Source organism: Malaclemys terrapin, chromosome 9 (genome assembly GCF_027887155.1).
Source record: "Malaclemys terrapin pileata isolate rMalTer1 chromosome 9, rMalTer1.hap1, whole genome shotgun sequence".
In the NCBI taxonomy this organism is placed as follows: domain Eukaryota; kingdom Metazoa; phylum Chordata; order Testudines; family Emydidae; genus Malaclemys; species Malaclemys terrapin.
The window spans coordinates 40,248,172-40,392,350 of record NC_071513.1 but is presented as its reverse complement, the minus strand read 5'-3'; the positions used below and the strand labels follow the sequence as shown (position 1 = coordinate 40,392,350).

Below are 144,179 nucleotides of genomic sequence, written 5' to 3'. Positions count from 1 at the left end.
GTTACACCTGAGACACAATGGGGTTGTGCTGTCACCTCACGCTGTTGTGACATGAATGATATTTCCTTTGCAGGACAGAAATAGGGTTAGTGTTAGGCACCTAGTACGTTGTTGGTGCTATCCAAATAATAAAGGAGTGAGGAAATGCCCTCCCTGAGCACAATCCAGAGAGCTTGGAGGCAGAGTACTTGCTGCTGGACAAATCACAAACAGTTTGAAGGTTTTATTTGGTTCAGGTAAGAACCCAAAAATCTGCACTGTGATGAACTGGCTAGTGTGCATGTGTGCAACGGGGTGCTCCACTCACTGCCTGGCTAGAGCCTCCTCCTGGTCACTCTGGGGATTAGCTCACAAGGTCAACACCCCCTGCCATGGCTGCATGCTGTCACTCCGTCTCTCTCTGGCCTGCAGTCCCTCTCTCTCTATCCTGGAACCGCAGCGTCCTCTTTGTGACTCAGCCCTCCGGCCAGGTCACTCACTGTCTCCCCCCCTCCCCCCTTATGGGTATATCAAATGCTTTCCTTCAGCAGTCCTAGGCAGTCTTCCCATTTGCTGCCTCAGGTGCCACTCCTTCAGTGGCTGGGAGGGGAACCCAGGTCCGCCCTCTATTCTGGGTTCCAGTCCAGGGACTCTGAACCTGACAATTCTGGGCTTTACTCTCCCAGCCCTCATTGCGCCTTCCCTGGAGTGCTTCCTACCCCTGCTAGTCCCCCTGCCTTTCTCTGGGAGTACCAGCTCCAAACCTTCCTCCTTCTTTCCAGGGAGTGACGTCTGTCCCGGTCTGTTGCCAGCTTCCTGGCTTTATAGGCCCTGCCTCTTCCTTCCCAGCTGAGCCTGCTAGCAATCAATCCCTGCTCCCTGGCTCTTCCCCCAGGTGCAGCCTGTGGAGTTAATAGGCCTACCTGGCCACCTTAACCCTTTCCAGTCCTGTGTGGGATGGACATGTCATCACAGTGTGTCACTGCTGATCTCAACAGGATACCATTACCTAATGGAGACTTATCTTTTGAGGCTCAGACCCATGCTGTTGGAGCAGGCGGAATTAGTTCTGTCCCCACTGTCGAAGGTCTAAGTGGGCCTTGTGGTATGCAATATAGTGATAGCAATGAAGCCCTAGGTGAACATGGATCTCTAGCATACACTTAGATTAAAGGTATCTATCCTCTCCCAGGTCTGTTGGGAAGCCAGCCTTCCTGTCAGGCTTATGGCTGGTCTACTTCTGATCCAGCTGCAACCCTGGAAGAGTAGGCTGCGTAGAGATAAAACTAACGGGAGAAAAGTTATCCAAGGTTTCCTGAGATTCCAAAACATTTGGGTCGATTCTGGTTTTGTATCTCAGCTGGTTTACTATCTGAGCTCAGTCTCCCATTTCTCAGGGACTGAAAACCTGCTCCCTGGAGATGGGCAGACGGCTGGGTTGATATTCACGCTCAGGTGATGTTCATGCCAGAGGGTTTTCCTGTTTGGATGACAGTCAGAGCTGTGAGTACAGAATCAGAGGCTTGCTCCTCTTCTGCTCCCCCATTCCAGAGTGGGGTGCAGTTCTGCCTATGCAGTGTCACCCTTCATGAGGAGCCCCTTGCTCTGGGATGGAGCCTGAGCCCTTCTGCAGGGCACAATTCTTTGGTGACTGCAAAGTGCTTCCCTCTCCATCCAGTGCTATGCTATCCCCTCTCCTTTGTCCCTGCTTCCCCTCCTCTGCCCTGGCTCCACTCTATCCCCCACTCACTTCCAGGCCACTCCTTCCTCCTGCAGCTCTTGCTCAGCTGTCCCCACCCTGCTGGAGCTTGTTCGTGCTTCCAAAAATTGCAAACTTGCAAAGTCTGGGGAAAAAAGCAAAAGCAACAGAAACTGCCCAGCAGTGACCTTCACGCTCCTGGGGGGGTAGAGCTAATTAAAACCCTGCGAGTGATAGCAAGGTGGTGGCCAGAGGCAGTGACTGCTAATCCATAACTCCCACCTCCAGATCCAGCATGGGGCAGTGCGTTTAGACACGTGCATATGCAAACACACACAGGCAGCAAGACCCCAAGCGACAGCCTACGGTGCACACAGACAGTGATCCTGCTCTGTAGGAGGCAAACCCTGCCCCCTTCTTGGTAGCTGCACAGAGCCCCATCTGCTGTTGAGCTGGTGTAGCAGGAGCAAGATGCGCAGAGCCAGCTCAGCGAGTACAAGACCACCCACCTGCTCCAGAAGCCCTCCATTGGCCCATGCAGCATGGCTTGGGGCAGGCAATGAGAGGAGTGGGGCAGGGCTGGCAGATGAGGTGCTGTGCAGACCCACTAGCCATTGCCCTCCTGTACAGGTGACACCTGTTGGAGAAGGTCCTTTCCCCAAGGCCCAGCCCCAAATACCGCTGCTTGGCCTGGTTTAGATGGAGTTGGCCCAGGGTTGGATGATCGCAGAGAGGGTCAGATTTGTGTGCAGGTTCTGCAGCTGGCTTCCAGGTTGTAGAAACCAAGCCTGGCTCCCTCCTTGTGTCCTGATCCCAGGACCCTTTCCTCCTTCCTGTGCTCTGGGCACAGGCTCCTAGTGCACAGGCCACTATCTGCTCCACCAGACTCGCCCTGCAGGTGGCTGATTAAGGTAGGCTGGTCTTCTCCAGTCTCCAATGCATAGCTATTCCGATCCGGGTGCACTGGGTTCCATCATGGGTTTTCTAGTAGTTTCTACCTCTCTGGCACCTCTTTGGAGAGGGTGGCCCCCTGTCTGTCTCAGAGGTCCCTTTCTGGACTACAGCCTTGTTGCAACTGTGCTGCTCAGGGCATCTGCCCCCTCATGGGTGTGTGTGGGGTAAAGTAGTCGGAATGCCTTCTGGGGCTGCAGAAGCAGAGTCCAGGGCCTTCAGAAATCCAAGAGGGAAAAAAACCCAGCCCCTCTCCTTTCTGAGTGGGTCTCAGTGGTCAGAGCTGTCAAGCAGTTTCCGCCGTCAACCACTCCTGCTTCCTAGGGCAGGGCAGTTCTGAGTTCCAGCCCTACCCTCCCTGCTCCAGGTTTGACAAGCCTCACCAGTATACCAATTTGAGGCGGATTGTGCCCAGAGGAGCTCTTTAACCCTGCCGTGACTGGTATGGGGATCTGCCCCGCCAGACGTTCTCCCTTGGGCTTTCAGGGCTGACTGCTTACACAATACAGTCCCAGTCCAGAACAGGGATGAGCCTTCCCCTCTGTATTCCCTTCCATCTGGGCCAGATGCCTGTATCTCCTTGCTTTTTCAGCTCCAGGACATTTCAGCTGCAAACATTTATGCCATTTATAAGGCATAAAACAACAACAGTAATAAAATAAAGACAGAAACCATCACATCTGATACGTAGTGTTCTGCTGTGAGGGGAAGCAATAGGGACAACCAACCTACAGCCATATGCGCTATAAATAGGCACTCAATTAAAATCATAACTACACTGTATATGCTTCAATATCATAGAGAAATAGAACAATAAATTCCACTGACGTGGTTCAGCGTGTCTGGAATCCCAACGCACTTTTGCTTCATGCCACCTGCAGAGCCCAATCCTGTGAGATGCTGCATGAACTCAGTCCCTATGGCACCTGATCCAAAGCGCAGTGAGTTAATGGAAGTCTTTTCATGGAAGCATATTTAACTCCTGTTCAGCTTGCGGGGGGTATTCTGGACTGTGCAGGGGCAGGGAGAACTGGTCAGAATTGTTTCAACAAAACACTTTTTTTGGACCAAAAAAGGCTCGTCAATCAAAAATGTTTTTCTTTTGGCCAAACATTTATGGGAGGTTTTATGAGGGAAATAAAAACTGCTTTTTTTGGTAAATATTTTAGTTTTTGAAACTCAAGATTTTTACCAAAAATGGTTTTTGAAAACCCAAAAGTTGTTTACTTTTTTCAGTTAAAAAAATCCGATTTTTTCCCCCCCTCCCAAACATATAAACAATTTTTTTTTTTAATTTTTCACAAATTGCCATTTTCTCACCAACTCTAGGATCAAGCCCCATGTTTATTGTGAGGCTGTCATGAAAGTCACAGATCCCATGGTTTTCTGTATCTGTCCGTTTAAAAAATAATAAATCACAGGTCCAATTACCTCACCTAACAGAAACATGTGCTAATGCTACAGCAGGAGATGTCCCCAGCTGTCCGTCTCCGCAGGGTATGAATAGCTTCTACTGCCATCAGCATTCACTCACCACAGGGCATGGAACTTCTAACCAGTAGCAAAGAGCAACAGTGGTGCTGCTTGGGGAACAACGGAAGCAAGTGCATTTTGGGGTTGTTGTGAAGCTGCTGACTGTTGTCCTCTCAGGATACGGTGAAGAAGCTGGGCCACCAGAAGTAGGATGTTGATGAGTAGCAGCTGGCGGTGATGAGATATCATCTATGGTAAGGGGTGGGAGAGGGTCATGACAGTGCAGCTGGGGAGGTAATGGCTGTGGGGGGGGAAGACAGGGAATGGAGTATCTAGGGAAACTCACCAGGACAACAAGGAGTCTGGTGGCGCCTTAAAGACTAACAGATTTATTTGGGCATAAGCTTTCGTGAGTAAAAACCTCACTTCACTTCGACTCCTTGTTGTTTTTGTAGATACAGACTAACACGGCTACCCCCTGATACTTGTCACCAGGACAAACTCCAGGTCCTGAGTTTGCATCATAAAGGAAAAAGCTGGACTTTGTTTGTTTTCTTAGATGGCATCTCTGATTAGAACTGACATCAGAAGGACTAGCCACCAAATCCTTGGCTAAATATTTCATCTCCACAGCTGCTGGTGTCTAGTCACTTAGAAGTTCTAAAAGGTGTTCTTGCAGTGTGTTTTCAGGTAGTTTTTTTTTTTAAACAAAATGATGTGCTAGGGTTTAGGATGGACTGTGAGAATGAGAAATTGGAGTTCAGAAAGCCAGTCTGGAGCTGGGCATGAGCAAAAACAAAAAGGAGTCACTGTCTGCCAGGAATCAAAAACATTATATTTCACTCCCCTATAACTCCGTGTGCACAGCTGATTTGATTCATGCTTTCCAAAAGCAAAGCTCTCCTGTGGTTTGAGGCTCTTCCTAAGAGTTACAGGCCAAAGAAGAGGGTCTGTTTTTGGCTAAGCTAAAGGATGGGGTTAAATTAGGACTTACTTTGGAATCTTAGTGGCAATTTGAACCATGGGTCTGTAGCCATAGTAGCATTAAGCCTTTTATCTTTCCTTGAGCTATTATATATTTAACTTAGTGAAGCATGATGGGATACAGTGGGCATTAAAGGCCCTGTAGAAAATTGTATTCTATTGAATCAGAATACCTAAGATGTGTAGACAATCTTCTGCATTTGGTTGCTCAGATACCACAGTGAGGGTGCCCAGAGAGAAAGAATGCACAGTTCTCCTTTGCTATATTTTAATAGTTCACACAAAAATATCAAGCAAAATTATTCTTCTGCCTAAATATCGTGAATAAAAATCACTCCCTTTCCCTTCTGTATTTTTTTTTATCCAAATTCAGCCCTTGCTGACACTCTGCAACTCTGGAATAAATCCACCAAAGTTACTCTCAATTTCCACAGGGGCATCAGAGCACAGAATATAGATCCTTATTTATTTTTAAAGATTGAGCGTGTTCAAGATTCTCACTTGCCAGAAGAAATGGTCAGTATTTTTGTGTTCCATTATGGAAGGGCTCCTTGTTGGGCAATGGGACTGTGACATCCAAGGGAACAGAGCCTGTTTGTGGAGAGATGGCGTATATCCATTTGCATACTGCAATCCCTCAGCGTCTTTGCTGAGAGTGGCAGCTTAGGCAAGAGTTGACCGGGTGTCTCCTGCGTGTGGAGCCTTTGACGTAAGAGCTGCTGCCACCTCAAGAGAGGGAGTGGTGGATTAAAATAGTGGCGACGTTGCCAGTCTTACTCATGACTACAGTTTGAGTTAAACTCATTTGTCAGTAGAGCAGAAACCTTTGTATTTTTTTCTTTAAAGTTGCCAGTTTCCCTCTTGACTTCACAGTTGCTTCGGTCCCAGGCTACGTCAAAGGCACTGCACTGGAGTTGCCTCACGATGATGCTCCCAACTTCTGCCCAGCCCTCGGGTGCCAAACACAGATGGTGATGCAGACCCCAAGCCCCATTGCCTAGCAATACAGTAGGTCAGCCCTATTCAGACTCCAAGCATGTTCCAAACCAGTAATCATCCTCAGTAAGTATGTTTTGTATCTGTGGTCCAACAGGTAGGACATGGGACTTGTAGTCAAGAGCATGAGTATTAGTTCCAGCTTTGTCACTGACTTACTTTTGTGACTCAGGGCAAGTCACTGCCTCGCTCATTGCCTCAGTTTCCCCCACTTACAAAATGAGGCTAGTGGTACTTCTCCAGTTGCTTTACAAAAGTGGTTATCCATGGCTGAAAATTGTTAATATCAAGGCTATTCTTTTTAGAGTACTGTAAGCTATGAGCACATCCAACCTTACCATTAAGAGCTGTTATGTTTCCTTTCATCTATAAACACACACATTTAGGGTATGTTTACACTACATTGCAAACCCCAGCTTGTGGATTCAGTGGGTATGTCTAACACTGATAAAACACCCCATGGCATGAATCTCAGGGCTTGGGTCAGCCAACCCAGGCCAGCCACAGCCACGCCACAGGTCTTTTATTGCAGTGTAGATGTACCCAGCATTTCTAACCCTGCACTTAGGTGTCCACACTGCATTGCAAACCCAGGTTTACAACTGCTTGACCCAGGTCTCACAGTCGTGCTGACGTATTCATACTGTACTACGCATACCTTCTGACTAGGTCTGCAGCTTTAGCTGTTTCCACACTGCAAAATGATAGGGCTTGGACCCAAGTCACAGCTGGACACTGTCTCTGACCCACCCCCCCCCCAGTAGAGTCCGGTCACCAGATGCCCCGCTTACTGCTACACTGGTGCCTCCTGCTAGTCACTTTGAGGATTAGCTCACGAGGCCAACGCCTCTGTCCGCAGTTTGCGCATCACTCCAACTCTCTGCCTCTCCAGTCTGCAGCTGCTCTTGCTCCAGGATCCACAGTGTCCTCTTCATGACTCAACCCTCCGGCTAGATCACTTCTCCCTAGGAGTCCACACAGTCTTCCGTCTCGTTGCCCCATGGAGTCCACTCCCTCCATGACTGGTAGGGGAACCTGGACTCACCCTTTACTCTGGGTTCCAGTCCAGGGACCCTCAGGTCAGCAGTACCAGGTTTTCCTCTGAGTCCTCACTGCTTCTTCCCTGGATGGCTTCCTACCACACCTGGTTCCCCTTCTCTCTCTGGATGTACCATCTCCAAAACCCACCTACCTCTTCCCAGGAAGTGACTGCTTCCTGCAGCCTTCTCCAGAAGCTCCTGTCTGTAGCCAGCTTCCTGGCTTTAGAGGCCCCACCTGTTCTTGCACAGGTGAGCCTCTCTCTAATTAGCTGCCTTCAGCCTAAAGCTCCCCTGCTTGCAGCCTAATTATCTGACTGAGCTCACCTGGCCAAATCCAGCCCTTGCAGGGCTAATGTAGGGAGTACACCCCATCACAGGTCCTATGAACTGGGTCCTGGGTGCTTGCTGACCCAAATCAGACTGATTTGTGTGTGGACGGAAGGGGGACTTGGGCTCAAATCTGAATCAGAGCCCAGGCTTAGTGTGCAGTGTAGACAAAGACTTCACACTCAGAACCCAAGGTGGGCCAACAGTTTGGGAAATCATTCATACCCACCTGACCCATCCACCTTTAAATCAGCAAAGACAACCCCACCATTGCAAGTTTGGCTTGGTTTCTGAGTCACAGCACTGCAGCATTGCATTATGCTATCACACCACAGCCATACTTCTATGCTGCCTTAGGAGCTCAAAGAACTTTATGAACATTAATAAACACTGGGGGCCTAAATTTAGGCACCTAAATTAGTGGCCTGATTTTCACAGCCCCCTCTGAAAAGACATCTCATCCACATAGGCCGAAGAAATTCCACCTAGTCTCTTTGTGTAGAATTTGAGTTGGGTGCACAGCCCCCTTAGGCATGGTTGAAGATTCCCACTCTACGTACAAATTGCACTGTAGGCCCATGTTCTTAGCAGATAACTTGATAAAGATTTCTTCTGTATTTCCACCTCTTAAGGTCTTTTAACAAATGTTTAAAGTATTTTAAATGCCCCAAACCTCTAGGTTTCCAGATTTGAAAAGCTTTATCCGCAGACTCTGTGCCTCATGCCTCCATCTGCAGAATAGGGATGATTAGTGTGAAATGCTTTGAGATCCTTACAGTAAAGTCACCACAGAGTGCAGAATATTATATTCTACTAGAACTCTGAAAAAGTCTTTCCCCCGCTATATAGTGCAGTTACGTTCTAATATCCCTGACAAGCCAGCCCAATGCAGGGGCTGGAGTACACGAAGGTGCTTCTTAGTCAACTGGCAACACATGTTGAGCCTGTGTGTGCTGCACCCTATAGGCAGGGCTCCCTCACCAGCTGGTACAGGTGAGTCAGACTCAAGCAACATGAGCTTCCCAAGTGGAGTCAATGTCGGGGGCAGAGCCAGGTGACAAGCCTACCTGAGGAGCAATACAGATGCACCTCGTTAAATGGATGCATGTCAGTTTGAATGAGGCTGCAGGAGCGGGCGAGCTGTGGGATCCAGCAGGGTTGTGCATGGCAGGAGATGGGGTGAGAACAAGTGCAGAGTGGGGGGTTTGGAGAAGAATTCTGTGTTGTCTGCAGACAGTTCTGTAGATCTGGCCACCACCCATGTTGCCCGCCCTGCATCAGACCTGGCGAGGGAATAAGAGGGCAGTGCTAGTTTGTGGACTCCTCTGCACGATCAGCTTTTGTGGTCTCTTTCAAGACTAAGGGCAACAGCTAATTCCTTGAAGAACCAAGCAGCTCAGGTCAGTTTGGGGCTGTCCTTATGCACTCAAGTCTCCAAATCTGCTTCTAACCCAATTCCCCAGCTCTGTGGTGTGTGGAGATCAAGGGAATTACCCAAGGTCAACCAGAGGGGTCAGCAACTTAACCAGAGTTAGAAGCAAGATTAATCTAGCTCTAATCATCAGGCCACATTGCCTCACTCTTATGCCTGAAGGTGGGTAGGCTCTGGGGTGCAGCAGTAGCAGGCGAACTGGGAAACACCAATTTCATCATTGCCTTGCATCCCGTGTGATCATTTACGTCAGTGCAGACACTGACAGATCAGAGTGATATCAGTTGGCACCCACTCTGCCCTGGTATAAATACCAAATATAAACATATAAGCTATATCCATAGCCCTTTTCAACTATCTATCACAATGCCCCTAACAAAGGAGGTCAGTATATTACCCCCATTTTACAGATGGGGAAACTGAGGCACGGAGAGTTAAAGTGACTTGCCCAAGGTGACCTAGCAGGCCAATGGCAGAGCCAGAAATAGACTTGAGGTCTCCTGAGTCACAGCAGTGCTATCCACCTGGTTCAGGCAATGATGAATTGAGCCCTGAGATTTTGTTCACATCAATTTTCAACCTCATTTTGAGCCCTGGGAAGTAGGATTCTCTTTATCCAGAGAACAGGGGCAGCCATGGAACAAATGTCTTTTACACCACTCTTCCTGTCTGTGTCTTACCCCGTCCCCCACCATCGACTTGCGTTTCAGAGAGCAGGATCGGGGGGGTGATGCACCAGGATGACTCACCCATGTCAGATGAGACGTCTGTCTGCAGACGCGGGGAGGAGTGGGAGTAAGGAAGGAGAGAATGGGCAAAAGAGAGGTGGGAAAGAGGGAAGGAATGAAAGAAAAGGAAAGCAGGAAAGTGGGGCAGAAAGGAAGGAGCAAGAGGAGAAGAGGGAAAAAAGGGGGTGCAACTGAGGAAAAGAAGTATCTGAGCTGCAGCACATAGGCCTTGTTAAAGAAGCAGGGAAGCACCAGAAGCAGGGTACGGTCCACCTGCTGCTGCCTGCACTAGCCCCCCATTGCCCACTCTCTCCTTCCTCCCCTGCTGGCTCCCTCCTATTTAGTTGCCATCAGAAGTTTTTTGTTTGTTTTTGTTTTGTTCCTGCTGAGTTCATGGAAAAAAGATGACCCTGTTTCACACACAGCTGCCCTTCTCCGGAGAGAACAGCAGAGCGAGAGTGCAACCGCACGCTGCCTCGCTGGATAGTTTGTAGATGGAGCACCAGTGGGAGCCTGACACGCTCTCCTTCCCTGAGCCAGGAAGGCTGCTTTGGTGATGTGCTCAGCTGGGCATGAGAAGGCCTTGTTATGGACAGAGAGATCCTGCGGGCCTTCGCTCTGCTACTCACAGGCAGCTCGGCTGAGGGGGGATGCACTCACCAGCTCTTTTATCTGCATTGTTTTGTACTGGGGATTTGGATCCTCTCCTGTCTTTTATCTAGGGTTACCATATTTCAGCAAGCAAAAAAGAGGACAGGAGGAGCCCCGCCCTAGCCCTGCCCCTCCCACTTCCCGCCCCCCCAGAACCCCCAACCCTCCCCCCGTTCCTTGTCCCCTGACTGCCCCCTCCTGGGACCCCTGCCCCTAACTGCCCCCCAGGACTCCACTCCCTATCTAAGCCTCCCTGCCTCTTGTCCCCTGACTGCCCCAACCCTTATCCACACCCCCACCCCCAGACAGACCCCTGGGACTCCCACGCCCCATCCAACCACTCCCCACCCCCTGACAGCCCCCCCAGAACTCCCAACCCATCTAAACCCCTTTGCTCCCTGTCCCCTGACTGCTCCGATCCCTCTCCCCACTCCTGCCCCCTGACAGCTCCCCCCCCAGAACTCCCAGCCCCCCACCCCCCCCGCTCCTTGTCCCCTGACTGCCCCCTCCTGGGACCCCTGTTCCTAACTGCCCTCCAGAACCCCTACCTAAGACTCCCTGTTCCTTGTCCCCTGACTGCCCCCTCCTAAGACCCCCCCCAACTGCTCCCCAGGACCCTACCCCCTACCTGTACCCTGACTGCCCAAAACTTTCTCCACTCCCCCCAAAAAGCCCCCCCCTGTTTCTTGACTGCCCCCTCCAGAACCTCCATGCCCCTTCTCCTGCCCCCTGGCCCCCTTACCCTGCTGCTCAGAACAGGGTGTTGGGCTCTGTGGAGCCGAGCCGGACACGTGGCTGCGCTCCCCAGCACAACAAAACCCGGTCCCTGGCCCTGCACAGTGCTGCCGGACCGGGCTGCAGGGGAGAGCTGCCCTTGTATCAGCACAAAGTGCTCTCACTCCCGTTTTGCTACGCTGCATGGCAGAAACCGCTCCCAGTTGCAAAAGGGGAGGGCTGCACTTTGTGCTGATACACTTGCTCAGAATGCAGGGCGGAGCTCCTCTACAGCTGCTCCTGAGTCCAGCCCGGGACTTTCCTGCAGCCCTCCCAGCCGCTCGCTCTGCTCTGCCGGGGGAGGGGGGAAATCCCGGACATTTTGAGTGCTTTACAAATTCCCCCGGACGCTATTTTTAGCACAAAAAGGAGGACATGTCCGGGTAAATCCGGACAAATGGTAACCCTATTTTATCCCTGAATGGGCTAAGGCCTCCTGTTCTTTGGGCTCAATCCTGTGAACTTCCTGGGGTCTTTTTGTGGCACTGTCCAGCTAATGTTGAGGGACTATGGTTTTGGCTTGTGGATAGGCCTATGCATGGCCTGAAGGGGGCGCTGTTCCATTCCTCACTACCCTGCTACACACACACACCCACACCCACACACACACAGAGGTTGGTAAGTTACAGAGAGGAGCCTGGATTTCTTTTAAACACTTACAGAACACCTGTTATGAGGGCAGGAACATTTCTCAGCATCGGGATAAGGAGTGCATAGAATACCATGCCCGTCTCTAGCACCTTTCACATAAGGATCTCCAAGCAAGTGCAGGGTCGCCTAGAGGATTCAGGGGGCCTGGGGTCGTCGTCGGTGGGAATTGCCACCAAAGACGTGGCGCTTCGGCAGCAGGTCCCGGGGCGGAAGGGCCCCCCGCCACCAAATTGCCACCGAAGACCTGGAGCGGAAGAAGCTCCGGGGGCCCGGGCCCCACGAGAATTTTCCGGACTCCCCAGAGGGAGTGAAGGACCCCACTCTAGGGGCCCCAAAAAACTCTCGTGGGGTCCTGGGGCAAATTGCCCCACTTGCCCCCCCTCTGGGCGGCCCTGAGCAGGTGGCAGGCCTTCATTAAACACCATTACCATCCCACTGTGCAGGATTCTTCTCCCTGCTGTACAGATGAGGAAATGGATGCACTAAAGTGGCTCGTCCAAGTTCACTCTGGCAGGGTCGGGAGTAGAACACGGGAGTCCTGACTCCCAGGCTTCTGCTCGCACTGGACTAGCCCACCCCAGATTCTGCCCTCATGCAAATCCCCTGGCTTCCAGGAGGTTATCCAAGTGCAAATGAGATCCAAGATGAAGCAAGGTCAATTCCCAGCTCTGCTACAGTCTTCCTGATACACCTTGAGCAAGTCACTTAGCCTCTCTGTGACTCAATTCCCCATCTCTAAAATGGTGATAATAGCCCTGTGTCCCAGGGGTGCGAAAGTGTGAGGTGGTCAGACACTAGGACGATGGGGGGGGGCAAGGGAGCTATATAAATACCTAAGAAAAAAGAATTCAGCCCCATGGAGTTTGGAAGGTAGATTAAGTTCTAGCTCTGTCTCCTTTGCCCAGTTCCTCTCCTCACCACCCCTCGTTGTAGCCACCATTGGCACTGTCCTGCTATTGTTAATGCTCTGACTGCATCACCAGCCCAGCAATGTGAAACTGTTGCAGGGAAAGGAGAAACTGGCTTTGCCTGCCCTTCATTCAGAAGCTGCATTTAACGCTCAGCAGCCAAGATGCCCTCCCTGGCTGGTAGGTAACATGTCATTTAATTCAGTGGTGCTAATGCCATAATTATCTCTGTACACATCTATGGGCAATTTCTGGTCCACTTAGGCCTATTCACTTAAGAGGGCTGCCACTACTTTTTAGGTGTAGGAAATCCCAGCATTGTTTTAATATAGCTATGCTGGTGTCATACTTCCAGGTGTATGCACCAGCTTTCTAATCTCTGGGACTGGCATTTTGTGCCATAGCTCCATGTATATGTGCATATGTATGTAAAAAGATTTGGCACAACTGAGTATTGGCACATTGGCATTTCTCTAATAATCAGGGATTTAGCTGTTGGAATGTCATCCGTCAGCAGAAAAAGGCTGCCTTGTTGTCTCAGAGGGATCTGTCCCAGCTGCCTTTCCCCAGACTGCACAATATCTGCAAAAGCATGCGTGTTCTTAATCAACTCCATCTCATCGAATTAAATTCCAGAGCTGCTGGACCGAAGCTTAAAGAGTTATGTTAAGGGGGAGAAAAAAGGACAACTCCATCCTTTATGAAAGATTTATTCCCTTCGCCTGGAAAGCCCAGTGATTCCCTGCTGCCCAGGTTCCGTGTAATTTTCCATGTCAACCTGTTTGGGGGTATTTTTCTTTCACCTTCTAATCCTTGTACTCGTTACACCTTCTGCACGGGAAACAAAACCAAAAATAAATAAAAGCCTGATCCCCAACTAATGCAGAGTGCTTACTCAGTCGGATCTGTGTGTTTTAATCATAATCGCTCAAAACACAAAAAGCAGGAATGACAAAGCCAGCAACCCAATCCTGCCGACTAAGTTATTTTTTTTCCCCTCTCTCTTCCTCTGGTCTGAACACTTCTGTAAATTGCTGGTTTGATTCCTTAGCCTCTAGGGACAGTCAGCTGAAAAAGGGAGCTCTTTATGTTTTACTCTCTCTTTTTTTTTTTTTATCCTCCACTCAGCTTTGTCTCCTCGCTTCACTGAAATCCATCATGGGGGTCATCTAAGCAGACGTAGGCAGATTCTGCTGGCCTGGCTGATGCCTTCAGATCTCATAAGAACGGAACCAGAGATGAGGGGTGGGTAATAATTTTGGGGGGCTGCTCTGATACATGGAAGCCCTGAAGCCATGAGATCTGATTAAAGCAGCTAGTTGCTCCCAGCAGGGAGCGTGCCAGACCTAAAAACACCCCTTGATTCTCTCATTGCAGAACAAGTTACTGTCTAGAGGAGGTTGCTAGAGTTGGCTATGGGGTGTTCACCCAATGAGTCCCATTTCATAGTACAACAGGTCCCAGATACTCAGGTCCAGACTTTGGTAGGAAGTTTAACTCCAGATCAAGACCTCAATGTTTCAGCTCTGGCCCATATCACATTCACAATAACCACCCTCACTGGAATTCTCCTGAAAGATGGGGCAAGGGGATGTTCCTCACTGAGCCCTGGGCATGAACTGAGGTGGACCTTTTCGGTCTGTCAGTCCAAATGGCACTTGTCTCTCATGAATGCTATGTGTTACCAGTCATCCAGTGCAGTGACTAAATCAGATTCATCTGCAGGCTACAGACATTTGGGCTAATTCACCTTTCACCCATCTTGATATCTGGGTGTAGACCAAAAGATAAATGAGTTTGCTGATCTCTCGTTCTTGTCCTGGCTTGAAACAACACTGTGTTTGGCATGACTGGAAGTATCCGAGAAGTAGGGGCCATGAACATACCAATAGTGATTCTGCAGGGTAAGACTGAGGTGCATCAGCTGTGCAATGTGAGAGGTTTCTCAGGACTGGAATTGCAGAGAGGACTGCAAGCTGAAACTGAAGTGCATTGGCAAATCTGTGGTAGGACAAGAGTAGAAGGGGATGCTGCATGTCAGGACTGAAGTGAATTATCAGAGCTGTGAATGGTGGGGTGGGGTGAAGTGTAGGGGAAGGAGAAGAATGTGAGCTGCCTGTCAAGATTGAGCTGCATGGAGAAGCAGGACTAGTGAAGCAGGGGTGCCACTGGTCAGGAATGAGTTGCCTTGAGGGAGCTTTGGATACTATTGCAAGAGAATAAAAAGAGAGAAGGGTGTGAATGAAACTGCCCTGCAGTAAGGGAGAGCTGAGAATCATATCAATGAGAGAGAGCACGTGGGAGTCTCACTCTGAGAAAAGTTCTGGAGGGCAGAGTACCTGAGACCTCAACCCCTGGTGATGTAGGAAGCATGTTCTCTGGCATAACCTTGAAACCCTAATGAAGAATCATAGAATATCAGGGTTGGAAGGGACCTCAGGAGGTCATCTAGTCCAACCCCCTGCTCAAAGCAGGACCAATTCCCAACTAAATCATCCCAGACAGGGCTTTGTCAACCTGACCTTAAAAACCTCTAAGGAGGGAGATTCCACCACCTCCCTAGGTAACCCATTCCAGTGCTTCACCACCCTCCTAGTGAAAAAGTTTTTCCTAATATCCAACCTAAACCTCCCCAACTGCAACTTGAGACCATTACTCCTTGTTCTGTCATCAGGTACTACTGAGAACAGTCTAGATCCATCCTCTTTGGAACCCCCTTTCAGGTAGTTGAAAGCAGTTATCAAATCCCCCCTCATTCTTCTCTTCTGCAGACTAAACAATCCCAGTTCCCTCAGCCTCTCCTCATAAGTCATGTGCTCCAGCCCCCTAATCATTTTCGTTGCCCTCCCCTGGACTCTTTCCAATTTTTCCACATCCTTCTTGTAGTGTGGGGCCCAAAACTGGACACAGTACTCCAGATGAGGCCTCACCAATGTCGAATAGAGGGGAACGATCACGTCCCTCGATCTGCTGGCAATGCCCCTACATATACAGCCCAAAATGCCATTAGCCTTCTTGGCAACAAGGGCACACTGTTGACTCATATCCAGCTTCTCGTCCACTGTAACCCCTAGGTCCTTTTCTGTAGAACTGCTTCCTAGCCATTTGGTCCCTAGTCTGTAATAGTGCATGGGATTCTTCCGTCCTAAGTGCAGGACTCTGCACTTGTCCTTGTTGAACCTCATCAGGTTTCTTTTGGCCCAATCCTCTAATTTGTCTAGGTCCCTCTGTATCCTGTCCCTACCCTCCAGCATATCTACCACTCCTCCCAGTTTAGTGTCATCTGCAAACTTGCTGAGAGTGCAGTCCACGCCATCCTCCAGATCATTAATGAAGATATTGAATAAATCAGTGCCTAGGGAGACGGGCATATGGGAGCTTCCATGACCTTGTCTGTTACTCATTACTTCCCTTTTCTTCACACTTTCTTTAAAAAAGAAGCTAGGAGTTGGTCTGAAAGGTCAGGCTGTACTTTTGAGGACAGCAACAGTAAAGCCCTCCAAACGTTACATGCCACTCAGGAAAGAGTTTGCTTTAATTATTGTTCTTTCATAAATTAATTCTCTTTATCTGTTGGCAACTTTTCCTCCCCTAAAAGCAATTCCTGGAAATTGAAATGTAGTGTGTGACTACAGTCATCAAAAGGTGCCAAATACAGTGGTTTGGCTGTGACTCCGGTGCCAGAATGACTCTGTACTGACTGCCTAAAACTGTTCTCTGTGCAAGAATACATGGCAAGAGAGGCTGTGGACGTCTAGAGAGACAGTGATAGAACACGGAATATGAAACCATCCAGACAACCCCCCCAACAAACTCAAATGGTGGCTCACAATGCATGTGGATGGAATCTGCTCATAAACTGGGCCCAGCCCTACCCAACTGTGGTGCTGGAAAAAAGATATGATGAATTATGAGATACAGGTCAGGCTTATGTGACTTACTGTATTTACTATTCCACAAAAGATAGCTGGGCTCTCTCTCTGTTTAATGCACTGTGTTTTTCACATCAGGACAATGAAGCTTGGAAATAAGTGTTGAAGGCTGGAATGTCATTGCCTTAGTAACGCTGTTTAGGCTGCCCAGGTCTTCTGTCCTTGGAGCTCCAATGTTATTAGTACTCACAGCAAATAGAGCAGTCTACTAATTTAGCAGACCCACAAAGGGTTACGTCCAAGTACCCCAAAATTTATTGACTGAGACAAACAACTTACATATCACCTTTGTGTTTCACAGCATTTGTTACCTCCCATTGTTCTTAATATCTTGGATAAAACATTCCTATTCATTATTTTGTCAAACCATCTTATTTTGTAAAGTAGAACCTCAGAGTTACGAGCACCTTGGGAATGTAGGTTGTTTGTAACTCTGAACAAAACATTATGATTGTTCTTTCAAAAGTTTACAATTGAACATTGACTTAATACAGCTTTGAAACTTCACTATGCCGAAAAAATAATGCTGCCTTCCCCTTTTTTAGTAGTTTATGTTTAACACAGTATGTCCTGTATTTATTTTTTGTTTGTTTGTTTTGGGGTCTTTGCTGCTGGCTGATGGCATACTTCTGGTTCCAAATGAGGCATGTCGTTGACTGGTCAGTTCGTAATTCTCGTGTTTGTAACTGAGGTTCTACTGTATTAAATTGGGATGTGTCTGTGCTAGCTGGAATACATTTATGTAAATATCCAGTGCTCAGTACACTAGCAGCAATTTTGCCAAGTTCATATACTAAACAGTGAACTTGTAAGCATCTGCTTTAATACATGGCCTAACTTTTGTTTACAGCCTCTGTTCAGACCTCAAATTTTGCACCAAACCCAGTGCTTCAGGTTCTCTCTCTCTATTACACTAGGGCCCTGTGGAATTTTAGCTTCCTTCTCCGAGATTGAAGATCTTTGTTAGTGTCATCAGAGTCAAACAGACCCAACACTGATTTAATATTTTTTATATTTGTGAACACACACGTGGGCTGCCACAGCAGCTACCAAATAAACAACCAAATGAGCACTTGCTCCTCTGACATATATATGCTTGTTCTAGGCCTCCCACGCAAATACCATGCAAACTACCCTTGCCAGTTACCTTTACCCAATGAATGGTCTGGAGAGGGCAGGCTCCATACCCACAACTGTTATCCCCTTTCTTCTTTAATTACTGCGTGTACACTTTGAACCCTTGTCTACTATATACCCTGTTGCTGAGGTACCATCAACAGGCTTCCTCATTCACCCTGCTGAAAAGGTCATAGGAGGGTGAGGTGGCAGGCCACTAGAGAAAAGGAGGAAGACACCCATTCATTCATTCATACTAAGCAAATTGTTTGGCACTCCTATTGCCACTACAAAATGAGATGACAGTGTGGTCTAGTGCTCAGGGGACTGGACTAAGAGTCAAGAGATCTGGGGTGAAATCATGGCCCAACTGAAGTCAATGGCAAAACTGCCTTTGACGTCAATGGAATCAGGATTTCACCCCTGGCTTCTGTTACTAACTGTGCCTCTGTGTGACCTTGGTCAAATCACTTACCCTGAGGGTATCTTCATTTTCCCTCCTGTCCTTCAATTCTCTCTTGTCTATGTAGAGTGAATGCTCTTCAGAGCAGGGAATGTCTGACTCTGTTTACACAGGGCCTAGCACAATGGAGCCCTGACCTCAGCTGGGCCTCCAGCTGCTACCACAGTACACAAACGAAACAGCAATAACACTAACATAGCCACAAACCCCTTCCCATCTGGGCAGCCCCACCCCCAACCACCTCTCAGCTAAAGGGATGAAGGAGAAAACCCTAATCTAGGAGCTCCTCTTCCAGGGACCCTAAAATAAGAAAGCAAGTGGTCCCCAGGCCTGCCACAAGCAGGGTAGCTTTCACACCACAGATCCCTGTCTAAACTCCCAGTCAGACATTGGGAAGGCCTATCTATTGTGTCACAGATCTTTGATAAATGGAGAACATGAACTCCTTGCTCAGCCAGGAGGGGAAGGTCTCAGCAAGGTGAATCCAGTACGAGTGAGAGATGCCAGATTAACAGTCTGGATCCTCTATCCACAGTACAAGCAGAGCTGGGGCAGTCATCATGGAAGCTTTCATCACACACTGCTCCACCCGTGTGTCACAACCCTGACTTGAAGGGCTCACATCCTGAAGACACTTCTTCAAATCTTTGTTGCTCAGGCCATCAAAAAGGATGCTACTTAGTGCCAGCTAAGAGTGGCAATTTTGCAGCGTGGGGTAGTTGTTGACAAAGAACCGGACTCAGTCCCACCTACTCCTTTCCCATAAATAGGTTTGGCAGGATTCGATTTTTATCGGTAAACGTCAGTAACCATCAATTTCTCTGTACACACACACAAAGCAAAAAAATATATATTTCCATTGACAATCATTGAAATTTACAGCTAGGAAAAGTAAGACAAACACACGTGGGGACTTATTAGGTTTTGATTGAAGGATATTTACTTCCTATATTTTGACAATCTGTATTTAACTGTTATAAAGCTTAATAATAATAAATGGAGATATCCCATCTTCTAGAACTGGAAGGGACCTTGACAGGTCATTGAGTCCAGCCCCCTGCCTTCACCCAGCAGGACCAAATACTCATTTTGCCCCAGATCCCCAAGTGGCCCCCTCAAGGATTGAGCTCACAACCCTGGGTTTAACAGGCCAATGCTCGAACCACTGAGCTATCCCTCCCCCTTATTTTGACATTTTGAATCTCAACATCTACTGTCAAATAATTACTGTCTGACAGCCCCCACTGTCTGACCTCACCCTCATAATTTCCCGCAGCTGTAAAAATTGTAATTGATAAAAATTTTTAAAATGCTTAAAAATAAACATTGTTATTTTTTGTCAAAATTATAAAAAAAATTAAATTCTGCTAAGCCTACCCATAGACCAACCGATGGGATTCCGGTCCATCTGCGGATGGGACTAACGTAGGCATTAATGAAGTTTGCATTTCCCTGACTGCCATCCTTAGGTGACCCAGGAGACTCCAGACCCTATTTGTTTCAATCAGTTATGGTCACCGTCCGCCTTTCTTCCTGCCACGCACTTTTTTTTTTTTAAAGAAAATTAATCATTTAATTAAAAATCTTCAAGGAAAAACACAAGTTGGCCTATGTAATGAATTTCTACACCAGCTTTGTCTCTAGTTACAAAGAACTGAATCAATTATGGTCGCTCGCCATCCATTCATCTACATTAGTGAGTTTATGTGTTTCCTGCTCCAGGGTGGTTTTTTTTTTTTTCTACTGTGGTTGCTAAAAGTGATGCCAGGGGATTTTTAACAGTTCGGTCTCTGTGTCACAATGAGCTCCCTTGGCTCCAATACTTCCTTGAGCAATAAAGAAGGATGGACCCAGATTTAACTGGTTGGGGAGTGTTCCGTGCAAACTCCAGTGGGTAGAGCTAGCACATATCAGACCTCTGCCCAACACCTTAAAGGGGCACTGTCCTTTAAGAGACTATGGGCCCAATTCTCAGATCCACTCTGGTGGACTAAAGCAGCTGGAAAGAGGACTTAAAAATCTCTCGAGGAGTCATTTGCATGCATGAGTAAATCCCTGGGTGATGCAGAGCTGCTGTATTAGCTCATATACTCCCCCACCCAGCCACTGGCATTGGGGTCGCACTTGGGAGAAAGTGGGCATAATACCCTGGAATATCTCTGGCTGCTCTAAAACATGCCAGGAACAGGACTATCCCTCAGATGGCCACAGAACTGGGGAAATGGGGGAAAGAGCCACCTTTATTCCCTTCCCTCTCTGTCTTTAGCATCCTTAAGCTGAGGGCTGGAGGGAATTGAGAAGGTGCATTAGAAAGGTGGATCACAGAGTGGGGCAGGGAAAGGGCAGAGTATTAGAACAGCCTAGAGAGCACTGGAAAATGAAGTGACTGGAGACTCTGGGCAGGCCCACAGGAGGGCAAAGCACATGTTCTCAATCTGGAGGGTCTTTGTTTCAGAGGAAGGAGAACAAAGCCAGGTCTCCGTGGGGAATCCATTGAGTGCACTACTCCTCTGTAAGAGTCTGAAGAGGCACACTATGGGAATACTGCTCAGGGCCTGAACACACCCCAGTGAAGTCAATGTGAACTTTGCCATCAACTTCAGTGGACACAGGTCTGGACACAGGTGCCTTCAATGTTTAAAGGCATAGGAAACAGACCACAGAGGTGTCCACATCGCCAACGAGTAACTTGTTGGCTGTATGCAACTCTTCTGCTACCCCTCTATTACACCCTGCTCTTCTTTCCCCCTTCTATAGCTCCCCCACTGCCTTTCTCTCACCCCCTCTGTCCTAACAGCCTCTCTCTTTCTCTCATCTCACTCTGCTTCTTCCCCTCCCCCCGGTGCTGCCTCTGTAGTACATTGCTCCTTGCTTTCTCCACTTGCCTTTCCGCTGCAGTATGGAACCTCTTTCTCTCTCTCTTTACAACCAGGTGGTATTCTTTCCCCTTGAGAGCCTGGCCGGGCCACCCAGACCCACTGCTTGCACAGGCTGTGTTCTCCGCTACTCACAGGCACCTGTGTGGACTGAGCGGGGTTAACCGCCCTGGAACTGTAGGGGATTCTCAGGTTAATTTGTGAAATTAACTTCAGACTCAGCAGCTGCTGCTGCTACTTCAAGGGAGAAAGAAAATGCTGATGGTAACAGCTGCCTGTGTGATTTATGAGCACTCCGGGAGCAGCTGGCAAGTTGTGGAGAGCCACACATGGAGAAGGGGATTTTCCTGAGGACAACCTTCCTGGGGAAGGGTCACTGTGGGTGTGTTTGGGGGGGAAGTTTGTATATCAGCCAATGTTGGGGGGAGGTTCCCTGAGCAGTGACAAGCTCCATCTGCCCTCCGGTCTGTCTGCTCATCCTCCTCTTTTGAAGCCTTCCCCCCCTTGATGGAGATCCAGCCAAGAGGACAATGCATGGGGTAGTGGGGAGGTGGGGCGGGGGGGGGGGGGGGGAGTATGACATCCTTAGAGACCATGGAACAATCCTGATCGAGAAAACGGTCTCCTCCACGTCTCAATGCTGCAGAGAAAATGGAGGGTTAAATGGGGGCCTTTCACAGCCCTCCCACCCCAAAGTGACTGTGTAGGCAACCAAGGCAGCCAGGGTGCATATAAGAGGCCCTCTCACTCCTTCCATCACCTTGATAGTCCAACCTGCTTCATGGTTAACCCATTAAATACATCAATTTCTATTCACGTCACGTTCAGATTACAACAGCAGCTGGTCGCCCTGCTCCAGGAGAGCTCTGGCAGGACTAATTCATGCCCAGGAGCAGTGGGCGTGCTGCCCCATCCCTGAGGAGACTGCAGTAGGTTCCCCTCTGATCTGGCTGGGCAGCTCCACTAACAGGTGCGGTGGGTTGGCAGGACTATAGACCTTCCTCCTCCTCCTCCTCCTCCTCCATCATCTTTGTGATGGGAGCAGCCCTAGAAGTTCTGTGTCTGGAACTTGCGTTGCATGGAGACTGTTTGCATGGTGCACCATCCCTATTTGTGTACGTAGACAAGGCCATGCTTCTTTGCTGCAATCTAATATGCTCCAGTGGCCAGGGCCCTGCACCAGGAGTCAGAAGATGTGGGTTTGAGGCCTACCTCTGAGCAAGTCACTTCACCTCTGCTTCCCTTCTTGTCTGTTCAGATTGCAAGTGCTCTGACTCTGTGTATGTACAGCACCTAGCACATTGGGGCCTCTACTGTCTTATAAATAATATTGTAGCTTGAAACTAAGTGGAAATTTCAACCCACACATTTACAAAACAGAGACTTATAGCTCTGTGATTTTTAGTTCAGTTAATAATTACATTTCTTCATTTGTTTATTGGTCTGGAGGCTTGTCCTCCATGAGCTTTCAAATGCTAATGCTCAGCTCTTCCTATGTTACATGAATGTTTGTGGGGGTAGGAAGTTTACCCTAGCTACAGCAGTAGAGCCATCTACAACCACTGAAAAATTATTAATCATGCCCATTATTGCATGACTAATAATTTGCAAGAACACATCCCCTCCCCATGTCCTGGGGTGACTCTGAAGCAGTCCTGCCTCAGTGTCCCCTGCTCAGCCTGCTTTGGCAGGTGCTGTGACTTGCTGCACTGACTTGGCCCTCAGCTAAGTCCTTAAATAAACACCCACCTGTTCCAGAGATTCCAAATACAAAAATAAACTGAGAATAAAGGCTCTTCCCCCAAGACCCTAGCTGGACCCAGTTCCTCCTACCTGAGGGTCTGTCCTCTCTGGTTCTCTGCAGTCTTTTCCACCTGGTAGAGGATCCGAACTAGCCATGGTAGTTCAGGTAGACTCTTCACTGATTGCTGTCCCACTTTGCTTTCTCAGGCCTCTCTTATCTATAGCCAGTGTCCTCATTTAGCCTCATGACCCATGTGTCACATGATATCTCTCATCATGAATCATTCTCCTCATGTGAGGAGATGAGTTAAGTTTGTCACTGGTAGATTCTGCCTAGCTCCCCTTAAAGGAGCCAGCCACTCCATGACACCCTCCAGAAATTATGAGCTTTGTCTTAAAAATCATGAGATCATTACAAATTAATAAATGTTAGGTTCTTTTCATTTGCCGTCTGGCATTTGAACCTTTAGGCATCACATTTTCAAGCTTTTCTCTGCAGCCATGAGGGCTAGAAATTAACATTTTTGTTTTTAAATGGAATCTGAGATCCTGATGTCTTCAAATGAATCCAGCAGCTGGGGCTTTAAGAAGCATTTAAAACACTGTGCGACTCATGCTGAAGTCATGAGAGCTGGCACCTGGATTTCAAGGTGGCTCTGTTCATGCTTGCATAACTTTAAAATGGCTGAATAGATTTTGCTCAAACTTTACAGAAAAACCAAAACTATCTTTGGGTTGAGAAACAAGAAGAGACAATGTTGGCCCTTATGGGGAATTCTTAGCAGACGTCTTGATAATATCATAACCAGGGCCGGCCTTAGAGGTGGGCCTCTGGGGCAAATGCCCAAGGGCACCATGATCAAGAGGGTGCCATGTAGCAGCACAGAGGCGCGTGCTGCCGGTGTAAAGTCAGAAACTCTCCCAGCTGGCAGGGGAGCGCTCAGTGGGGGGTGGGCGGGCGTCCAGATTTCTCCCTGCTTCCTCCCAGCAGAGAAACATGGGGTAGGAGGGCGAGCGGTGATGCAGAGACTGCTGCCCCGCAATGTTCCTCCATGCCCCCCTAGGGGTCTGTGAGGTGGGGAGCAAGGACCAATACCAAATGCTCCGTGCATCCAGGTCATGTTCCCCACTTTGAGGCAAGCATCAGGAGCTGCTGCTCTCTGCCCACCCCTTACGCAGCCGATGTGGGGAAAGTGACCAGGATGCAGGGAACCCTGAGGTTGATCTTCACTCCCCCCTCCCTCACAGCCCTTAGGGGGGCGCGGAGGAGCAATATTGGAGAGGGGGAACAAGCAGCAATGCCAGAAGCTCCGTGCATCCAGGTTAGTTTCCCCAAGTGGGCATGGGGGGTGCAGGGGTTCAGGGCAAAGGGGGCACAGTGCAGGTGTTGGAGCACAGGAGGAGGGCAGGGCTTAGAGGTGCAGGGGGCACAGAATAGGGGCTAAGGGGGCAGGAGGGGGCAGGGATTGGGGCGAAGGGGGACAGTGCGTGGACTAGGGGCACAGGCAGGAGGGGGTTGGGGTGCAGGTGGGGAGTGCAGGAATTAGGAGTGAAGGGGGGCAGAGTGCAGTGGTTAGGGGTGCAGGAAGGGAGTGGAGGGGGCACAGTGTAGAGGTTAGGGTGCAGGGGTTGTGGCAAAGGGGGGAGTGCCAGGGTTAGGGATGCAGGAGGGGGTGAAGGGCTGGGGAGTCCATGAGAGTGATCAGAGTTAGGGGCGCAGTAGGGGGTGAAGGGCTGGGGAGTCCATGGAGGCCAGGGGCAATGGGGGGTGGCACCACACCCATGGCGGTGAGGGGCGCCAAAATACAAGTTCACCCAGGACAAGTTCTCCCAAGTGAACAGTGTCATAAACAGTGTCCACGTAGCTCAATGTGCTGTTTGCATCTGTGTCCTAACGTCCTACTGTGTCACTCAGTTTTAAGCAGACGGACCCAACCGACAGTGGCTCCCTTGGCAGGTGCAGGCCGGAGAAGGGATGTCTTTTGAATGTGGTGTGAGGCTGAGGCCCAGGTGCAGCACTGAGACACTACACCACAGAAGTAGTAGTGGCAATATCAGCAGATTTCTGACCTACCCTCTCCCCAGGGAAAAGACTCCAGCCTTCCATGTAGCAATCATCTTAGAAGTCAGAACATTAACAAACAGGGACGCAATTAGCCCAGGTCCCCTGATGAGAAATACATCTCTTTGTATCACCTGTGGCCTGTAGATGAAAAACCAGGCATTTGAATTGTAGTCAGTATTTACTGAGATACAGACAGTAAGAATTCATGATGGGATGTGTGGAGATGTGTGTGTGTTTGGGGGTGGGGATCATAGCAATACACCATTGAATCTACACCAATTTATATCTGCTCTGAATCTGCCCCATTGTTGACATGATTTGGGGTGTCTGCAAAGCACAGAAATACACTAGTTTGTTATGCAGGTCATCCTAAAACAGGGCCAGTGAATGTTTTGCTCCATACCATCATCTGTTCTGTTCACACCAGGTTTCTAAACTCTTATGGGCAGCGGGGCCGGGTCCAGGCACCAGCGTAGCAAGCAGGTGCCTGGGGTGGCCAATGAAGAGAGGTGCGGCACATCCGGCTGTTCGGCGGCAATTCGGCGGCGGGGCTGTCACTCCCTCTCGGAGCGAAGGGCCTGCTGCCAAATTGCCACCATAGAATGAAGTGGCGGTACAGCTGTCGCCGATTGCGATCGCGGCTTTTTTTTCCCCTTCCCTGCTTGGGGTGGCAAAAACGCTAGAGCCGGCCCTGATGGACAGGGACCATTTTTCCTAAGTAGTTGTACAGCACCAAGCACAGTGACACCCCACCCTGCCTGGGACCTTTGAGCACTACCGCACTGTAAATTATAATAATTTTATCCTTAAAAGTTATTTTTGGAGTGTTTGAATGTTTTGTTATTGGTATTTAGTTTCACAGAGCTCTGGCTGGACTTCCAAATGAGAGGACAAAACAAGGCAAGAAAAGTTTTGGACCAAGCTGTAAACCAGAATGGACTGATTGGTTTCATTGATCTGGTTGTGCCTGTAACTTCCCGGAAGGTGGAGGTGTCAGGGCACAAGGAACTTGGTCTTCGGTCCATGCTAATTCATGCAATTCGTGGTTAATAAAGTGTTAGCCCTCTGATCTGATCAGGAATGTATGTATTTCTGAAACTTGTTGGGTGACACTGATGAACCAGTCTGCCTCTGTTGGCTTCTGCCATGCATTCATTACAGTATAAATCAAAGGGGTACTAGCAGGTGTGTGAGAGGGTATGTATAATAATGCTATGTGCATCCATCCTTAAATGTAGGAGGTTGCCCCCCACCCCAAAACTAGATTGAATTCACCATGTCCATCGTGTGTCAGAGTCTAAGGATGGAGTTAGGACGAGACTAGTGTTAGCATGCCGATTGCACCACTGCACTGTGGAATCCCTGCATGATCTAGGTGGGGCACTGGATGCACCAAGGCAGACAGTGCTTGGTGACTTTAATATCTACACTGGTGACAATTCTTCTGAGACAGTGCTGGGCATCAAGGCCATCATGATGGCCATGGGTTATCCCAGGTGGTTGCTGGTGAACAGATCTATTGTGTGGGTTGGGATTGGAGTCGGGGCTACTGGAAATTTTCCCCGTGTCCTAGACTAATCATTATGATGGTCTTATCCAGTGTTTGATAGATATTGGGCCTGGCTAACAGCTAGCTGACTGAATCTCAGTCTGGAGAACATTGAGATGATGTAGTGGACATGACCAGAAGACAAGGCAGTCGTTTAACTAAGGGTGTTTTTCCACCATTTGAGTTTGCAGCCAGAGATCCGCAGCTGCAGTTAGAGGATCATAAAGCAGCAGTGGCAGGGAAGGCTTTTTGTCTCTGTCTGGCTCAGAGACTGCGACAGTTTTTTTTGGATGTGGGCCTTTCTGCCGTGATTCATGCCTTTGTCACTGTAACATGTTTAACATGAGGCTATATCTTAAATCAAACCAGAAACCAAAGCTGGTGCAGAAGGTGGTAGCCTGCTCGGTGATCGGTAAATGTTTCTGAGAGCACGTGACCCTGCTGTTCTGGGGATCTGCACTGGGGCCCAGATCCTCAAAGGTATTCAGGTGCTTAACTCCCATTTATTTCAAGAGTAGGTGCCTAAATACTTTTGAAGATCTCGGCCTGGTTGTCTATTAGTGGAGTTATGAAGCTGTAAAAGGCCTGGGACCTGGCTATTTAGGAGATGCCTCTGTCCTGTGCCTACTTCTGCAGAAGTGGTCAGTGAAGATACCTCAATTGAAGCCTTATGGTATAAAAACCAGGGAACTATCAGTAGGCGTTTTGTCGATGGGCCCTCGACTGGAATTCATCCTTCTCTTGGCCTGAAATAGCCCAGACATGCTGGCTTTCAGGGCATGCTGCCTGGCATGATTTCAGTGAAGGAGGGGCGAGATAAGGACCAGCATTGTGTGTGTGCGGGGGGGCTGTCTTTGGGCTATTGTTGATTGAATGGCTTTGCTTGGTAGTAGAAGACCAGGTATGAGATTGGAGATTGGTTCCCCTTTCTGATAGCGCTACTCCCACAGGCTGGCCACAGCACATGAATGTTTAATATTTAAACTGCTGTTTGTTGTTGACACAGTGGCCGATTTAGCTGCCTCACGTTCACCCTCATTCAGACAGCTGCAGAGTCTGAGGTGGCTGAGTGATCCTAAATATCCAGCATGGAATACCTAGGTTCCCTCAAACCTCAGGCTTGGAGCCCTCTGTAACCTTCCCAGAGAGAGAAACTGAGATCCAAGCACCTTTCTGCATGAGAGTCTATTGGATGAGACTTTCAAACTAAGCTGCTGTCTGCTCTGTGTGGATCCAATTACTCTTTACTTTCAGTTGGGGACAGCTCATGTGGCCACAGTCAAAATTTTCCCCTCTGAATGGCTGCTACCCTTCACCCTGGAGGTGGGTGAATTTCAGTGGTGCTTCACGCATTCAGAGCAGTTTGGGCTAGAAGGTGCTGGAGCAATATAATACACTATTAGTGCTAGTCATCCTGGAGGCATATGTCTGTACCATAGCAATGGTATGTCACATACAAATAGTTCTATACATGGTGATAGTATTTTACACATATGGGGCTAAATTTGCAAAAGTGTCTACGTGATTAGGAACCTAAGTCTATAGCAAGTCAATGGAATGGAGACACTTGAATCACGTAGGTGCTTTTGAAAATTTTACCCATTAGCTAATCCTTGTTGGGGACTTCAGGTGCTACCATGATATAAATACTTCCTAATACCCACCACTACCACTAAACTACTGCTAATCAGCATGATAATCCTCACAGCATGCTGTAAAGTAGGTAGGCAGGTTAATCTGTACTGAAGGTGCGTTGTGATTGCTGCTAATGGTAATGTAGACCAATCTAGCCAGCTTTCAAGGGGGTTTTGGTATATAGTAGTCCCAATTACAAAGTAAGCATACAGCTGGTAAATATGGTGCAGAGGGTGAAATTCTAAACTGGTCAAAACTCTTACCAACTGGTAACAGAGAGCAGTGAGAAATGGGAACAGATCAAGTAGGCAGGACATGATGACTGGGAGTGATACAGGTATTGATGTTGGACCCTGCTTTGCTGTCATGATCCACCAGTGGCCTGGAAGATGGAATATACATGCAGTTGTGCAGGTAAGTAGATGGTATGACATGAGGTGTATCTAATATGTCTATCTATCTTCACATCATTGTAGTATCTAAGTATCACATATAAAGTTAAGGGTCATGTTCAGCTGTCCAATAATTGATCTAAATTTCTTCCCCATTTCAAGATGCCTTCTGAAGTTGGATCATTTGTGGTGGTTGTTCTTCCAGGAGAAAATGTGGATGGTCTGTAACACTAGTCCATTACTAGGGAAAGTCCTGCTCAAACAGAGGAGTCTTGCAATGAGTAAAAAAAGTTTGGCTTTTAAATGGACACATTGCAAAAGACAGCAGTGGATAGGGAAGCAAATGAAATGATGACATGAAGTCTAGACCACCCTGCAGAAGAGTTTGATAAGCATCCATACAAAGTCTAGCGAGACCACATTTAGAATACTGTGTACAATTTGAGACACCAAGGATGTGAAGGAACTGGAAGCAGGACAGGAGAAGGAAACTAACTGGAGAAAGAGTCTCACTTATAGCCATGAGAAGAGGCTAGATTTATGTTCACCAGTAGACAGGTGAGCAAGAGGAGACATGGCTGTGGTGTGTACAGTTCTCTGAGATCTTAAAAGACCAATGTTACAAAATAGTGTGAGAAGGTAACAGGCTCGGAAACATATGAGCATGGTGTGAAACTAAGGAAGTAGCTTGGGGGGCTTCTTTATGGAGAGGGTAATTGGTGTGCAGAACAGTCTTCCAAGGGCAGTGATAAGCTTGTGCATCATCATCATCATCATCATCATGGCAAATCCCGAAGGGTCCTCCTTGCATATCAAGAGCCACCTAGACAAAAAGTCCATGCCACAGCACCACTATTAATGGATTTCATAAAGTGTTAAACGCTTAATAAAAAGAAACATATCCAGGAATTAACATTAGCCAGGTTCCTTCCCATCTAGGATGTAGGTTCTTCTTCGGCTTAGCCAATAAAGTAAGATTTATCCCAGACACTTTCCAGGAAGTGTGGGTCATAAACTTCTTTACTTGTGTTTCAACTTCTCTGTGAGTGTTGCTCTTCCAACCACCATTCTGGGAATGGGAAGGGTGACAGTTTGCAGGCCTTTGCCTGTTGCAGCCACAAAGAAGGAAAGGAAAGAAGTAGGGTCAAACTTTCAAAAGCAGCAGCCTGAATTGTCCATGACAATCCCTCATGTGTGCGTGCAAATTTACTTGTATGTGCACAAAACAGGCAATAGCTTGTCTCTGTGTGTGTAAATGCAGAGTGCACATGCACAATTTAGGCAGCAACTTCTAAAAAATGGAAGTTGTCTGTGTAATTCTTTTGTTCCTCCTTGAAGAACAAAGGGATGCTGTGAAAATGAGGTGTTGATTGATGGAGAAACCTTTGTGTGGGTCTGGCATAATCTGTCATGCTTTGCCTGATAAGCTCCCACTGACTCACCACCCACTGGGTGAGAGCCAGCGGCTAGCCTTTCCTCTTGGTGAAAAACTAAGTCAAATAAATAATAATAACATAGGTAGTGAAGGGTCCCAAAGGGACTTTACAAATGAAAAATAGATTTAGATATAGAGGAACATGTGAAAGGGCACAAAGGATGGTAATGTGCCTGGCTCCCAATGAAAATCAGTGGACATCAGGTGTCAAAGTCTGATTTCTACCTTTGAAAATCTCTCCCGTAAAGTACACATAGAAGATTCATTTAATCTGCCACTGAAATGCACTAACATCTGGGAGAGGAATGCAATAGCTGTTAAAGCAGTGTACAGCAAGTTTACGCTACAGTTTAAGACAGAAAATAAAGACAAATCCTATATCTAAGAGAAAATGGAAGATGATGAGAGGTTAGCACTAGAGCTGGTCAAAGATGTTTAGGTAGAAGAGTTTTCCACTGGAAAATGCAGTTATATCAAAATCAAAATGTTTCGCAGGAAGGTGTCAATTTCATTAACGTTTTCAATGGGAAAGTGTTGAAATGAATCATTTTGATTCTCTCATTTCATTTCAGTAATGTCAAAATGCTTTGTTTTGATGAGGTAAAACTGTTTTACTTCAACTTCATCATTTCTATTAATTGCATTTCAACTTTTCATCATATTAAAATATTAATTATATTTAATATTACATCTTATTTTTAACATTTTAGATGATGTTTTGACACTATCAGAACAAAACATTTTACCTTATAAAAATAAAACCATTTGACATTATCAACATGAAATATTTTGATGTTTCTGAATTTTATTTTATTTTTATTTTTTTGAAATTTCAATTCTGTGGTACATTTTGAAATTTTGTCTTTTTCATTCTGATTCAGAATGAGAAAAAATTTTGAAACATCAGCATTTCCCACAGGATGAAAATTCCATTTTACAACCTCCTCTAGACTAGTTAGCAGGTTTAGCTGCAACAGGACCAGAACACTAGAGCTAATCCCCCTACTCTTCCATAAAGTGTCATCACTGATCGTAGTTTACTGGAACATTGGTTTTATATTCCATCCACCCAAAACCTTAACCGTCCTCTTCCCTTTTAAACTGAAATGAAGATTAGCTACTTTCTTCTCCCCCCCATGCCATTTTTCTCATCTCTCTAATCCATTGGTCCCAAACTTTTCCACATCATGACCTCATATTATACCAGAGAAATCCTATGGAAGCCCCCTCTCCTTTGTCATAAGTAAGGGGATGATGATGGTAACCCCTTGAAATCTATTTGAAGCCCCCTAAGTGTCAACCTTTCAAGTTGAGAAGCCATGGATCAAAATCTATCTAATCTATATATCTATCTAATATTCATTAGCATTATATCAAAGCCTCCAATCCTTCAATGAGCTCTGCATCTTTGTGGAGTTCCAATGAAGTCTCTCATGTGGAGCTCATTACAAGACCAGGGCCTGCATGGTCCATGAAATGTGACCATCAGACTTGGGCGTTGGTGTGAACTTTCCACCATTTGGCATCCAGAATTGACTCAGAGCCAGTAGATAGTGAACTTCGAGGTGTCGGAGGTTGCCAAAGGGCTACAGAGACCATGGTGTTTCCTTTGAAAAACTGCCAGTTGGAGCTAGGTCACTATTGACCTCCCTGTCTAGATACTCCACACCTCTCAGTCTCCCCCTGCTACTGATCAACCCGAGTCTGAGGGCAACCCAGTGATATGTGATCATTACATCACACAGCAAATGGGAAAGAATGAATTCAAAAACTGAGCAGTGGAGAGAGCTGAAGGAAGAGTGGGGTCTGTCAGCAGCTAAACTCACACCAATTTATCCCTCTAAAATCATCTGAAGGCAGGAGGAGAACCTAGAGCAGGGGTAGGCAACCTATGGCACATGTGCCAAAGGTGGCACACGAGCTGATTTTCAGTGGCACTCACACTGTCCGGGTCTTGGCCATTGGTCCAGAGGGCTCTGCATTTTAATTTAATTTTAAATGAAGCTTCTTAAACGTTCTAAAAACCTTATTTACTTTACATACAACAATAGTTTAGTTATATATTATCGACTTATAGAAAGAGACCTTCTAAAAATGTTAAAATGTATTTACTGGCACGCGAAACCTTAACTTAGAGTGAATAAATGAAGACTCGGCACAGCACGTCTGAAAGGTTGCCAACCCCTGACCTAGAGCATGACCAAAGCATCCCATGGGCTCTAAGGAGTGACTAGTTAGCGGGAATCATAATTGAGGGCTTGTCTACATTACCCACCGGATCGATGGGCAGCGATCGATCCAGCGGGGGTCGATTTATCATGACTAGTATAGACACGATAAATCAACCACTGAGCGCTCTCCCGTCGACTCCGGTACTCCACCAGAATGAGAAGTGCAAGTGGAGTCGAGGGGAGAGAGTCAGCTTCACAACTTACCGCAGTGAAGGCACCGTGATAAGTAGATGTAAGTACATCGACATCAGCTACGTTATTTACGTAGCTGAAGTTGCGTATCTTAGATCCACCCTGCGCGGTAGTGTAGACAAGCCCTGAAAGTCAAAGCAACAAGGGACTTTATGGCTGCACTGTTTTCCTCTCCTTGTTTTCCTCCACTGCAAGAAATGAAACCATCTTTCACATCATGCTTCTGGCAGATACCATGCAGTTGCCATTTTTTAAGGCAACCAAATATTGCCTTATTTTTCTGATCCTCCACCAGGCTGCAAATATCCTTTTAGCTTGAATCATCCTTCTAGGGCATGCACCAGACGGTCTTGTGGGGATGAGATTTTCAATGCTGCCTAAAATACTTGGATGACAATTTCCCAGTAAATTCAGTGGGAATTGGACATCTAAGTCCCCTGGATGGCTTTGAAAAATCTCAACCTTACGCAATAAGATTGTGGGAGTGTAAGGGTGTTTGCGTGTTCAAGAGGCAGAGAAAAAGAGAGAGGGAGGCACATAAAGAGACAGACAGACAGAAGGAAAGCACATACATGGCCAATCTGTCACACAGATCCCAACATAGTAGCTGGCGTGCCCTTTCAGCCCCAAATTACTCTCCCAATAAAGAGCAGGATTTTAATTACTGTAAATATGGGGATTTTCTAGCAGCTCATGAAGAAATGCAAAAGTTTAATTGTCACATTTGAAAAAAATAAGGTAATGACTATATTACAGAATTTGTACTCAGTGAAAAATCCAACCAAAGGGGGGGGAACAAACCCCAAAACCTTCCCCAAAAGAATTATACACACCGTTTGCTGAATGAAAAAGCATTTCCAAGAATTAGTCAGTGCTTAATAGAAGAGCAAGAGCTATATTTTACATTGTGTGTTTTGAATGTAGCTTCTAGTGTGATTCTTTCCCAGCTTTTTATCTGTGCTGATAACTGGGCCTGGTCAGAGCCTGACTGAGGGCAGCATCCCCAGCCACCTGGTGTTTCCCTGAACCAGAAGCGTGTTGTGTATAGCAAACATTTCTGCTCTGCCAGTGTAACCTGTGGCCTTGCAATCTTCTAAGCTCTCAAGAAGCAAGGACTGGATCTCCAGCTAGAGGAGAACTTCAATCACCCAAATGCACTGTCAGCCTCTTTCCAGACCTCTAGTCACTGGTGAGACTTGCTTTCCTCATTGCGCTGTTTTTGGTGCTTTACAATTGTCACTCAAGGCTGACATGATTTGTAGTGCCCCAAACTGCCAGTAGGGCAGAGGAAGAAATCAGGCTTTAAGCCGTCTCCACATCCAGACCCATGGCTGCCAGAAGCGAGGGATTTGAGGGGCAATCCTGGTAGTCTGAGCCATTTAGAACCTCTAGAGAAATTGGACCCTGAATGCCTACGATTTCCCCACTGACTCCGAAGCCCCAGGTGTAGTCACTTGTCTTAGTCGTGTAGTTGGCCATGAGTCACATCTTCCAGGCAATTTACAGAGAGAAGCAACCCTCTCTCTCTCCCCATCATTATTCTCTAAATTATGCTGCAATACCATTTCCTCTCGCACCACAGCTGTTCTCTCTGCCGCTACCTTTCTTTGCTATACTGGGGCCTGAGGGTAAAATTTTCAAAAAACTCCTAAGTGACTTAGGTACAATCAGTCCCATTGACTTTCAGTGGGAATTAGCCACCTGAATATCTTTGAAAATCTGGGCCTTAGTGTTGGTCACTTTTGAAAATAGGATTTAGGCGCTTTTGAAAATTATCGCTAACAGCCTGCCCCAAAAGTCAATGGTAGTTATTCGCAACCTATAGTGGAAGAATTGGGCCCTAGGTTTTACTCTAACCATTTCTTTCCTCCCTGATAGGGCAATTTAGAAATATTATGTTTTCCCAATCCCCAGTTTCCAATTCTGGACTCTGGCTCCATTTCAGCAAAGCAGTTAATCATGTGTATAACTTTCAGAATGTGTTAAAGTCCCAGGAAGTCAGTGGGACTTAAACACCTGTTTAAGTTGAGTTAATGGGATGTGCTTAAAGTTAAGCATGTGCTTAAGAGCTTTGCTGAATAGAGGTGGTTTGCTGAATTGAGGTTTCTATTGCAAATCTGGCCTAAAGACTGCAAACTGAAACCTGCATTCAAACCAAAAATGGAACATTTCTCCTTTCAAGGCTATATTTTAAAAGTGTTATTTCTGGTCTGGGTAAGAAAAAAAAAACAAGAAAGATTCCTAACCAATTAATAATTAACAACTTTCAAGTACAGTTATGTCCACATACATTGTCATTTGTTAAAAAAAGATATTTTTTTTAGTGTTTTAACACTTTTTTTTCCAAAAAAAGAGAAGAAATTAATGTACACATTACATAATTTTGGCACTGTTATGATCATTTTTAAAAACATTTTTGTTAATATTTATCGTGGTTTGTACAAAACTGTAAACTATTTTCAAGCGTTTTTTTGTTTAACTTTTGTTCATCGTCAGCTTTCAAAAACTGTCGCTTTAGAAGAAAAAACTGTAACAAAGCAAAAACCGAGCACAATCCATCCACCCTGGAAAAAAAAACAAACAGAGACAGTTTTTGAAAGGACACACAGGAAATGATTGGTGAGCATGCCCTTCCTGACAAAGTCGTTTCATTCTGCAGAACGTGGATATTCAATGGCAGTCCAACACAGGAAATGCCTGCCTCAAGACAAGGAGTGCCCGCCCACCAATCGCGCTGTCACACCTGTAGGGTAGACAAAGATGGCTCTTTAGGTCATTTTATTTTATTTCTTTGTTCTTGTTTTTTCCCTTTTTTTCTCCTTTTTCCCCCCTTTGTTTTTTACAAAAATTTCTACATCTAAATCTCTTTGCTAGAAACATTATTTTCCTTTTTTCCTTTTGTTTCTTTTACATTTGTTAAAGCAGAATTCACTTTTGTGAAAAAAGACAAGGATCAAGGTCTCATTTCATGCAGAAAATGCAAATTAAAGATAAAAATGGGTGTTGAGTTTCCTTTTTAGTTGTTTTGTTAGGTTGGGGGGGTTTTTTTGTTTGTTTTTTTTTTAGTTTTTTAATTTTTTTTTTTTTTTTTTTTTTAGTTTTTTTTCCCAACGCTGTACAGGATGCGACACAGCCACGCAGAGTAGGTATCGATGGTCCATAGCAGTCCCTGCAGTAATATACACTGATATGTCATGACTACACCATTGGTCTCCCTGTCTTTTTGTTGGTGGTGGTGTTAGGTTGTTTGCCTGAATTTCTGACCACACAGGATGTCCCCCAGTTACACATAATGTTGCCTCTTCTCTAGCTTTGAGAGGAAGATGGATGGATGGAGTCTGAGAAGTTGACACGTTGGCATGCGAGGCCTATAGATTCTTTTGAAGGATGTCCCGGCCTTATACAGTCCGAAGAACAATTGATGCCACCACTGTGGCAAACCTTTCTGTGTTCTGTTTGTACATCCTGGAGGAAGGTATCTCTACATAGCGAGCACAGCCCCGACTGGACATCTTTCCTTGTTTAGAAGCTGAGGGCAGCATGGGCCAATGGGAGTGGTGACCCATTTTAACTTTTGCAAAATGGTGTGATTTTACACAATGATACAATATCATGACATGCCAGGCAATGGAAAGTTGTTACCATGGAGTGTGCAATGTCCTCCAATATCCACACCAGGAGAGTCACACATATTTGCCAACCGGTCTGATTTTCCTGGCATACTCCTGAACCTACCCTTTGCCCTGAGTCGCTCAGACAGCAGGGCTTAATATTTTTGATTACAGTTTTTTCTTCTGGCATAGCTCTCAGTCTATCTGTGCATTTACACTGCACCCAACACCGTGACATCTGCTGAACCCTTGTAGGGGATGTTGTTGTGATGGCTTCTGAGGTTGCTCATAATTGCCTCTCTTGGGGCTTGAACCTGTAATATGCTGAGCGTTCCGGCTCCGATCCAGCAAAACACTTTAGCCCGTGCTGAATTTTAAGCATGCGAGTAGCCCAGTCGAAAGCAGTGGCACTGCCCCTGTGCTTGAAGCTAAGCATGTGCTTACGTGATTTGCCAGATCAGAGACTGAGTGTTCTGCACCTTGCAGGGTGCAGTGCTTACTGCTTCTAGGCTCCCCCATCAGCTCCCCATGCTGAGTGCTTTCCTGCTGCAGTATGGGGCAGAGATCAGACTGAGGGGGTTGGGAAGACAGGGGGAGCTGGGAGGAAGAGGAGACAACCACCATCACACCAGCCACCTCATTGTCCCTCATCCCCCACCACTCCTCACCATCATCAATAGTGGCAGCTTTCCCCAGAAGTGGTGTTTGCGGGGGGGAGGGGGGTAGAAAGAGAGAGAGAGAGAGAGAGAGAGAGAGTATAAGGAGGCACCTAGGGAAATGTGGGAAAGGGAAGGGAAGGAAGGCGAAACGCCACACAGTGGGGGTAGCATTGGGAGGATCCTGTGGGGCAGAAGAAGCAGAGATACCCCAGGGGTCGGGGAAGGAGAAGGTGTGGTGAAAGATGGTGGGGAGTGTGGAAGGAAGATCTCAGTGACTGAGGGGAGGAAGGGGGAAGAGGGAGAAGAAGTGACTCATGGAGTTATTGGGGTAGGGTCTAAGCCTGCGATCTGCCCCGTGAGAATACCAGCAGGAGAAAGCAGACATTCCCCAACACATCCAACAGGGCTGGTGTGCAATTAGGGCTTGCCCCAGTACAACAGGGACAGGCAGGGAGAAGCCAGGCTAGCTTAGGCAAGAGCTGACTGTGCTGGAGAAGGTCCCAGGACCTGCTGTGAGACTCTCGGTTCAGAGAAGCACACAGGATGAAATCCCAACCCCATTGAAGTCAATGTCAAAACTGGGTTTCACCCTTAGAGTCATCCAAAATCTGAAGCCCAGGGCCTCTCCCTCTGCTGGTTTTCCACCTACTCTTGCTACGTTGGCAGTGGCGCTGCCTGTGGCTTGGTAGCATCGTGCTGTGGTGATGATATATCAGTATGTGCTGATGCAATGTTGTTAGATGTAACAGCCGGCAGGGGTTGAAGTAGGTTGAAAGAGAAAAGGGGAGAGATCCCTCCTCTTCTGGCAGAAGAGGGGCAGCTAGAGTGCCCCCCCCACCTCTTACTTCAACCCCTGTATTAAGGGCATCCCTGGCCATGGGGATCCTTGCTGGCTGTCTATTTTCAGGCCCTGATGAGGAAGATATTCCTGTAAAAAATAACTAGGATCCATACAAGTGTCCCGTGGCGGGTGACCCAAGGCTCTCCAGAGCTCCAGGTCTTCCAGACTGTTGTCCCAGGAAAAATTCTCTAAATGTTGGCAACTATGTCAGAGCCTCAGCTCTTGACCAGGTGTATCTCATTACGACAGCCACGCAGCTCCTGCGTGACATGTCATGATATGGCGTGAGGCTCTCTATGAGGCAGTCAGAAGTTAACATGTCACTAGGGCTGGTCATTGTTACAGCAAGGGGCTTTCCATTTGCACCCCACCCTCAGCGTGCTAACACTAGAGATTACCCTCCTTAGGAACAGCCATTCTCTCAGCAACACTCAGCTCTGCACATGCAAGACTTCACAGCTCTGCTGACAGCAAGAGGAGGACAAGGATGGCAAATAGACAATTGACAAAATCCACAGCACTCCAACGGGCCATTGACTCCTAGGGCATTGCAACATGGGGCATGCTGGCAGGGCCTTGCAAGGTGGGCACAGATTGTGGCAGCAGTGAAATAAAGAGGACCATATCTGGATGTGAGAAGGACAGAGCCATCCCTTCCCTGTGTGGGACAGAGAAGACCCTAGAGAGCAAAGAGAGGAACATCTCTTCTAATGGAAGGAGGAGTTAGTGAATTCCTCTAGCAAACCCCTGAGAATGGGTGAATCCCTCTCTCAAATGCCCAGGCAATATCTGCACGTTAGCAAGTGAAGCCATGTTTTCTTTTCTCCTTTATTAATAGCTCCCCAAGCTCCAGTGCCAAGCACAAGCTGTTTACTCTGCTTCTCACACCCTTTCAGTCTCCTAAGAGCCCAGAATGAAAGCCAACCCTTGGGTCGCTCTCTGCCTAACCACAGCCAATGCTAGCAAAATGCATCTGAGCGCAACAACCAATCTGATGGAGCAGTCAGCAGACCTGGTGCAGCTAACGATGGATCTTGCCAGGACACTTGGGATAGGGAAGCCATCACCAGTCCTACCACTTGAGCAGGACTGTCCCCTGGACAGGACCACCAAATAGAGCCTGGAAAGAGAATGTGACCAAGTATAGTATTTAACCCTTGGGCTGCCACACATCATCCAGCTGGCTGGCTGGAATGGCATAGCTAAGAGAGAGGAGCCCTAGAGAGGGTAACTGCTGAAGCTGCAGCAAAATGAGGGCAATAAGGGTATTGTGAAGAGAACATCCATAACATACATCAATATTGGGGGGGCAGAAACAATTGCCCTCCTGGTTGCACAGTGATATTCAGAAGGCAACATCACACTGTCAGGAACTTTTTCAATAACACTTTCCAGGACTGTGGCTTGCCCCATATAAACTCCATCTCCTCCCCATGCAGGCTTTGAAATATCAATATCACTCGAGAAACACCTTCTACACAAGGTATATGCAACCAGCTTGCCCATATCTTCCAAAGGGCAGGCAGCCAATTACTCTCCTGCTACAAAAGTGGGAGGGGGAAGTATGCAAATTTGGCACACTTGTATTGGGGCTTTCAGAAGTACCTAGCTGGTTTAGACTGTAATACCTTTGGGGGCACAGCCTGTCTTTTTGGTCTGGGATGGTTACAGCACCTAGCACAATGAAGCCCTAGTCCAGGACTGGGGCGTGTAGGTTCTATCACAATACAAATTGTTAATACTAACCACAAGGGGGGAGGGATAGCTCAGTGGTTTGAGCATTGGCCTGCTAAACCCAAGGTTGTGAGTTCAATCCTTGAGGGGGCCATTTAGGGATCAGAGCTAAAAATTCGGGATTGGTCCTGCTTTGAGCAGGGGATTGGACTAGATGACCTCCTGAGGTCCCTTCCAAGCCTGATATTCTATGAAATGGCGCTTATGAAGCCCATGGAAAGGCCTAGAGAATGATGACAACAATGCAGGTGCAAAGCTCTTGTTGACTTTCAATAGAATGTGTGCTCCTAAATCACCTAGGTGCTTTTGAAAATGCTACCAGCAGATTCTGATGTGGGACAGGCAGCAAATTCTGCAGATAAGTGGATGTGAACTTCTCTTAAGCCTCCCTGCTAGTCAGAACAACTCCTCCTAGTTCAGTTTTGCAAATGATCTGTAACAGACCATCCTTTCCTCCCTGCTATTTAATTTTGGGCTTCTCATGAGTAGAGTCCGACACCGGTTCCATATAGTTTGAGGGTTGTGTGACATGGGCAAATATGGGTACACCCTAGGCTGAGTAGATGCCATTGTCACTGCAGTGGAGAGAGATTTTGCTGTTTAAGAATGACCATTCCTAAGAGTCTAGGATCAAAATCCCACCCCCCTTGCAAATTTTTCATGCACACATAATACAGCATCTATTGGCCAGCTGTTGAGCCCACCTTTCCACAGGTTCTCTGTCAGTTCGACTGCCCACTACTAACCCAAAGCAATTTAAAGATGAGATAGACAAGCAATGTCTTAGCAATGCCAGGACTTTGTAGTTTTCACCCACCAAATCTCCCCCACACAAAGAAAGATGTGACTGTCACTTGATGGGTGGTCGCATTTATCCCTGCATTGGTCATTCTTCTCCCACTTGATGCAGAAGAATACCAAGGTTCTTATGCCCTCTTTCACCACCCTAGTCCACGACCCATCATCTCTGCTCCAACAGCGCTGAGCCAGGATAGAAGCCAGCATAGAAAGTAGGTCCCCATCAGTCTGAATGCTGACAATTCCCTGCACTTGAACCCATTTGCCCACACTACTGACCTAGACAGCCCCCCAAAACCAAGGATGCAGCTTTGCATGAGGTTTTACGAGCAGTTCAACAATGCCAACAGCCACTAAAAGAGGCAACCAACTCTCATGTTAGGTACCTGCTCTTTCCCCCATCCCCATCTCCACAAGAAACCAACCTACAGGTGAAGGTGAATTAAATTAGAGAGGGTCTTAAAATGTCTTTTCAACTGGAAGGTTTTCTCAATACTTCTGCTGAGTGCCTGGGCATCTCCTAGCCCTCATCACCTCCTGCATCCTCCAAACATTATGAGAAAGAGCTCAGCAGCAGCAGTAGCAGCTTCCCTTCAGAGAGGGCTCAGACTGACACTGCCTTCATATCATTTGAACCATTGTTCAAGGTTTTTGCAGGTGGCTTCTCCCTTATGATGCTCCTTGCCCCTCAACCCTACACCCTAAGATTTGGTAAGGCAGAGTTTCCGCCAGTGGAATCAATGATGGTGGAACCCTGCTTTGAAAAGCCACCCATGCACCATCATCTCACTTCTCTTCCTCCCACCTCTAATTTACTCTGGCTCAGAGGAATCAGCCAGTGCCAGCCACTCAGCTCATCACCACAGGCAGCTGTGTCACACCCAGCTCCCCCCCTTGGAAAGCTTTTGGGAAGGGGTGTCAGAAGGCTGAGCCATAGAACATTTATCACATTTGTCACCTTTCAGCTGTTTCACTTCTCTTCTGAATGCATGGAACCACTTTTATTTGGTTTACAACAAGACATTATAAATCAAACAATTTTTTTTTAAAAAACCCACTATGTACAACCCTTTCTCCCCACCCATCCCCACCCACATGGTATCTGCAATAGGACCTGTTTTCAACGCATCTGCTGGAATTCTCTCCCTCCGCCCACACCCCATCTTTCCAGACTCCTAAATGCTCCCACTCCTTGGTAGCCCCCACACTCATCTTCACAGAAGCATTTGGCAACTCATGTGGTTGGCTTTGACATTTGGAACTAGGGTTGAGTTCAGCCTTTGATCTTGGTTTTGGGTGACCTCCCCTCCAGTTACTTATCCAAACCCAGCTCCTGCAAATTGTCAGGATGCAAATGATTGTCCCAGTCTAAAGGAACTGAGCTAGCACAGGGGCCAGATCACTTCTGAGGCTCTGTCTACATTTGAGCTGGGAAGCGTGATTCCCATTTCACACAGACATATACATGTTAGCACTGCTCCAGCTAACATGCTAAAAGTAGCCATGTGGCTGGGGTAGCAGGGGCAGCGGCTCAGGATAGCTGCCTGAATCCTCCCCCAGGGGATCTGGATGGGTATGCACTCAGGCAGCTAGCCCAAGCTGACATCCATGCCACCCTGGCTACCCAGCTAGTGTGCATATGTCTACGTGAGCTGAGAATCACACCTCTCAGCTCTAATGTAGAGATAGCCTTAGTCCATTCCCTCTCCTGTCTCCTGACCCCACTGTCTTCCAAAGACTGTAGTCTCTGCAGGTTAGGGTTAAGAGTCACAAGGCCAGGTTCATTTATGGCTGCCTGCAGCTGTACCCAGTCTGTTTGGATCAACAGAGGTCTTCAGTGTCCAGTGCCCCCAACCCCTTTAAACCCATTGGAATTGCACATCTTCCTCATGCCATAACCATCTCCAGCTCACCACTAACTTTTCAGCAGCCGCCTTCCCTCTGACCAGTGACCCTTGGCCTGCAGCTCCAGAGGTTTCTACTGTTTTGCCTGATAATTACTATAAGAGGCAAAATCTCTCTTCTCCTTACCCCCCAACCCCAAGGTCTCTGGAGGAAACCTAGTCAAATAGACCAGCTTGATCAGTGACACAGATGGTTCTGTTTCTGGGAAGTGTATGGTGCTGTCCCTTGGTAGAGGACATGCCAAGCTTTGGCAGGTTCCCCACTTATTTGCAAGACATAAGCTGCTGGTGCAGTGTCAAATGTGCATGCGTTAGCAAGAAAGCTGGATGCCACTACAATCCTGTTTGTTTCATGCACTGTGAACTTATCCTATATACACTATGGGCAGGGTTATGGTTGAAAACATGAATACAAAGGCATATATTTTCTTGTTCTCTTAGTAACCAAGGCTTCAGTCTCCCATGGAATAGCAGGGGCTTGCTACATGGACTCTTATTTTTCCTCTCTGTCTCCCAACCCCCAATTCTTATGTCTCTAGCTTGAAGGAAAGGTAGGATATAGTCCTAAGGTCCCAGTTCCTAAAGGTCCCTGAGTGATAGCTCTACACCAGTGTCAGAAAATGAAACAATTGGGGTAAATTGGCCATGTTTATCCTAAGAGAATTTCCAATTCTATTTCTCTTCCTTTTCCTCCTCCTCTTCTCCCTTCTTGAACTTTCTGGGAAAGAACAAGCACTTGTCTCCTCCCGTCCCCCCTTTTTGATGACTACATGCAACATGGGGCTTCTTTCTTGGATGTGAAGGAAATCACTACCAGGTAATTAATGCAACGGACAGTAATCCTGTCCCAATCTGAGATTAAACCCCCCATACAGGGGCCTGGATCGCCTTCACCACTGAAGCAAAGAGGCAACATCGGAGATAAAACCAGAAGCTTTGATAAAGAGGAGTAAGGTCCATTCCTTTCTTTCTCACTGCCCTAGCTTCACAAAAACTAAATGGATGGTTGTAGCTGTGACCAATATTTCTAACCCAAGCAGTACCTTTGGGTTCCACTGTTTAAATGAAATGTTTATGTATGGTTGTGTTCTACTCAATGGGGGAGGGCTACCACAGCTCCTCCAGGAACTAAAGAGTGTGGGTGGTGATATTAAGGCAAATCAGCCAGGCTGAACCCCTGACCCAGAGAGGTACCACTTATGGGGGAGGCTCACATCTACTAGTTCAGACTGGACTCTCCAGAGGCAACAGACAAAGAAAGGACTTTTGGATAAATAGCCTGTGTTTAAACTGACTCAGGGCTTTTGTTGTGGATCTAAAACAGATTAACTTGTAACCACGCAGAAAACCCAGTTGTGGGTTCTGAAAGACGAAGATCCACCAGAGCCCTAGGTCAGAGTTTGGGTGACCTCTGGGAAGATTTTTAGCATGTGTGCAGGTTCTTTTATTGTTTCTAATGTGTTTTCTCTGTAATGCTTTCACCATAAGAATAAATGTGCTTGCTTAAAAGGAGCGGGGTGGTAACTCGTGCCTGTGAGCCATGTCCTGCACATAGCCCTCAGAGAGAAGGCAAAATGCAGTTGCTGGCAGATAGTCTGGTTTACCGGGAATATCACTGTGTAAATTAAGGAGCTGTGCAGCCTTAAACCCCCCAGTCAGAAGGGAGTGAGACTCTGCCCAGAAGAGATGAGGACTGGGAGCCTGAAGCTAAAGTGGGTGTCCTTAGTGCACCAAGGAGGGGACTACAGATGCAGTCACCCTGAAACTGTGATATGGGTGGGGGCAGCGTGTATGGGAGTGTGAATTGCCATAAGAGCCAACAGTACTGGAAGCAAGCACTAGAGAGGGGAAATGCTTGCTGTTTTTTTGGGAAAAGTATAGCAAAAAGAGAGATGAGGGAAATGAGTTATGAGCCGCTGAAGAAACAGCAGCTGTTGAAACTTGTATGAGCAGCAAGATTTGTCTGCTGATCTGAAGACAGCGGAGGCAGGATTGGGACAGCAGCTATGAAAAGTGAGTGTTGTTTTCCCCTCATACCTCCAGTGGAACTTGCCTTGCATTGACTTTTCTATAGGCACGTCACCCTTTTCTGCACTCTTATGGGAGCGTCAAACCTGTGCATCGTAAGAGCACTGTTAGCAGATTTAAGATTATTTCCCCTATCTGCCGCCTCCTTCAAAAGATCTTTCTGGAACCACTGGTCCCCCATAATAACACTGTGATTCATCTCCTTTGCTAGACAGCTGTGGAGTGGAAAGAGTACAGCTTTTGCCTTGGAGGGAGGTGTTTTGAGCGTCCTCCTGCATTTATCCCCTCTCCCCCATACAATAAAACAAGAGAGAGCTCTATTAATCAGTTGATTTACAGGGCTCTTTTGTTCCCTAGCAGTCTATCTTGTCACCAGAAATTAAGAGGCTGTCCCTGGATGGTGTGAAAAGTCCTGACCGCATACACTTTGGCAAGATTATAGTGTAGAACCAAGGAATCAGGATGTCTGGAAATACTAAGACTGATTCTATCAAGCAAACCTGACCTAGTAATGACAGGTCAGAAACATTCAAAGAAAGAAAGTAGGGCAACTCCTGATAAGAAAGAGAACCCAGTTGACAGAGAACCCAGACAATAACAAAGGAGGCTGAATCAAACTCTCAGATGGCTGCATCACCAGTGGACCATGGCTTAATCCCTGACTGCTGGAGCCTCTAAATGGAACGAAGGCACTCTGGGCTCAATCCCTGATTGAAGCCTTAAATAGAAAGTACAGGACTTTGTGTTCACTCTCCAGCTGCAAAAGGCCCTGGAGAGTAATTATGGGGCTCAGATTCAGTCAGTGGCTGGTAGAGGCCCCAGTGCTCAGATGGCAAATAACCTTGATGATAGTTCCATCCTCCACGTGTAGCCAAGTGTCTCTATCACTGCCGGGCATCAGTATTGGCTGAAACTCAAAACATTTAGCCCTGAGGTCCGGGCTCTCCCAGCCAATAAGGATTAGCCAGGCTTTTCCCATCCCTGCAGAGCTAATAACTGTAGCTCCTGAACAATATTCCACAGCATCATCTCCTCTATAACTTGGCTCTTTGCCTTTGTTCCTTATCTACTATTTGAAAGCATCCTGTGCTGTAGCTTTTATTTATTTTGGCCACACTTCATAGTAAGGATCCATTTACATGGAATTAATAAACAGTAATTGGCTGTTTTAATAAATGGCCAATTAATTGTTATCGACACTTATGAAAATCCAGCATGTCAATAGGTAGAATATAACCATGGCTTATAACCACCAATAACATCTTCTTATGTGCTTATAACTTTCTATAACACATGACACTCGTGTCTGGAACATGCTATGCTTCTACTAAATGTTTGTAACCTTTTTTAAACCATTGATAAATGGAAACTTAGTATAAAGTGCAATTTACTTTCTTGCCTGCCACATTAGTGTGACCCCGCTCTGTACCATATGGACATGGTTCACCAGTGCAGTTCTAATGCTATGCTCATACTGCACTCAAACCCCAGGCCCTTCTCTCATGCCCTGCCATATGGGAAAGTGGTTACACTAAAATCCCATCTGCACCACAAGTGCAACAACATTGGGGAAACCCGCTTACTACAGCATTGTCCTCTGATATGAATAAAACATGAATCTTGTTTTGCAGCGTAGTCAGAAACATGAGCACGATTTAAGAATTGCGGAGGCAGGGTATGTGTGCATGTGCAAGTGTATTAGTGCAAGAGAGATACACAGGTGACGGCTGAGAGGGTGTATCTAGGATCCTATTAGTAGAAAATGTATAAGACACATTGCTCATATGAATATAACAATACTTATTACTGATATAGGACCAGATCCTGCACCCACCCATGTCTCCTTGCCTTCAGCGGTGCAAGATCAAGTCTATCGTGCTTTACATTTTCAAAGCACTGTACAGACACAAATTAGTGAATAAATCAATATACAATAAGTGCACGTGTCACTGGGGATATGGAGCATCCACTGGTGTCAGAAGCTCTGAGCTTTCTTAGCCAATGGGAATCAAGGATGGAGGGGGAGAAAGGAAGAGAATGCTAGAGAGCAATAAAAGGGACATTTGCACTAACAGCAACGTGTGCCTATTGCACGTATAACCTTGAATGTGTACAAGCAAAGTTCTCCATGACTGCGCCATGTATGGAAGGCATAATGGAGAACGATCCTAGGGTTAAAGTTTTGCACTTGTGAATTTATTTTTTTCATGGCTTTTATTGGCGTGCAATTGTACAGGAAATATTCTAGGCCAACTTTTTCCAAAATGGCCTGTGATTTTGGGGGCCAACAATGGAGGAACCTGAAATCACTGGCTGCTTTGGAGAATGTTGGCTCTAACGTCCCAGGACAAGTTACTTTTGTGTACCATTAACAAGTGCTAATGGTTGGAGGCCACCAAGAACTTAGGGCTTCCACAAGCACCAAAGGGATCAGTGTCTCCATTTCAACCTCCTGCCTACCCAGCCTTTGGAGACCATAGCCTTCCAGAATGATGTTTCCCTAGCTCAGTGGAACTCTGACATATAGTTAATACAGCTTCTGCAAGAGGTGAAGTGGTGTATTCCCTTCTACACTCTAGCTGCATTAATGGATCTGCAACAAGGCCTGGCTTAAGAAGTATGCGTCAGAGGGCCTCAGCCGGCCCCTTGCGTCTAATGCTTTTACGAAAGGGCCCAATTGCCACTCACAGGTTTCTCCACCCAGAAGTCTAGAAAGACAAAAACCACACTGGAGTGGTCTGAAGTCATCTAGTGGTTTGGAGTCCAGAAAGTTGTACACAGAGAGCCAGTGGAGGAGGAATAGGGTTTGGTTTTAGACTCCTATGACTGGTTCTCTCCCAAAACTCAGCATGCCAGGATGGAGGGTGGGAAATGTTAGAAACACTGATCTCTGTCCCTCTCATTACTGGGCTGACTCAAGCTTAGTCAACAAGAGATCAAATGCCAACTGCAGACAGTGGCACAAGTTTCCTGGCTAATCTTGGACTCCCTCTCCTTAATATTTGTATACCTCACTGTGTGACCATTCCAGGCTGGGATCCCAACATTTCCTGCAGTTGTAATATGCACACAAAACCCTGCTATTCCCCTGGAAACACCACCGGTTAAATGTGACCTGTGTCCTCCTTCTACAAAAAAAATTACAAACCCTCCCCTCCCCACCCCAGAAAACATGCACGCGCGCACACACGCACACACGCTTGCATGCTCACACTGGAAAAACAGCTTGCAAACTCCTGAAGGTGGAAAAAGGCAACTTGCAAATGTGCCTTTGTTTTTGATATGCACCCTCCCGCCCCACCCTGCCTCCCTCCATCTCCCCTCCCCAAGTAATTCCCAATGCCCTCCCGCAGCTGTTCCAAAATAAATATTCTTTTTGTTTGTTTAAAAGATTCTTTTACACCTGTAAGCAAGAGACAGAGAGAGAAAGAAAAGAAAGACCATGCGGTGTGAGAATGGAACTCCCCGATCTCAGTGACTCCAGGTGGGAATAAATGAGAAGGGGCTAAGAGTGAAAATGAGTGAAAGATTAAAAAATAATATCAAGAAGAACAAAGAGATGAGACTTCGGTGGTAAAATGGAGGTGTGGGCAGCGCATCAGTGAACACATTCAAAGATAGCTTATTCCTCCATCCCTGTTTTCGACTCCGTTTCATTAAAACTTTTCTTCTTCTTTTTTTAAAAACTTTTCTGTGTTTTTGATTTTGGAGTTGGTTTTTTTTACAATGGTGAAGTTCTTCGGCACAAAACCAAATCAAGACGAGGCCAACCCTCCCGAAACCTGAGACCCATCCCCGACCCCCCTGCCCCACCACCCCATGCTCCGTGTTTCTAATGTGCTGAAAAGAGAAAGTAAGCTTAGAATAAACCTACCAAACAAAGGAGGAAATGATAATAAGAGAAAAGAGTAAACCCAAACCCAAAAGACCACAGCGCTCCTGTGTTGTCATTGTCTGAGTGTCTGTGCCTATCGCTCCTGGAGGCCGCAGGCATCAATTTACATAGTACAACCAGTAAATGAGGTTGAAGAATCCAAAGGTGATTGGAAAAATGATCCGTGACCACTTGTCAATGGTGCTGACGTCTGCCAGGTCCGGGATTTTGAGCTTCAGCTTAGAGGACCGCCGGCGGAGGCGGCAGTTGGCACGGTTGCGGACAGCAGCATGGTGGGTCAGTGGGACATGGCGGTCTAAGGTGGGGTGGTGGCCAAAGCCATCCCGAGAGGCCAGCTGCTTGCGGAACTGGATTCCTGAGCCTTCGAAGGACAGGACAGAGTTTCGAGAGTCGCCGACGCTGCTCATCATGTCCGTGGCCAGCAGCTCGTTGTTCATCTCCAGGGTGCTGAGGAGGATGTTGCCATAAGGGTCAACCTGGAACAGGGAAGAGAGAGAAAGATGGCAGTGATAGTCTGAGCAGAGCACACTCGGGGCCAGATTTATCTCTTGCATCTTTCCACTGGCCTCAGGGATGGTTTTGGACTATTGTCTGGGTAACAACAATGCCCCGGGTTGGGTCATTTACAGAGACTGAGCATTGGCCTTCTGAGCTAAAAGCAAGGGGTGCTACTGCTGTAGCTGAAGAACATGCTCCATTATCTTAAAGACAGGGGCTGACTCTTATAGCGCTGTATGTGATTTCACCACAAAAGGGGGACAAAGTCCCACTCTGTTAGTGTTGAGTATACCTGTATCACATCCTCGTCTTCTCAGAAGAGGATGGATCTATGGGGCAGGGTGAAGAATGAGGACTGAATGAGCACTCTAACCTCAGGAGTGTTTGGTCCTCGTGGGCATCCGTTTGCGTAGGGTGTATGCTTTAACCTAGTGTATAGTGAACATGGGGACTGTCACAAAGGGGAGAACAGCCCCTCCAGGACGCTCCTGGACCGAACAAAGGTGAAGAATCTGAATTCTCCTGCTAGAAGGTAGGAAGGGGACAAACCTGCTCCCTCATCCTCTTCTCCTCATATCGTTGGCGCTCATTGTTTGCCTTGCTGAGCCGCTCACTCTGCTTCTTCTGCTGGCGAGGGCCTCGCCCAAAGAAAATGTAATTGACAAAGGCATATTCCAGGAGCGCCAGGAACACGAAGACGAAGCAGCCCATGAGATAGACGTCGATGGCCTTGACGTATGGGATCTTTGGGAGGGTCTCCCGCAAGTGGGTGTTGATGGTGGTCATCGTGAGCACCGTGGTGACCCCTGCAACGAGAGTATGCGTGCTCCATTACTGAGATGGGGTGGTGCCACAGCACAGCACTTGCTCACTCTCCCCTCCATCTGAGCAATGCAGGGAAGGGGATAGATCAGTGTAGGGAGTGAAAGGAGGCCAGAGCTCTCAGACACTCCCAACCCCATTCTCTCCCAGCAGGTGTGGCTGCAGAGAGGGATAAGCAGGATGGCTGAGAGATAGACTATAGCTGTTCTGATCCCCACCTCCCAACAGGAGTCACTGTAGGGAAGAGCCAGGAGGCGTAGCGAGAGAGGAGGGTATAAACTGTGCTTTAGCAAGAAGATCTGTATCAACCCCCTCTGGCTCTGCTCCACCTCTTTGTCCCCTTCCTCCTCCACTCAGGATGGCAGAGAACACCCAGCTCTGCTCTCTTCTCCTCCCCCTCCCTCTCTTCTCTGACTCCAAGGTCTCCCTTCTCATCTCTGTCCTTCTTCCACCTGACTCCATTCCTTCCTCTCTGCCTGACTTGCTAATTCCCTCACTTTCCTTTCCCACTCACTCTCTCCCCAGCTCATTTCCCTCTCTGTCCAGCCCACTCATGTTCTACCCATCTGGAAGTAAATGTCCCTCGGACCTTGTCTTCCTCACCCACTCTGTCCCCGGAATCCTGAAGTGTCTTGTTCATTCTCACGTCTTTGATTACCTCTCCTCCAGCTCCTTCCACCACCCCTGCCACTCTGTCTTCCCCACACTCCAGTCTCTCGGCACTGCCTTGCACAAGGTCGCTGACAGCCTTCTCACAGCTAAAAGGCTCTCCTTGACCACTCTGCTGCCTTTGGGGCAGGGAAGCAGTATGGCCCCCTTAGCTTTCACAGCTCAGCTCTCCATGTACCTTGTTGATCACCCTGTCAGTGTCTCTTCTAATGATCCTCAACCTCCTCTCCTGGCTGTTGGCAATCCCCACAATCCCGTCCTTTGCTCTCTCATTCTCCTTTTCTCTGTGACCTTAACTGTGCCTGTGGTTTCAACTACAATCTCTACCAGAGTGGCTCTCAGTCCCAAGCCCCTCTATCTATCTGTGATGCTCTGTATCTCGAGAGAACACCCTATACCCCCATGTTCATCTTTATAAATGATTGTGTGGTATCCAATGCAAAGTTTATCATGTTGGGTGTCTTCGGAGGGCTCATAATGCACTGAGCATGGTTGTTATAGTGATGCTATAGTAATTGTTACAGTAATGTTATAGGTTATAATTTCATGTATATAGTTATGAGGCTGAAAATGTATCCTTATGGCTTAAAGCAAGCCCAGGCAAAAACTCTCCAGGAATAGAGGGGCAGTTCACACCTCATCAGGGCAGGTATGGGACAAACCCAGCCCAGCCTAACAGGAACAAAGGACACTGGCCTAGGCAGCAACAAAAGAATTTGTTAGACTCTCCAGAGTCTGGTCAGTTTGGAACTGTGATGAGGTAATGCTCACCTGACTCTGAAAGTGGGGGGGATAAAGCCAAGAGGGAAGAAAGGACATGGTAAAAGTGAGAGATGTTTTGCCATGCCCTTTCTCTCTCTTCCACCTCCATCTACAGACACCACACCAAACGACTGAAGCACTCATCAAAGAGGAGAGCTTGGCTGAAGGGCAACCAGCCAGCCTGTGGTGGGAAGCATCTAAGTTTGTAAGAAGAAGAACAGGAGTACTTGTGGCACCTTAGAGACTAACAAATTTATTAGAGCATAAGCTTTCGTGGACTACAGCCCACTTCTTCGGATGCATATAGCTTTTGTTTGTAAGGGCATTGAAAGTGTTAAGATCAGCTTAGAATGTATTTTGCTTTTATTTCATTTGACCAAATCTGACTTGTTATGCTTTGACTTACAATCACTTAAAATCTATCTTTATAGTTAATAAATCTGTTTGTTTATTCTACCTGAAGCAGTGCGTTTGGTTTGAAGTGTGTCAGAGTCTCCCCTTGGGATAACAAGCCTGGTGCATATCAATTTCTTTGTTAAAATGACGAACTCATATAAGCTTGCAGCGTCCAGTGGGTATAACTAGACACTGCAAGATGGAGGTTACTAGGGTTGTGTCTGGGACCAGAGGTATTGGCTAGTGTCATTCGGTTGCACAATCCAAGGAGCAGCTTACATGCCAGAGGCTGTGCATGAACAGCCCAGGAGTGGGGGTTCTCACAGCAGAGCAGGGTAAGGCTGGCTCCCAGAGTCAAGGATTGGAGTGACTTAACAGATCACCGGTCCAGATAACACCAGAGGGGAATGTCACACTATCCCTGACCTCTTCCCCTCTCTCTAATCTCAGATCTTTACCCCCTCTCTGATGTTTCCTTCTGGGTGTTCAGCTGCCACCCCAACCTCAATATTTCTATAAGTGAATTCTTTCTCTAACGCCACTCCATTGTCCTTCCTCTCACCGACACGGTCACCCTGGACACTTTTCTCTCCTTCTCCTCCAATATCCAGTCTCTCACTTTACCCTGTATAATACCCACATCCACCCTTTCCTTGCTGCTAAAACTCCTGTCTGTGCACTGGTTACCTCTTGCCTTTATTACGGCAACCTTCTTCCTTCTGGCCTACCAACTCCACCTCCAAAGTCTGCCTGAAGTCATCTTCCTCTCCCATTGCTCTGTCTGCACCATCCCTCTTTTGAATCTCCCGATTGGCTCCCTATCTTCTACTGTAGCAAATTCAAGCACCTTATTCTTATCCAGCCTACATCTCAGTTCTGCTAAACCTCTAGCCCTCCTCTTACTCCCTACACTGATCTCAGTTCCTTCACCTTACTGTCCCTTCTCTATCCTTCCCTCCGTTGAATCTTCTATCAGGATGCACATGCCTGTTCTGGTGTTCCAATCACCCTCCCCTCCTTCAACTCTTTCTTCCAAACCCATCTCTTCAATCAACCCCACCTCCTGTCTTCTGATTAAGGTTCCTTCACCCAGGCTCTGATTCAGGAACACATCCCGATTCGGGACAGCCCTTCAGCCTGTCCTTAAGTGCTTTCCTAAACTGAGGCCCTAAATTTATTCTCCTGGATTTGTCTTGTATTTACTTAAGAGTATGAGCTCTTCAAGGCAGGAAACTTGTCTTTACTAGAGTTTGTAAAGTACCATGGAAATTTGTAACACTGCATACATTCCCCCTGTGCCCATAGTCATTCATTCATCATCTGTTTGTCCATCCATCCATCCATCCCCAGTGCCTATCTATCCACCTAACCTAACTGTTTTATCTGCCTCTCAGTCAGTCGTTAGACACACACACACACACACACCAGCACATGTGCGCGCACACACACACACACACACGCACACACACACACACAGTGAAAGGAATGCCAACTAAGTGGTAACATGGTTATGTCAGAGGAGGCATGTTCATTTAAACTCCCATTTTAGAGTCTCATTTTGATGGCGCTGAAGTTCATGGCAAAGCTCATCACGTGGGATCAGACTCTTAAGACATAGACCTATCTGAGGGGACAAATGCCTCTTTGAGCTGAAAATTCTCAAGCTTGTTCTCAGAAAAATGGTGAGTTTATCTTGCAAAGTCTGCCAGAGTCTGTTTGGCTCATTTTGTGTGTTACCTGAGCAGAGAACAGGTGGTTTTCACACATTAAAAGATATTCAGGTGCTTTTATATACTGGGGTAACTCCTCAAGAGCTGAATCCTGAAACTAAGTCGCCATGGACTTAGTCCTCTGGCAACAAGACTCTTTGACAGATCTGAAGAAATGACTTCAATGGGTGAGCAGGTTACAGTTGTTTTGAAAATGGCATAATGAACATGTGCACTGCACATGCTTCCACTAAGGGCTTCCTAAAAGTTCTCCTTCCTTCCCTGCACAGGTTACCTGCACTGCTCAACCACACAAAGGAGGGGAGCAGCTGCAACTGGGCAGACAGGCAGGGACTGGGCATGCCAGGGTGGGGAGTGGTTGAAGATTGGGCTCCATCTTCCATAATCCTCTGATCAGCACAGCTGAGCCTGCCTGGCAGGGGAAGTAAGGTGCACCAGGAAAAGGGCTGGCAGAGTTTACTTCTGCCCCACAGCGAGAGAGTAGCAGGCCCTGATCTATGATTCAGAGACGCTATTTTCAAAACACCTGCAACCTCTGCTCTTGGGGCAGCATAGCCAAGCACTGCCCCTGACTGGGGTGGCTGAAGGTGCCACTTCACCCTTAACATGTTTCCAAGCAGAACACCCGTATGCCTGAATGTGAAGCCTCATGGAACTACAAGCAAGTGCATTGATTCCAGTGATTAGATGTGTCACCTGTGCATTTGTTTGCATGTCTGTTTGATTACTACATCACACACAGCTGATCACGCCAATAACTGCACAGATGTCTGTATACCTGGATCTGTGCATATTTGAACTGCATCTCACCAGATATGTTGTGGTATCTTCAGGTTTGACCCTCTTGGGAGATAACAAAAGGTGCAATGTGTATTTATTTTGCTGTGCGATCTCTATCAGTCTTTTAACCACTCTGTTCTCCTTTTCTTTTTCAAACAATCCCAGCCCACTCCCCTCCCGAAAGGAAGCCCTTATGCAGTGTAGAGTGAAAAGGGACCTACCCAATGCCACCCGGGCAGCAGAGGCATCATAATTGATCCAGAAGGAGACCCAGGACAGGATGGTGATGAGGATGGAAGGCATGTAAGTCTGGAGGATGAAGTAACCGATGTTCCTCTTGATCCGGAAACTCAGGGATAAGCGGAGATAAGAGCCTGTCAATCAGATACCAAAAGGAGCTGTCATTTGTGTAAGGGCCAGGGCTACAGGTATGATAAAGGGGCAGGAACAGGAATGGGAATCACCTGGGAATCACTCATATCTCTCCCTCTTTAGAAGCAATGCTGGGGAGGGGCAGGGGAGGTAATCCTGCTAGTCTGCCTCTCCATTGATGGCATAGATTTATCACCTTCAGGAAGAGCCTCTTTGGAGCCTGGTCAGTTGGGCCCAATGCCTTGGATCTTTAACCACCTTGAGTGGTAAGCAGCCCAGGCTTTCTGAGCATTAGATGGGAACAGATTTTCCCATAAGCAGTTGCAGTTGGAGAAGACAGAGGACCTCTTCTGCTAGATACCATGTGCTCACTCACAAAAATAAGAAGAAAATTTACTCCTAAATAGCAGAAGGCAGTGTGTTAGGCAGCTGCTGGGAAAAATTGGGACTGTCCCAACCACAAGGTTCCTGTTCAGCCTCATTGCTCAGATAAAACTTTCAGTTTCATGTGTAAGCTCTTCCATAAAATGCATGTGCTATTGCAAATCCTATTTTCCCTGTGCAGGTACCATAAAGGTGTGTGCAAACTGGGCAAATGCAAATAACTTATCTGTGCAAGTCTGTAGAGGACTCCCGTAAGAACTCACCCTTCTGTAACTCTCCCCTTTGGTATGAAGCTGAAAATTCAAGAGGTCACCCTGCCTCAACTGCTATTTTAACAGCCGAGGAAGGGGATAATGTGTTATGACAAAGGGACCCTCAGGTTGGCAACCGGCTTAACTGGGCAGGCAGTCTGGTTTAATGATTAGGGCACTAGACTAGGACGAAAGAGACCTGGGGTCTGTTCTCAGCATGCCTCTTTATCTCCTTGGACAAGTCACTTCACCTCTCAGTGCTTTTTTTCCCCTCCCACTTTTTGTCTATCATACTGTAGGCTTTTGGGGGCAGAGACTGTTTTTCACTATGTGATTGCCCAGTGCCCAAGCCAATGGGGCACCCAGTTTGGTTGGAGCCTCCAGGCAATACTGTAATAACAACTGATGATCTTGGCAGTGGTCTCATGTAATTTAGAAGGTCTTAAGAGCCAATATTTGTGGTTTGTTTTTGGCAGTGCACACATACTAGATAAAATTAAGTCTGTCACCAATCACAGCAAATTTTCCAGCTGCACCACCAGATGTGCAGTCTCACCAGCTCCTTTCCCCATGACACGCAGGCAGGTTTGCTTCTCGTTCATAGGTTGCACACTTGTTTTTATGGAAATGTTTTTCTTCTTATTGTTATTTTTATTGGAGCTTCAAGAGCTACTTGGAAATCACATGGAAAGAGTGGTAAAGGTGAGAACCTACCAATGAAGCCCTGTTTGAGGGAAGTCAGCATTCTGGCCTGTCAATCTTGAGGGTATGTGCAAAAAATGGCACCATTCACCTCTTGCTGTCTGAGGGCAGGGATCTGAAAAAGTAGGGTGGGCAGGAATGGAAGAGAGACCAATTTTCCAAAGTGGCACTGCAAGATTAGAACCCAGGTCCTCAAGTGCGTCTACATCCTAGACAAGTGCTTCTACATCTAAATTAGAGAAGCAACTGCATTGACTTTTGCAAAGAGAATCCTTTGTATGTTCCCCAAACCCCTTTGCACAGAACCTCACCTGTGGTGAAGACCACTTCTCTGGTGACCAGTCTCTGCTCGATGATGGTGAATTGGGGCAGCTCCAGCATCTCCATCCCTGTGACAGCCGAGTTGTTTCCTTGCCAGAAAAACACAATGTCATCGACTGTGTAGCCATCTGTGGGGTGAGGAAGCACAGTACACTCAGAGTTAACAAGTCCTGGCAATCAGCACCTCCATCTCCATGAAGACTTTTCCCATGGGTCCCAAATGGAGTCCATTTATGAGGGCATAGCAACCATTCCCCACCTCTTGATGCACCTTCGCTCCTTAGCCCAACTTGGTAGAACAGCTACCTGGGGAAAGAAACAAATGGCCAAGACTCCTTCTGAAGGCTAAGAAGTGGAAGGTGAAGGTGGGAGCTGACCCCTAAGACTGCCACACAATCCTTGGTTTGCTTAGCAGGGATTTGTACATCAGAAACCTCTCTCACAAGCAATATACACAGCTTTTCCTTGGTGAACTATTTCTGCATGTCAGCAGGGCGAGATCACACAATGCTTTTTTGGTGTGGCCCATGAAAATGGTGCCTACCTGTTTACAAAATACAAGAGCAACAGGGTGGTGGATTATGAACAGCAGCACTAACAAAAAAACCCACAACATTTGGGCCTTTCCCCTCCAGACTCTCAACATTTTCACCAAGGTCAAAATGTGAACTTCTTTGATAGGTGAATGCCTTCATTAAGCAAACATTTCGAAGAGCTTTAGTGGGAGAGAGGGCTGGATGGCTCTGGGAGATAATAATGAGCTATCAAGTCTTTTATTTCAGCATAACTGGTTCAAATGCAAGCCTGGTCCATCATGACCCAATGCAAATCCCCCTTTGGGTTTGGTCCTGCACTGTATGCATGTGGGAATCTGCATGTACCATCACTAGGTAACAAATGCTTGGCAGGACTAGGTGTGCAGGGGAGCCCAATTAATGGGAGCACTGCTGAGCAGCTGCCAAACTACTCCTGTCCAGTAGCAGGAGTGAGGCCCACAAGGGACACATACAACTAAGTGTCTCATTGGCATAATGATCACACACCCATTCCCTGGCCTGTTTTTACCTTGCACCCTTGAAAGTAAGTGTACAAGGGGGTTATTATTTCTCATTGCAGAAGACTCCACCCAGTGGTTCAACCTAACTTGCATATGAAAATAGCCTTTGTTCACGACCAGCACAACAGCCCTGCAGAGCATGCAAGTACTTGCAGCATCAAGGCACTTTGCTAGTTCGTGTGAAAGAGACTGGCCGTTCTTAGTGGGAAGATGTCCACAACATATAGCCACCATCACAACTGGTACCGATTGTCAGTAATGTCCACAGAGAGACCAAGAACTAAATGGACCATAGAGACCTGTAGGGCCCTAGAGGTGCATAGTCCCTCCAGAACAGAGTTGAGGCAAAGGATGGCAGCAAAGTTTGCACTATCTCCGTACTTGCCCTGTAGATAGACAGTGAGTCACTTAGCCTTAGATATCATTGCATTTATTCAAAGCTGCTTTAAAAAACATCCCCAAACATTGGACCAGATCCACAGCTGGTTAAAACAGCATAGCTCCATTGACTTCAATAGAGCAAGCCTAAGTTCCACCAGCTGAGGATCTGGCCCATGAAAGCTCACTGCTTCTGTGCATTGGGCTGGGGGCTCCTGCTGAGCCCATTCTTCCCTCTTTTGGGAGAAGAAGATCTGTACCACATTTGAGATGTGGCTGATCCAGCTCCTAGGGTGACCATGCTCCTGCTCCCACTAAAGTCACTGGGAAAACTGCCATCGGCTAAAGGACAGAGTCAGGTCATAAGCCCACACAGACTCATAGTGTTTAAGGCCAAAAGGAACCATTAGATCATCTAGTCCAAGCTCCAGGATATAACATGACATTAAATTCCACCCATTGACCCCTGTATTGAGCCCAGTACCTTGTGTTTGTTTGGCTAAAGCATCTCTGTCAGAAAGGTAGCCAGTCTTGATTTGAAGGCATCAAGAAATGGAGAATCCACTACTTCCCTTGGGAGTTTCTTCCAATGGTGAATCCCCCTCGCTGTTAAAAAGTTGGGCTTAATTTCTAAATTGAATTTGTCTGGCTTCAGCTTCCAGCCATTGGCTCTTGTCCTGCCTTTCTCCACTAGGTTAAAGAGGCCAATATTTTCTCCTCATCAAGATACTTATACACCATAATCAAATCAGCTCGTAATCTTCTTTTTGATAAGCTAAACAGATCAAGCTCTTTAAGTCTCTCTCTATAAGGCATTTTCTCCAGCTCTTGAATCATTTCTATGACTCTTTTCTGCATCCACTCCACTTTAACTGTGTACACCAGACCTGGATGCAGTACTGTAGTATCAGTGTCACCAACACCGTGTACAGGTAAAAATCCCTTCCCTACTCACTCGCTATCCCCATGTTCAGACATCCAAAGATCACATTAGCCCTTTTTGCCTCAGCATTGCACTGGGAGCTGGTGTTCAGTTGCTTTCCCACTATGACCCTTCAATCCTTTTCAGAGTCACTGCTCTCCAGGGTACAGTCCCCTATTCTGTAGGTCTGGCCTACATTCCTTGTTCCTAGATGCATACCTATGCATTTGGTGAGATTAATACACATGTTTGTATGGGCCCAGTTTACCAAGCAATCCACATTGCTTTGTCCTTATCATTATTTACCATCCTGACACCCTTTGTGTCACCCACAAATTTTATCAGAAGTGATTTTATATTTCCTCCAAGATCATTGATGAAAATGTCGAATAGTGCTGATCCCTGAGAAACTCTATCAGAAATCCCCTTATTCAGTAATGATTACCCATCAAAAACTACTTTTTGAGATCTGTCAGTTAGCCAGTTTTTATCTATTTAACGTGTGCTCTGTGGATACCATATAGTGCTATTTCTTTTTAATCAGAATGTCAAGTGGTACTGAGTTAAATGCCTTACAAAAGTCTAAGTATATTACATCTAACTACCAAACTTGTAATCTGTCAAAGAATGAAATCAGGTTGGTTTGACTATTTTCCATGAAACCACGTTAATTGCATTAGTTATATTCCTATTATTTATTGGTTGAATCCCAGATGAGCTTTTCCATTACTTTGCCCAGGATTGATGCCAGGCTAACTGGCTGATAGTAATTGGCACAGAAGTCAGTAAGACACGTGAAGAAGAAGCTATCTTTCAGGATGCAAGCTCTCAGCTCTCAAGGTTATGAAAATGTAGCCTCATCTCTTTATGACAAACTCTATTGTGAGTCTATAGACATCCTTCCCCTCCTCCAGCTTGATCTTCCCACACCATTTGGATACTAATCATATAGGTATACCTCACTCGGGGCTTGCCTAGACATACAGCGTGCAGCAAGCTGGGGGGAAATCTACCACGCACTAACTGTCCGTGTGATCAATGCTGCAGTGCTCTGAAAGTTCCATAGTGGATTTTGATCTACTCCCATTTCAAAGAGGGATAGGTCAATGCATACTAAGGAACTTCTAGTGCACGGCATCAGAATCCACATGGACAGTTAGCACATTGCAGGCTACTGTGGGGTAGATTACCATCCGAGCCTGACGCAGACTAACTATTAGTCTAGATGAGCCCTGACTCAATTCCCTGCCATTTCAGAGGCCTCAGGCATTGGTGCACCTTGGTCCCTCCTGTTCTCTGCCTGTGGCACACAACACTTTAGTCTCCTCAGGGTTGTAATGCTTTGGCCTAATTCTGGTTGTTATTTGGTGTGGAGATGGCTGGTGGTGTTCAGTGGTCGGTGATATGCCGGAGGTCAGTCTAGATGATCTAGGCTTCTCTTCTGGCTTTAAACCTTATGACTCTGCAACTGGCCTATATTATCATAGCCCTTGTTGTTTGGAGCAGAAGAGAGGAGCTAAAGGGGCTGCAGTTGCTGATGGGATTCAGGGCAGAACTATCAATCTGGCCCCCATGCCCAACAGAATCCTCAGAGCAATACACTGCAGAGATATCCCATCACACCGCTGCTCCATGCAATTAGTCCAAGCCTCCTTAATCCTTTGTATCCTAGAACTGGCTCACTGTTGGAGTCACACAAACATCATCACACCATTTGTGTCCCAAATTTGACCTATCTTGCAATTGCCATAAGCTGATGTGCCGGAGGAGAACGTCTTCTGGATTCTAACTGTCCACTGCTGTTTCATAAATCCATAACCCTGTCACTGTGAAAGGGGTGTTTTGGTGGGTTTTGATTAAAAAACATTTAGGTAGGACCACAGCAAAATAAATAAATAAATAAGCAATGCTTCTATTCCAAAGCTGTGCTGCTGACACCATTGGCAATGCTGGCACACAAATGAGAAAGGAAACAAAATGGAGCTGTGCTAGTTTCAGACGTGCCAAATATATAAAAGACAAAAGCATTAAGGAACTAAACCCTCCTCTGCATGGGTCTTTTACATACTGCAAGGAAACAGAGCTCTGATGCTAACAAATTAGCTTGAGAGTGTCCCACTAAAAACACAATCACAAGATGGGGAGCTGTGGGCAATTCTCTGCCTTCTGTTTTCTTGGTTCTACTGTAAACTACGCTCAATATACTAAGAGACACCAGCTATGACATGTCATTACTGCCTCCATCAGGACCTAATTTACATTCCATTATGCACCATGCTAAGTGCTGCAATTTGCAATTTGCCCTAACCAAATCAAAACTATTGCTGGAACTCAGGCTGCATTATGAAGGCAACATGGACATTGCAGACTGTGGACATAGGGGGGGACATTCTTTATGAAAAAGGAAAAACTCCAGACACTTCATCTTCACTACTGTGAGAGTTGTGGCTTTGGACCGTTCCTGTAGGATGCTGCGATGCATTTTCATCTCTCCCCTCCTGCAAATATTCAGTAGGCCAGAAAATGCTGCTGGTGCAAGGGCAGCTTCTAAAACCCTTGCCACAGTGAGTAAGATTTTCGATCTCACCCTGATGCTGGTGCCCCGGTATCCTCTTTCCTGACTCTCCATTGCTGGGGGTTCACCTGAGTGGTTCCCATCCTTCGAAAAGGGAGACTGAGAAGCCAGGCCAGACTCTTCCATATGCCCCAACCCAGCCACAACAGAGACAAATGGGTGTGGAAGTCACAGCACCCAGTCAGGGGGAGAGTGCGTGTACTGCACCAGTGGGGAGAGAGAGAAGAATTGCGGATCCTCAGCAGTAATCAGTGGAAAACAACACAGACTGGAAGGGGAAATAACATGCAGGGACCCCCTGCTTTCCCTCCTCTTATGACATGTGCAATGCTAGTCCTAGGGGAGGCAGGGGAAGGCACGAGGCATACGCACAGCTCTCAATTTCTAGCGTGCAGTTCTGCTGGTCCAGAGGGTATCTCCTCAGATCCATCATGCAAGCAGCTGTGGTGGTGATTCTGAAAAGGAAAAAAATATATTAAAGGAAGACATGAAAGTCAGGCAGCATGAGGGGCCGCTGTTTCTATGGTAACCAGGGAGAGCCATAGTGGGGAGGGAAGTATGTGGGGAGGGGGAACTGAATGAAGCTCACCCTCAACTGCATGGCTTAAGTCTTTCGTGACTCACGTCAGCCAGGCTGCATCTTTATTAAAGAGGGGGGGGGGAGGCTGTGTTCCCTCTGTATATACATGAGAGAGAGACAAAGACACTGAGAGGGGCAGGGCTTTTGAAATGAGGGAAGAAGAGAGACATTTCTGTCTGTGAAAGAGAGAGAGCGAGGACACCCATGCCTATAAAAGAGAAGACGTGTGTTGATTAAATTGCTCTGCATTGGGGCATAAGGAAGAATAATTTATCTGATTATCTGTCTATTCAGCCAGCCAGCCAGCCAGCCTCTCCCAGTCACCATGACATTTGTCTATCACCACCCGTACCCCTCCATCTAACCTATCTTTCTATCATTGAATCTGATTATCCAAATCCCACTTCTTTGACCCTCCCTTTTTAATGAATTGCATGTCTCCTTTTCTATCAACTCCTAATTATGTTAACATATTGGGCATAGCACAAATGGGTTGGGTTGCGATAGATATGTGTGTGTGTGTGTTCACACACACAAATCTCACACAGCTCTGATGCGGGGGGGTGAGAGTGCGTGGATGGGGCTGTGCACGTTTGTATGTGATGTGCTGTGTCTGTGGGGGGTGAATGCGGAGATATGTGCCTTTATGTTTGTGGGGAGTGGGACTGCGTGTGTCACATGGTGAAAGAAAGACGGGGGGGGGGGGGGTGTTCACTCTGCTGCACTCCCTTTGCATGTGGCTGCCGTGTGCTTCGGATGGCAGGGGGGCAGCCGAGGGGGGATAGAGCAAATCACTGTCTAGTTAACCAGCCTGGCAACACAGCACTGTCTTCATACTGTGCTGCCCCTCAGACATGCCGGCTTTGCTCCCCCTCACCTGACTGCCTGATCTCCTTTGAATGCAATCTCCTTTCTGTGCAGTGTGTGTGTGTGTAGCTGGAGGTGAGGGGGAAGGATTGGTCCCCCCGCACCCCTTTCAATTAACCATCTGGAAGGCATTAATCAAGCAACACATATTTTAGGATGCAGGCATAACCAGTGAACTGTTAACAGGGAAGCTTTGTTATCTTCTGAGCCCTGTGGCCTGGGAGGTGGAGAGCGGAAGGGAGAGAAAGAAAGGGTGATAAAGAATGAGGAGATAGAGAGCCAGAGAGAATGAGACTCAGATCAAGCAAAAGAATCAAGGAGGAAGGAAGAGATAGAAAGCCAGGGTGTATGTGGGGGGGAGGAGCGGTACATAGAGATAAAGCAGGGGGAGGGGGGCAGAGAAAAGAAATGGAGAGAAAGCACTCAGCTGAGCCAGAGATGCACTCAGTGCGAGAGAGTACATCACTGAGCAGCTGTCTCTTTAAGAAATCTTGTGTGCTAAATTTATCTCTCTGCTGTCTGTGAAGACTGTTTGTAGGAGATGAAGCCTTGAGGAGAGCCTTTGCCACTGCCTGCCATGCTATAAATAGATCTGGAGAGACGGAGGGAATTTATATATATCCTCACGGGGTCTAGATACAACATTGCAACTGCCCTTTGTCAGAGGAAAGGGCCAGGGTGGGAAGGGAAAATTAACCTGTTAATCTGAATGCTGGACAATGAGGGGGGAAATGAGCTGCCTAAAACTGATCACAAATGACTGTGTATTTCATTTATTGCTTTAGCAGCAGTCAAATTTTGCACCTCCAACTGGAGAGGCAATGCCCATCCCGTCCCTTCTCAGCAGTCTTGCTATGGTCAGGAGACATCTCAGAGGGGCAAAGATGAGGTTTCCATGGGGCATCCATCCCTACTGAAGACAGACCTCGGAGTCAGCACAGCGGCTAATGCAGGCGTGCGCCAGGACCGATGAGTTGCAAATGTGCATGACTCATCCCCTATGCCGCACATGGCATATACTGTACATATTATGCCACACCTATGGGAAATAGCATCTACAAATGCATTCTCCAATTTTCCCTAAAGTGCGAGATGCAAAAATGTATTAAATGAACATTTTCCACCCCATTTGTGGGACCCTGTGGGCTAAAACCTTCCCAGAGCCTCTGTCCTAACTTTGCCGAACCAAGGACGATTAGGGGAGGGCTGCCCTGATTTTCAAATGACCCTCTGGCCTCCCAGCAGGACTCTGCCATCACCTGCAGTGCTGGCTTCAGATCCTGAGCACGACACGGTGTGCTATGGATGCTATACTCCAAAGGCCAATTCCATTCGAGGCGTAAATCTGGCTTTCAGTGGGTTTACTACAATTTACAGCAGCGTAACTAAGAGCAGGATATGGCTCCTTGCATTTTGTAGCAAATACAACCACCAGTTAGGGATGATCATTATTGTGCAATAAACAGGATTGAGATATATTGGCCCCAGAGAATCAGATAAGTTGCCCCCTTCCCCTCCTTAAACTACAGCCTGGCCAGCAGCGTGTGCCATGCATGCCTGGTTACATGCCCTTCTCCCTTTGCATGTTGTGATGTTACCACGGGATTGAACGGGGGCATGTGGAGGGATGAATCTGCCCCAGAAGCTGATGATGATCCTGCTGCTTTTTGAACACTCATGTGCTGGGATCCCCTCTATCTGTATCACCTGGACTCCAAGAATTCTGCCTTAATCCTCTCCTGGATTAAAGTCGGGAATGGCATGGAGAAAGGTGAGGGTCAACACCAGCTGCCTTCATGCCTCAGATATGGCATGGATGAGACTGGCCATGTGCCCTCTGCTGCCCAGAGACAATGAGGGCATGTGGTTGAACTCCACCCCTGGAAGTGTGTTTATGCTGTTAGGGCCTGATCCAATGCTTTGGCAGCCCGTGGTCTCTGCCTAGGTGGTTGCATTTGGCTCAACCCTCCATTTTGCCTGCTCTATTTTGTGGCACGTTCAAGGAATTGTAGGGCTGACATGGCTTATTTCGCAGTGACTGAAAGCCATGACCATCAACCAGCTTGTTGGTGGTCTATGTGACAGGAGCTGGTAGGACTCAGCCTACATCACAAAAACCAGAGCTGCCAAGATGGTCCAGAGCAACTCTGGGGCACATCAGTGAAGGGATTGCTCCGCCACTGACCATGCCATACCTGCTCTGTGCATAAAGCCTATTAGTCTCCAAGGTGGTAAGTCCAGCATCTATCACATGCACTATGGTGACTATTAAAATGGTATATCCATTGGGCACATGTAACAAATCCACATGGGAGGATAAATAGATCTGTTCATTATATAATATGGACTGTTGGATGACTGACCCTTATTAGGAGAGCAATCAAGGAAGAGGGGATGTAAGAAAGAGAAAATGGGAAGAAAGGCAGGAGAGATGAGAGAGCGAGGAATGACAGGGGAGGATGGAGGAGAGGTGAGACAACAAAGCAGGTGGTAAAGCACAGGAGGCAAATGGGGGAAAGAAGACAGAAACTGAGGGGGATCCAGAGAGGCGGTGAGGGGAAGGAGATGGGAGAGGGATGGCAGGAGAAGAATGAGAGGTCAAAAGACAAAAAGTAGGAGGAGTGGAGTCTCCACCTGTGAGAAAGGAAGGTGAAGAGACAGAGAACAAACTATGCTATGGTAAACAGTTACAGACAGAGCGCACTGCCTTCAGGGGGAAGACAAAACTGAAAGGGAGAGAATGGCGGGGGGAAATGGAGGGGGGGGAACAAAAGGGAAGGATGTCACATTCTCTTTGACATTAAAATGCCGCCAGATTGTATCATTTATTTATTTATTAATTCAAAATTTGTGTGGTGTGAAATTTTGTCTGCTTTGATGGGAATTCATAGAGACATTGCCCATCAGAGGGATAAACTCACCCGCCTCTTGCACACAGCATTCAGTGCAATGGCCTGATTTCGTGGCCTCCCACTGACCACAAATGCTGGCTAGCTCCCTGTGGCTTGAACACAATCACCCCTACTACCTTTGCCCCACCCCACTTTCCTTGAAATCACAACCTCCTCCCCTCACATACCTCCCAAAGAGGATTTTGCTCTTCCATGTAACTCATTTCTGCTCAGCTCTGTCAGGCAGAAGTCACACAGAGCTGCTATTTCTGGTGAACAAGACAGCTTTCATTTGGTGGGAGATGGAGGCTAGGACAACTCTGGAAATCTTTTTAAAGGAGGAATCTAGGCCAGGGATACACAAAGTACGTTGGATAAAAATCTGTGGCTGATCATGTGTCCCCACTTCCCACTAGGGAATGGAAACAGAGCTGAGTCTGTGTCAAAGACACCATACTACTAGCAGCTAGTGGGGATTCTCCTTCAGCACAAGTAGTAGAGGCATGTGCCTTGGCAGTTGCCACCATGAAGCTCTGAGTAGTTGTGAAATGCCAGGATGAGACAGCAGTGAAGTTTTGAGTTGGCTCCCGATTTGTTACAACATGAATGGATCCCAAACTGCAACTGGAGCGTGAACCAAACCTTAAGGGAATACCCACTTAACATAATCTTCTCATTGTCACTTCTGGGCAGCAGCAGAAGGAGGCTGTTCTCTCTCTATGAGCTGCTGGGCACCCTGATCTCCCATTGAATTCAGAGAAACACATCAATCTATTCTTGGCAATGGTAAAGGGGACACTGTTCTCATGAGATGTGCAGCCTGATCAGAGGTCTGGACACAGTTATGAGAAGCATCTTACCTACTGGGAAGCATCAAATGGAACTGTTAGGGGTTTTCCCATTGCTGACGTAGGCAGAGAATTATTAGGCTGTGTGTATGTGAGGGGGTGTGAAGAGCCAATTCAACCTCCTAATACTTCTGCTTATCATCATGAGTTAGGAGAGACCAGGGGGCTTTATCCTGCCTCACCTTGCTCGTAGCTCTGGCAGGACTCCTGAATCTTAACGCGTCTCATGCTAGGGACTCCCCTGCCTAAATGTTCCAGCTCAGACAGACACAATACCAGCCATTTTGTTTCCTTCTCTGATCCTCCTCATTGCTGTTTGTTTATTAATGGCTTCTTCTGTCTTATGTAGAGTGATTACATAAGATCGCAGATACGGAGGGAAAGAGCTCAGAGCTGCTATTAAAAACCTGCCATATTCAAGTCTCTGCCTGTGCCAGGCCCATGCTGCGAAGCCTGTAGATCAGTTCCAGCATTCTTGGGCACCTGGTCCTGACAACTGCCCCGGCTGGAGCTGCTTTTGGATTTGGATTTCCCTTCAGCCTGCTTTTTCCCAGTTGTCTGTCTCACTTGTTATCCCTCCTCCCTTGATGACAGCAGCTCCCTCTATCAGACTTCTCCATTCAATTCATTCAAGCTCTTTTTGGCCTCTCACCATCCATTTGCCCTCAGTCCCTTCATCAAAGGGGCCAGGGGAAGAACACTCATCAGCTGGCACAGTAAAGTGGCAAAGCACTTCATCAAAACTTCCATTGCCTTCAAAAGAAATGGGAGCAGACTCTTAATGTGGTGTGTGTGTGTTTGCACACGCGTGAGCACAGGGGGGAATTTCCCTCCTTTGAGGTCTTCCCAAGTAGAATGAAGTCCCTCTCCTCCTAAATTTTCCTCATCACTGCAAAGCCCGACACCGTGACATCATGAACTTTGCCTTATCTTCAGAAAGTCCGTCCATGGTTGTGAATGAGAGAGGGGAACACTGTACACAATTGCCAGGGCCTGCAAGTGAGTGGAGATGGAGCCAGCTCTTGGTTTGCTAATTTATTTCAGTGTATGAAGTAGGTAGGTACTGGTACAAACCCTAAAACACACACAATCGATACCAAGGAAAAAAAATCATGTTTTGTCTCAAACTGGGGATCGGGACCCCTCAGGGGGTCATGCGGTTATTACATATGGGGTCGCAAGCTGTCAGCCTCCATCCCAAACCCTGCTTTGCCTCCAGCATTTATAATGGTGTTACATATATTTAAAAGGTGTTTTTAATTTATAATGGGGGGTCGCACTCAGAGGCTTGCTATGTGAAAGGGGTCACTAGTATAGAAGTTTGAGAACCACTGATTTAAATTCTCCCAAGAAGCCAAAAAAGACAAAGTCCATCAAGGCAAAGACTCCAGAAGTGAAGGAAAGTGAGCAGGGGCCACCTCAGAACTGAAACAGCGCAGGGCCAGTGAGCCATGAGGGGGCTAACCCCACAACTCTGAGCAGCACAGAGTGAGTTCACCTCAGAGGGTTATGTCTACATTGCAGCTGGGCATGAACATCCCAGCCCAGACAGAATGACTCACACTAGCAGGCCTCGACTAGCATGCTAAAAATCGCAGCACGAACTCCGGTGGAGACTCAGGATAGACAGTCCAGCTCAGGCCCAGTGGGTCAGGTCAGCTGCTGCCTGAGCCACAATGTCCACATTGCTGTTTTTAGCACACTAGCTCGAACCCTGCTTGCATGAGTCTGTCTGTCCAGGCTGGCAAACTCACTTCCTGCTGCAGTGTAGACGTGCCCATTTGGACTCCTACTGACTTTAATGGGGACTTATAGAGGCAAAATTATTAATTGCTCAATGAGAAAAATCTCAAACCTTTAACCTTTCAAAGTCTCTCAGAAAAATATGCTGGCAAACATTGCTTTCTGCCTGGCAGCGAACACAACTTCTGAAGGCCCTGAGTGGTTTACAAATCCCTGGTGAATCCCTGTTTTTCCCTTACTATGGTGGTGCAACAAGTTAACACAAGCTGCTATTCATGGCTGGAGTGCACAGCCCCAAACCCTCCAGCCACAAAGCTGAAAGAGTTTGTTTTCTATTCAGCCTCTTTGTTCCATTACAAAGTTGCCACCTGACCAGCAACCACTTCTCAGGATTGAGGGACATTGCAGGGGTCTGGAAATGGAATACCAAGGGGGTGACACAGATCAGGATTGAGGTAAGTTGACAAAATTGTGGGGGAGAAAGCAAGTTTTAAATCCTTGGAGTGCAACAGATCTAGTCTGAAGTCCACTGACAGCACTGTGCGGTGCCTGGGACTGGACTAGCCCAAGGTCAAATGTAGGAGCATTGTCAGAGCTACTGTATATGGTGGAAAGTAGCTTATATAGTACTGGCCTTCACAATGCCCGGCATGAAGATGCAGTTGCTATTCAGCATTTGTGGCTTGATTAAACTTCTGTTTTGCTTATGGTATCTTTCTGGTATCTCTCAGGCCTGGTCCACACTAACCCCCCACTTCGAACTAAGATACGCAACTTCAGCTACGTGAATAATGTAGCTGAAGTCGAAGTACCTTAGTTTGAACTTACCGTGGGTCCAGACGCGGCAGGCAGGCTCCCCCGTCAACTCCGCGTACTCCTCTCACCGAGCAGGAGTACCAGAGTCGACGGCGAGCACTTCCGGGATCGATCCGGGATCGATTTATCGTGTCTAGACAAGACGCAATAAATCGATCCCAGAAGATTGATTGCTTACCGCCGGACCCGGAGGTAAGTATAGACCTACCCTCACTCTTTCATTGGGGGAACCAAAGTTTAACCAATGACTCTTGAACCCCAAGGGCAAGGGCCTTTTTCACAGTAGCTCATAAAGGGTCTGACATTTGCAGAAGATCTGCCCCAGGTTTCAGCCAAGTTATTTTGGCTTTTTCCTTTTTCATGGGACCATGGGCATTAGAGATGTCATCCCCATGTCTCTTCCTGCACCACAACTCCCCAGGCTCCTCACCCCGGAGCTTTGGGTTACCCTCCCTACATATTTGTATTTTTTCCTCTAAATTGAATCAGGTCTGGTTATTTCCTGCCCTGGTGTATGACTCCTCCAGGATTCCTGGCATTATAGAGTAGAGGTCCCATTTGTTTATGGTCCTCCAACTAGCTCTCAGTCCAAGCCAATACAAATTAGTTGTGGAGTAAGCTTTCATCAGACATTGTGTATCAAACACACCCCCAAGACAAAGCAATATTACATCTGCTGCATTCCCTTCATCCACTTCTCTGCTAATTCTATCAAAAACAAGCATATGTGCTTCTCCCCAACAGAGGGACTGTCACAATAGAGCAAAGGGGAAGAAGAAAAAGGCCTCATTTGTCCATGAAAACAAATTACTCAGAACTCGATCTTGTTCTCATTGATGTTAACAGCAAAGCTCCCATTGACTTCAGTGGGGCCTAAATGGACCCTGGGGGCTCTATCCTGCAAGGCGCTGAGCTTCTGGCCCTGGTACAGCAAAGTACTTAAGTGGGTGCTTAAAGCCCTTGGTTTGTAACTTTCTGAATGCCCCTGCATTTCCGACATCACAGTCTGTTGCAAAGAAAATCACTGGGATGCCACAGAAAGAGGGAGTAACTTCACTGCAAGATCAACTTAAAGGAGATGATGGGACTGGAAGGAAGGTGGCACGTGAAGAAACAAACATAACTATGGTACCTAGTAAAAAAGGCCAGGAAAACTATGAAAAACACAAGACAGAAACAAAAATCACCTTGCTTAGCACTGCGTGTCAATTTTCTCCACTCTGGAAGCTCTGTTTGAAAGACTGCCCTTTCAGTGAAACTTCCATATGACACAGAACCCAACAGATCTGGCACCAAAATACCTGATGTTCAGAAGAACCCTGCAATTTTGCTCCCATGTTTTTGCAGATGCATATGTAAGCAGAGTCAGGATGAGCTCTACCCTGACATCTGGTGGTGAATTATGGCGAGTGTGGAAAAGAACTCCAGGGGCTGATCTTGTTTGCATAGGGCACACCCACCCGCCTGGCATGAGACAACAGCAACTGAAAGTGGTTACTTTGGCTGGTGTGGGATCCCCAGTTTCTCTGTTATTGGGGCAAGAAGAATAAAGTTTTGTTACCCTGATTCTGTGAATCAAGGCCAGTGGAACTGTTGTATGACAGAAGGACTCACCATTAACTAAGTAGCACTCACTTGACAAGGGGCATGGGTTACAAAACCTAGTGAATTGAGAAAGGTTGGGAGCAGATATTTATACCTGGTGGTGTGAGCCTGAAACACCAATTGTACCATCTCTCTCTCCACTGTTAAATGTCAGAGTTAACTTTGATTCCATTAGAAGTCTAGTTACAGGCTGCTGAGCATGCATTCACTTTAGGCCAATAGAGCACCAGCACTGGGGCTCCCCTACTACTAGCTGAAATCACTAAGAGCTGAGATCACTGAGTGCTGTGTTAACTAGTGGGGGAGCCTGAAGCTATATTGCTAAGCGGCTGGTGGAGCAGTTTGCGGGGGATGGCTGGAGGAGCAGCTAGTAGAGTGGAGCCTTGCGGGAATGGTTGGAGTTACCCAAGGAACGGCAAATGGAGCCATTTGTGGGGATGGCTGGAGTGGCTCACGGGTTGGTGAGTGGAGTGGAGCAGCTGGTAGAGTAGAGCAGTTCGTGGGATGGCAGGAGTGGCTCACGGGACAGCTGGTGGAGTGGAGCAGTTCGTGGTGAAGGCTGCGGCGGAATCCCACGGAGAGGCGGCCGGTCGGCCTCGGATCACGTAAGGTTCCCCTTAACACTCTGCGCGTCCCCCCTTTGAACTCTGGGGCTGCACTGACCAGGGACAGAGACTTTGAGGGTTGTTGGACTTTTGGGACTTTGGTGATTCTTGGGTTGCTGGACCCAAGAGACTTTGGGGGTGTTGGACTTTTGGGACTTTGGGTGAGTTTTGGGTTGCTGGTTTCAAGAACCAATGGGAAAAGACACAGTCTAATTTGCTGGGGTGGTTTTCACTCATGGTTTGGTCTATGAACTCTAGTTGTGGTGTTTTCCCAATTTAATGCTATGTTGTTTACCTCATGTTGTTAAACATTTTCTGCTACACCAAGACTCTGTGCTTGCGAGAGGGGAAATATTGCCTCTTTGAGGCGCCCAGGGGTGTGTGTAAGATTTTCCCAGGTCACTGGGTGGGGGATCGAGCTGGTTTTGTGTTACGCTGTTGGGAGGGGACCCCTATGTACTGAACCTGGCCCTTGCTGCTATCAACTCAGCCTGGCAGAAGGGTTACACATATAACTGAGGGTGCAGTTTTGTGGATCTAAATAATTGCAAGCATAACACTTCAGTATTTAGCTGCCCAATTGCACCTGCCGGTCAGGTGTCCACATACTACTGAATGTGCTAGAAATTATTTGTGGCCGCAAAATTGCACCTTGCAGTTATCGATGTCAGCAAAAACACAGGTGCAAAATGAAAGGCCCCTAAGAAAATGTTGCCTCAAACCTCTATGCACATGATGGATGGACTTTTTAAAGTGTCCCTCAGAAGACTGCAGTTTTATCACATTAAGACTTCTGGCCTGCAATGAACATCGGGAACTTCCACTGAATGCAACAGGACTTGCAGACTCTGAACCTCTCATGATTTTTTGTGGTGGGTTTCATTGTGCTCTGCCATCAAGGGAGCAGACTCCAGGCAACCCAACAGACTGTGTTTTATTTAAACACAGATCTTAACAGGAGCCTGTAGGTAACAGTGGCAAATACCTCAGTCATCCTCTTCCTTCTTAGCCCAAATACCAGGCCCCTTGTCTCACCCCTGAAGATGGCCTCTCTAGGGTAGTTCTGAACTCTTTTTAGCTGCAGCCCCAGCAGTTAAGTAGAAAGAAATCGTTGTAGAATGTATGAAATGGAAATTCCCCCAAAACATGAAGCATCAAAGGAGCTGGTGCTGTGTATGGTAAAGATTGGTGCAGTCCATTCCAAATGGAGATGTTTCCTTCCCCTTTGCTGGGCTGGGAAGTAAGCCCAGTGCAGCTCTCTCATTTATTTGTGACTGTCGGAGGCAGGTCTAAGAGCTGTGTGTAAACTTAGCACTATTTCCTTGTATCAAACTTTCTATCCCCAACCATCCTGGCACTAGTGTCAGCCAGAAAAGAAAAAGCTGCAGGAAGTTATTTATTTTATACTGGGGAAAGTATATATTTATACTGTCTCATATTAAGAAAGAGGTTGATCAGATTTGCTTCAAACTTTCCATCAATATTTACTTTTGGGAAGAGAGCAGACCTGGAAAATTTCATCTCTATTATCCAAACTTGCAGAAAGTTATAATTAATGTATTATTAAAATACTGAGCTGTTAGATAGTGCTTTTTATCAGTAGAACTCAAAGAACTTTACAGAGAAGGTGGGTATCATTATCCTCATTTGACAGATGGGGAAACTGAGGCACATGGCAGGGAAGTGACTTGCCCCAGGTTACCCATCAGGCCAACGGCAGAGCTGTAAATCCTGCTCGCCTGAGTCCCAGCCCAGTGCTCTATCTTCTAGGCCACACTAGGCCCTTTTGAAAGGGGCATTTCAAATGGAAACATTATGCAACTTGAACTATAGCAACCTGAAACAGTATGCAACCTCAATTACTCCTCTGCCCCTAATACTGATCTTCTCCAGTTCAGGGATCACTTTACCCACCACTGAAATGCAACCACTTCTGGTGTGGAATGCGATATTAGACCACTTAGAAGTGAGCAACTCTTGAGCAAGTCTTTCTTGGCCTGGCTGTGCTTTCTTTAAAGATGGATTTTGAGAGCTGCTCTGTGTATGGCCAGAGAGTTGGATGATGGGACAGCAATGTCATTCATGAGCATACAAGTAATGAAAACTTCTCCCACGCTTACCTCAAGCCATACAGCACTGTCCCATCTGGATGGAGCCGAATCATGCGGTTCTTCACTGTCACCCCATGCAGGAAGGACTTCTTGTCATTCAGGAAATAGGTGTCAGGAAGCCACAACTGGTCAGCCACCCGGTTGTCCAGGGTCAGGTTCAGAGGAAGGTCACTGTACGCTAGACGTTTGTCCCGCCAGCTCTGCTGGAAATACATGGTGATGGTATAGTCCTGGGAGAGAAAACACACAACCGTCAGGCTGTCCCATGGGAGACACCCTAGTCCCTTGTCTCACTCCTGCTGCCACTGAGATGCCTGACATGTCTCCAAAGCTTTTGCACCCAGGAGTCTGCATTCCCCACATGGTGTGTTATAGGAACTGTGCCTTCTTTTGGAAGAATAAAGTTACAGGGCACTGGAATGAGCTTTCTAAGAAGAGGAATTGGCTTGACTTGTCACTGATTCAACACTCAAAGGAGAGAACTTGTTGCAGTTCAGCCACCTCTTCCCTGCTCCACATTCTGCCCACTGCTCCTTAACACCAGAGTTACAGTGTGGCGGTGTGTGTCTGAGATCAGGGAGACAACAGAATACATGCAAAGTTGGCTAAATGTTTTTGAATGGCAGTGGCCCCATCAGTAGAATTGGTCAGTAAGGTCCCGTGGGAGGAAAATCTAAGGGATAAAGGAGTTCAGAAGAGCTGGCAGTTTCTCAAAGAGACAAAATTAAAGGCACAACTGCAAACTATTCTGATGTGAAGGAAAGCTAGGAAGAATACTAAGAGGCCAATATGGCTCCATCAGGAGCTCTTTAATGACCTGAACATCCAAAAGGAATCCTACAAAAAGTAGAACTATGGAAGAATTGCTAAGAAGGAGACCAAAAGAACAGCACAAGCATATAGGGACAAAATCAGAAAGGCTAGAGCACAAAATGAGTTACACCTGGCAATGGACACAAAAGGCAATAAGAAGAGATTCTTTAAATATATTAGAAGCAAGAGAAAGATGAAGGTAAGTGTAGGTCCTCTACTTAGTGGGAAAGTAAAGATAATAATTGATGACATCAAGAAGAATGAGGTGTTTAATGCCTGTTTTGATTCAGCCTTCACTGAAAAGGTTAATAGTGACCAGATACTCACCATAGCTGATATTGACAGCAAGGGAGAAGGAATGCAAGCCAAAATAGGGAAAGAATGGGTTAAAGAATATTTAGATAAATTAGATGAATTCAAGTCAGCAGGGCCTGCTGAAATTCATTCTAAGGCAGTGGTTCTCAAACTGAGGTCCGCGAGGGCATTCCAGAGGGTCTGTGAGTCATGTCCAGGGCCGCTGGCCCCACTGATCAACTCCCCCATCCCAGTGCCTCCTGCATGCCACGGAACAGCTGTTCAGCAGTGTGCAGGAGGCGCTGGGAGGGAGGGGGAGGAGTGGGGACAGGGTGCGCTCAGGGGAGTTGGCAGAAAGAGGAGGGGCAGGGGTGGAGCAGGGTCAGGAAGCGGTGGAGCGTGGTGGGGCCTTGGTGTAAGGGGTGGACTGGGGGTGAGGTCTGGAGCTGGGTGGGGGTTGAGCACCCCCAGGGAAAATTAGAAGGTGACTTGGGGGGTCCATGAAAAAATTTAAATCAAAATGGGGTCCTCAGGTTGCTAATGTTTGAGAACCACTGTCCTAGGGTACTTAAGGAATTAGCTGAAGCAATCTCGGAACAGTCAGCAATTATCTTCAAGAACTCATGGAGTACAGGTAAGGTCCCAGATAACTGGAGAAGGGCAAACATAGTACCTATCTTTAAAAGGGGGAACAAAGGGACCCAGGGAATTATAGACCAGTCAGCCTAACTTCAATACCTGGAAAGATATTGTGACAAATTATTAATCAGTTTGTAAGCATTTAGAGGACAACAGCGTTATAAGGAATAGCCAGCATGGATTTGTCAAGAACAAATCATGCCAAACCAACCTAATTTCCTTCTTTGACAGGGTTACTGGCATAGTGAATGGGAGGAAAGCAGTAGATGTTATATGTCTTGATTTTAGTAAGGCTTTTCACACAGTCCCACATGACAGTCTCAAAAACTAATTATGGAAATGTGGTCCAGATGAAATTACTATAAGGTGATGCACTTGTTGAAAGTACGTACTCAAAGAGTAGTTATGAATGGTTTGCTGTCAAAGTGGGAGGATGTATCAAGTGGGGTCTGACTGGGGTCAGTCCTGGATCTGGCACTATTCAATATTTTCATTAATGACTTGGATAATGGAGTGGAGAGTATGCTTGTAAAATTTGCAGATGACACCAAGCTGGGAGGGGTTGCAAGCACTTTGGAGGACAGGATTAGAATCCAAAACAATCTTGATAAATTAGAGATTTGGTCTGAAACCAACAAGAAGAAATTCAACACAGACAAGTGCAAAGTACTTCAGTTAAGAAGGAAACATCAAATGCACAACTATAAAATGGGGAATAACTGGCAAGGTGGTAGTACTGATGAAAAGGATCTGGCAGTTAGAGTAGTTCACAAACTCAATGAGTCAACAAGGTGATGGCATTTGAGAAAAAGGCTAATATCATTCTGGAGTATATTAACAGGAGTGTTGTAAGACATGGGAGGTAATTGTCCTGTTCTATTCAGCACTGGTGAGGCCTCAGTTGGAGTATTGTGTCCAGTTGTAGGCGCTACACATTGGGAAAGAGGTGAACAACTTGGAGAGAGTCCAGAGGAGAGCAACAAAAATGATCATAGGTTTAGAAAACTTGACCTATGGGGATAAGTTTAAACAAACTTGGGCATATTTAGTCTTGAAAAAAGAAGACTGAGGGGGGACCTGGCAACAGTCTTTAAATAAGTTAAGGGCTCTTATAAAGAGGATGGTGATCAATTGTTCTCCATGTCCTCGGAAGGTAGGACAAGAACTGACAAGAATTAAGGCCCCATGGCCTTAATTGGCAACTAGGGAGATTTAGGTTAGATATTAAGAAAACTTTCTAATTATAAGGTTAGTTAAGCTCTGAAATAGGCTTCCAAAGGGAGGTTGTGGAATCTCTGTCATTGGAGGTTTGTAAGAACAGGTTGGACAAACACCTGTCAGGGCTGGTCTAGGTTTATTTGGTCCAGCCTCAGCACAGGGGGCTGGACTTGATGACTTCCCGAAGTCCCTTCCAGCCCTGCATTTCTGTGATTCTATGAAGACCCCAAAACTGTTGGGGACCAGGCTGGGGTTTGTGTATATCCCAGATTCATTCATCAATCATATTAATGGTCATGTCTATGGCTCTCATCACCACAGTGTTGATGGAGTGCTGGCACATCAAGCTTCACTCGCCACCTCTAGCAGTTGGACCTCTAGAAGGGAATCTGTTCCAGGTCTGGGTGTATAATTATTATTATGTGTCTTGCAGTAGCACATAAGGGCCCCAACCATGATCAAGGCCCCATTGTTCTGGATGCTGCACAAACAATTAGTAAGAGACAATCCTTGCAGAGCTTACAATTGAAATAGACAAGATACACATTGGGTAGAAAGGGAAACAGAGGCACAGATAGAAGTGACTTCGCCAAGGTCACCCGGTGGGTCAGTGGCAAAGCTAGGACTAGATGTGAAGGAGGGATAGCTCAGTGGTTTGAGCATTGGCCTGCTAAACCTAGGGCTGAGAGTTCAATCCTCAAGGGGGCCACCTAGGGATCTGGGGCAAAATCAGTACTTGGTCCTGCTAGTGAAGGCAGGGGGGCTGGACTCAATGACCTTTCAAGGTCCCTTCCAGTTCTAGGAGATAGGATATCTTAATTAATTAATTTATTTTTTTATTATTTTATGACGGGTCTCCTGACTCTCCCTGCCCACTGGATCATAATTCTCACTCTCTTATACAGCACTGCCTTTTAGCAACCAAAAAAGAAGAAATTATATATATCAATATATACATAAACTTAAAGAAAATATATCCCAGGGGTAAACCTGTGAGGGCGTGAGGCAGGGAGGGGATTTCTGGCTGGCTCAGCCATTGTTTGTTGCAAAGAAGCAGGCAGTGGAAGCCACTTTCACTTCATTTATTCTTTTAAAAAGCAGAGGGATTGTTAAGGGAAGATAGCAACTTTCACCTCTAAGCCAGGGGTTTAAAGTCAGGCTAGCTTGGCAATGACCAAAAGCCATTACCCCTAGATTCATTATATGAAGTGAATTGGGGGCTTCATTGAAGTTCTAAGTAGGCAAGGAAGCATGTCTTGAAAACCACAATGAGAAGGGGACATTAGCAGCCCTATGGCTTAGCAGAGAGGCTGATTACATAATGAGGCAGGGAGGCTGAGATCTTGTTCCCTGTGGAGCTGACCTATCTGTCAGGGTTGGGGCATGTTCACAGGATGGCAGGGAGTAGCTTGCACTGCCATCACCCATGCTGCACTTGTTCTGAGGATTAGCAGAGGACTTTGCTCGCTAGGGCTGTCAGTCCAGCACTAAATCCAGCTAAAAGCTCAAAATAATGAAATGATCCCGCATGTGTAGCAAGCCCTCCCTGGGTGTCTGAAAATAGGCCAAATCTCAGCCAAGTGAATGGAGCTTGAATTTCCATGAGAAAACATCAAGACAGGGCAAATGGAGGGGGAGGGAGGGCTTGATTACTGTGCAAATAATTGCTACTAAATCCCTCAGCCCATTCCACCATGACTCTGTCACCTTATAAGAACAGTCCTAGATGGTAGGCATAGTAACTACACAATGCCTATACAGAGCGGCTGCTTGCTGTTCCCAACTATCTTGCTTCAGCTTCAGAGCAGCCTGGAATGAGTGTTGTGATCTCATGACCCTGTGTGTGAGCAACCTCCTCTCATCATCTTGTGAAACGCTGATTGGGCTGGAGGGGACAGGGTTTGGCTCATTCCATCTCGCTCTCAATTTAGTATTTTTTTTCATCCTGCAATTCAGCTGCCCTTGTCGGGATACAAGATGGGTTTGTAAAAATTGGTTCTTTCTCCTGAAGCTTATATGGGTGGTCAACTTATGAGCAATGGTGCCATATTTAGGAAGCAAGGAGATTATGATAGCCCAAGTTGCCATAACACCGATGATGGAGTGCTGGCACACCATTGCTTTCTGTTTACATGGAAAATATCCGTACAAACAGTCTTGATTCCTAATCTATTGTACTGCTATGGTATGCTATGGAGTGGGTGGGGCTAAAGACATGTCAGAGAGTGGGGTGGAGTTACGATATATCCAGTGGGGCTAAAATAAACTGAGTGGGTGTGGCTAAAGTAGGACAAGGAATAGGGTGGGGCTAAGGCAAACCAAGGTAGGGGATAGGCTACAGAAGTTGAACTGAAGTTTCAGAATGAATTACTGCTGGTGAAATAATGGCTAAAAAACATTTCATAAATAAGAAGTGCCCCATCAGTCACTGTAGGAAATCTCTGTAAAGTAATACAGAGATGGTACAGGAGGCACCCTACCCTGCGGATTTGCACTGGGGGCAGCCAGACTCCTGCAGCTTCTGAGGGTGCAACCTCCCTCCTGAGGGATGTAGGAAGCCCGAGCTATCCCTGTGGTGGGGCTGCTTTGTGGAGCAGCTAGCTGAAGGGGACCCATGCTGGGGAGGTCAGGGAGGCATTCTGCCAGCCTTAATCCTGCCAGACTTCAACTGGAGCTGTGAACGCTCAGTGCCTCTAAAAACTAGGCTCACCTGGGGCACCAAAGAGCTGAGGTACCCATAACTACTAGACGCTTGCAGGAAATTTAGGCCTAAGTGTGGCCCAAGGCCAGAGAGCTGGGGTAGACCCCAGGCCTTCTGACCCTTAGTCTGTGTTTTAACCCAAATCCACATACTGATATCACCTCCTGACTTCACCCCCGAACACGCCAGGAGTTTGGTTAACAAACAGGCTTTTTTAAGGATTGCTGAATTCTTCCCCCATCTCTGAGGGAGCTCAGCATTATCTTCAGAGGGCCTTTCCCCAGGAACTCCACACACTTGCAGTGAAACACCCTTCAGCAGTCTGGCCCCACATTCCCCTGTAAGAGTGAAGGAGCAGAACAAATCAGCATGGTGCCTATTTTTATTATTATTGAACCACCAGTTCTGGTATTCCTCCCCAGTCATGCCAATGCTCCTCAGGTCACCAGCAGTACCTTCTGCTGTCCCAGTCCTAGAACCCCCACCTAGCTCTGCCAATACACCTCAGTTCGGACCCTGGCTTTCCTAGTCTGGGCTCCCCTCAGGACTCTGCACCTTAGCCCTTAAACAAAACACCCCTCTGTGATATAAACTGAGTTCCAAAGAACAGGTGATGTCCCAGAGCACCCCCTTGTGGCCTGGGACAGCCCTGAAGGCACCTGGCCTCAGTTTCCCTCTGAGTTCCAAGAATAAACCATTTACACCCCATCTTTAAGAACACTATTCCCCCTTTATCAGTGCTAATTTATTCAGATTAACCATCTCCCCTTTTTGATTCAGGGTCTTTCACAACCCATCTTCTTGGGCCTGTGCATTACCAGTCCTGGACTGTCAACTCTCCACTCAGATTCAAGGACTGCACAGCCTCCATCTTGGGGCTGTGAGCTTTGCTGTCAGCCCTGGCCTTAATAGCCTACAGACTCTGCCCTGAGGTTCAGAGATTTCACAGCATTCCTTCCTGGTGACTGAGAGTTTTCAATCCTGACCTCCCCAGCCTGCATGCTCTCTCAAGTCTAGGGTTTCACAGTCCTCCTTCTAGAAACTGTGCACCTCAAACTCATTCATTCATCCCTCCCTCCAGGCTTTTTCAACAGCTTCTCCTTGACTAAGCTTGGAGCCTCCTCTTAAGTCACCAGCCCAGACACTAATCAGACTCTTGATTCTCCCCAGGTGGGTCTAATAACCTCAAACACCTGTCTGCACTGGTTGGGAGAGATGGGACCCTAGCCTCACTCAGTCTATAAGGCTCCTAGTCCCAGGCCCTTAAAGGAACAATATATTCCCCCCTCCCCAACACTAACTGCTTCCCAAGACCATTTTCCTCTCTCCAAATGATTGCTCTAATTATTTTTCTATTCTTCATCTGCTTGCCCTGGATACCTGGGGTAGCTACTCCCCCCCCCCAAACCTATCTCCCCTAGCTTTAAAGGCCAGTACCCCATTAGAGGGCAAATGATCAGTACTGACCACAATGAGAGTATATAAAACTCATGGCTTTTGTGCTCTGATCCAGGCTGGAATGAGAGGATCTGGGGGTTAAAACATAAGGTATTAACTTTCTGAATCAGCATGCTATTTCCCTACTGGTTTTATAAACCAGTCATCTAGCACTGGTGAGCTACAGAGAGCTTTCTGGGAAGTGGAAGAGCAAATATTCAAGACAGTTCTTTCCCAGGTTCCCTGGCTGCTCCTGTGTGCTTCCTTTCCCTCCAACTCACGGCCAGACATTATTGTGCAATGCCATGAATCTGCATTTCCAGATAACCCCTCTTATCTTTTACAAAGTACTACAGTCCACCTAGTATTTAGTGCTTCTCATGGACTCTCCCCCTCTCTGGCTCTTTCCCTCTCACTCCCCCTCTCTCACTTTCTGTCCCCCCCACCCATCTCCTCCTTCACTTTCTCCATTTTGATTTTTCTCTCCTCCTCCTCCTCCTCTTTCCCATACATCTTTCTCACTCCATTTCTCAGTATCTTCCCTTCCTCTACGAGCCCAGTGCCAATCTCTGCTGAGTGATGTGTGTGATTGCTGGACAGAAGAGAAAGAGCCAGGCAGGCATCCAATATTCAGAGGTCAGAGTTCTCTTCAGGAGAAGAGGTGACACTGACACTGAGGTATTAATGGGCTGCAGCTCCAAAGCACAGGGAGGGGAGACTTTGAGAACGGAGCGTGCTCTCTGGGAGCCACTAGCAGAGTGCAATGCACATAACAGCTACCTTATCACATCTGAAGGAGAGTGCACCAACCCAGAGTCCATGCCACAGGGGAAGGCACTGATAAGTTACCCTACAGCATGCAAGAGAGACTGTATCACAGAGGAAAGAAACCATGCATGCCAATCATGTACTATGTTTGATAGATGCTGTATCCCGTGGAGGAAGCAGAGACCCCATGAGCTCTATCCAGCTCACCTGTATCTTCCTAATATTAACAGACGATAGACAGATGAAAAAATATCCGGACATGAATGAAAGGCTAGAACTAGAGGTATCGATCTGTTCAATGCGGGTCGCAAGGCTACAAACCTATTAGAAAAAATTACAGCGGAAGCCTCCGGTTCAGACATGGATAACATCATAACTGAGGGTAACACCATCCTTTTAGAGCAGGGTAACCAGACTGATTCAATGTTTGAGTATCCACAGGCTCTGGATTCCTGACTCCCTACACTGACATTCTCACAAGGCATCAAGCAGGGACCCCACAGGGCATCAGTCAAGATCCCTGTGTTCTGGGATTTATCCACCAGCCATGCTAACATCGTAGCTTCCCAAACCTCCCAGTCTCTGCACACTCTCACAAGCCAACGGGCCCCCCAGGCAATGAGTTGATTCTCAAGGGAATGGGCATCCCCAGCAAAATGAACACCTACTGTCCTCCGTCAGCAGTCTCTGCAAAGAGGTGAGAAACTGACTGGGCCTGGGGACCGAACACACCTTGCAGCCCTCGGGCTGTTCTCCCCAGGTCAGCGTTAGTGGGACAGTGTGGGCTGTGGTCACCCTGCTGCCTGTGCTGGGCTGGTGCGGAGGATAAACAGAAGAGCTTGTCGCTATGGGGAGGCTCACACTCTAAGTGATTTTCTACAGCAGTGCAGCTCTCTGGCACTGCTACCCACAGCGGGAGCTGCGCTGCAGACACAGTGATGGGCATTTTGACCTCCTTGTTTTCAACCAGGTTGGAGGGCACAGTGGTACCCTCTCTATGCTGCAGCTACCCACTGGTGGAAATGTGTCTGTGCAAAACTGCTTACACAATTCCTAGTATAGAGGAGGTGGCTAGAGCTCTCAGTTCAGCACCTTTTCAGCTGCATACATTCACTCAGGGCCAGGAGAGCCCACTGAGTTCTTACATGGGTATGCAGTGGGAGGTGAGGGTTGCATGGCCCAAACAATGGCCAGGCAGAATTCTGTTCTCTGCACTAATGAGGGGGCAGAGACTGATCCCTCCCTACTTCCTTGAAGGCACACAGCACCCCAAAGTGGATATGCCCTGATGAAGTATACTAACCATGAGCCTAATTACATGTCTGGATCCCCTGAACTATATCTTAGCGCCTAGTCTCTGTGCACAGTTACTCAACCTGCATGCTCAGATTCTGGGATTCTGCAGGCGCAGTGGCCGTGTGTTTCTGTGGATACTGCCATTGCATTTCTTCTTTACCCTTTAAAACTTTGTCATCAGGGCCAAATCCAGGTTCCACTGAAGCCTAGCATTTGTGTTACAGATGCCAGCTGGTAGCAGGACACTGCGTGGGATTGCCATGTGGCTTGTATTGTCTAGGATTACCTTGATTTGAGAGCGACCCCACACCTGGCTCATTTAACTCCCTGAGACACTATGCTCTTGCAAAGACACACACAGTTACATGGGCCACAGCAGACTGGCTCCAGCTGAACTTGGCTGCCATGGCTAGACTTGTCTGTGCCTGGCATGCACAGTGCCCCAGCCCCACCATGGGGAACTGAAATAGGCAAAAGGCAGCTGAGGGAACAGCTCCTTCTGGCCCAAGTGGGAGCAGCTGGGTTAAGTCTTGCTCAGCTGGAAGACACTTGCACGTCCATCACAATAATGGGAGGAAAAGCATGTGTCCTGGGCTCTCTCTACATAGGGGGCTTCCCCTCTCCAAATCCCCTGCCAGGGTCCCTTCACCTGGTTGCTGTGGAAGAGATGTGGAGAGGCCATGTTGGCTGGCTGGTCTCTGGCTCTCCAGTTACTGCTCTAGGGTTTTTTTATTTATTGTCCCATTTTTTTTCATCAAAGAGGCAGCCCTGGGAGCCCAGCTGCGTGACAGGCCCCGCTCAGCGCTGCGCCTCCCATTCACCCCCTCCTGGAGCAGACACAGCACCTGAGCCTGCTGGAAGGCTTTCTGAGCATAACCGTCCTTTCGGGATCCCTTTGGGATCCCCCTACGTTACTGCCATTCCCTCCACATCACTAAGCCACTGGCTCTTTTTGAGCTGCCAGCTCCAGTCCCCATCTCCTCCCCCGCCCCCCAGTCTCCGGTTTGGTGGAGGGTTTTTTTCCCCTCTCTCCCTTCCCCTCCTCCTTGCACACACAGAAGAAAGGTAAGAACACCCCAGGGGTCAGACGGCCATTCACATTCCAGAGCTGCTCCTCTCTGCTGAGGAATGCTGACTAAGGCCTTGGCTACACTTGCAAGTTACAGAGCTGTAAAGGCTCTCCCAGCGCTGTAACTCACTCCCCGTCCACACTGCCAAGGCATTTGCAGCACTGTATCTCCGTGGTTGCAGCGCTGCATGTACTCCACCTCTCCGAGAGGAATAGCGAGTATTGCGCTGCCGCTGCAGCGCTGCAGCGCCAGTGTGGCCGCCCAATGCGCTGTGAATGGTCTCCAGAATTATTCGGCAGTATCCAACAATGCCTGTTCTAGCCACTCTGGTCATCAGTTCAAACTCTACTGCCCTGGCCTCAGGTAACCAACCATGTGACCCACCCTTTACATTCCCCGGGAATTTTAAAAATCCCCTTCCTGTTTGCTCAGCCCGGCGTGGTGTGGAGTGCTATCAGCGAATCTTTCCAGGTGACCATGCCTCCATGCGCCAAGCGAGCCCCAGCATGGAGCAATGGCGAGTTGCTGGACCTCATCGGTGTTTGGGGGGAGGAAGCAGTACAGTCCCAGCTGCGCTCCAGCCGTAGGAATTACGATACCTTCGGGAAGTTATCAAAGGACATGATGGAAAGGGGCCATGACCGGGACGCCCTGCAGTGCAGGATTAAAGTGAAGGAGCTGCGGAGTGCCTACCACAAAGCCCGCAAAGCAAGCGGCCGCTCGGGTGCTCCCCCCGTGACTTGCCGATTCTACAAAGAGCTGGATGTGATACTTGGGGTTAACCCCACCTCCACTCCGAGTACCACCATGGACACTTCAGAGCCGGTGTGGGGGGAGGAGGAAGAGGAGGAGGAGGAAAACGGGAGTGATGGTGGTGGGCCGGATGGAGACACCATGGAATCCCTGGAGCCTTGCAGCCAGGAGCTCTGCTCGAGCCAGGAGGAAGGTAGCCAGTCGCAGCGGCCGATACTTGGTGGAGGACAAACAGAAGAGCAGGTTCCCGGTAAGTGGGGTTTTTTTCGGGAAGAAATTTTTTCAGTGCGGGCTCTTTGGGAGAGGAGGGTTAGGCATGCATGCCTAGATGTGGAATAGTGCATTGATGTGGTTTATCACATCGCGGTAATCGGCCTCGGTAATCTCCTCGAATGTCTCATCCAGAATGTGTGCAATGCACTTGCGTAGGTTTATCGGGAGAGCCACCGTGGTCCTTGTTCCAGCCAGGTTAACATGTCCGCGCCACTGTGCCACGAGGGGTGGGGGGACCATTGCTGCACACAGGCAAGCTGCATATGGGCCAGGGCGGAAGCCGCATTGCAGTAGAAGACCCTCCCTTGCTTCCCAGGTCACCCTCAGCAGCAAGATATTGTCCAGGACGAACTCCTGTGGAAAATGTTGGGACAGTGTTCAGCGTAGGTGCCCCCTGAAGCTGTTGGCTCTCCCCAAGGCACAGAAACCCAGAGGACAGTGCAGCCCTGAAACAATCAGTCCCCCTTACTCACCATTTTGAGACTCCCATGGGATATGTGTGCTCTGTTTCGGACGGGAAAATTATACTATTGTGTAGACCCTGTGTGTTTTCTACTCCTTAAGTGCGGGGGGAATCATTACTCTGTCTGGTATAAACAATGATGCCTCTGTTAAATGTTGCATTTTGCCTATACAGCTGCATCAACCTTGAGACCTCAGCTGTCCCTCTTATCGCCTGCTCAGAGACTGCAAAGACTCAGGAAGAGACCGCGAAAAAGCAAAGAAGACATGCTGCAAGAAGTGATGCGGCAATCTTTTAAAGAGAATGAGAAAGCACAGGACTGGAGGGAGAGAGAAAGCAGGATCCGCCAGGAAAACGCAGCGCACCGGTGGCAAAGCACCGCGCACCGGCAGCAAAGCACTGATAGGCTCATAAGCATCCTGGAGCGCCAAGCAGATGCTATCCAGGGGCTGGTAGCCATGCAGAAAGAGGAGCAGTACCGCAAATGCAAATGCCACCCCCCACTACAGCCCTTGTCCCAAAACTCTTTCCGTTGTGCCCCACTGTCACCTCCAACCCACTTTCCCCAACTTCCGTGTTCTTCACGCCACCCACTGCCTCCAACACCAGTATCTTCACCACCCAGCCCTGAAAACCATGACTCTTACCCTCTGCACTCAACCCCCATCACCATGCAGTATAGCTGTCCTGAAGTGCAGCACTCACTGCACAGCACACCAGACAGGACATACGCGAATCTGTGATTGTACCATTCCCCACTCCACCGCCTTGTTTCTTTTCAATAAATAATTTTTTTTTCTTTTCAATAAATGGATTCTTTGGCTTTGAAAACATTCTTTATTATTGCATAAAGTAAAAGACTCCTTAGCCTGGGAACTGCAAGTCTGCTTGTCTGCTAAGCAGACACTGATTCCTAAAGATTGGAACTACTGCACTTCACTCCTGTGCAGGGCACCAGATATCACTGCTGGTTTTCAGCCTCAAATTGCTCCCTCAAGGCATCCCTAATCCTTGCAGCCCCGCGCTGGGCCCCTGTAATAGCCCTGCTCTCTGGCTGTGCAAATTCAGCCTCCAGGTGTTGAACCTCGGAGGTCCATGCCTGAGTGAAGCTTTCACCCTTCCCTTCACAAATATTATGGAGGGCACAGCACGCAGATATAACCGTGGGGATGCTGTTTTTGACCAAGTCCAGCTTCCCATACAGAGATCGCCAGCACCCCTTTAAACAGCCAAAGGCACACTCCACAGTCATTCGGCACCGGCTCAGCCTGTAGTTGAACCGCTCCTTGCTGCTGTCAAGGCTCCCTGTGCAGGGTTTCATGAGCCACGACATTAACGGGTAAGCGGGATCTCCAAGGATCACAATGGGCATTTCAACTTCCCCTACCATGATCTTCCGCTCTGGGAAAAAAGTCCCGGCCTGCATCTTCCTAAACAGCCAAGTGTTCCGAAAGATGCGTGCATCATGCACCTTTCTGGGCCAGTCTGTGTTAATGTCAATGAAACGCCCACGGTGAGCCACAGCGCCTGGAGAACCACAGAGAAATACCCCTTCTGATTAACGTACTCGGATCCTAGGTGGGGTGGTGCCAGAATAGGAATATGCATCCCATCTATCGTCCTTCCACAGTTAGGGAACCCCATTTGTGCAAAGCCATCTACTATTTCCTGCACGTTACCCAGAGTTACGGTTCTTCTGAGTAGGATGCGATTAATGGCCTTGCAAACTTGCATCAACACGATTCCAACGGTTGACTTTCCCACTCCAAACTGGTTTGCGACTGACCGGTAGCTGTCTGGATTGCCAGCTTCCAGATTGCAATAGCCACCTGCTTCTCCACTGGCAGGGCAGCTCTCAATCTCGTGTCCTTGCGCCGCAGGGTGGGGGTGAGCTCCTCACACAGTCCCATGAAAGTGGCTTTTCTCATCCAAAAGTTCTCCAGCCACTGCTTGTCATCCCAGACTTCCGTGACGATGTGATCCCACCACTTGGTGCTTGTTTCCTGAGCCCAAAAGCGGTGTTCCACGGTGCTGAGCATGTCCGTGAATGCCACAAGCAATTTCATGTCGTACGCGTTATGCGGCTCGATAGCATCGTAGGACTCCTCACCCTCACTCTCACTGTCACTTTGGATCTTAAGGAATAGTTTGACAGCCAAATGTGACGTGCTGGCGAGACTCGTCAGCATACACCTCAGCAGTTCGGACTCCATTTCCCGCAGACAGATCGCGCTGCACAGAAACCGTTGAAAGATGGTGCCAAAGGTGGATGGAAACAAAGGGATTTGTGGGATGCGAAGCGATGCATCACGGGGCATTGGGACAGGACCCAGAATCCCCCGCACCCACACCACCTTCCCACAACCCACGGCACCAGAATGGGAAAAGGTGCTCTGTGGGATAGCTGCCCATAATGCACCGCTCCCAATAGCACTGCAATTGCCGCAAATGTGGCCACGACAGTGCGCTGGGCAGGTGTCAGTGTGGACAGACTGCAGCGCTTTCCCTACTCAGCTGCACGAAGTCAGGTTTAACTCACAGCGCTGTACATCTGCAAGTGTAGCCAAGGCCTTAGAGGCTAGCAACAGCCTGCTGTGGTACTGAAATCAGGAGCCTGCTTGCAGGCCACTTGTGCCTTCTCCCAGCTGCTGAAGGCAGTCCTAGCCTCCTCCTGCATTAGGCAGCCATATCTGGGAGAGTCCGACAGTTGGAACCCCACTGATTATCTCAGTGTCTGGTGAAGCTCAGCAGAGATCCCTTTTCACGCCATCTAAGGGCCCCTAAGGAAGTGATCCAGGGAGCATGGTGAAGCATTTCACTATTAGGCTAGGATTGCACCAAGGGGAATGTGGCCCTGCAGAATGCCACAGGGAATGTGCTTAGGTCGATAAGGGATACACTAGGATGCTCTTCAAGGTACTGGGAACAACCAATGTCCCAGGGGATATGCTGGATAAAGCTGAGGGAACAGCAGCAAAAAAAAAAAATGGTTGGCATGTATTAATTTGAGCAAATTTTCATTGGATCATGTTCACGACACCATTTGTATTTGCTTTCCTCAGCTATCAGAGCCCTCAAGCTTCCCTAGCCACGCACACTTGTGAGAAACAAATTCTGAGCTCGAATATCCAACAGGAGCAAACTTCAGCTTGTACATTATAAGTCACAATGTATTGCTGTGTTGGTTGGTTACATAAGCCATCCAATCAGGGAAGAGAAACAATGCCACATGACTCACGTAAGTAACCCACACAACGTAACGGGTGAGCACTGAGAATGTGCTGCAGATGGAGAACTGTTCACTGAGGACATTGGTGTGTATCCCCAAAGAACAAGAACCAGCTGGTTGTGCAGACAGAAAGGAATTCACCAGTGAAACACAGTCTGGTGAGCTCTAGAGTCGGGATGTGTGAGTCCGGGATGCACCAAGAGGTAGCATGTTGGGATGAAGCTAAAAGACTCCTCAGAGTGCCAGACAGAATCACAGGACAGCCCTGGAGGTGACCTGTGGATACTCTGCAGAGCACAAGATTCTCACTGAGGCACTGGGAAAGCCAGGAGGTGCCAGGACCTACAGATGAGCCAGAGAACACTTGGGGGCACTGCAGGCTGTTTACATGTCACAGAGCATGTTGAAACTCATCTAGGGGCACCAGACCCATGGATGGGCCAAGGAGCACAGCAAGATGCTCCACAGGGAGGACTGATGTGCAGAGTGACATGCTGAGATGTTCCTGGACCCACCAATAGACAAGGGAACAAAGCACTTAGAGTGGAATCAGAAACACCACCGCCACCAATATACATATCAATGGATAAATATTTTCATTGTCCCAGGGAGCCTTCCCCATCATACTGGGGAAGAACACGCAGGTCCCAGTCCCTTTGCTGTAAGAACTCCCCCCACCCCACCCACAGTGATCCCAGAGGCCAGCAATAAGATATTGGGCTCCATGTTAAAGGCTGAATTATCAATTAAATGAGCCAAATGCACAGGGCTGGGCTCCCATCTATCCACTGGGTTCTCGGTCCTTTGCTTGCTGACATGAAGCAAGTTGCGGGGGGAGAGGAGAAGAAACATCTTGAACTCTAGTGTGGAGCAGACAGCTGTCCTCTGTCCCAGGACAGGGAATGAAGTAATGGGGGCAGTAGGAACAGCTTGGGATAGGGAGGGGAGGTGGGGAAGAAAAGGGTTGTGAAGAGGCTGGTGGAAGGGAGGAGTTCAGCAAATGCTCAGAGCTCAGCCAAAACACAGGGCAACTGGAGCAAGAGCCATTAACATACCAGAGGTCAGTCTCCTCCTTACCCTTCTGAAACAGCTGCCCACGAAGCTCCCTCCCGCCACAATTCCACCTACCCAAAAGCACAACACAGCCGAAGAAGTCACTAAGTGACGATGACTCAGGGACCCTCGGCTCCAGGTTTAGGGTCATATGCTACAGGCCTGATCCATAGCCCATTGATGGCAATGCAGCCCAGATCCTCAAAGGTATTTAGGCACCTAACTCCCATTGCTTTGTGGGAGCAGGGCACCTAAACACCTTTGAGGATCCGGGCCTGGGAGTCTATTGACTCCAATGAGCTTTGGATCAGTCCCAAAGCTCTCTAGCTCGGGGGGTTGGGTGGAGAGTTCTGGACCTCTGCCATAGACTCACACAGAGCTCTCTCTCTCATACCCACCCAGGCTGCATCTTCCTGGAACCCCTAAGTAAATTCCCTGCATTTCTGTGTCGTTGCCCCTGTGACATTTCCACATGGCTCAGTTACCACCAACTGGCCCACCACAGAGTATGATGTATTTGTTTGCACTGCAATAGAGCCCCAAGGTCACAATTGGGATCAGGATCCCGCTGTGCTGGCTATGGCTCCAACATAATCCCTGACCTTAGGAGCACACAGGCCAGGATGCTACCTTGTGTCTGTGGCAATTTCTGTGTATGACATGTTGCTACCCTGTACAGGATTAGGATGGCCAGGGATACATTCCCATGATAAAAGAACACCACATCTATTTCTGCTCACTGTGAACAAATGGGGAGAGCCCCTCCAGTCTGCGTGTGCTTCTCCCACTTCTTCTTGCTGCCCATCTCAACCCCCCTGAAATCTCACTTTGCCCTCATGTCTGACACACCCAAAACAGATCATTCCCCACCTGCATGTTGCATCCAACATACATCATATGCCCAAGGGAGGAGAGCTGTTGCATGGGGTGAGTTTGCTTAAATACAGAGTCCAGGTTAATTCTGGTGACTGCAGTTCCCCGTCTGCTCTTTTCGGAGGGTCGTCACTGGGGAACTGATTCAAATCAGATGAATGGCAATACTTTTTCATGTAGGGTCCAATGAGCCTGTGAAACTCACTGCCACAAGATGTCATTGAGACCAATAGCTTGTCAGGACTGAAAAAGAAATGGGCATTTACATGGAGAATAAAAACATCCAGAGTTAGAATAGGAAATATTAAAACACTACATAAGAGTTTGGGGAGGCATATAAACCCTCCTGCTTCGGGGCACAAGCCCCAACCTTTAACTACGAGATTTAGGAGGAAACATTCCTTCTGGGCAGGCTATTCCAGACTTGCCTACTGCAGGGTTCCTTGTACCTTCCCCTGAATTAACAGGTACTGGCTATTGTGCATGTCAGGATATTGGACGAGATGGACTATTGGTCTGATACAGTCTGCCAATTCCTTTTTCCTATCAGTACGGGACCTCCAGCACAATCCTTAACCATTGAGCTAAAGGAGTATCTGTATTAGCAGGGAGATGTAGTAGGCTCTTACCTTCTGAGGACCAGCCACTAGAGGGGGATGAGTAGCACATGTTGAATCAGTGGATCAAATCTCCACTCAGAACACAATTCTGGTGATGTGGATCTCTGCTGAGTCAATTTTTCTCCTCAAAATGACTCAGAGACCACTGCTTTCTCTAGTTCCCTCTGGAGAGACAGTTATTCTCAGCCCCCTGTAGATGTTATATTTCACAAAGCACGTGGAAGCTACTGGGAGTGATAACTTTTTGGCAGGGAGAGAGAGAGAGAGAGAGAGCTCTTGCTGATGCACCGCTTGGGACATGAAGGACAAAGGACATTTTACAGCTTACCTGCCACACCAGCTGTTCCACCTGATTCTATAGACTTTGCTAAAGCACATCTCTTTTGAGGGGAAAGGGACCAAATAAAAATCCCATCCCATGTAAGCAAAGAGAATTGCAGTGCTCTGAACCTGTGGTCATAAAGAACATCAAGGAAACTGCTACTCTGGAAGAAGGGAGAGAGAATGGAACGTCTCCTAGCTGGTGGGAACTCAGCTGCCAATAATGAATGGCTTGTTGGCTTCAATAATGAGACACCAAATTTTGTTCCTGTCATTTCTGAGAGAGAACCTAGAGGACAAACTATTCCTCAGTTGGGTGTCGTGTTAATTCTTGAAGAGATGGGTTATATCTATAGTCAGCTGACTAGAGCAGGAACGAGTGATATTTACGAGAGGACGTTGGGGGACAGAGGGAAAGTAAGACGGTGGCAGTTTTTATGTGAGTTTGCTAAACAAGAAATCCAGTTTAGCCCTCCTGATGGATTACTTCAGGGGTCAGCAACCTTTCAGAAGTGGTGTGCCGAGTCTTCACTTATTCACTCTGATTTAAGGTTTCATGTGCCAGTAATACACTTTAACGTTTTTAGAAGGTCTCTTTCTATAAGTCTATAATATATAACTAAACTATTGTTGTATGTAAAGTAAATAAGGTTTTCAAAATGTTTAAGAAGCTTCATTTAAAATTAAATTAAAATGCAGAGCCCCCTGGACTGGTGGCCAGGACCTGGGCAGTGTGAGTGCCACTGAAAATCAGTTCGCGTGCCGCCTTCGACACGCGTGCCATAGGTTGCCTACCCCTGGATTACTTGTTTCATTACAGATACAATGAAGACAAGGTTCTGGACTAGCCAAGTGCTTTATGCCAGTACTTACAGTGGTCTGAAAAAGGTGGGCCTGAGAGTTGGGGGAGCTGTCATGATCTGAGAGCAGCAACTTCGAACAATAATTAAAGTGCGCCCAACAGTGACCTGGCTCGATTTTTATTTTTTCGCCGAGCCTGTGGCCTTCCTGGCCCACTTTAAGCATTTTGTTCTGAAAGCCAGGAACAGCACCAGTTATTCTGAGATAGCAGAGGCAGGACGAGAGTTTTTTCAGCTCTCCATGGCCTATAAAATGACTCATAAGCTTCAGTTAGGGCAGAAGGGGGCAGTGCTTCTCAGAGGGATTTGCTCACATCTGTGCAGACTGCATTGACTTCTCATTTTTTTTCCTGGTGGAAGCCTGGAAGTTCATTATGACCTATAAAGTCCTGCCTGGTTCAGGCACTACTACTTTAGAGACTGCCCCTCTCCCTCAGCTTAGTCCAACAGCTGAGAGGAGCTTGGACTCTCTGTCTCTCTCTCAATTTGAATGCCGGGGTGAGAGTCAGTCTTGGTGCAAGCCCCTTGGACTCTGGAATTCATTTCCAGCATTGTTCCAAGGGGATGGGAATTGGCCAACCTCCAGGCCATGCCATCAGTCCTTTCTGTGCAGCAGGGCTTTGCTTTGAGGGGCTTGAATTTCTCATGTCACCTGGGGAGTAGTTTTCCTGGAAAACTTCCCTCATTGATTTGTTGTCAGTCTAGGTTTGTTTTAATCTGCAGGTTTGTAATTGCTGTACATGTGTCCTGTGCCTGGGACAGATAACTCAGCTGTATCCCACACTGGGGCTTTGAGTATAAAAATTCACTGTGTCTCACCCTTCTCCCCCATATCGCCCCAGCAGCCAGGGGCGTTATACCAGGGGTAGGCAACCTGTGGCACATGTGCCAAAGGCAGCATGCGAGCTGATTTTCAGTGGCACTCACACCACCTGGGTCCTGGCCACCGGTCCGGGGAGCTCTGCATTTTAATTTAATTTTAAATGAAGCTTCTTAAATATTTTATAAACCTTATTTACTTTACATACAATAGTTTAGATGTATATTATAGACTTATAGAGAGAGCCCTTCTAAAAACGTTAAAATGTATTTACTGGCACGCGAAACCTTAAATTAGAGTGAATAAATGAAGACTCGGCACACCACTTCTGAAAGGTTGCTGACCCCTGCGCTATACCAACAGGACTGGCACAAACCACTGCCCTAACAGAACTGACTCTGTATCCCCTGCCCCCTCTTGGCTCAGCCCTTGGAGGACACATCTGACCAGAGGGCAGCACCAAGTGGCTCCTGCGTTAGCCCCCTGTCAAACTGGAAACTTACAAGGTGAGAGGAGGAGCAGCCAGCACTGGGGTGGGAATGGGAGAGGAACAGCCTGTGTAATGTGAGCCTGTAGGTAATGGTGGCCTCGCTCACAGAACGCGCTTTCCAGAACCATCACTTATGGTACATGATCTACCTGGAACCTTAACCACGCAAACCAGTTTCTGTGTGATTCCCCTCAGCACTGGCTCACAGAGCTGGCTGGATGCAGAGAGGGGGGTACGCTAAGACACCCGACGGGATGGTTCAGTGTGATCCCTACCCACCACCTGCCCTGCTGAAGGCACAGTCCTTCCCAGCGCTGCTGCTGGGGCAGTGTAACTCTGAACTGCCTCTGCATTCAGGGCCATAAACAAGCCCTAGGCGGCTCACAAATAGGCCAGGCGGTGAGAGAGTTCTCCCACCTTATCAGTGTGGGGATCTCATTTCCACAGATTTCCCAGGAGGCTTTGAGTGCATCTTATGCTTGTAAAGGGCCTTACCCAACTCTTCAGACCCAACAGTCCAACCCCTACCATTTTTGCATGGGGGAATCTTCATTAAACCATTTCATTTCTCTCCCCCACCTCTGTCTTAGTTTCCCCCAACAGAGCTGTACCAAGCCAATATTCAATGCAGCTGCTGACCTAGCCTATGGTATCTGTGTCCACTATACACTTGTTGCCATGGATATGAACACATCTTGGTGTTTACACACCAGCCCATTCTGCAGAGCTTTCCTCTCCAGGTTTACGGCTACACCAGAACTCCTCATTTTTTTTCTAATTCGCAGTTGCCAATGGCCCGCTGTATACATAACAGACACGTCTCTTATTACGCAGCTGCTAAACCTCAAAAAATATGTTTTTAATAATCACTTTGTATTTAATTAACATGCAACAACTCTCCTGTTAAATCTCAATTAACTCTGAATATGAGACACTTAAAGTGTGACCGGCACAGCTACTGGTTCTCTACAGCCTCTCTTATAATGATGGGGGAGGAGAGAACGTGGGATCCTACCAGAGCAAAGGATAACATTGGGATTTTCCTACATGGCCCCATTCAAAGAGCAAACATCACTGCCTCTCGTGAGGCATGCAGTCACCAATGGAATTTTGCCTCACAGTCACTTTCTTGAAATGAGCCAGCAGCAGCAGTAGCAGCAAGCAAGAAGCAAATGTCCTGATTTTATAGCAGGAGGATTCTGAACAAGGTTACCTCCTCCTGGCCCATCATTGTGCTGCTGTGCCCAGCAATATGGCAGGGAAGGAAAATGTCTTTTCTAAATGGATATTCCTGGTGCATTTTTTCCCCTAGCGTGTTTGCTATAGGGTATAAAGCTCCCCCTAGAGATCTTTTCAAGGATCTTAAATACACAAATCCAGTCACACCACGCCATCGCAGAGGAAATGTTGTGTTGTTGTCGCTGTATGTGTGGCCCAATGGAAAGAACACAGGACTAAAACCCAAGAGATTTGGAGTAAAATGTTCAGAAGCACTTCAGTGACTTAGGACGTAAGACCTAGATCCTCATAGGTATTAAGGCACCTACCTTCCATTGAAATCAATGGGCATTAGCACCTAACTTCCTTTGGGGATCTGGGCCTAGGCTTCTAAGTCACACAGGGTAAGTCTACACTGCAGCGAGTCTCAGAGCCCAAGTCTACAGCCTCGGGCTTGCAGGGCTCATGCTACAGCGCTAAAAATAGCTCCGTAGACACAGGGCCGGCTTTAGGCCAATTCCACCAATTCCCCCGAATCGGGCCCCGCGCCTAAGAGGGCCCCGCGCCCAGTGGCAGGGCCACCGGGGTGGGGGCAAGTGGCCGAGAATCCCTTCCCTGGCTAGAGGCTCCTTTTTAATTTTTACTCACCCGGCAGCACTCCGGGTCTTCGGCGGCACTTCAGCGGCGGGTCCTTCACTCGCTCTGGGTCTTCGGCAGCACTTTGGCAGCAGGTCCTTCAGTGCCACCAAAGACCCGGAGCGAGTGAAGGACAAACCGCCGAAGACTATGAGTGCCGCCCGGTGAGAACAAGCCCCACATGTGTTTTTTCACGTGTTTTTTTTAATTTTCAGTCATCCCTGCCAGGGCCCCGTCAAAACTGTTCGAATTGGGCCCCGCACTTCCTAAAGCCGGCTCTGCGTAGACATGTCAGCTTGGGCTCAGAGATCCATGCCCCTCCCCAAGCTCCCCAGGCTATTGTGTGAGCCTGAGTCTGTGGACCTGGGCTCTAAGAGTCACTGTTATGGGGTTTCTTTGTTTTGCAGTGTAGACATATTCTAAGATGTTTTCGAAAAGTTTACCCCTGAAACTTATTCCCAGCTCATCTACTGCTAACTCGCTGGGTGTCCTTGGGCACCTTACATATATCTCATTGCCTCCTGCCCCTCCCCCCCCTACATGGAGATAATGATATCCACTCGCCTTCATAAAGCACTTTGAGGCCCTTGGATCTATAGGCAAGTGGTAAGTGTATATAATACACATTGGAGGCTATTTTTTCCTCCTGGGCAGAAAATTAAATAGAGCTTGTAATTCATTGTGGCAGTCCAAAAGGACAATGCTGTTTGGGGCTGCAAAGGTAGTGGTATCATGTCACACATCAGGGCAGTGAAAGTACTTCTCTGCTTGGGGTGTAGAGTGGAATCCTGCACAAACAGTTCTGCACGCCAAAACCATTAGAATTTCTACAACAATAGAAATGTTCCTGGTGCTCTACAGATAATGCCCCTATCATGTGTTTTCAGGAGAGATTTAAAAGAGGGGAGAGGAACAGGATGATGAGCCAATTCAGGAAGATACCAGAAGGACGTTAATAAACAGGAGGGTCCAAGGGAAAAACCAACAAAACTGATTAATGGGGTGAAGGGACTGATGTACAGGATGATTAAAATAACTAGCTATGCACAGCATAGTTTTACTAAATGAATACCAAGGAAGGTTGTAAGAGTGTGTAAGGATCTGTTGGGTCTGAACACAGAAAGGGGCTATTTAGGATGGTTTGGGATGCGAGGGTATAATGGGATGAAATTAAGGACACGAAACGTTGGGTGAATAGCAGGACATACAGGTCTGTCGCATCTTACACGCATTTAACATGCGCGATTTCAGCTTTACACGGTCGGCAAAAACGAAAACAAAAGAGAAAAATAACAATTTTAATACTGTACCTGTAGTGCAGGCGATTCCGCCCACCATTCAACTCAATGTAATTTTGACTATACGCGGTTTTCGCTTTACACGCTAACCACGGAACGGAACCCCCGCGTAAGATGAGACTCGCCTGTACTCCCAATGGTAACATCTATTGGACCATGGATGAGGCTCCCAAGAGAAGTGATGGAAGCCCTGTTGCTTGAGAAATTTAAGGCCCGGTTTTCTTCAGCAAGCCCAAGCAATTGTGTGTGCCCAGTTTGCACGTACAAATACAGACGCCCCCCGACTTACGCAATCGTTCCGTTCCGGAAAGCCATACATAACTTGAATTTTGCGTAAGTCGGAAATGTATACCCGTCAGTTATGCAAAAATTTCCGCAACTCTAAAATCCTATTTCTGGCTTATGGAACTTTTTCCGCAAGTGCAAATTTGTGTAAGTCGGGTCTTGCATAATCCAGGGAGCGTCTGTATAATGAGTTGCATGTGCAAACAACTCCAGTTATGCATCTAACTGCCCTCCTGTATGTACAAACACCTTGCACACCCACAAAGTCAGCAAACTCAGTAGTATATGCTCATTTTTGAAAATCAAGCCTCTTAAAGGCTGGACTCTGCACTGCAGAATATATTCCAGAGAACATTCTGCATTGTGAGGAGGATTGGTAAAATAGTGGCATGACATCATAGGTATAGTCTATCTCATGTTCTAATTATGGACCAGATTCTGCTCTCAATTGCACCAGTGTCAACCCTGAGAATCTCTATTAAAGCCAATGGAGCCACTCCAGATTTACCTGAGCATAAATGAGTGCAGAATATGACCTGTGGTACCCTCCTCCCAGTTGAGCAATTCAAGTTTCAGCTTCATAAGTATCACTAACAGGTTTAAGGTGATTGACCAACAACAGCACTTAGGTTAGATCCATATGAGGGTCTCCCTGATTATCCTGGCTTAGTACATTGTGCATGCAAAAAAATGGAGATTTCAGCAAGCCCAGAAAGTCCTGTCTCAGTGCTTTGAATTTATGGGCAGCTGAATGCAATTCCAAGCTGAAGGAAGAGATACCGATCTGCAATGCCCATCCGTGGTGAGCAAGTGCTCTCTGCAGTGCTCAGGACCAACAATCCCAGAGCCAGGGAATTATATTTGCAGAGTTGGCTGAAAGTTATTGGCAAAGAGCCCATGCGAGCTCGGTAAATAAAGTATCCAGATAATAAAAATACCCAAAGGCGTTGTGTAATTTTTCCGACGTCTTTGATACAACTGACAATACTGAGAGGGGACAAAAGCCTGTGCAGGGATAGGAGCGGGAGCTGCCAATGGGCACAGCCCTGCGATTAAAGGAGGGGTTGTCATAGAAGCATGCGATACCCAGTTGCTACAGACTGCCCCGCTTCATGCAGGTCCACCATTGTGTTCATGCAGACAGATGGACAAGAGGGTAGATGACCTTTGTGGTTAAAGTATTGGCCTGGGACTGAGAAGATCTGGGTTTAATTCCCTGCTCTGACACAGTGCAAACCTCTATACCTCAGTTCTCCATCTGTAAAATAGGAAAAAGGATCGTTCTCTACCTCCGGAAGGTACGGTGAGGGTAAAACATCAATGTGTGTGGACCGAAGGAGGCCAAGAGTGGGGGTAGGGGAAACCAGGACACAACCCATGTCCCCTTCCAATCCTGCTATGGGGAGCCCAAGGTGGTGGCAAATTGTTTTCTCCCCTGAGGCTGGAAGAGGAGACAGGGTCAAGCTTGTGAGTTGCTGAGCCTGCGTGAGCCATGTTCCCCCACTCCTATGCAACTGGGACCCAAAATGTCTGCTCTGAGTCAGGCAGTTTCCGGACACTGGCTCAAATGCAACATATCCCTGACTGGGGGAGAATATAGGAGGGGAACTCTCCTGCCCAGCTGTCCCCCTATGCCAGTGAGTAAGCAGTACAGGGCAGTCCTACCCCTGTTGAAGATTCTCCTCCTTTGCTGCCTCAAGGGGCACTCGGGAGGGACTGAGAATCTGGCCTGTTATCCCAAGGTCTCCCCTTTAATCTGTGGGAGCTGCCTGGGATCACTGCTCAGAGCAGAGCAGCAGGGTTTGCCTAATCCCTGTTCCGCACACAGGCAAACAGGCACTCTATCCCGCAACCCATTTCGTCGTGACCCCTTTTATCTAACCGGAGGGCCTGTCTGGACCTCCAACATCTCATTAGTTCCTCTCCCTTTCCTACCATTCTTCTGACTTGAACAGTCATTCTTCTCTGTTGCCTAGCAACACGGCACAGACTCAGAATATTAACTAAGCCCCCTCCTCCAGAGACCTGCAAATGTGATAGCAGAAGGGAGGGGATCCAGGAAACGTGGGAATATACAGGGAGCCCTGTTCCAGCCTTCAGAAGAAGCAAGGTTTTTATCTGCAATCATCGCTTAGCATGTATATAACGTATAGAGCTATATATATCCTTATTTATTTACGTATTCAAATTGCAACCCCCCTCACACACGCATTTGGATTCAGAACTGGTTTCTATATTGAGAGGCTCGTGCGCATACCCACACCCACACTCCATAGCTGCATGCTTTCAATGTATATATTCTGGGTTGTCTATAGGCCAGAGCCTGGAGATCTTATTCAATTTTAAGGCAGTCCATATCCAGATGAAGCTTTCACCAATGTAAGGAAAATACTTAAGCATTCTACAGTATTCTTCCAGTACACTGCAGCACTGTTGTTGAAAGAGGCAGAGATGTGGAGCATTGCTTTAGAATATAGCAGTTTTTTTCAATAAATAGGCATTCGGAGTTTTGCCTTTCTAAGGACTGAGAACAGATTGAGTAGCTACTATAAGCTTTTGACCTAGGTACGTACAGTACTCTGCAACGTTTCCAAATACTGTAGGAATGCTATTGTGAACTGCAGTAGTTTGTATTGTTACTGTAAAATACTGCAGTATGTGCTGATCTAAAGATGAGCCATTTGGTACAGAAACAGATAGATAATTGTAATATTTTATATAGCACCATTCATCCCAAAGCACTTTTCTCTATACCATAGCACCCCCAAAATGCAGCCGGCTTCAGCACATAGTGTGGGGAAGGAAAATCTTGGCTAAGGAATCCTAGGTAAACTCTCACTCTTAGGATCATGGGATAGTTTAATGTGAACTCAGGATGCTCTCACCTGGAAGGCCATCATATTAGGAAGATGCATGGAACTCAGGTTATCAGCACTGGAATGAACAAGGGCTGAGTCAATCCTACTAGGGCTTGGACTTGTGGTTCCAGGCGATCTGGGGGGTTTCAAATCTAGTGCTTAATGCTAAGAGCTCCAGGTAAAGAGATGGACGGAGAACGCCATTTGAAGTGAGCAATATTTTATTGGGCCGACACAACTTGGGAATGGTGCTACAAATTCTTGAGGATCTTCTCCATTAACTATTTACATATATACAGAAAGAGCTTTCTTGTAACATGGAGAGCATTAAGACACTCCCTGGGGGCTACAGAATCTTGGGCCACATTCACTCCCAGGGATGCAGGCAGATGGAAACAGCTTCACAGGAGGGTGGGGGCCCCCGACTCAGGGGAAGGGATTGGTGGGACTTCTGTCACTCTCCTCTGGTGGGAGAACAGCCAGGTCCCCTAGTGCCTGGCGGGAGGAGTCTACCTGGTAGGAGTGCTGAAACAGCGCCCCCTTCCCAGGCCAATCCTACCCATTTTGGTTCTGTACCAGCTGTCTTTGGGATTCCAGGTCTCTTGTGCAGCTGCAGCCCTACTCCAGGCAGACATGCCTGCGTCTTGGTAGCCCAGGGGGTGAAGCTGGCACTGTTGCTATAGGAATTTCAGTTCTATGTGATGGAGTGGAATCATCTGATATGTTGCATAGCCAACTAAGTCCTGTACCGGGCTTCTCCTCTACCAGGTATCCATGGGCTGGTAGGTATCCCTGGCTATTTCTGGGGGATAGAATCAGTAGCGGGGCACAGAGGCTACATTCTCATACCAAGGTTATCAGTGTTTCCAGCACAGAGGTGGTGGTGGGCGGATGTTTACTCTGAGTCTAAAACAAAATTGTCCCTTGCTTAGCCCTATAGAGGCATGTGGAGCTCGCCCATAGGAAACGGGGCAAGGAGCCGGATTTGTGCATCTTCCAGAGGGGTTTTCTCTTTGCTTAAACTTGGACCAAAGGAGGCACAGCTCGTCAAAGTGCAATGGAAACCCTGATTTAAAGCTCACGATACTCAGCATCTCATAGGGAGAAGCTGCATAGTTTTCCATTGGAAATAAGGCAATACCACCCCTAACTTGGTATTCTCAATCTCTCTAGGACCCTTTGAAATCCAGCTGCTACTGTAAAATTACTGATCCTTTCCTCCAGTTCTCAGATCATCCTCCGAGGGGGGATGCTGCAGAAAGCCAGGATGGTAGTGGCTGATGATGCATTTTTTGTCCCTTCCTCACCAACAGCCCTTGCTCACCATGTCCCACTCTTGGTTTAGTTCAGGGGTAGGCAACCTATGGCACGTGTGCCAAAGGCGGCACACGAGCTGATTTTGAGTGGCACTCACACTGCCCGGGACCTGGCCACCGGTCTGGGGGGCTCTGCATTTTAATTTAATTTTAAATGAAGCTTAAACATTTTTAAAACCTTATTTATTTTACATACAACAATTGTTTAGTTATATATTATAAATGTATAGAAAGAGATCTTCTAAAAATATTAAAATGTATTACTGGCATGCGAAACCTTAAATTAGAGTGAATAAATGAAGACTCGGCACAGCACTTCTGAAAGGTTGCTGGCCCCTGGTTTAGTGCATCCATTCATGCAGCTTCTTATACTTAGACCAGTCCCTGACTTCTTATCTCCCTCTACTCTTGCAAGCCCAGTTCTTCTTCCAGGCATATTTCCTATTTCCTACCATGGTCTCTTTACCATTGATTCATACCCTCATTCACTTGAATTGTTGCACTGTGCTTTCTCTGGTTTATATTGTAAGATTGTTGGGCCATATCCTTCTCTGTGTTCGTGCACATGAATCACTCTATAATCATATACTAATCCCAATACCAATCTTTAGTCTTTGCAATAAATTCCTGCAGGAAGCACAGAAGCAAAAGGTGTGATGAATTTCCAATTCAGAGAAAAATAAAGGGCCACGTGTTTTCTTCTTTGAAATGTCCCCTGTGATCCACTAGGGACTGAACATGGGGAGCTGCCACATTTATGACGCACAGTATAGAGGATATAAGCCATTTTAAGTAAAATATGATGTTCCCCTGAAGTCTTGTCCAGAATCTGAACCAACTTATTAAGGACTTCAGAAAAGTTCTGTAACTTTCAGCCTCATTATTTTATATTTCCCCACACGTTTGTTTTTCCTGGTTCTAGCTGGGATAACATGCATAAGGAACAAAATATTGCACCGTCCATGACAGAATTCCAGTCTAAGAGCCTGACCATGGGATCATGAGAAATATGGACCACCTGCAACTCCCAATGACATTAAAGCCAAACCCTTAATTTTGCGGACACACGATGTTCAGATAAAGCATCCAAACTTTGCAGGTGCTTCCTTTCACCAAACCAAAATGTTGGACATTTGAAGGAATCTGAAGAGACACAGGAGGACAATATCTGAGCAGTATTACATAGGTACCATGGTGATGGGTATTTTGTAAGAACCTGGGGATTAGACAGACAAGTAGATGGACAATCATTAAAGAAATGAAAGAGAAGAAAGGGAAGAAAACAGAAATACAGAAGGAAACAGACTCTTGGCATGGGTCTGGAAATTGAGTTGATTTATTCTGAAAATCTGTTACAGATAACCAACTCTTTGTCTGCCTTTTTCAAATGGTCAGGAATATGGCAATGCCAACATGGTCTCTCTAGTCATTGAGCAACACTGACCTATTTTCCAATTTCTAAACCAGGGCGTCTCTATGTAATCAACATTTGTGTGTGATAATCAATTTCAGACCAGTGAATTAGGAGCACTACAGAATGCCGCACAACTGTTTGCTTTATTAATAATGAGAGCACTATCACACTGCTCCATCCACACAAGACTCTAACTCTAGTACCAAAGGATCACCCATCCCAGAGTGGAGAAGGCAATTTAGTCACCGTGTTTGTTCAAACCTGAGCTTCCTCCACATTGCTCTAACAATGGATTTACGTTGCATTCATTGAGCCAGATGCTTTACTCACATTGTGTAGTTCCTTACTCCAGAAGAAGGCCCATTGAAATCAGGGAGATTGCTAGTAGAGTAAGGCACTATTCGATGCAGAGGTGCTGGAATAATTTGTATAGTGGCGGTGCTGAGAGCCATTGAACCAAACTATAAACACTGTATATGATGGAACCCACTTCAAGCCAGTGGGTACAGCAGCTCTCCACCCCTTCCCCAGCATCCCTAGTTCCAGCACCTATGATTCAATGTGATTAATAGTTTCAGCATCTAGCCGTTAGCTTTTAAGACTGCACTCATGCTGAAGAAAGATGCTCTGATCCTTGGCAGACTGCACTAAGATGCTATGTCTAGAAATCAGTTGAATGTTTTCCCCACCTCCTATTTCTCCAATCTTCCTTTTGGTTTGGGGAAAACATATAAATCCCATTTCTCCTAGTAGTTAGGTGGCTCTGTTGATGTAATCCACCATGCACCGGCTGCTCCCCACTGCTGGAGAAGATGAGAGCTGGGGATGTTTAATTAGTCATCATAGTACAGAAGAAGCAAAATAAACTGAGATGTGAGAATGATGGCAGGAGTGTAAGCATGCTGTGAATGTGATGGTGTAGTATGCAGGATTGGCAACTGTGTAAGGAAGCAAGCTTTGTTCAGGATCAGCCTTTTCATTCTCTGTCAGCCTCTCTTGTGGGAGAGGTATGGCTACCTGTATGCATATAGCCACTACTTGGTTTCACAAGTAAATGTACACAAGCAAACTGTAAATTACAGCACTGCACCCAAGAACTTGAACCAGTGACAATAACTACATGACCTAAGCTATACTACAGTGAACTCTTTGGCAGTAGAAAGCAAAGAGAAATACCAGCTGTGATGCATTATATTACAGCACAGTCTCTGGAAACCCCCAGCACTTGAGATATGTCTGCAATATCCCATTATATGTCAGCATCTGGGAACCCCCAGCACTGAGACAGGACTGCACTACCTCCGCTGTATCACAGCACAGCATCTGGGAATTTCCCAGAGACACATCTGCATCATCTCTGTATGTGACAGACCAGCTACCTTGAAGCCCTCCCCAGCACCGAGACAGAGCAGCATATTGCATCTGCTATATTGCAACACTATCATATCCAGGAACCTGCAGCATTGTGACATGACTGCATCACCTGCAGTATATTACAGCTCATAACTTCTAGCATATGACTGCATTAGCTGTGCTATACTACAGCAGAATGTTTAATATTCTGAGCAAGAAATTCCCAGATGCTGTGCTGTAATACACTGCAGGTAATGCAGTCATGTCACAGTGCTAGAAATTCCTGAATGCTATGAGAACACATTCATGACTTCAACAGGCATTACTTGTATCCTGGAATAAGATAGTAGCCACTAAGAACTTCCAGCACCAAGACATAAATGCTTCATCTCCTCTATGTTCTAAAACCTTTGGGCATCAAGAAGCAGTGAACAGAGAGACTAACCCACATTACTTCTAGTAAATTATTTGCATGTAATTTCCCTAGTTGGGCTTTTTTGGAGGAAAACCTATTTTAAGAGTTAAAGAGGTGAACAAAAAACCCATAACTGTATCTTTGAAAAGGACAGAGCGGACTGTAGATTCTCAATCTTTGTTAGGTCATCACTACCATTGGTGAATCCTTGTAGCGATGATGGTGTTTTCCGTCACTGGTAACTTTAAATATAGAAGATGAAATCCTGGCTCCAGTGAGGTGAATGTCAAAATGACTTCAATGGGGCCAGGATTTCATCCAGAAAGTTTGCCTACAAAGATGACAGGTTTGTGAAGGAATTCAAGATGGGGGATCATATATATACACTCAGGTGCCCACTCTGCTTTCCTTCTCATACAGATTCATTCTTCCTTCCTTCCTTCCTCCCTCCCTCAATCCTGCAAGGAGCTCTGCGTGGCCACAGGACTGAGCCCATGCAATTTGCTTTTTGTGCATGAATCAAATACCGCTCAGCTATGGAGTCTAATAGCTCCACTGCTTATAGTATCCACTTCTCCCCAGCCTCATCCAGCACAGCAACAGTAACCCATACACAAAAGGTAAAGTGAAAATAATAATAAATAACAATAATAAAAAAACAAAGAGCAGGTGTATATGCACATTCCAGTGAGAATACAAAATACTGCCAGGCTTAATGTGGGCAGATACTACCACAGAGATAGGCACATTTGAAATAGAGATAGACAGATAGCTCATAATAAAGATAAAGGATTATCCCTGTTTGTGAAGGATCAAGATACTATAGGCCTGGTCCTTCAAGGTCCTGAGCACCCTCATCTTCCCCGTTCACCCTCATCTCCCATGTCAAAATAAGGCTCAGTATTATGCACTCAGCTAGCTCAAAAGCAGCTCTGTTTATAACTTGCATTGGGCACGCGCTGAATGTCGCCTGCATAGAAATTGTTGCCTTTGCCTCGTAGAAAGAAATTTGGCTTTCAAATAAGTTTCTAGAGGTTGGAAAATAGCAGGCACAATATGTTACCTTCCTTAATTCAGACCAACATAGTGCAGTGTGCCCTCCGCGGTGCAGTCGCTCTCATGAACATGCACACAGATAGTGGAGTGTAGCATTAAGCAGTTATAAAAGAGGGTGGCCAGACAATATTCACTGCCTTCAGGGTCAGTCCTACATGGCACCTTGCCCCCCCTTCATTCTAATTGATTTCACTGCACACCTTCATCAAGCAAATGTACTATAAATATCCTATACATCGCACCATCTTCATTCACATCGCTGGGAAATTTTTCCACAGGGAAGCTCCATCCTGACCCTTTCCCCAGCAACAATAACCCTCCCATGACTTTTCAACTTGTCACCTGCGTCAAGGTTTATAAAATTTTAAAGCTAATGGTATAACAAAAACCCAAACAATGATATTGCAGATGTAGGAGTGCATCCTGGGATGAATAAATTATGGGAGCCACAAGAAGTTGCAAATACAGGGAAAGCAGCTGGATATGTAAACAGTGCTGTCCATGGTGCTTATATATTGCTTTTTGGGTTTGTTGTATCATTCAGCTTCACATTTTTGTATACTTCAGAGCAGGAGACCCAGTAGAAAAGTCACAGAGGGTAATTGTCTTTTCTTTTTTTAAGCACAGACAGCTGGTTTGGGGTTCCCACCCTTCCTGACTCCCATGCTCAGATAACACATGAATGGCTGAAGGGATTTTTATTAACTTCCTGATTAACTCAATTGCAGCATGAGAACACATTGGATGAATTTCATCTCCAAAAGTAACCTTCAGAGAAATTGCTAGTGCCAGTCTCTAACTGATGGGAGTTAGGAGAGAAATTCTACCACAGATAGATTATTCCATAACTATTGACTTTGGGTTTTTCCAACTCCCTCTGAAGCAGCTAGTACTAGCCGCTGTCAGACGATACCAGACTAAATGGACTCGTGATCCAGTCTGGCAATTTCTAGGTTTCTTAATGCCATATTACACTTCTGCCATACTCCACAAAGTGAATCCACAGAAATGGCATTATGGAGCTCCATGTTCATTGTCTCTCAATCAGAGCTGGTTGGATAACATTTGGCAGATAATTTATACAGCAAATTTCCTTTACCAATATTCACAGGCACTGTGTTTCCATTAGTTGCCCAGCTCTGTTATCGATGATTTCTAGATCATGTATGGTAATTTTGTATGATTTTATTTTTCAGCCTTGGAAATCCATCTGGAGATATGAGAGGAGTCAAGCTAGACTCTTTCCTTTGCATTGTCACCTGTAATGAAGGCTGCATTTGACCGGCAGAATCTTAATCAATACCTGCCTGGTTCAGCACATGGGATCCGGGACAGGTGATTATATAAATGTAAATGGTCGGAACTTAGCATGTAGTATGTAGGAATATGGAGTATGTAGGAATAAAACACTACTTTGGCGAGTAAAGTCAGAGGATAGGAGTCTGAATACATGCAGGGAGCAGCTCTGGTGAGCAGAAAGGGGTTATTTTTTCCACAGTCATTTTTCAGAGAAGTGCACTTTAATTATAATGTCACTGAGAAGATATTACAATTCCAACACTACAGCCAAGCACCTCTTGCACTAAGGCATGACTCCATCACTTCTGCTACTATATAGTACAGCATCTGGGAACCTCCAGCACTATCACACAACTGAATCTGCTCTACCAAATGAGCACCTGGAAGCCTCCAACCCTGAGACACAACTGCATTGTCTCTGCTACATTAGAGCATGTAGGAAACCCCCCCCCCACCACCACCATTCTGAGATATTCCTGCCTCATCTCCTCGGTATTACAACACTTAGAAAACTACTGTATCGCTGTAGGACAGAGCTGCATTACCTTGCAGCATTGTAGCTGGCTGGAATCTCAATGGAAACTAACTTCTTGTGTAATACAGCACAGCATCCAGTAACCTCCAGCATTTACTACCATTCTCTCTGTGCCTGGTCTGCCGCAACCTGTCCCAAGAGAGGGTAAACACAGCAAAGGGACCTGGCAGGTGAGGGGGCACTCCGATCACAGCAGCAGCAACCATTGTGCCAGAAAGGGATATTTGGGGATTAATTAATTATCCTACAAGGGGCAGTAAGGAACAGCGCTCGTTGTGTAACAATAGAAGCTATCTGGTTTCCGTGGCAACGCAGCCCCGCTTGTGCACCTTTAATTTATTCCTTGAACGGTTATTTCCTGATTTCATACAGTGCTGAGAAATGCCTTGTTTTTCTTGCTGCTATCCCTGTGCCCGGACCCAGGGTGAGACACCGACCTTTCCCAGGGGGATTTGCTACCCAGCGCAGAAAGCAAGAAGTCAAAACTTACTCAGTGCAGAAGCTCACATCACACGGCGAATAAAACTATCCCTGGTTCCTTTAATGTCTGCTTGTTAAGATGGCTCCAGTCTTCAACCCCTTTCACAGCTGCCTCTCCCATTCTGATTCTTTAAGTTACAATGGCACTTCAAGGTCCTCATGTCAATTAGGGTTCCATCATGCCAGAGCCTTTACAGACATGTAGCTAAGAGATGCCGCTCACCCAGCTTATAGTCCGAATTGACAAACCAAAGGGTGGGAGGGGAAAACAGCAGCCCAGGAAAGTGACTTGACCAAGGTTACCCTGCTGGTGAGTGGCAGAGACAGGAATAATACCCAGGACTTCTGAATCCCAATCTGGTGCCCTGCGCACTGGACCGGACCATCTCCTTACCAGGCATACTTAGTGTGTCCATCAAGGGTACCACGCTAAACCCAGTAAGAACCTGAGCCCCCAGTATAGCCAGGGAAAAAGCTCCCACACTGAGAACATGACATAATAGTCACAGCTTGGAAGAACATCAGTCCAGTGAGTCTCATAGAGCCAGCACAGGGGGGAAGAAATGTCTGCCAATGAGCTTCCCTGGCAGAACCAGGCATCCCCAGCATGGGCAGACACAACACTTCTCAGCAAGGGTCCCCCTCCTCCATACACACATGTGGACAGATCACAGGAAAAAGCCACACTCCCAGAACGAGAGTCTGAGTGGTTCATCAGGCACAGGTAGGAGACCGCTCTTGCAGAATATCATTCACAGGCAGGCAGAACACATTCCTAGGAGACAGCACATGAGGTACAAGGAATGGGCAGGAGCCAGGTCCTGTCATACCCTACATGGGAGAGAGAAATGCCTTTGCAGTGAGGACACGACATACCCATCAAGGCAGCTAGGACAGTTCTCCTAAGAAGGGATCAATGTACCCAAGGGGGGAAGCAGACAGCCCCCGTCCATCCTGGTACGGGCCGGCCATAGCCAGTGTGGATAGGTGAAGCACCCTCTCATGTGGACCCAGCACAGATGTGATCAGTGCCAGTCTGCCAGTGGAGACACTACAGACATGGCACACGGGTGGAAGGCCTGCTCTCCTGGAGCGGGGTGAGCTGTCTGTGTTTGGCGGGATGACTGCATCGGGTTGAAAAGTGGTGTTAGCACAGTGGGAGGAAGGATGGTCCAGATGCAGAAGGCCTAGATTCAATTTCCTGTCATAGATGTAGGGCAAATCATGCAGGCCCAGATTCTCAAAGGCACTTTGGCGCCTAACTTCCAGTGCCTCTGTTCCCCACCTAACAGGGGGGTGATAGCACCATATTATCTCACAGTAGGGTTGTGAGGAGACATACATTAAAGACTGTGAGGTGCTCAGATACTACAGTATTGGGAGCCAGAAACCTATACTGGAATTTTGAGTTTGTCCCACAAGACAAGCTGTTAGAAGTAGCAATAAGAAGCATATGCACCACCTGGAAGGCTGAGGGTTGACCTGCAGGGAAATCTAACCTGTCCTAGACAGATCCATGGGAAAGCCAGACCTCAACGCAGTACTCCAAGGCTTTACTGTGCAAGAACTTGCAGTGCAAATGGTTTCATCTGAGAACATGGATGCACCATGAGCTAAATTCAGCCCTCATGCAGATGGGTGCAACTCCAACTCAATTCAACTGAGCTGAATTTGGCCCAAGCTGTTCCATGTGTAGAGAAGATTTGAAACAAAAGTGTCCCCCCTCGACTCCTAAAAATCCCACCTCCCACACACAAACCAAGAGCAGGAGCACTGGTGGGCACTGAAATCAGACAGGAATGTCCGGACCCAGAGAAACAGGGTAGGAGCATTGGGACACAAAGGTTTTAATTCTCTTCACTGGCCAGGGAGCTCTAGATAAAGCTGGGCTTCTTCTACATAGTTCAGAACCGAGAGAACAGCGGAGTAACCTCCAGTGAATGTCTCCTTCACCCTTCCACCAACACAGCCTTTCAAAAGCAGCAGATCCAGAAGAAAAGCTTCCTGGGGGTGACCCCAGGGCAGAGGGAGGGGTCTTTTTCCTCATAACTCAGCAATTAGGTGTCCTTTGTTGAATGCCCACAGGGTTCGATGCACAGCCATCCCTTTGCTAGACAGTCACCAGTCCCAACTTCCAGCATGTGGGGAAGAAAACATGGGGGAGATACATGCCTCTCACACCCACTCTATTGACCCCCTGGATCAGCTCATCTGGGGTCAGGAATCTCTTTCCTGAACAGGGAGAGAAGCACCAACCCGACATTAAACCAGCCCAGCCCATCTTAGTACAGGCATCTCCATCTCTGGCAGCGTATTCTTGTTTCCAGACAGTCTCTGAAAGTGTTTGAAGCAGCAGTCATTGGACACATGCTGACTTGTAATGCCAGCACTGGCCCTGTGATGCTGGAAAAGAGCAGCAAACAGACACATCTGCTCTTTGGAGGTCTAACCACTGAAGGCTAGCAGAAATGTCTACTATGCCCAGGAACGGTCCCCTGCCACACTCTTGATGGAGCATTTGATACAATTAAACCAGCAGCCATTCTCAGAGATTCTCCACCTAAGAGCCCTAACAGACGGTAGCAAAGAACTCACAGAGTTTTAGGACAAGTCTACGCTACAAAATTAAGTCAATCTAAGTTACGTCAATGCACAGTCATCAGAGTAATTGAATCGGTTTTGCACATCCACACTATGCTCCTTGTGTTAGCGGTGCCTGGCTTCACCAGGAGTGCTTGCATCTATTTAACTGCCAGTGTGGGGCACTGTGGCACGGCTTCTGAAAGGCAGCAACAGTTGACCTAACTATAGTTGACCTAACTACATCGACCCACATACTATTCCTCTTGGTCGGTGTAGTGGGCAAGTTACATCGGAGGGAGCTACATCTTAGTGTAGATGCTTGCAGAGTTAGGTCGACGTGAGCTGTTTGACATCGATCTAACTCTGTAGTGTAGATCGGGGCTTAGTGCTGCATAGACATCCAGCCAGAATAAAGGTGCTCATATAGGTAGTAGAACTTTAGCAGAAACCTAGCAGCTTTACCTGCAGTCACCCAATGATCTGAGACACTACAGAGGCAAAATCCACCATCAAGAATGGGGTGTACATGCCAGAGATCCCGCACATGTTGGAACATAGGTTTATTTCAGTATCATCTTGCAATCTGGCTGAAGATGGACAGCAAATGTCATGTGCATTCTCAGTGGCACATGTCTGCTGGAATCATGAATCAGGGGGAACAAGGAGTGAGGCACACAGAACCAGACCAATACATGTGTCATACTGTGATAGGAACACGTTCCTTTGGAGGGTAGGAAGGGATGTTAGATATCCTTACCCTTGCCTGCCCCCCTCCCACTCCACCCCCATTCTTTGTTTTAGTCCTGTTACATCCACAGCGATGACACGTGAACACCTTACATTTTATCCAGAAAGAACCTTAGTCACTTTACTCTGTATATCCCTCACCTGCCACAGAAATGCAACTACCTCTGGAGTGGAACATGAAAGACATTCTGCACCACCAATAATACAACACAATTTTGGGAGGAGAAATGAAGAATAACTGCAGAAGGAATGCAGGGAAACCAAACTTAATTACACACACTGGAATTTAGCCACCCCTCCTATGTTATCTCCCAAACTCTTGCAAAAAAAGAATAAATACTCCTGTCGCTCTAATGACTCTGAGTAGCCATGGCTTTGGATTTCTCTCTCACCAGAAGATGGTTAAAGTTTGTTGGCTTTTTGCTTCTTTTTGGACTTACCATGTTGACTTCTGAAATCTGGTCAATGCTGGAGATATGGATGCTCATTCCCACTGTAACAGGGTTACCTGAAACACAAAGGGCCCAGGTTAGAACAGTACACAGCTCCAGCCGCGCTGCAACGAAGCTTCCTGGGCAATGAACTTACCAATGGAAAGTGAAGATACAAGGTCCACTGGGTTGAAAGGCTTTCCACATCAAGAGTGCCCAATTTACAAGGGAAAAGGTGGATTTTTCTAACTGCCAGCCCTGCAAACTCACCCTGGGAACTGAGAGAGAAGCTGGATTCTTTCCTTCATGACTAATAATTCACTTCTGCAGACCAAATGATGCCCTCACTGACACCTGTGTAGCCTCACTGCCTTCCAGTGCTGCCCCTAGTGACACCTATAGGATCCCATGCTCGGCCACAGGCTTGCATAGGTGTAACTGATTGGCCATGTAACTGGAATGTAACAAAGAAGCCTGCCGCTGCGGCACAAGAGGGACTAGACTCCAGCTCACTCCCTCTTCACGGAGTCGGCTCTGCAGTGCTAACCATTTTAAAACCGTATGTTAGTCAGTGCAGACAGCAGACAGGCCTCTGGACACGCAGGGAGCAGATCTATGGAGGAAGCTGATGCCGTTTTTCACAGTCACTTCTCCAAGCAGAACTGCACTTCAGTTCATCGTCAAACTTAATCTGCTTGGCAACAAGATACCGTCTTGCTCTGCCCTCGTGGCCAATGAGCTGTGTGAACGCCTTTTGGTGTGTTTTTGCTGACTAAGTGGTAAATTGGGATATCCCCTTCCCCAGGAGGCTTCAGTGGCCAAGTCACCCTCACCTGTGGATAAAGAACCAACGCCTGACTGGAAAGTGTAGAATGGGGGTGTGAGAAGAGCATAACTTTCCCAGGATTGCAAAGAGGTCCCTTCCCCTGGCCCATAACCCCTTGTTAGACAAAATAAAAGTCCTACTATATTCTACATTGCTAACCACACATGGCAGGATTTCAAACTGCAGTGCTTTAGCCCAACACCTTAGTGCTCTCTTTAAGGACAACACTTCTAACGTATGGATTTGTGCCTATAAGAGAGTAAATGTGATGTTGCTGGCTATTAGCTAGGCCCACAGAGAGAAAAAAGGATCTGCTACTCTAACTGTGGGCAGCTAGAGGAGACCATCTGTCCGTTAGGTGACCAAAGTCTTAGTGGGTTCTAGTCTCCACCTCCATCCAAATCCCTCTGAGTGGGCACCATCCCCAAGAAATCAAGCCCCTCTTCTTCCGTGTGTTTTACTGAGTGATTTGTTGCACAATTCCAGAAGAGGAGGGGCAGGAAATTTTTCCATATACCGTGGCTCAAGTCATTAGCAGCTCCAAGTGCTGAAATATTTACAGATAATCGCAAAATAACTAAAAAAATAATTAGCAAATGGGGGGGAGGCTTCTAAACTGGAAATGAAATGATATATTAATTGTGTGTTACCAGAAATAGGAAAGTAGTGTCATTAAGGCTTCCTTGTGATTGGGTGTGCTGTTACTAAGACCCTATGCCTGTAAATTAGACAACATTATCCTTTAATGGGATATGAATAACACTTAAAACATCAGAATCAATAACTACTGTAATTAGGACCTCCTATGCAAATCTCCTTAAAGAGACAGCGCAGTATTTTTTTCCTCTCTGATTTAGAGCTTGTTGGACATTCTGCAGCAGGAGCAGCGATTCACGCTGCAGTGCTGGACTTTAAAGTATACAGACAGCAGACTGCTGGCCGTTTGTCTGAAATGAGTGGGTGGGTTCTCAGTCTGATGTCTGCCTGACTCAGAAAACCAACACCACAGGGGGGCACTAACTGGCCACTCCGTGGTTGGCAAGCACAGAGCTGACCTGTCAGCCTCACCTTTCAAGCTGAGTGAAGTGTGAAAGGTGGAGCCAGCCTCAGCAGAGACAAGCCATGTGAATTTTTAAAACCCTTTCAGTCTTAATCACATTGGGTGCTATTAGGAGCACAAGGAAAGGCTTTATAAGAAAAAAAATCATTCTAGTGTCAGGAAACTGACACTATTTTTTATTATGAGAGCACCAGCTAAAATTGAGGCTATTATTATTATTACTGTGCCAGTGGTTATACATTTGCATAGCAAGACATAGTCCCTGCCCCTATAGCTTACAATATAAATAGACAAAGGGTGGGAGAGAGCCCAGAGACTAGCCCAAGGTCACACAGCAGGTGTGTGGCAAAGCCAGGAACAGAAGGCCAGGTTTTCTGAGTCCCTAGTCTCGTGTGCCATCCAATGGATTACGCTGCTTAAATCTAGCAGAGAAAGGTCTAACACAATTCAAAGGCTGGAAGCTGAAGCTAGACAAATTCAGAATGGAAATAAGGTGTACATTTTTAACGGTGTGAGTAATTAACCACTGGAACAATTTACCAAGGGTCACGGTGGATTCTCCATCAGTGGCAATTTTTAAATCAAGCTTGGATATTTTTCTAAAAGAGCTGCTCTCGGAATTATTGTAGGGCAGTTCTTTGGCCTGTGTTGTATAGGAGGTCAGACTAGATGATCACAATGGTCCCTTCTGGACTTGGAATCTATGAGTCTATGTTTCTTCTCCCTTCAACGGTTCTACCACTGCCACCAACCACCCCCACTTCCTTCCCCTTCACCTCCCATCCCCACATACATACTGACAATTTTTGTGGTTTTACAATCACGTTTTTGCCATCTAAAAATATATGTTTCTCTCCCCTGTTGCCACATGAAAGATCCACAGAAACAACAAAGGAAATTGACTGACTATAAGGGGAAACTGACAATGACGCTACACAAAGAGCTGTCAAACGCACAAAGTCTATCTAATCTAATCTTTCTGTCTAGGCATTTATGCCACGCTCATCACCATGGTATCTGAGCGCCTGAGGTCACGCAGTGACTCAGTGTCAAATCCATGAATAGAATCCAGGACTCCTGACTCCCAAATCCCTGCTCTAAGAAAGACGAGTGACGGATTTAAGATCCACAAAGCGCCACTACCAGCTGAGCTGAGCTTAGCACAGCTTCTACGGGCTCAGCCAGAGAGAGATCTCCGCGAGTGGCTTCAGAGACCATCCAGCCTAGTCACTGGGATGCCAAGTGGGAGATGTCTCTAATTGCTTGAGCCCACCAGCTTGCAGACCCAACAGTTTAAGAAGCCTGCGTCCTTCTTTGGAAATACAAAGATGAAGGTTTATGGGGTCTGTCTCCTACGGGGGTTGGGAAGCAATTGTGAAATCTGTGCACAGAGAGCATGCCTGAGTCATATCAGAGGGGGAAAGGGACAGAGAGGAGCTGCCAAAAGCAGAGGGTTACAAAGTGGCTAAAGATCTGATCCTGATACCCTTGCTTTGGTTCAGTAGATCCTTAACCCACATGACAAGCCACTGGCTATTCGTATACCAAGGTATTATTCAACATCAGAATTTGCCCCCATGGGATTACTCATGTGCTTATTGTGAAGTGGATGACATGCCCAGGCAGGGGAATGAGAATCCCTCTCACATCCCTGAACAAGCTACCTGCACCTTAAGGCTAGCACACTAGGCTAAGCGCCCACTCACTCCAGCCCCTCATGCGGGAGTGGCAGGGGTGGGGTGGGGAATGAGTGCAGCCTTGCCTTGCCCCCATCCCAATGCATTATACAGAGCAGATGAGCTTCTATGGGGGTAATGGACTGTTGGTAAAGTCTGGCAACAAATTACTCCCCTCAACACTAGGGCATGGAAGAAGCCAGGAGAGGCTGGTGCATCAGTGAGGTAGCAAAGGGCAGTGTGGTCCAGTCAGCAGGGCAGCAGTCTGTTACTCAGGAGAGTTGTGGGCTATCCCTGGTGTAGCCATGGTGAAGTCATTTCACCTTCTCTGTTCCTGGGGTTCCTGTCCTGTCCTCTGCAGGACTTGTCTATTTAGGTTTCAACCTTGTCAGGGCAGAGACTATTTCTCACTATATATTTGTGCTGCACCAAGCACAATGGGGCCCGGTCTCTGCTAGAGCCACTAGATGCGACTGTAAATTAGCTCATTTCATCTTCTATCTACTGTCAATGTCCAAGCTTTGAGTGAAGCATAAATAAATAAAATAAACAAAGGACATCCACTGTGCACAATAAATACAACTCTGCCAATGTTCATAATCTCAGGTGGGATTCATATAAAAGGTAAAGGATTAAAAAAAATTATCTGTGTCACTTTTTGGCTAATAGAGAGGGCCCTGGGCTACTTTATTTGAGTTTGGGTGATGGAAGCAGACCCAATATTCCTGGCATTTGTTGATATTATGATGCTCTCTGATCTGTGCCATTAGCCATATTAATAAGAAGAAATGTTTCCACATGAAAAAGGATTTCATCTACGTGGTAGAGATTGAGGTGATGCCATTTTCACCAGTGAATAGCATCTTTCCATGATGAAGGATAGCCAAGTTCCTTACCAGGAACAAATTGCAAATTTTCCCACAATTGCTCCTAGGGGAAAAATTCCCCACTTCCCATCATCAGTGGAGAAATCTCAGCGGTTTTGCAGCAAAAGCAGCTTATTGCCTGTGACAACTGTATTAGAGGGGAAGGGAGAAAGAGACTCTGAAAAACTAAAATTCAAGACACAACCAGAAAAAATGAAACAGGGTAAAAAGGGATTTTATAGTAACAGAATATTGTTACTCCAGTGACTTATGTGAGAGCAAATTAGTAGCATTGCCAAAACTCACAATTATATTGTGACTCTCACAATATTTGATTTTTAAAGCCTCAGCTTCTGGAGTCTTGTGATTATGTGAGAATCTGATATTTCTTTAAAAAAAAGTTTCTCTGCAGAGAAAAACTTGAACATGTGTCCCTGAAAGACTCAGAAACCAGAAGGCAAATGAAAAAGAACTCATGTTGGATTATTTATTGAAATCTCATGATTTTTTAAAGCCAATTTTGTGATTTTGGGGGGCCTGGCTCAGGCTTTACAAACACGTGGGGTTGGCAATACTGAGTTTGGTTGGTCTATACATTTCCTAGAGGATGTGTGTCTGCCTCACAAAACCCACGCTGATGGATGCACAGCGAAGAACCTCATGGGGCTGATCACTCCCTGGCCCCTCAAGCTTCTCCCTTCAGACAGGAAGTAGCACCTGTTGATGGGGCAGCATGGGCCTGCCAGTGCTGTAACTGGCCTGTAGATGAATGAAGAATTTTGCTCTCTGGGCTGTCTTGCACAGCATTAGAGCCATGCACAGAAAGGAAAGGAGACAATGTGATTTTGTGCTTCTTTACCTGGTGGTTAGGATTTTTCAGCACAGTTCTGAACTGGACCAAGGAGTTTTCTGCTCAGGGATCCTGCCTATGGAACTTCCTCCATGCTCAAGTCTGGCAGAGTCCCTCAGTAGCTGCATCAAAGGCTGGCTTCCTAATCAGACCAGTTTGGCTTTGACCATGATGGGCTCCCACTCTCACGGGTAAATTTACTTCTCTTTGCCATCCCCGCCTTTTCTCAGGCAGAGTGTTCAGCCTGTCTGGGGCCACTGGACCTATATATAGGAGAAGACTGTGCCTAGCCCTGAAGGAGACATAAGCACAAGTAGTTTCTCCCCAGATTCCTCAGGGTAACTATGAAAAATAACAATCTTTGTTCCAAGTGCTCAAGATTCAAGGAGCCTGGCACAGGGCTCCAGAAACAGGCTGGGGCAAGATCAGGATCATGTCCCATTCCCAAATGGCTGGCAGAGCTGTACCAGTACAGGTGGAATGCAGGCTGCACCTTGTGAAAGGTTGTACCAGTTGGTGCTACCCTTACATTTCTCTTCCGGCCCCACACACCTGGTGGTGCATGCAGCTATGAAACTGGGATGTCCTTTTTCTGCACTTGCACCTTTACATTTATAAGGACCCTGCCTCTGTTCAGATACAGCTGCTATTTTGTTCTTGGAGTTTCTGCAGCCTGTTGCAGAGATGCACTCTCTCACTCACTCATTCATGGAGACTTTACTTTGGTTCTTTCTCTGCATTGTTTTCCATAATCGTACATAATCGTTATGTTAGATGGATGGTATATGCTTTGTTCTTTATGTGTGGAAACAGAAAAATTTCCCTGAGCCATTCTGACTGTATGTGGACAGGTACTGGTATGTTAGAGACAATATCCCACAGGTAATCATAGATTACAGAGCATGGCTCACATTCAGCACTATATTACGAATGAATGAAGTGTCACTAGTACTGATCTCCATTAGGGTCCAATGACCATAACACTCACCACTATTACACAACCTGGCTGAAAAGGTCATGAGCTGAGCGCATCTTGTAACCAAGAAATGCTATACCAGCAGCCTAATAATGGGCATCATGGAGTGTCTTTTTGCTTTTATAAGCTGGGATGGCTGTAATAAAGGGGATTGTTAATTAATGCCATTTACCTGTATCATTGTGGTGCCTAGCAGCCCCAATGCAGATCGGGGCTCCCTCGTGCTAGGTGCAGGACAAACATTTATTAAAAGACAGGTCCCTGCCCCACAGACAAACCAGCAGTAACAGACAAGCATAGGGTTAGTTCAGAAATGCTTGACATGCCCCCCAAAAAGTTTTATGGCTTAGCATTTAGGGCAGAGATGCCTGAGAATCAGAAGGGGTTATTATTGGTTGTGGAACAGGGATAGCTGACCATGTGCCAGGAAAGCAGAAGCAAAGTGTTTTGGGAACTGATTTTATCCGGTGTCTCTCTGATTTGTGGTGACGTTTAGAAGCAATGAGTTCAGCTGGGTCACTTAAGCACCTGCTTAAACCTTGCCAACACAATCAAACTTTAAATACACATTAAACATCCCCAACCCCTTTTCACCTGTTTTTATTCCCTCTGCATTTGTGTGACTCACAGCCGACCTCGCCACCATCCCCCCAGCCTATCGCAAAGCACACAGTTAGCTTGTCCTACCAGCGCAACAGCCAGAAACATCAAACATTTACAGAGGTTGATATCAAAGCACTCCCTCCAGCATTCCTGTCAGAGTCTGCCCCTGTTCCTAGCAGGCCAGGCCTTACCCCACACTACACTGGTCTGGGCATGGGGCAAAAAAGCAGATGGGGGCTAGATTGCAGTTTAAGGCAATGTCCCCACATTGCCAGGTGGGGGATGAGAAGGCCCAGGGCAGGGAGCTGGGGTGGGTGGGGAAGGAAGATGTCCCCATTCTTGCCTTGCTGTGATGTCTTGGCTTTGGGTGTGTAGGAGTGAGTGTGGTGTTGCCCTCAAGTGGCTGGGGGCAGAGATAGGATAAAGGACTTACTACTGCAACTACCTAAGGAAATTCTCTTTTAGCTCAAGTGCTAAAAACATGCTTTTTTGGAGCTGAAAGACCAGCCTGGCCCACATTAAGGGTTTGTCATGGTCAGATTTCCAGGCCAAAGTCAATACCAGAGGTCAGAACTTGGGTCGGGGTTCTAAGCAAAGGGTCAGAATCCAAGTCAGAGCCACAGTCTCTGTGCTCATGCTTCAGGCAACAGAACTCCAGTGTTGACCGCAGTGGTAGAAACCCCACTGATTTGGGGAAGGGCAGGGTAATGAATCCACGTGTTGCAGAAAAGCACACCCAATTACTATCTAAAATCACACCTCTTCCTGGGTAGCCAGGGCTAGACACCTGCTCCTTCAGCTCCAAAAACACATGCTTTTAGCCCTTGAGCTAAAGGAGAATTTCTGTAGGTAGTTGCGGTAGTAAGTCCCTTATCCTGTCTCTGCAAAGTTCCAGGAGTTTGGAAGCAGTGTCAATCATGGCAGCTCACTGGGGATCTAAATTGTTGATGGACACTTCCTAGTACACTCCGTGGGCTTATATGGGGTAAAAAGGCCAATCAGGAGCCTCCAAGGGAGTCACTTGGGCAGGACCTTTCATAGTGTATGTCTGCTGCAGTTTGCAGCATCTGAGGAGTGGCAGGGTTATAGCTACTGCAGTGTAGCAGTGTCTATTGTCTGATGGCTCTGCTGACCTACGTTTGAGTCCTGCTGATCCTTATTGGGATGAGGGATGGAATATCTCCTTGCACCCACTCCCATCTATTCACACCTCTGTCAGACTAAGCACAATATAGCCCTGAGTGATGAGGCTAATGATGAGTTCCAACTGGTGCTGTTCTACTCTCTTAACAGCATGGCTTTTGGCCAGTAGCCAATCAGATTGCTCAATTTGCACAATTCATTTAATAAGGAGGAATATTAGGGATGTCCCATGGGAAATGGAAAGTTAGAGTGAGCCGTTTCCAAGATACAGTGGAGTACTGTGTGGGGTTTGAGGGAGTAATTAGGACTCACATAACAAAACGGCATCTTCTGTATATAATCATGCCATGTTTTTGCTGCAGTCCTCTCTGGTCTCACAAGCTAAGAGAGGCTTGGGCTAGCTGGGTACTCATACAGAAGAAGATTTCTGTGGAAAACCTGAGTCTACATACATTGAACCAATTGCTCAGCATGGAGACAGGAAGCACTGTGCTGCTGGCTGTGCCACCTTTGAGCTGAGACATAAAACTGACCACTCATACTCATTAATATCCCCTTGCATTCTTTCCAAGCGTACAGGTGTTAACCTTGTTGTGATGGCCAAATTCCAACAAGCTGTTGACCTAAATTTCCCCTGCAGATTTGAATGGATACAGTATTTTTCATTTCCTGCCCTCAACTGTTGCATAGTGTTGCTGTGCACTGTTGAACAGTTGCTATGTTTCACCCCAGAGAGGGTAGCATTGCAGTTGTGGGTGAAGTGAGCCCTATATCAGTTTGCAAGGTGCTGCTGTGGGATCCTTCAGAAGGTGAGGTGCCATGCTGGTATAAATGTAACAATCATTATTTTGTGAATGTTCCAGGGAAAGCCGGAAACTACAGAATGCCATCCGTGAGGCACAGTGGATTACTGAGGCTATCCCATGGGCACTTTTAATGGATTAGTGGGGATTAAAGTGGGATATTGTGACTATCCCATGGAAATTTGGAAGTTAGAGAGAACAATCAATTGGCTGCAATAGACTACAAAAGCCATCCCGTGGGTATTGAAGGATTATAGAGGAAGCTAGATCGAGGTTGATTTTAAAAGATGGTGGTAGGCACGTACCTGAGCTGAATAAAAACAAGGTATCAATTGTGCAGGCTTAAAACAGAGAATAAAAAGCAGCAGAAAGCAAATTAACTCTGGGGAATTCCGTTGCAAGCCCCCAGATCATCCAGGCACTCATTCAGCAAGGTACCTAAGCACATGCCTCATTGTAAGCATGCCATCCCATTGATTTCACTGGGACTATTAACATGCTTAAAGTTAGGCATGTGCCTAAGTACCTTAGGACAGGTTTACAAAGGTATTTGGGCACCTAACGATGCGGCGAGGCGCCTAACAGGATTTTCAAAAGGGTCTAAGCAGTTTACACACCTAACTCCCATTGAAGGTCATGCTGTGTATACTGAGAAAGGTGGTTGTCCCTCAGATTTGCAATAAGGTCCCAGGGCTCAGCTATAAACTCCCTCTTCACCCTCCATGCAGGTAAAATACAGGCAAATATACCACTGGTCTAGTACATTTCCTAGGGCTTGATTAGCTTATAAGCATTACGGGAGTATGTCCTTCCAGCATCCAGAGGACTGGAGAAGTTTCCCTTTGAATCACAGGATGCTGTTGATCAACTGGATCACTATCGTCCATCTGTTATGTAATGCACCTTTGCTGTGCTCTTTGTGTGTCACTGGCTGAGCCCAGGATGCATTGGGCGTCAGATTTCCAGCACAGCTCAGCTCTCATTTCAGCACCTAAATAAGGGGCAGATTTTCAAAAGAGCTCAGCCCACTGGGCACAAGTAGCTAGTTGCCTAAATGGGAGTTGATCTCTTCTGTCAATCTGGCCCCAGCAGTGGGTGCTGAGCTGAGTTCCTTTGGAAACCTGGCCCTCTTTTCCTACGGGCGACTCGGCCGCACTCCCAAGGAGGGACACAACAGTAAACATTTCACAAGGGCAGCTTTCTCTCCATGCTGTTCCCTCCTCCTTTATGTCAGATTCATCCATCACAATACAGGGGACGGTGTGACTCCTTGGACAGATGAAGATGGCGGATGCTAGCACAACAGCCCAAACTCAGCTGATGGGATAAGGGAAAGAAGACGACAATAGGGAACTATGTCACACCGCCTGCCCCAGGTCCACCTCAGGTCAGCATGGGGAAGACAGAAAGGGGAGCAGCCTTGAACCTGGGTCTCCATCATGGATTTGCAACTCATCTCACAGTTGAATGCTGGGTTTATTTTCAGGCTCCTGTGTCCCTTATTATAATTATTTATACAACTGCAGTGCCTAGCTATCCAGAAGGAGAGAATGTCACCAATTGGCAAGGTGGCAACCGCATTCACCAGCTGAAACAAGGTTTAGATTTAGAAAATCTTCAACTTAAAGACCAAACAATGAATGTTCCACTCCAATGTTATTTCCATTTTCCCACATGGGTATGAAAGCTGGACAGCCAGCCAAGGTACAGACAGACATCTAAATGTCTTCGAAAGCAAATGTCTCAGAAAAATACCAGGTATTAGATGGAATCTAACAAACACTAAGAGCCATCAGAGAGTTCCAGAACCCCATTCTCTCCAAAGTTATTCAGAAAAGAAGGTGGAAATGTCTGGGACACATGTTAAGAATGAAGCCAGAGCATGCGCCATGACAGGCGTGCCATTGGACAGCTGGAGGGGCACACAGAAGCAGCTGACAAAAAGAATCCCTCTGTTGAATGGTGCCCAGAGAGGGAAAACAGAGAGGACATGCAAACGGCAACCCAGGATGCACAGGGATGACAGGGCTTTGCTTGTGCCCTAAGTGACATCTGACCACATAGGAAGGATGCAGAGTGCTTAGATCAGAGCCTTATGGTGCTAGGTGCTGTACAAACATATGAGGCAGTCCCTGGCCCCAAGAATTTACAGTTTAAATAGACAATACAGATCATGGGTGAGAGGAAGGCAGGGTTACTGTCCCCACATTACACACAGGGAACATAGGCATAAGGAGATTCACGCCCTGATCCAACCTATCGAAATCAATCAAGCCCTCTGTGACTTGCCCATGGTCACACAAGAAGTCTGGGGCAGCAGGAGGAAGTGAAACCCATAAGACCATCCTTCCTCTGTCTGACAGGGCTTTTGTGGATTTCACTACCCCGCTGGCTCACAAGAATGAAATTGCAGATGAGGGAAATGTGTCTGATGAAAAGCACGTATACTCATGTGACATGCATGCCCAACTCTGCAAAGCAAACCAAGGCTGATGGGTCTACTTACCAGCCCTGACTATGTCCTACTAACATATTTTCATGCAAGCATGTCAAATCATTCCTTGATGTTTAATCCAACATTAAAAGTATCTCTTTTTTTAAAAAATACACCGAGAAACTTTATTTTAAGATAATTTAATGTTGGATGAAGAGCTCTAGAGACTGAATTAATCTATTTAGCCACAGAATGGACAGTAGTTGTGAAAGCTGCCCCCATATTGCCCCGTCAACATGCCTTAGTCTTATGATTACCTTTAAAGGTCATAGGGGAAGTTGGTCTATGTGATTGATTCATTCCTTAACTTATTTCCTCAGACTGTCAACAAAGGAGCCAATCGATAACAAACATGAGGGGTCCTGATATCAACCAGCAACTATTAATCAATTAACTGTTGTCATTCACTATAGATCAGGGCTGGATTTGAACCCAGGACCTATTGGTAGGAAAACATTTGTACATATTACCAAGCCCTGAGCCATCCAATCCCTTAATGCAAAGTGATCTGAACCAAATTAATTTAAATAGGTTAATGCAAACACTTTGGTTGATATCAAATCCATTACCCCATTATGAAACACTGCAAATATTTGTAACAAGAAAATCTGTTGACTTGTCATATTTATCAAAGGGGCAATGGGAAGGTAGCTTTTTCTTTTTTAAATTTTTAATGAAGAAATCACACTTCCTATTCATTGTTCACTCACTCTTCTGTTTTACAGGATACCACTAGCTCCAGCTCCTACATTTATTTCAATCAGCACACGAAGCACAGAACAGTAGCACAACTTGACGGCTGAGAACATGCCAGTTTTCTACAAATATAGACATCGGAGCCTAGATTTTCAGGATCTGGCTAGTAATTTGGGGGGCTCCAATTCTGGTGTTTGCCACACTGAGATACTGTCAAGAGGGTTGATTTTCAGAAAGTGCTAAACCCCAACCCCTGAAAGTCAGTGTAAGCCAATGGGCCAACTCACTGTCAGATAAAGCTCCCAACAGTAGCAGAATTTCAGTCCCTTTCTTCAGGGTTTTGATTATTTAACACTATTAAATAATCAGCTAAATCATCCATGGATTCTATAGCGCCTTCCTGAAACCCACACCTGCTCCTGGCCTTTCTCCATTACACCTGCTCTCTACAGGTATTTCCTACCAGACTGTCTACCTGACTGAGACAGGGGACCCTTCGTAGGTCTTCTACTAACCCTGCATTTTCCTTTCTAACTGAGCAGGCTCCCCCTTATAGGGAGCATTGCCTCTGAGCTGTCACATGACTCTTGGTCACTTGACTCACCAGTTGGCCAGAGACCTGAAATAAAGTGCTGGGTCGTATGTGTGTCTGTGCCTCAGAACTGGTAGGTCTCTTTAAGATGCAGTATTGCCAACCCCGAACATTCAAAAATCATGAGCCAGGCCTGAAAAAATCATGAAACTGGTTTAAAAATCATGAGATTATCTTAGAAATCATCAGAATTTTTAAAAAGAATAATAAATTTGGGATTATTTTTCTTTGCCTTCTGATGTCTGAACCTTTAGGGTGCACTCAGCTCATATTCTCCACCTTTTCTCTATAATCTATAAGCTTTTTCTTTTAATGAAAGCGGCAGTTCACCTGTAATGACTTCACTTCAGGAGCTGCGACTTTAAGAAAAACAACAAAGATTATGTGACTTGTGCTAAAATCACAAGAGTAGGTAACAGCGAAGGGGATTCAAGGTGGGCACCCAGAATCTCTAGTCGCTTTTGAAAGCTTCCGCCCCCAATGTGCTGATATTATGGTCATTTCAGCAGAGATTTGCCTTACATAAATTTCCTGAAAATTTACCAGCCTTTTCACAAAATCCACTTGCCCAGCCTTTGCCAGCACAACTGATAATAACAAAAGCAACTAACGGTATGTCACTTGCACATCAGAAGAATTACTTGCCTGGGGTGCACGGGTGATTAGGGTTTTGTAAGGTGGATATATATGTAGGCATCTTCTACAATTCTTCAAAGTGAGTAGCACACACTATTAATCCAGGTGCCTGTCAATTTCTGCTCCAACTTCAAAAAATGGAACTGAGTTAACAGTGCAAAAACCAGAAACACATATGGAAAACTCCTGCTTTACGTCCTACTTCTGTCATCAAACCTCCCCCCATTCCCCAAAACTTCCTTCCCAGGCTGAGACAATTCTGCCGAGCTCCTCTCATTTCTGGTAAACACCAAAGGAGCTGTTCACTTCAGTGATTAATTGTATTCCCCTTTTAATATTTCTGCTGACATCAGACTTTTCTGGAATTAAAGGAACTCCGGCTCAGATTCTGGATGCAATAGGCAATATTAGTCCTCCCCTTCCCCCCTTTGTTCTCACCAAAGGTCTGATTCAGAGCTCACTGAAGTCTACAGGAGACTTTCCATTTATTTCTATGGGCCTCTAAGCTCCAGCTAACAGGAAGTGTCTATTGCGTCCCTTTCTCCAAACCACTATCAACACTTTTCTAGCACAAGGAGCACAGATAATATGAGACCCTGTTCTGCCAAGCCGTGGGCAAGCAAGTCTTATTCACATGAGCGGAGCCACTGATGTCAATGAGCGTGGGCTATTCATGTGTGTAAGGCAGAGGTCTCAAACATGCATGTGGCCCGCGGAATTATTTCCTGCGGCCCGCCATAGGCGCCAACTCCACCAGCAGCCAAGCTCCCTCCCCCACCCTGAGCGCGCCGCGTTCCCGCTCCTCCGCCTACCTCCCAGAGCTTCCCGCTGCCAAACAGCTGTTTGTCAGTGCTTAGGACTTTCCAGGAGGAACAGGAGAGGAGTGGGGACACAATGTGCTTAAGGGATGGAGGCAGAGAAGAGACGGGGCCGGGGCCGGGATTTGGTTGAAATGGGGCAGGGAGGGGGCGGAGTTGGGGCAGGGACTTTGGGGAAAGGGTTGGGATGGGGCTCGGGGTGGGGGGGTGAAGAGGCAGGGCCTCAAGGACTAGACGAGCAGTCTGAGGTATTAAGTTCAGCATGTATGATTCTTTGCTCTGAGTAGTTGGGAAGCATGTTTGTGAAAATTGGCAACATATTTTGTATGAATAGTTACTTTAAAAAGTTCCTGCCACTACAGTTATGTTGATAGACTGTTAGTGTAGATCAGCATCAGTGTTACTTACCACATAAGGAATAGTTACAGGTGTTTATATTTTATTAAAAAACCCTCTTCGCATTACAGTTTTTAAAAAGTTAATACATTGACTTTTAATAGCATACTATATTACTCTTCATTTTTTTCATTTTTGACTATACTTTTGTATCGTTGTATGAAAAGGTTTCAGTGATGCAGCCCTCAGGCCAATGTACTAGTCCTCATGTGGCCCTCGTGGGGATTTGAGTTTGAGATCCCTGGTGTAAGGCTTTGCAGGACTGACCCCATATAGGGTGAGGTTACTAAAAGCATTAAGCACTGTCCCAACTCTGCTGCCACTGAAGCCAATGGGAATTTTACCCTTAACTCCAATGGGATCAGAGTTAAGCTAATGTTGAATGCTTTTGAAAATCCCTTCTGGAGCCATCTCCAGTCTGGGGTCTACAGGTGATGTGACTCACCCCCTAGGCACCACAAGGGGGACCACCCTCCCCAGTAGGAAGAGGGGAATTCAGTCTCCATGTTCATTCAGTCCTGAGCTTCACCGTGACTGCCTCATCAATGGACTCCCAGCCATAACCGTGAGGGCTCACCCACTTCTGGAGTGACAGGGGAATTCAAAGCCCAAACCGACACCCAGAACTGTAATGGATGCAGGACTGAGACTGCAATCTCCATGTTTCATTTATTGCTATCTTATCAGCGAACTCCCCAACATGGACTGGTGCAAGAGGGGAATCCATTCTCCTTTGAGTCCTGGCCTTCCCCCTTGCACTGCCTCATTAATGGACCCCTCCGTATGACCTGGAGCAATCACCTTTCCCTGGATTTAGAGAGGAATTCAGTCTAACCAACAGCCAGCAAACCTCCTGGAAGAAGGAGGTTTAAAGAAGGATTTTCTCACTGGGACAAACTTATAAACAAAGAGACCATTTAAACAAACAGCAATGAATGAGCTAGTAATTCTCCTTGTTATTACTGGAGAGATGTGCATTTCCTTCCCAGACCTGTTCTGACCTGGGCCCATGGCATAGCCGCAGTTGTGACATCATAGTCTGCTCCAATGGAAATTAAAATGACGATTCGGCATGATCATTTCTCAGCTGGGTAAGACAGACTGGCCATGACAGGAAACCTTCCTTTAAATCCAAGTGCTTTTGATAATAATGTATCATGGAAAGAACATGTGACATACTAGCTAAATGTCATGTCTTCCTCTAGTGGCTGCTCCATGTAGTGGATAAAAGTCTAATACTGCTGAAGTTACTCTGTTAGCTCAAGTAGTAGAGGCCTGTGCTTTGGTGCTGAAGGACCTGAAGTCAGTAGTTACTGACAGCTTGTGGTGGGATTTGTTATAGAAGCTTATGAAACGTAAAGGTCAAAGTCAGTGGAGAATTACATCCTGCCCATTTTTCTTACTACATTATTTACATATACAGTTTTTCATTATTAAACCAGCTCTGGGATAGTCAAATAATATTTGTGAATTAAATTATTAGCAATTCCCCTCTCCCCCCCATCAATCAGAAAATAAATTATCAGTGAATAAACTTGTGATACAGTGTACTTTAAAGCTATGTCAGAAAGGCGAATGCCCCTATCTGCTCCCCTTGCTGAGTTCACCGACTAACCCTAACTAGAGAAGGAGTATGGTTTAGTGACCTAGAAACCTGGGCGCTCCTGCATTCTACTCTTACAGTTAAGGGAGGCAGAAATTCTTGGGTCTAATCCTGGCTCTTCCACTGATCTGTTGCCTGATCTTTAACAAATCTCTTAATCTCTGTGCACCCCAGCTTCCCAAAGTGTACAATAGGGGTGGGAATACTCCCCCACCTCATAGGGCAGTTGAGAGGATTCATTAGTCAATATTTGCACAACACAGCATCTTTACTCCTCTCTGTCACACAGAGCCAATAATGCTACAGAAGAGCAAATGACATTCACACAATCGAAAAATCACATCCAGTTAAGCCCTGATTCCAGAATCTTTTTGCTTGGTGATGATGTCCAAAGCAGAGAGAACACAGCTTGATTTCCAGATCCCAGGCTGAGCTTGCTGCGCTGGCAGGTAGAAATATCTTGTTTTGACTGGTAAACTGAGCAAATTTGACATGGAAGTCGCTGAGGGAGAACAAATATGGAACAACAAGATGTAATTTTTACAGAGGCTCTTTTCCAACCATAACCACACTACAAGCCATCCCAGACTTGAACTAAGGGGTCCTGAGGTCTGAAACCAAAGCCACACGAGGTCCACTGGGCCTTGCCCCTGCCACAGGCACAGATATCTGTGATTGCACAATCAGTTAACAGCAATATTCTAGTGTCAGTGTAAGGGGAAAGAGACAGAGTATGAAAAAAAAAGGTCAAAGAAAGAGATTTCTCAGCTCCTACACACAAGGGAAGGGAAAAATGCTGAACACAGAAGAATAACCCTTTTCTGTCTGAATAACATTGTAGCAACATCTGAACCACCATGAAACGCAAACCTGCTTAGAGCAAACTCTGATTCTCTTGCAGACCTGTAAAGAGGACAGCCTTGAAGAGCTCTGGTGTCTTATATGCAATGGGAACAGGAACAATGGGTTTGAGCTATGGAATACCGATTCACTGAACAGCTTTATGCTTGCTACAGGGCTCTGCTTTCTAATGTATTTCACCTTTTATGCACATGGAGTTAATTCCTTTAATGGGTTTTGTGCCACTGTCGAGTGCAGCATTTGTTTAAAAGCACTCAGCCATTTTCATATACAGTTTTTAACAGGTGCATGCAAATATACAAGCTTTCACATGAACTGTCCATATGTGTGTACATAGCTAATTACATCCCCTTTCATGGGTTATCAGCGAAGACTGAACCTCTGACTTTCCGCATCAAACTTTAGCCCTTGACCTAAAGGAACTACATTACATTACATTAGTAGGCTCTGATTCCCTATGTGAACCAGCCTCTAGAAAGAGAAATGACATACTTAGCCATTGTGTTACATATATAAATAAAGCCTCTGTACCTTAGTTTCCCCAGCAGCAGAATGGAGGTAAAAATATTGACTTACCACGTATGGGGGTTGTGAGGTTTTAGTAAATTAAGGATTGCAAAGTGCTTTGAGATACTCTCATCAAGAGGCAGGTGAATATTTTTCATTAACACTTTTCAATTTTTAAATGGATTCACTTTAGCTGTTTTTTTGTTTGTTTGTTTGTTTGTTTTTGCACTCCTTCTGCATTAGCTTTCTGGGAATAGTCTGGTAGGTGAGCTTGCTGGCAGGTATGTGCATGGAAACAGTGATTTTAAAGCAGATATTAGAGAATATTCATGGAAAGTGAATTTAAAACTCATAATTGAGAGCATTCAAACCAGAAATCTGAGTCTAAGAATGTCACTCACCCAATCAGGGAACAGAACAACACCATGTGACTTATGAGGCCACTCAAAACAGCTCATATTTTGCATACTGAATAATCACAACAAACTGCTTATGACCAATCTACAGACCAAGAATCATTCAGCCAAAAACCTTTAGTAATGAATAAATGTTATTAAATCACAAACTGTTTATAAACAGCTTGTGAACGGAAACAAAAGGCAAAAGTCATGGAAGAAATGCTATGTTAAAAATTATTCACCTCGCTCTGAATAGAACTATATATTCGGTATAGACAAAGGCTTATGTTTCAAATTTATGAGTCAGGTGATACTAATAATAGTAATTATAATAATGTCTTACCCATTTATAGACAGCCATCGTTCTAAAAGAATCCCAAGGCACTTTATAAACTACAGCACAGGTAAACAAGAATCAATTAAACCACCACTGAAATGCAGCCACCCAGGGTTGGAATGAAGTAGCAGTAGAACAGAATAAAGCCATGGTACCCAACTGTTTCAGACAGGAAGTGAAGAGGAAAGCATCAGGCGATTTAGGGAGGTGGGATGCAATTACTCAAAATAGAATTTGGCCAGAGCCAGAAAACAAACATCCTTTCCTACTGCTGTAAAAAGGGTATTGGGCTAATTGATGACCACAAGCATTCAGGACCTCAGTTTTATGTCTAATCCAGAAGATGGCACCTCTCACATGCCCCCTAGCTACATAGTAGGGAAGAGCCACCTATTGAATCACCAACCCAACTTCCTCAATTGCCAGGGTTTTCCTTGCACATCACTCACCATGTTCCCCACGCGGCTTGGCATGTGAGACCCCAACATAGGCCTGGCTAGAGCCAGCAAGGGTGTAATAGCGTACATGTGTGACCTGAAAACACCATTCCCCTGGCCAAGGCCTAGTAGTACAAGAGCCAGACTGAGAGGCAGGAGAGCACGGCTCTGCCTGGGTGTAAGAGTTTGGGCAAGCCACCTAAAATTCTTTTAACCTTTCGGTGCCCAAGCTTCTCCCCATGAAATGGAGATACTAATATTTACCTTATAAGGGGACTGACTCCATGAACAGCGACACCATGCTAGAGAAGTCCCAAGTATTATCCCAGGATGGACAAAGGGAGCAGTCTCAGGTATCTTGGCATTAATGTATAACAATGTGCCTAACTCCTTACGCTACAACACCACTACAGCGAAATATTTTCCAGCAGTCAAACTCTGGGCAGTGAGGGCTAGATCTGCTGTCTCCCTCCCTCCCTGCTCCTGCTGCATTCCCTTCAGCCAACATGGTGGCTCAGCCTTCCAGCACAGTCACTTCAGGAGCCCTGAACTACTGACGATGTTTCGCTGCAACACTTTATGCATCAGCAATCATTTATTTTTACTATTTGCGATTGCAGGTGTCGATGTTGCACAGTTTCTAAAGGGAATGGCTGAGGATGGAATTCCATTGAACTCCATCCTTCCCGCTCATCACCTGAGAAGAAAGTATGAGCAGGTGTGTGTGACACAGAGGGGAGTTTGGAAGAATAGAGAAGTGTGTGTGAGAGGGAGGGGAATTTGGGTCTATACTGGTAGTAGGTGAGGACAAGTGTAGGAGGCTCTGAGGGGGGGACGGAGGGGAATTTGGGGTTGTAGTGAGACGGGGAGGACAGGTGTGCGTGTGTTTGTCTGTGCATGTCGGTGAAGGGAATCTGGATCTGTGAGGAGAGGGGTGGAGACAGTTGTGCCTATCTGAGGAAGGGGAAGAAGGATCTGTGAGCAGAGAAGTGGAGACAGGTATGTGAATCTGAGACATGGGAACTGGGGATCTATGAGCAGAGATGGAGACAGGTGTGTGTATCTGAGGGAGGGGAGGGGGATCTGTAATGAGAGGGGTGAGGACTCGTGTGTGAATCTGAGTGAAGAGAGCAGGGATCTGTGATGAGAGGGCTGAGGACAGGTGTGTGTATCTGAAGGAGGGGAGAGGGGATCTGTGATGAGAGGGGCGAGGACAGGTGTATGCATCTGAGTGAAGGGAGCGAGTATCTGTGATAAGAGGAAAGGGGACAGTTGTGTGTATCTGAGGGAGGGGCAACAGGATCTGTGATGAGAGGGTTGAAAACAGGTGTTTCTGTGTGAGGAAGGGAATGGGGATCTGTGATGAGAGGAGCGAGGACAGGTGTGTGTATCTGAAGGAGGAGACCTCGGATCTGTGAGTAGAGGGGTGAGAACAGGTTTGGGTATCTGATGGAGGGGAACGGGGATCAAAGATGAAAAGGGAGGGGACAAGTGTGTGTGTGTGTGTGTGTGTGTGAGGGAGGGGGAATGGGGATCTGTGATGAGAGGGGTGAGGATAGGTGTGTGTATCTGAGGGAAGGAAGCAGGGATCTGTGATGAGAGGAAAGGGGACAGGTGTGTGTATCTAAGGGAGAGGCAACAGTATCTGTGATGAGAGGGTTGAAAAGAGCTGTGTCTGTGTGAGGAAGGGAACAGGGATCTGTGATGAGAGGGGCGAGGACAGCTGTGTGCATCTGAGCAAAGAGAGCGGGGATCTGTGATAAGAGGAAAGGGGACGTGTGTGTATCTGAGGGAGGGGCAACGGGATCTGTGATGAGAGGGTTGAAAACAGTACTGTCTGTATGAGAAAGGGGAATGGGGATATGTGTTGATAGAGGCAAGGACAGGTGTGACCATCAGAGGGAAGGGAGCGGGCATCTGTGATGAGAGGAAAGGGGACCGGTGTGTGTATCTGAAGGAGACCTCAGATCTGTGACTAGAGGGGTGAGGACAGGTTTGGTTATCTGAGGGAGGGGAATGGGGAACAATGATGAAAGGGGAAGGAACAGGGGTGTGTGTGTGTGTGTGTGTGTGTGTGTGTGTGTGTGTGTGAGGGAGACTGGGGATCTGTGATGAGTGGGGTGAGCACAGGTGTGTATCTGAGGGATAGGAGCGGGGACGTGTGATGAGAGGGGTGAGGACGGGCATGTGTATATGAGGGAGAATGGGGATCTGTGATGAGAGAGGTGAGGACAGATGTGCGCATTGGAGGGAAGGGAACAGGGATCTGTGATGAGAAGGGAGAGGACAGGTGTGTGTATCTGAGGAATGGGAGTGGGGATCTGTGATGAGAGGGTTGAAAACAGGTGTATCTATGTGAGGGAGGGGAACGGGATCTGTGATGAGAGGGGTGAGGACAGGTGTGCACATTGGAGGGAAGGGAACAGGGATCTATGATGAGAGGGTTGGGGACAGGTGTGTGTATATGAGGATGGGGAATGGGGAACAATAATGAAAGGGGATGGAACAGGTGACTGTGTGTGAGGGAGGGGGAATGGGGATCTGTGATGAGAGAGGTGAGGACAGGTGTGTCTGTGTAAGGAAGGTGAGAGAGGATCTGGGATGGGAGCAGAGAGGACAGGTGTGTGTATCTGAGTGAGAGGAATAGAGATGTGTGATGAGAGGGTGGTAAAGGTGTGTGTGTCTGGGTGGGGGAGAGCGGGGATCTGTAATGAGAGGGGAGGGCACAGTTGTGTGCATGGGTGAGAAGGGAGCAGGGATCTCTGAGGAGAGGAAAGGGGACAGGTGTGTGTAGCTGAGGGAGGGGCAACGGGGATCTGTGATGAGAGGAAAGGGGACAGTTGTGTGTATCTCAGGAGGGGCAACAGGGATTTGTGATGAGAGGTGAGGACAGGTGTGTGTATCTGAGGGAGGGGAGCAGGGATCTGTGATGAGAGTGGTGAGGACAGGTTTGGGTATCTGAGGAAGCAGAACAGGAATCTGTGATGAGAGGGGCGAGGACAGGTCTGTGTATATGAGGGTAGGAAATGGGGAACAAAAATGAAAGGGGATGGGACAGGTGTGTGAGTGTGTGAGGGAGGGGAACGGGGATCTGTGATAAGAGGGTTGAAAACAGGTGTGTGTGTGTGTGAGGGGGAAGGGGGAGACCCGGGATCTGTGATGACATGGGAGGGGACAGGTGTGTGTATCTCAGGGAGGGAAACCGGAATCTTTGATGAGAGTGGTGGGGACAGGTGTGCATGAGGGAGAGAGGGAGGGGAGCTTGTATCCGTTATGAAAGGGTTGAGGACAAGTGTGTGCATCTGAGGGAGGGGAACTGGGATCAGTGGTGAGAGGGGAGGGGACAGGTGTGTGTTTCCAGGGAAGGGAGCAGGGATCTGTGATGAGAGGAAAGGGGACAGTTGGGTGTATCTCAGGGAGGGGCAACAGGGATTTGTGATGACAGGGGTATGGACAGGTGTGTGTGTGTGAGGAAAGGGAATGGGGGGAACTGTGATGAGAGGGTTGAGGACAGATGTGTGGGTGTGAGAGCGAGAGGGGAGCTGGGATCTCTGATGAGACTGGAGGGGACAGGTGTGCGTATCATAGGGAAAGAAGCAGGGATCTTTGATGAGAAGGGTGGGGACAGGTGTGAGTGAGGGAGGGAAGGGAGCTGGGATCTCCGATGAGGGGGTGAGGACAGGTGTATGTATCTGAGGGAAAGTAGCTGGGATCAGTCATGAGAGGGGTGGGGACAGGTGTGTGTGTCTGGGGGGGAACAGGGATCTGTGATGAGAGTAGTGAGGACAGGTGTGTGTATCTGAAGGAGGGGAATGTGGATCTTTGCTGAGAGAGGTGAGGATAGGTGTGTGTAAGGGTGTGCTGGAGGGAAGTTTGCATTTGTAATAAGGGGCATGGGAAAGGGAGCATAGACTGCGGCATTCTGATGTCTTTGAAAACCAGGACCCCATAAACTGTAACTAATTCTCCTTGAGGAAGTGTGAAGAGAGATCGGAGCAGGAGAGGCTGCTGGACCTCCATGCTTTGCAGTGTAGGGATTTGTATTTATTCCTTAAGGACCCCCAGTCATTCTCTCTTCACCTGAGATTTCCAAACACGGTACGCAAATTCCCTGGAGTGGAAAACCCAAGAGCCCCTGACTTTGTGGGTGGAAGGGGGACATGGAGAAAATCTTGCTCTCCCTGGCTTCAGCCAGGGAGGGCTCCCCCTTTCTCTGTTCTCTGGAAGCAGGGCCATCTCCTTGAAACTCTTGTGAAGTTTTGGGCATAGATGCACCAACTGAGAGCAGCTAAGTCACTGTGCTTAACAGGGCTCCTCGCGCCATTTCCTGCATCTCCTTCTCTGACCTGGGGCAATACCTTCTTAATTTGCTTTCTTTTGCTTTGGAGTTAATCCTTCCAGAAGTGAGAGGCTAAGAGCACTAACTACAGCCAGGCACTGTGCAGGATGCTGCTGTGAAAGCTTCCTGCCTCCCTTCCCCCTGCCACCCCGTCACACCTTCTCTTCTAAGAAACAAGGCCTGTGCACCACTCTATCAGTGTGTCCCAGACGTAGCTTGCTGGATCCCATACAACTGGCAACTGAACTTCTGATGCACGCTTCGCCAGCTGGTCCAGTGCTGGGAACCTGCCCTGTGCCCTCAGCTCAGCCAAAGCACCCTACTCCCACCCTCTCCCCTACCCTGTTCTTGCTATTTCAGTACTGAGATCTCCCCTCCCCACAGACTGACGTCTCTGTCAATAAATCTTAGTCCTCCCCTGTAGCACCCCCTTCTATTCCAGTATGGGGACCCCCCGCACAGTTATAACTAGGCCTCTCAGGCTGCTCTGCAACAGCGCCCTGCTATTCCAGTCATAGGACATATCCTAGTGCTGTCAAGGCATCTTGGACATCCCGAGCTATCCCAGCTATTCCCACAAGGCCCTTCCCTGTACTCAATGCCCCTTTGCTATCCCAGACCATCCCCTGAGCAGATATGCTAGCACCCACTCCCAGAAGAAGCCAGGTGCCAGCTAAGAACTAGGCAGCAACCATCCAACTCAATGAAACTGTCACTCAAGCTAGTGAGATTTAGCACCTGAGCTCCTAAGATGTGATGCCACTGATGAGTCCACTGAGTCATGCTCCATTCTCCCCCACCACCCAAGCTCCATCTCCCCAGCTAGCAAGCTCTGGACAGCATGGTCCAAGTCTGGCTGTCTGGCTGGGGAAGGTGGACCAGGATTTGCCAGGAGCCCCTCTCCACCCCATTCACAGTTCGGCTGAACTGATGAACATGTCATTCCCTCTGCCATGGCGCCACCCCTGAGAGTCAACCTGCTCATCGGTCTAATGGGCTTCAAAGGGGGGAGTGAGTGGCTGATGCTTCTCAGCCACTCAGCTCGGCCCGGAGCTAACGAGGCATCTCGAAATTAAAAAGTGAACTGCAATCCCCAGCAGGCCTGTCCTCCTTTTGGCATTAGTTGGAGTTCTCTTTCTATCTCAGAGAGCTGGGGAGCAGTGAGCGGCATTCAGATCTGTCGAGGCACTGTGTCCTGGGTGGTGCACAGGGATACTGGGATGGGGAGGGCCTGTGCCTTAGGAAAGATGGTGTGGGGGGTCCTTTCAGTGAAGTCAGGCCCCCCGGAGAGATTCCCTTTGGGGAGTGTTTTCTTTTCTGGGGGGGCAGAGGGGAACTATCACTGATTGGCTGGTTTCTAACTCTCTGGCCACCCATTTACCTCACATCAATAGAGCAGCATGGAGGGGATACAGAGAAGATAAAACATGGGATACAGGGAGCGGGGAGAGGTAGTGTGTGTGTGTGTGTGTGAGGGAGGGAGGGAGAATTTGGGCTTGTAGTGAGAGGGGGCGGGCAAGTGTGTGTGGGAGGGAGAGGAATTTGGGTCGTAACTTGGGGCTGGTGAGAGGGCGGAGGGTGTGAACAGTAGTGGCTCTATCATCCCTGGTATGGATGGGGATACAGAGATCTGTTTGGAGTACCATGCAACAGAAAGTGGGATAAAATTGTGCATATGAGAAAGACAGAGAGCAGGACCTGGGGGAATTGGACTGTAATAAGGGGAGGGCAGGATGCTACTGGGCCAGAGAAAAGCACCGTGACTCTTTGAAAAGTCTGAGGTGTGCTCTGGCAGCTCCTTATTGCCAGGTCAAGGTGCAGCAATGGTGTGTGGGAGCATAGTGAGGGTGGACATGCACTAACAGATAATACCACAGGGATGACAAACTGGTATCACTGACAACTCTAGAGTGCAGCTTGGCCAGCCACAGCAGCTCTGTGCATGAGACCTGCAAGGGGAGTCCTGGTTGTCAGGAGGAACTGTACTTAGGCCCGGATCCTCTAAGGTATTTAGGCACCTAGTTCAATGGCTGTGAGGTAGCTGAATATTGTTGAGGTTCTAGGACCTTGTGCCTCCCTAATCTTTGGCATGAGGGTGGGGCGTGGGGTCAGAGCAAGCACAGATGCCCATAGGTCCCTGCTGGGAGCCAGCCTAACCCCTCTGATTGCTTGTGGGCCTGAGTTCTGAGGTACTTTCCTGGCTCCTACATATCCCTGGGAGAAGGGAGCCTTGCTCTCAGACAGCTTCTTGGATCTTACCCAAGGTGTAATTTTCCAGCTTCATCTACTATTTACGGGATAGGGTGGAAACCTCAACCCCTCCATGGCAGGGGTATGAATGAGATAGAAAACACAGTCATATTCATCCCCTGGTGTGACAGCACAGGCCTCAGTAGAATTGCCTCAGGGACAGATTTGGCCCAATGTCTTGGGGACCCAGATAACTGTGGGGACTGGTGCTGGTACATGGAGACTTTCACCTCCAGCTCACTAGGTTAACGATGACCGAGATGTGTCGCCATCTCCTGACTGCTGGGGGACCCTTACATGGTCCTGAGGCTCAGTCTAATTCCTACCGCTACAATCAGTTCTCTTATTTCAGGCTGTGCAGGGACAGACGCAGGGGACCGAACCATCCAGAGATGCTGAACACCCCTTTCAATCCGAGAGTGGCAATGGCACCGTGTGGGAGAAGTTTTCACTGCCTGCTCAGACTCGGAGCCCCGTGGGGCTAGTCTCTAGTGCTATTGATCCCTTCAAAATAGGGGAAAGAAAGGAACTGAGCCTTTTATAATAAAGTTGGGAAAGCAACAATTAAACACAGGAGTGGGGGGCTCTCTCTTGTTCTCTGCTTTTATTATGGAGATCCAATGAGCACATTGCAAATGTAGGTGGAAAATCAGAGATCTTCTCATAGGTTTTAATGTCAGAAGGGGCTGTTATGAGCCACTGGTCTGACCACCTGCATTGCAGTGGTCACAGCACATCACCCAGCAATTCCTGCATCAACCCCAGGTCTATTCTTTCAAACCAGCTAAAGAGGGACAGTGTGCGTCATGGGGTTGCTCTGCTGGATGGCCACTCAAGTGGGACAAAGCACCAGATCTGTCTTTCAACTGATCATGCATGACTCCCTGCCCGCTCTGGACCCCTGAACCATGCTCCATGGGGAGACAGGATAGCCAATCCTCCACAATCACCACTGCCCTCACCCTCCATCCATTCATGTTGCCCCTGCACAGAGCTGGATCACCTACTGTGTTTTACTGTGTCCTAATAATCCCAAAGGCTTACTAGGCGGTTTTCTTGCCATTTTTATGGCATCTCTGAAGTTCTCCACACATAAAATGTGATTGCACCAACTTCTGTGACTGGGGCCAGCCAGCTAATAGGGAATGCTTTGTGTTTCCCTGATAAACCTTTTTCATCAAACCCTCCTGTATTCCAGATTCAAAGAGGTTCCATTACCTCCTGCTCGCTTGCTGAGCGCTGCTACCCTCCCGAAGCTGTGTCCATTGAAGTGAATTCCAGGATGTATCACTTTGCACTGTGAAAAAGTCATTTTATACGGGAGAGTCTCTCCCCACCTGAAGCCCTCCTTTGGGCTGGTCTACACTGGGGGAGGGGATCGATCCAAGATACACAACTTCAGCTACGTGAATAGCGTAGCTGAAGTCGAAGTATCTTGTATCGAATTGCCTGGGGTCCACACGGCACGGGATCGACGGCCGTGGCTCCCCCGTCGACTGCGCTACCGCCGCTCGCTCTGGTGGAATTCCGGAGTCGACGGTGAGCGCATTCGGGGATCGATATATCGCGTCTTAACGAGACTTGATATATCGATCCCAGATAAATCGATTGCTACCCACCGATACAGTGGGTAGTGAAGACATACCCTTAGAGTCTGCATTTCAGCAGCTGATTATACTGCTCCTGCCCTTCTGAAAATCCCATTCCACCAGCAGTGATGAGAGACAAGCATGAAAGTGGGGTAGAAAGAGAGTCTGTGAGGTGGAGGGAAGTCTGAGATGATTGATAGATAGAGCGACCATAGCTAGTTTATGGAGCAGAGAGAACCTGGGATGCTTAAGGACTGATTCAAAGCTCTTGGAACCCAGTGGGAATCTTCCCATTGACTTCAGTGGGCTTTGGATCAGGCCTGTAATGGGAGACCTCTGTCCCACACCATCATTGGCACATTTTCCCCTTGAAACCAAGAACATGAATCTGCTTTTCAGCAGTTGTCTCCAGAAGGGCCACTCAGTCCTCTGCAACTCCCAGAACTTCTGAGATAAACTCCTACCTACAGGGAAAGGGAAATTATCACCCAACTAAGGCCAAAAATAACCAAATCAAGGTAAGTCCAAGCGAAAGTGCTCCAACACTCACAGCATAGTCTAGTTCCTACTATTAAGTGGGCGCCAATAAATACCCACCGATGGGGCTTCATGGCCCTGTAATTATTTCCCCACCCACCCAAAAAGGAAAAGAAGCCCCCTTTCTCTCTTCCTCTTTTTTAATGCCTGGGGGGCTGGAAAGCTTTGCCCGTGGGAATCAGCAGACAGGAATGTCCCCTACCAAATGGCAGTGAGATCGCCATCTCTGGAAGGAATATTTCATTCTGCATCCGTAGCAGGAGGCACAGAGCATTCCAGAGAGACCACGTTAACTTCCCATACCACATCAGCTGGTGTCCTGACAGACAAACCATCAGCCTGGCCAGCGGATGGTCTGACTAACTCGGGGACAAACTGCAAAACTCTCTGTACGCAGGGGGAGGCTAGCTACAGCATTATACCATGTGGCGGAGGGAGCAGAGGGAGATATCCAGTGAGCCAATGTCACAGTGAAGCCTCTACAGAAATGACAGAGTCCATGATATACAGACTGTAAGGTTGCTGGGGTTTTTCTTAAGCTTTTGGCAGCCCATGAGTGAGGTTAAACCCAGAGCAACACAGTTTATCCAACTGCCGGACGGGCTGTTACAGGGGTCAGCAGCCAGCGAATGATCCCAGAATGCCAAACACCGGGACACACATACTGGTAGAGAAAGGGCGAGAGCAGAGGAGAGACAGGGGCAGGGGGAGCAGAGATGTGAGAGAGAAAGGAAATGGGGAGGAGGCCAGGGAGAGCACAAGGAAGGATTTATAGAGAGAATGACAGACAGAGAAAGAAAACTGCGGGAGAGAGGGCAAAGGAAGCACAAGGAGAGAGAGCATAGGAAGTGGGGGGAGGGCAGAGCAAACAGCAGAGGAAGAGAGAGTGGGAGCATGGAGAAGGGAAAATCTCACAGGTTGATACATGTTGCTAGCAGCTGAACAGGTAGCACCGACATATGGAGCAGTTGGCCTCTAGTGCCTCTGCTCCATTTCCTCCAATTGCAAACTACCCCAGCGCGAGAGAGAACATGGATCACCATACCTCCGAAGTCGGGTCTGAGGCGGACGTCATACCCCTTCAGCAATTTGTCCACAATCTCTTTCACCACAGAAATATTCCCAGTGGATTGGCTGAAACAGAGAAGAAGAAGAAGTCCTTGTCATCGTCCCCACACAGGAGAGGCATGTGGAGGGCCTAGGCAAAGGGCAGACACATTCCCTGGCTTGCAGGCTGAACCCTGGTGTGCATGCACAGATGCACACACACTCCCTGCCTCACACACGAGCTTTTCCTCTCACAAACACCCCCTCCCTGTCTCTCTCCCAGTCGTAGACCTCCTCTCTCACACACACACATGCACTCACTGTCTTGCACACACACAGCTATCCTCGCACTCTTTCACACTGCACACACCCTATCAAATACAAGCCCAGTTGGAGGCTGCTGGGGATCCCATGCTTTCAGGACATTCATGCAGTTTAAAAATCCTGTGAACCAATCCCTGGAGGGGGTGGCACACAGGGGCTACTAAATGGGCACTGTAGATACTCATTCTCTTTCTACCACTGCGCACACACACTCTTCCCCACTTACTGTCCCTGTCACATACACCCACACTACACTATACACTCATACCCTCCATCTTTGTCACACTCCACAGCCTTTCAACTTCCTTCTCACTCACACACCCCTTGTGTTCTCTCATACTGTACACACACTCACTCTCACACACTGTACACAAATCTGCATCTTCTACCATACACACATTCAGGGCTTCCACACTCTAGTCACACACACACACACTGTATCTCTGTCAAACACACAAAGTATACACAAATTTGCCCTCTCTGTTACACACTTCCATGCGCTGCCTCCCTCTGACCCTGCACACACACTTCATCTCCAACACAATAGCCACTTTCTGTCCCTCACACACACTATATACAAATCCAGACTTCTCACACCTAATACACACTAAACTCCCCATGATATTCACTCCGTGCCCAACCACATTCATCTATACAATCTCCTTTTTGCATTCTGTGCAACCAGGCATTCTCTCATGTTAGCCACACACCAAAGAACTCTCCCTCCTACACACACACCATAGATCTATGATCTTTGGCCTCTGCGAATAAATATTACACAGCAGCTTCTAATATCTTCTTAGCAACACAGACCTGGAGAGAGAGAGAGAGAGAGAGAGAGAGAGAGAGGAAGAGTCCATCTTTGGCTCGGTATGCCTAGATAATGATATTTTCCCTACCAAGCCCTGTGTTTTCTATCTGGAGGTTAGGTAGCCTCCATTGCTACTGGAGTTCCAATTCCTTCCAGACATATGAACGAGAGGGCTCTCCTGCTATAAATAGTCCTAGAGGCAAGGAAAGTGCTGGTGGAACATTAGGAAGGAAGGAAGAAGCTACAAGAATGAAGCTCCATAATATATGTAAGTGAAGATTGTTTCCACTTGAGTGACCCCCAAACCCAACCATAGTCCCAGCTCTATCCAAGGAATAAGTCTTGTTTTCCAGAGAGCTTGGGTACACATGCCATCATCAAACAACATTCTTTGCAATCCTAGGTTAAACTCCAAATCCCATGAAAAAGACACATCTTTCAGGCCATCTTTCCTTCCACAGCAGATCCATCTAGGATGTAAAGGTGCAACACAATACTACCCCTTCCAGCCAATCTTGGTGTCTCCCTGGAGCTGGGGGGTTGTGTTGACATGTCCGCATGCCCCGGGTGGGTGCTTGTGCATGTCTTTGTACGCATCTGGCTGTGATTTATGCTTATGGATTTACTGTACGTGAACATGGATCTACATGGACATGAGTGCTCGAGTCAGTGTGTGTGACGTGTGTGCAGAGATCTGTATACACAGGTGTGTGTACGGACCTGGATTCTCATGCAACTCGATCTGAGTGCATGGATCAGCATATGGACGGCTGAGTCTGGGTAAAAATATAGATCTATGTATGTATGCTGTAAATCTGGGTGCACAGATATGTGTGCATGTATAATATATGTGTGTGTGTGTGTGTGTGTGTGTGTGTGTGTGTGTGTTCATTAATCTGTGGGTACAGGTGCATGGATATTAGCGCATGAGTCTGGGACTAGAAACATGGGTAAATTGACCGGTGTGTGCATGTGTTATTGATCTGGATGCATGAGCCTGTGTGTGTGCCTGGATTTTCAATGCATACACCTTCAACAGAATGTGTATGTGTGAACATAAACCAACATATTTATCTGGGCACAATCTAGGCACACAGATGAACTGTTCAGTGAATATGCTGATGGCCGTCTGTATATGAGATGGGTTTCCTATACATGTACCCCATTTATTTATGTATGTCTTTACACAAGTATACAGGAAAATGCAGATGTGTACATTCTCATACACTAGTCTGTGCATATATAGGTTATGGACATTTGCATAGATAAGTATATACCACATGCACATGTGGATTTATGTGTGTCTGTGCATGTATTTGTGCGTGTACATGTACACAACTAGGTGCATGGGTTTTCATATATGTATATAATAATCAAAATGCTTCAGGCTTATAGAATGCTTTCCTCAATGGAATTTACAATATTTATTTATCCCCACAACAAGCCATGAGGTCAGAAAATATCATTACTTCCATTTTACAGACAGGGAAACTAAGGCAGGGACAGAGTACACAATATACCCAAAGTCACACAGGAAGTCTGTGGCAGAATTGGGACTAGAACCCTGATGGTCCATTCTTTCCCACAAACTACAAGTATATCCCACCAAAGTCAATGGAAAAGAAAAAATAGGGCCAAGGTCTCCTGCCGCTCAATCCTGTGCCTGTACTGTAAGGCCATCCATCTTCCTCTGAACAAACAATCGGTGTAATTACACAGGATTTGTGTGTGTGTCTGTAGCTAAGAGTAAAATCTTTATGAACATGGGTCTGTATCCATGTAGGATACATAGACATTCAATGTGTGAATTGTATCTTTGGATATTGTACACCTGACGCTGAGGGGGTGCATGTGCACTGTACATGTATGTACACACCCAAATGTATGGATCCTGTATGTGTGTGCAAGATGCTTAGTGAGCACGGATGTGTGCATGTACATTACATGTAGGAATTTACTTTCATGTGTGTGTGATGGGTATGTGTATACAGTATGTGAACCTGAATCTATGCATATGCAGGTGTAAACAAACACGTGCATGGGCATATATGAGTGGGCAGGATCCACATGCGCATGTGCGTTTGCATGAGTGTGTATATTTTTCAGTGTACAGTGTATGTGTCATGCATTAAACAGTAGGAGGAAAGGGATGTGTGTGTGGGCATGGATCTGCACATGTGCATATGTGTATGCATCTGTGTCTTTGTGTAAATAGGGAACATAGATCTCGGTATATACACAGATGTATGTTTGTGCCTGGATCTGTAGATGTTGTAATGTAATGCAATATTATATATGCAAGGATGTGTGAGTATATATCTAATACATAATCACCCTGTCTATTAATGCACTGATGAGTGCATTCTATGTAAATGCACATATGTGTGAACTGAAAATGAGTGTGTATACACTTTATGTGTGTGTTCAGTGGACAAATACTTATGCATACATGCATAGATGCACTCCAAATACATTGTCCACTATGGATGTGTGTACATGTGTGAATGCATGGATCTCTTGTGTCCATATATATAGTCATATATTTGCATGTATGTATGCAATACATTACTAAGTAGGCATCTATGGACACATGCATTGCATTGCACATCTAGTATACTGTCCACAGTATATGTGATATGATATACTGCATGAATATACACGTGTGAGTATATATGATGCATACCTGCATAGATGTGTGTGTGCGCATTGGACATAAATACATATGGTTATATTTACATGTGTGCATGCAATGAATAAACCTGTATGCATGATGGATGGATGCATTGCATCTGTAATGTACACTGTATAGCTGTGTGAAGGCACACATGCATGGAAGTGTGTGAGTGTGGTTGCATGTGCACTGTGTGTGTACAGACACAGGCATGGCTATGTCAGGGGGTATGTTTGTTTTTGCATGTATCACTTATATATACAGACCGGTGCTTGTGTTTAGTTCCATCTCTGCTCGCCGGACACCATGTTCCCCAGCACAAGGCTTCATTTTGTCAATTCCCCTCAATTCGCGTCAGTTTCGCTTACAGTAGGAGACTCTGATGCAAACGAGCTGCGAGGTGAGCTCCGTCTGCAGAGAGCTTGCTCTAGATCCCATGCATGAGCACCCCTCCTCCCCCTAAAATGTAATTGACTAGGAAATAAGAAACAGCAGGCATCAGGAAAGCAATTTGGGGGAAAGACCCCCACCACCACTACCACCAAAGAAACCCAGCCCACTCCTTCAAGCCCCCCCATCTGTCCCTGCACCCTGGAAATCAAATCCTTACCTTTGCGCACAGCAGGCGAGACAAAGCGCTGCTAAAGCAGAGACAAATGCACTCAATCTGTCTGCCTGAAATCTCCACATTTCCACAAACACGATGGAGGAAAAAAAATGTTTGGAGGGGAGGGGAAGATCTTCTGAAATCCCCCTCCAAACAAAAAAAAAAAAAAAGAAAGAAAGAAAGAAAAAGAAAAGAAGAAGAAGAAGAAGACAACAAATAATTTCCTTTATTTTTAAAAAAAGCACAAGACCGTAAAAAAAAATATGGGGGAAATATATATTCCCCCTCCCTTCAGTGCCAGTCAAAGAATTCGCCTCTTCTTCCTTTCAGCATCCTCTCAACAAGAGACATCCTCTGGCAATGGAGAAAATCCCAAGAGAGAGAAAAATGAAATGTCCCCAAAATGGACTCAGCAAAATGTGGAATCAAATCTCACAGGTAAAAAAAGAAAAAAGAACCCGATCTCCCCTGAACTCTCCACTTTGATTATTTTCCCCCTGCTATTTTGCCATCCAGTTCTGCAGATGTTGCATGGCTCCTGTTATCCACCTTCAGAGAAGAGGAGGAGGAGAAAGTGTGTGTGTGTGTGTGTGTGAGTGAGTGAGTGAGTGAGTGTGTGGTTGGGTGGGGGGGTGAGAGTTATCTAGCAATGCAATTTTATTTTGGATTTCACCTACCCTTTACTCATCTGTTTGCCCTCCTCCTCTTTTTTTATTTTATTTTATTTTATGAGGGGGGGCTTTCAAGCCCCAGGGTGCAATTTTATTTTATTTTACTTGCACCCTGATGCTGGTGACGTGGATGGATTTTGTGAAAGGGTTAAAAAACAAACACAAACAAAAATAAAAATCCCTGTATGCAGAAAGAATTGCTCTCAAAAGCAGAGCTGCATGTCTCCTTAATGCTGTTGCTGCAGCTCCTGTAGAGTTTTGCTGCTCATTGCAAAGTCACAAGAGGAGGGGAGAAGAGAGGGACTTTTGTAGATTGGGTAAAGGAAAAAAAAATCTATGGGCAAATTAGGATCCTGACGTCATGGCTGACAACATTAACCCCTGCTGGTTTGGAGAGGGGATTTTTTTGGGGGGGGGAGGAAATGTTTTGGGGGGAGAGGATAAGTCTGGAGGAGAGACGGTT

General features: G+C 47.0%; 1 protein-coding gene across 1 annotated transcript; it reads right to left on the bottom strand.

The window, feature by feature from the left end:
• Positions 1-47,633: 47,633 nt before the first annotated feature.
• On the bottom strand, positions 47,634-143,159 carry GABRQ (gamma-aminobutyric acid type A receptor subunit theta). Its single transcript, XM_054040737.1, has 9 exons — positions 143,049-143,159; positions 138,631-138,719; positions 110,302-110,369; positions 72,387-72,607; positions 60,684-60,766; positions 55,370-55,507; positions 53,571-53,723; positions 48,740-48,996; positions 47,634-48,168 (listed from the first exon to the last, which is right to left on the bottom strand). Exons 1-9 carry the CDS (start codon positions 143,126-143,128, stop codon positions 47,791-47,793), a joined length of 1,467 nt encoding a protein of 488 aa, XP_053896712.1. The 5' UTR covers positions 143,129-143,159; the 3' UTR covers positions 47,634-47,790.
• Between the last annotated feature and the right edge of the window lie 1,020 nt (positions 143,160-144,179).

Excerpts from the sequence above, each read along its gene's own strand:
- GABRQ (XM_054040737.1), bottom strand. The coding sequence starts at position 143,128 with ATGTGGAGATTTCAGGCAGACAGATTGAGTGCATTTGTCTCTGCTTTA. Across the intron at positions 72,608-110,301 it reads AGATTTCAGAAGTCAACATG|GACTATACCATCACCATGTA; the intron begins GTAAGTCCAAAA and ends TTTCTCTCCCAG. Across the intron at positions 48,997-53,570 it reads TGCTGCCCGGGTGGCATTGG|GGGTCACCACGGTGCTCACG; the intron begins GTAGGTCCCTTT and ends CTCTCGTTGCAG.